The sequence below is a fragment of the Delphinapterus leucas genome, chromosome 10, assembly GCF_059928025.1.
Source record: "Delphinapterus leucas isolate spDelLeu-1000000601 "Yukka" chromosome 10, BTC_Dleu_Yukka2, whole genome shotgun sequence".
Taxonomy (NCBI): Eukaryota; Metazoa; Chordata; class Mammalia; order Artiodactyla; family Monodontidae; genus Delphinapterus; species Delphinapterus leucas.
In genome coordinates this window covers 63,771,203-63,893,098 of record NC_143138.1, presented here as the reverse complement: position 1 = coordinate 63,893,098, position 121,896 = coordinate 63,771,203, and the positions used below count along the sequence as shown (strand labels likewise).

The 121,896-nt window shown below is 44.1% G+C and overlaps 4 protein-coding genes and 1 non-coding gene across 10 annotated transcripts; 2 read left to right on the top strand and 3 right to left on the bottom strand.

Moving 5' to 3' along the window:
* Nucleotides 1-551: 551 nt before the first annotated feature.
* LTF (lactotransferrin) lies at nt 552-28,820 on the top strand. 2 transcript variants are annotated; one of them, XM_022573364.2, is made up of 17 exons: nt 560-722; nt 4,378-4,541; nt 5,898-6,006; nt 6,306-6,488; nt 6,829-6,976; nt 7,922-7,977; nt 11,591-11,769; nt 12,223-12,397; nt 13,359-13,513; nt 14,618-14,708; nt 16,849-16,896; nt 17,831-17,986; nt 19,711-19,852; nt 23,722-23,789; nt 25,737-25,921; nt 27,037-27,226; nt 28,623-28,820. In XM_022573364.2, exons 1-17 carry the CDS (start codon nt 680-682, stop codon nt 28,661-28,663), a joined length of 2,133 nt encoding a protein of 710 aa, XP_022429072.1. In that variant the 5' UTR covers nt 560-679; the 3' UTR covers nt 28,664-28,820. The 2 variants fall into 2 exon arrangements, with proteins under 2 accessions (XP_089774177.1, XP_022429072.1); XM_089918051.1 differs by lacking the exon at nt 27,037-27,226 and having other exon boundaries at nt 552-722.
* On the bottom strand, nt 24,881-42,029 carry CCRL2 (C-C motif chemokine receptor like 2). Of its 5 annotated transcripts, XR_002644458.3 has the most exons (4): nt 40,857-42,029; nt 34,876-34,980; nt 28,325-28,507; nt 24,881-27,297 (listed from the first exon to the last, which is right to left on the bottom strand). XR_002644458.3 is itself a non-coding variant. In XM_022573367.3 (2 exons), the coding sequence occupies exons 1-2, from the start codon at nt 40,903-40,905 to the stop codon at nt 39,314-39,316; spliced, it is 1,101 nt and encodes a 366-aa protein (XP_022429075.1). In that variant the 5' UTR covers nt 40,906-41,133; the 3' UTR covers nt 39,260-39,313. The 5 variants fall into 5 exon arrangements, 4 of the variants coding, with proteins under 4 accessions (XP_022429075.1, XP_022429077.1, XP_022429074.1 ...); XM_022573367.3 differs by lacking the exons at nt 24,881-27,297; nt 28,325-28,507; nt 34,876-34,980 and adding an exon at nt 39,260-40,372 and having other exon boundaries at nt 40,864-41,133; XM_022573369.3 differs by lacking the exons at nt 24,881-27,297; nt 28,325-28,507; nt 34,876-34,980 and adding an exon at nt 39,260-40,372 and having other exon boundaries at nt 40,857-41,131.
* Nucleotides 42,030-54,188: 12,159 nt separating this feature from the next.
* On the top strand, nt 54,189-54,261 carry TRNAR-CCU (transfer RNA arginine (anticodon CCU)). Its single transcript has one exon. It is a non-coding gene; the product is annotated as a tRNA-Arg (tRNA).
* Nucleotides 54,262-62,205: 7,944 nt separating this feature from the next.
* LOC111174480 (C-C chemokine receptor type 5) lies at nt 62,206-67,019 on the bottom strand. The gene is made up of 2 exons (XM_022573383.3): nt 66,864-67,019; nt 62,206-65,317 (listed from the first exon to the last, which is right to left on the bottom strand). Exon 2 carries the CDS (start codon nt 65,304-65,306, stop codon nt 64,248-64,250), a length of 1,059 nt encoding a protein of 352 aa, XP_022429091.1. The 5' UTR covers nt 65,307-65,317; nt 66,864-67,019; the 3' UTR covers nt 62,206-64,247.
* Nucleotides 67,020-75,559: 8,540 nt separating this feature from the next.
* CCR2 (C-C motif chemokine receptor 2) lies at nt 75,560-81,922 on the bottom strand. Its single transcript, XM_022573374.3, has 2 exons — nt 81,675-81,922; nt 75,560-77,758 (listed from the first exon to the last, which is right to left on the bottom strand). The coding sequence occupies exon 2, from the start codon at nt 77,745-77,747 to the stop codon at nt 76,626-76,628; it is 1,122 nt and encodes a 373-aa protein (XP_022429082.1). The 5' UTR covers nt 77,748-77,758; nt 81,675-81,922; the 3' UTR covers nt 75,560-76,625.
* Nucleotides 81,923-121,896: the final 39,974 nt, after the last annotated feature.

Below are 121,896 nucleotides of genomic sequence, written 5' to 3'. Positions count from 1 at the left end.
AGGCCTCTGGCTCTGTTTTCTGGGAGTCGTGTTGTGGTCTCAGTAGGGCCAGGAGGGCCCCATGGGCAGCCTGGGTCAGACAATGGGCAGCCTCTGTTACCTCCGCTAGCTGTGCCAGCCTGCTGCGGACCTCGGTCCAGGCAGCGAGTCCTCTTTCGAACGCTGGGCTGGCTGCTGTGTGCAGATGGAGGGGCATCCTTCTGTCCTAACTGGCTCCCAAGCACTTTAGATACCATCTGTACAGTCAAGATGATCCACAAAGATTCACCTTAGGACCGCTTCTCTGTGTCCCACTCCCTAGGAAGCAGTGAGACCAGAGGGAGGGCAAAACTTAGGGGCTGCCACTCCCCAGGGGCTGCAGACTAGTGGGAGAGGAAAAACATCCCCAATCCAGGCAGCACCAGGGCAGACTTGAGAGGTGGGTGTGGGCTGGGTATCCTCTCGGGTGTGCCAAGCCCAGCCCAGGCACCATTCCGGCTTCCTCTGTCCTCTCCCCGCTGCTGCTTCCCTTCAAGGAACTAGTAGACCTGGGGAGGGGGAGGGGGAGGCGGTGGGGGGGCGCTTATTGGGCCGCAGGGCGTGGCTAACCTCGTGAGGTCACCAAGCGCTGGATAAACGGGTGCAGAGCGAGCGCAGGTGGCAGAGCCTTCGTTCCCGGAGTCGCCTCAAGAGCCCAGACATGAAGCTCTTCTTCCCCGCCCTGCTGTCCCTTGGGGCCCTTGGTGAGTGCGGGTACCTGGGGGCACGCCCCTCCGGGCGGGCGTCCGGGTCCCCTGGCCCCTCAGTGCGGGCATCCCGGTCCCGCGCACCGCCAGGTGGGCACCAGCGCCTGCAGCGGGGGAGGAGCCCGGGAGTGGGCCAGCTCCCGCCCACTCGCCTGGGGAGGGGCTGGAGCAGGGCTCCGCGAAGCAGGTTGGGTCTTTTCCCTAGAGCTGGCAGAGCTCCCCGAAGGGTCTTCCGGGTCCCTGTCCCATTTTGTCCTACCCATAGTACTGTTACATGCATATACATGGGGGGGACAATGAGACTCAGAGAGGGTGAGCGACTTGCCCAAGATACACAGGAGACTGGAGATGGGATCCCAGCTCCTGCAAGGACTATGTAACTTGGGCAAGAGAGAGTCTTTCTGAACCTTAGTTTCATTTAAAAATGGTCCAATCCTCTTCCCACACAGCTGTGAGGAGGGGGCAGGGTCCACCTGCTCTGTGGTAGGCAAAGGTGTACACAAGCCTCCCACTGCAGAAGGTCAGGGGTGGTGGCACAGACCCTGCTGATGGGACCCTTCTGCCAGAGGGTGTGAGAGAAGTGATTGGTTTCTGGTTTTTAATGTGCCAGGACTAGAAGGGGACTAAACAGAAGGGACTAAACAATTGTTTGTTCTGTACCCAAGTATCTGAAATAATTTCTGGGATGCTCCCAGGACACTCACCTATGATGGACATTAGTGATGTAAATGTGAGGGCAGGGCTTCCTGCAGTGGAGGGGGAGGGTCCAGGGCAGCAGCGGTAAGGGCTCGAGGGCGTCAGCACCTAGGCAGTGTGTGTGCATGGGGCTCAGAGTGAAAGCCCAGGTGTCACCCCCTTCCCCCAGCGGCAGGCCAGTGCAGCCTCCTCCTGTCCTAGGGCATCTACTCTGGGCTGGGAGCTTCCTGGATGAAAAGGAGTGGCTAAAGGATAGCAATGAGTTTATGCCCCCAAACCTGTCCCTGTCTTTTCTGGTCCCCTTCTCCAAATTCCTTCCCATGGGTATTGGTTATTTCTCTCTTCTCTAAGGCAGGATTGGCCTAGCCGGGACCAACTGCTCGGGACCAACTTCCCGTCTGCTCCCTGACACGTGGCCTGCTCGGGCCCCCAGCACAGGGTCAGGGCCACCTGGGAGAGGCCCGAGGGGTGGGAAGCCTTGCTTCCTAGAGGTGGTTACGGGCGGCGGTCTGGGTTCTGGCTCAGGGTTGCACCGCTGGGTTCCATTTTCACTTGAATCTTTGGTTGTCTTGGCCCCCACAGAGGTCTGCAGTTTAAATCCTGCAGTCCATGGGATGGTGGCCAATGTCCCAAAGTGTCACGGAATCCTTTGTCCTACCCAGCGGAAGGAGTGGCAGCTGCCCTAGGGGATTCCTGCCCTGCTTCTCATGGGTGTCCTGGCTGGCAAAGGCTGGGTGGGGTGGGAAGAGTAACTCCATCCCAGCCCCTGCCTTTGAGACAGGGGCACTACATGTCTGCACAGAAGGAATCTGAGGATTTGTACTTTCAGGAAGATTTCCTCGAGGCTCAGGTGGGCAGCATCTGAGTGACTGAGACAGATCAGGAGCAAGGCTAGGGATACAGGAGGGGCCAGGCCCAGACCTGCTTCAGGGAGCGTTTTGTCTTGAGAGGGACACACAGCTTCAGAGCTGGCTGGTGGGAGCTGTGGAGGGGATGAGCAGAATGCTGTGTTCTGCACCCAGCCCTGGTGTTTGGGGGGGCTGGGGACTGTGGATCTCAGAAAACCTCTCAGTGATGCTTTAGTTTCTTGGTTCATCCCCTCCCAGGGGAGCAAACGAGCTCTTCCCCATGTTCCCATTCCTGCCCCTGCTCACGCCCTCCCCCCAGCTTGAGGGGTGGTCTTCGTTTTGCTCTCTCCCTTCAGGTCCCATCTATTACTAAGCTAACTTTGGACACCAACTCCTTATTTGTGCCCTGTTCTCCATTTTCGATGCCTTTCTGCCTGGTTCCCAGGTTTCAGTCCACCTGTCCCTGCCCTCCCAATGAGTCACTGCTCCACTGCTTCCCAATCAGAACTTCTTGGGCCAGCATTGGAGGCTCTCCATGATCTGACCCCAAACACTTTACCAGCCCCATCTCCATGGCAGCCCGTCTCTAACCCAGTTAGCCTAAATAGGCAGGGGGTTTGGTGTCTGACCGCCTAGGTTCAAATCCTAGATCCTAACTTATTAGTTGTGAAACCTTGGGCAAGCCACATAACTAGTTGAAGCCACAGTTTCATCACCTGGAAAATGCGGATATCGGCAAAACTCACAATAAAGAGGGGCTGGGAGGGTTGAAGGAGACAGAACACATGAAGGGCTGAGTAAAGACCTGTGTAGAATGTGCTTGCAGCCGTCGTTGTGCACGTGGCCCATTGTTCCCACCTCTTGGAATGCCCCCACCCCCCATTATTGGCTGAGGTCATGGGGACATCACTCCTGGCTTGGTATTTGTTCTCTTCTAGAGCATTCATCATACTTGGCGTCCTCTTTTTGGGCTTTTGCCTCTCCAGGTAGGAGGTGAGAGCTGGTGCTGTCTGCTCGCATGTTCCTCTGCATATCACTCAGTGCTGTGTATGCAGAGAGCATCCAGGACATGCCATTGGGTCACAAATGGCTGAATCTGATAAGGCTAATTCTCACTTCAGGACAGTTCCAGGAAGGTTTCCAAGGACAGATTACACCCCCAGAGATGTCTCTGGGATGATGGCTGGTGGAGGAAGGGTGTGGCAGCCACACCCTTGGCGGGTGTCTCAATACCCTGGTGGGTCTGACTGCGCAGGGGACGGCTCATGAATAGGAGGTGGAAGAGGGCTGAATGGTCCACCCCAAAGCACATCCTAAAGGGGAGGTGGCTTTTGCAACCAAGAGTTTTTTGTTTTTTGTTTTTGGTAACGGCTTTACTGAGGTATATTTTACATATCATAAAATTCACCTATTTAAAGTGTACAATTTAACGATTTTTAGGAACTTTACCAAGTCGTGCAACCATCATGGTAAATCAGTTTTAGAACATTTCCACCCCCCATAAGAGTCCTCTCTCTGATACAGTGGTGAATGGTGATAACTCAGGCAAACCCACCCAAACTGACAACACCTACTACAGCTACTGACAAGGGGTGCGGTGTATTTTCCTTTGTTCCTTTGGCATCCTCTGGGAGATGCTCGTAGCCACAACCATCTAGAGAGACCCAGATTCCAGGTGGGACGCTGCCACTGCTGAGCAGCCATCACTCAGTGTCCTCAAGAGTCAGATTCCACACCAGAAACACAGGAGTAATAATCTCTTCCCTGCCTGCCTCCCAGGTTCCAGGGGGGAAAGCAGGTGGAAGAACTCCATAAACTGATAGAAGGCAGCATCATTGTTTTTTACAGGGGATAGGAAGTATGTCAGTCATAGGAGGGCAAAGAATCCAGAGAGACAATCCAGATTGTCTCCTCTAATTTGTTGAGAATTACAGCCCTCTGGCCAGCATGGTGTTGGCATTAGGCTAGCAAGACACCTCCATTTGAGGAGAGTGGCCTGACTTAGCCACAGAATGGAGAGGGAAGGGGAGGACAACTCCATGAGAGGGTGAGGCAGTCTCTTCCATGGGCAGTGGTGGAGCCCTCACTCCTCGGCTTCTTTCTCCCAGGACTGTGTCTGGCTGTCCCTAAGAAAAATGTTCGATGGTGCGCCATATCACAACCAGAGTGGTTAAAATGCTACCGATGGCAATGGAGGATGAAAATACTGGGTACTCCCTCTGTCACCTGTGTGAGGAGGACCTCTCGCTTTGAATGTATCCAGGCCATTGCAGTAAGTCCATGCCATAGGTTGGGTGGGACCAGACTGAAAGGGACAGGATCCGAGCGCAATAGAATATGTGTTCTCCCTGCTCCCTCTGTCCTTCTTCCTGGACACCTGTAAGCTGGGAGCTGTCCTCTCTCATAGGACACGATGCTATTTTGAAAGCAGAAATTAACATTCTGAAGTGGAGAACCACGTGTAGGGAAACTGGGATGGCCACAGAAATTGTGAATAAGCCAACAATTTGAAAGCACCAGAGTGAATATGCAACAGCTCTGACAAGTGACTGCCATTTACACTCTATAAAGAACTCTAATTGGTAAGAAACGTAGGATCATATAAGAAAAGCAACGTGAGGAGATGGAGTTCGTAATGAATAAAAATACTGATGAAAATGTTCCCCTTCATAATCAAGAGAAATACAAATCTAAGCAATTTGTTAGCACCTGCATTTCCTAAATAATAACCCTTAATAAAGTGAAACCCTGGCCCACTGGTGAGTCTATAGTGAAATTGATCCTCATAGTGAGTGGCATTCCAAGTTAGAAACGAGTCAGCTGGAAAGCAGAATGGCAATGACAGCCAAGGCCTTGAAGATAAAATGCCTATTGTCTGGGCGATCCCACCCTCAGATGCCTATCCGGAGGCAACAGGTCATCAGAAGGAAAAACAAGCTATGAGGACAAAGCTGTCCATAAAAGTACAGTTTTAACAGCAAAGAGTTAGAAGGAACCCAAGTGGTGAACATTGGAGGGAATTTTTAAAATTTAGCTTAATAAATTATGGAACAGCCACATTTATAATGAAATATCATGAAGTCAATAAAATCAATAAAGGCACTACAGAAGTAAGAAAATGTAGTCAGTTTTAGATGAATAAAACAGTCCGCAAAACATTATCTATACCAGGTTGCAAATATGAGAAATAGGTAAGCATATGAGGGGTAATATGCCAAAGGGAATGAACGTGGTCTATTATTATGATAAGTTTCAGATATATTAAGAGTTAAAATTTCTATTTAATAAACAAGAACTTAAAAGAAATATAGAGCAAAAACAGGGGAGAAAGCATCTAGAACAACTTTTAATATAAATGACCACGAAGGTTGCAATCCGCGGAGAGATCTAAGCCACGTGAAAAAGCAGCCACCCGCCAGCCTCAGGAGTCAAAGCAGTTCCGCTGGGGCTCATTACCCAAAAAGAGGGGGCTTGGGCTTGTGCCACCTCTCATGGCACCTGCGAGGACATGACTGAAAGCTGACCCTTTGGAAGATCCTTCCAGCCATGGAGGTTTCTGACCTTCTGAAGTTCACTTGCGTGGCTTAGGGTGGGTTTTCTCCTAAGCCGGTCTGGTCTCTGCTTTCAGGCAAAAAAGGCAGATGCTGTGACCCTGGATGGTGGTTTGGTGTTTGAGGCAGGCCTGGACCCCTACAAACTGCGGCCGGTAGCGGCAGAGGTCTACGGGACGGAAAAGCGTGAGTTGCCCCTGGGGACCCAGAAGGTGGGGTGGCCTGGGCCCTGGGCTCCGTGGAGTCAGAGTGGATGAGCCACAGAGGTGGTGTCTCGGGCAGCATCACACTTACAGGGAACGGAGTCCCTGGGCTCTTTGGGCCGGTCACTGACCCACCGGGGAAACAGAGCAGGCTCTGGGCTGCGGTGACCGGGTGAAACAGCAGCACACATTCCCCTTCCCACTGGGGGCTCGGCCAGCCTGGGCTGTTTCTCTCCCTCCGGTCCAGGCTAAGAGCTCTCGATTCTTTCTGCTCTTTTGCAGAGCCCCAAACCCAGTATTATGCCGTGGCTGTAGTGAAGAAGGACAGCAACTTTCAGCTGAACCAGCTACAAGGCCGGAAGTCCTGCCACACGGGCTTTGGCAGGTCCGCCGGGTGGAACATACCTATGGGGATACTTCGCCCGTTCTTGAATTGGACAGGGCCACCTGAGCCCCTCCAGAAAGGTAAGATGGCTGGGGGAGGGGTGTTGGGGGTGATCTCAGGCTGGGGTCTCTACTCCAGTGGCACATACACAAGCCACTTCGGGATGGCCCAGGTGGACATGTGGGATGACTCCAAGGCAGGGGTGAAGCTAACTGATGTGAAGCCTGCAGGGGCAGGGTCTGCCCGCACCAGCAGCCCTGCGAGGTGGCAGCTGAGTCTGTTCTCAGCCAAAGTACATCTCTCTGAGCTGCTAGCTTTGCAAAGGCTGACAGGCAGGGGTGGAGGGAGTGCACACTGGGGGGTGCCACTGGCTGTGGCCCGGTGGGCTCACACTCTGGTTCATTTCTCTCTGTTCAACAGCTGTGGCCAAATTCTTCTCTGCCAGCTGTGTTCCCTGCGTGGATGGAAAAGAGTACCCTAACCTCTGTCAGCTGTGCACAGGGACAGGGGGAAATAAATGTGCCTGCTCCTCCCAGGAACCATATTTTGGCTATTCTGGTGCCTTCAAGTGAGTGAGACTGTCCTCTTCTCCCCAGTGGCCCACATGTCCTCCGGCTAGGAAGCGCTCGTGTCTCTGGTCCCAAATAGAGCTCAGTCAGCTAGTGCGGACCATCGAGGAGGTCCAGTCCTACTGCTGTGCAGACAGAGAAACTGAGTCCGAAGAGGGTGCCCAGTGCATCTTCCCAGTGCACTTTCCCCTCTAGCCCCCCAGGCCCGACATGTGCCCTCTTACCTCTGCACCAGCCCCATGAGCAGCCACCTGGCCAGTGGCCCCTTCTGTCCCCCCAGAGAACCCTGAATCGGGCTTTGTCCCTCTGTTGCCCTGGGTTCCTCCTGCTGACTCTGTCCCCTCCATAACCACAGAGGGACTGAAGGAGTCTTGTCATGAGAAGACCAGTCCCAGTCTCCTGGCCAGGCAGGGCAGCCTGGCCTGTCCCGGAGCCAGGAGGCAGTGGGCTCCTACTGACTGACTGGCCCCAGCGCCTCTCTGCAAACCCCCCACCCAACTGATGCTGCCCCTGTTCCCCCATCTGCCTCTCGGACTCAGGCATTTTGCGCAGGGAGGCCTCCTTGCTTCTCCACTGGCCAGGGCACATCTGCCACTTAGTCCTGGGAGAAAAAAGCTACATGGCCAAGGACACTACTTTTACCCTCTGGTGTAGAGGCTTCGAAACTCTTTTACATAGAAGGACAAAGTTTGGCCCTCTCAGCCCTTAAAGCAGAAAGCAGGGGTCTCCTGCCAGCACCTGAGCGCTTCTTCCTTAGAATTCACCTGGAGGTGACCCCTGAAGCCTTCCCAGTGGGGATGCCCCAAAGCCTGAGGGCCCTGCCCTCCACAGATCAGGAGCCCACAGAAGACAAGCCGCAGGACCCTGTTCCACAGGGAGGCACGAGGAAGAAGTCGGGGAGGGCCGCTCTGTGCTGACCCTTCTGGTGCTTTCTCATCCCACAGGTGTCTGCAGGACGGGGCTGGAGATGTGGCTTTCGTGAAAGACAGTACAGTGTTTGGTAAGAGAGGAAGAGCCACGGGTACTGCCTCCTTTCCTTTTCTTTCCTTATTTTATTTTATTTCATTTCATTTTATTGTAATTCCAAGTAGTGAGCTAATTTGACTCCTCACTTCCTGGCCCACGATCATCAAGGTTCCCTACAGAGCATAGCTCTTATTTTATGTTATTTCATATTTTAAACGATCAGTTTTCTTCAAATCTCCCATGCCCGCTGTCTTTCTCTTCCCCTTCAAAGATGCCCATGCCAACGTATTTGACACATGCACATGTCCTCCGAGATATATAGGTGGTCTTGCAAAATGTGTAGTGCTGGTTTGTGTTTCTGGATTCTAAGCTCACAGAAGCTTTACTGATCATTATCGATCATGATGTGATCAAGGTTTTCCACTCAGCATTTTGTTTTGGAGATTTATCTGTGTTGTTGTACTTGTCTGGTTCAGTGGTTCTAATAGATGAGAAATGCTCCATGGAAAGCACACATCACTTTTTTTTTTTTTTTTTTTTTGGCTGCATTGGGTCTTCGTTGCTGCGTGCGGGCGTTCTCTAGTTGCAGCAAGCGGGAGCTACTCTTTGTTGCGGTGCCTGGGCTTCTCATTGTGGTGGCTTCTCTTGTTGTGGAGCACGGGCTCTACGCGCGTGGGCTTCAGTAGTTGCAGTGTGTTGGCTGAGTAGTTGTGGCTCGCAGGCTCTAGAGCGCAGGCTTAGTAGTTGTTGCAACTAAGCGCATGGGCTTAGTTGCTCTGCAGCATATGGGATCTTCCCGGACCAGGGATCACACCCGTGTCCCCTGCACTGGCATGCGGGTTCTTACCCACTGTGCCACCAGGGAAGTCCACACACATCACATTTTATTATCTATGGTTGTAAAGCAATAGATATGTCATTGTTGGTTTATTTTGCATTTCTCTGACGTCTAGTGAGTTTGATCATCTCAATATATTTGCTAGTAGTTTGGGCTTCCCTTTCTTCTTTTATGATCTTTGACTATTTTCCTCTTGATTTTCATGTCTGTTTCTTCATGATTTTGATTCAAGGCTAGGCATTCCTTCTCTCTAGATATCCAGCCATTGTTGGTTCTAGACTTTAGGAACGTCTTTTCTCAGTCAAAAAATCTGTCAGTAGCACCTTTGTTGAACAGAAGCCCTTGATATTGATAAGGTCAAATTGGTCACTTTTGCCCTGGTGGTTTGTGTTTTGGGGACTTTTAAAGATGCCCTCTTCCCTCCAGATCATAAATATTTTCTACAATAAGATTTATAGACTCCCCTCCCTAACACACACTTGTTTGTTCATACGTACTCTACCTAGGAAATCAGGTATGGATTTAGCTTCAGCATTTCCCCCCTTTAGAGTGAGATCATGTTCCTTACAGTAACGACTGTAAAAAATTCCACCCTTTTCCTACTGATATGTGGAGCCTCCTATACATCAAGCTTGTTTATAATCATGGATCAGTTTCTGAGCTATTTTGTTTCATTGGTCTATTTGTATTTTTCTGCATTTATTACTCTGGCTTGTAATGGTTCTTAATAGCTTGTGGGGGTCTGGGGAGAGAGAGAGTGCACGCAAGCACCTTCCCCCAACACTTTGCTATTTATTTTCTAACTAAAATTTTAGAATTATTTTGTTGAATTTCTAAAAACATCATACTTTAAGTAGAATTGTATTGAATTTAAATTGATTCATGAAAAATTGACATATTTATGTCAAACTGTCCAATCCCTGACCATGATAAATCTCTCCCTTCCTTTTTTTTTTTTTTAAATAAATTTATTTATTTTTGGCTGCATTGGGTCTTTGTGCTGCGCACAGGTTCCTCCTTGTGGTGGCTTCGCTTGTTGCGGAGCACGGGCTCTAGGCGCGTGGGCTTCAGTAGTTGTGGCTCGCTGGCTTCAGTAGTTGTGGTTTATGGGCTCTAGAGCACAGGCTCAGTAGTTATGGCATATGGGCTTAGTTGCTCTGCGGCATATGGGCTCTTCCCGGACCAGGGATCGAGCCCGTGTCCCCTGCATTGGCAGGCGGATTCCCAACCACTGCGCCACCAGGGAAGCCCAATCTCTCCCTTTTGATCACACCTCTTTTTATGTCCCTTAATAGAACTTACAGAACTTAACATTTTTCTCTTGGTCTCCTGCATTGTTTGTTTTTGTTTTATTTTGGCTGCGCAGCATGGCTTGCAGGATCTCAGTTCTCCAACCAGGGATTGAACCCAGGCCACGGCAGTGAAAGCACCGAGTCCTAACCCCTAGGCCCCCAGGGAACTCCTTCCTGCATTGTTTAATGAGGCTAATTACCAGCTATTCAATGGTTTTAGTTGCTATTATAGTATCATATTCTGTATTAGTTTCTGTTTTATTATTGCTAATGAGAGTAACATTTGATTTTTGTAGTGTTGCCTTGCTGGGCTCTCTTGTTAGTTTTATTAGTTTTTTCTTGGTTTCATTGGCTTTTCTATGTAGGTGAGTACCTCATCTTTAAAAAATTAGAGTTTGTCTTTTTCCCAGTGCTTACATCTCTTATTTCTTTAGTAAATTGTGAAATCCAGGTCGTCTGATACTGTGTTGGCAACATGACAGCTCTGCCTTGTTCCTGATTTTGAAGTGACTGTTTAAATTTTCTTCTTTTAGAATGATTTTGCTGTAGATATTTTGATAAGTGGCATTTATCAAGTTTAATACCTTTGCCAAGTTCTCTATGTTACTTGTTTTCCAAAACTAAAAAAAAAAAAAAAAAAGCACATATAGATGTTGAACATATAAATGCTTTTTCTGCACCTATTAGGATTAAGATGATCTCATGGTTTTCCTTTAACCCATTCTTGTCATGAATTACTTTAGCTTCTTTGACATTCAGCCATTCTTTTGTGAATGGAATAAACTGATAAACCTTAATCCTGATCTATTAGTTTTAAAATACTCTGTTATATTGAGTTCGCTAATTATTTTAGATTTTTGTGTTTATGTTCATAAGTAAAATAGGTCTGTAATTATTCCCTCCTGTACTTCTTTCTCTGATTTTGAGATCAAGATTATACTAAGCTCATAAAACAACTTGGGTCAGTTTCCGTCACTTCATGTATTCTGAAGCAGTTTACATGTGATATAGATGAACAGTTCCAAATTGGGATGAACTCACTCATAAAAATAATCTTTTCTTTTGATACACCCAAGTGTTGAGAAGTGGCTCAACTGTATTTCTTGCTTTAAAATTTTTCTTGTTTTTATTCTTGCTGGAGATGTGGGTAAGGCAGCAGCCCCTGGCTGGCCCCCTGGGCTTGTCTCCGTCATGTGACCCTTTTCTAGGTGGAGTTGCCGTGGAAACAGATGGGTCTGGTTCAGCCTCCTTGGCTTGCCAGGCAGGAGTTGCAGCAACCCCAGGGCCTGTATGATGCAATCAGAGGAACGTGGGCTTTGCCGCTAAGGCTTTCTGGGCACTGTCTTTACCTTTCTGGACATTCTGGAGCAATCCACTGCCTTTCTGACCCCCAGTTTTGTCAACTGTGTAAGATGTCTCCTCCAGCTCAAATTCTATGGGGGAAGGGGGACTACAGCTCACGGCTACTGTCTGGGGTTGCCTCATCTGGGCTCCCCTCCACCTCCCTCTTTCCCTAGAGAACCTGCCAGCGAAGGCTGACAGGGACCAGTATGAGCTGCTCTGCCCAAACAATACTCGGAAGCCAGTGGATGCATTCAAGGAGTGCCACCTAGCCCAGATCCCTTCTCATGCTGTTGTGGCCCGAAGTGTGGATGGCAAGGAGGACTTGATCTGGAAGCTTCTCCTCAAGGCACAGGTATCCCCACCCAGAGTACCCCTAACCTGCTTGGATTTGGTGGGGGGGGCTTCCTTCCTTCTTTCCCTAACTACCCGCCACTATAGAAGTCCTCTGTAGCCTCACTGCACAGATGCAGTGGCTTGCCTGTCTCTAGGCCATATTCCACACAGCAGGAACAATGAAGCCCCTTCTAGCATTACGGACTGGTGGTGTCTCATGGGCTGGAGTGGAAGCAGGGGGAGGACAATGCGATATTCTCAGGACTCTAAGGTGCTTGGAACCCAGCAGCTTTTTAAAGATGAAGTCATAACTGAGCTATGTCACAGGGATGGCTTGAGTCCCTCTATGGGAGGAAGTCAACCAAGGTTCCTCCTCTCAGAGTCATCCCTAAGTTCCAGATGTTCTTTTTCAACATCGTGTTTTTGTTTCCTATTTACCACTGACATCATAATTCTCTTTTCCCTTAATTAGGAGAAGTTTGGAAAAAGCACTCTACAGGGGTTCCAGCTCTTTGGCTCTCCTCGTGGGCAGAAGGACCTGCTATTCAAAGACTCTGCCCTTGGGTTTTTGAGGATCCCCTCAAAGATAGATTCTGGGCTGTACCTGGGCTTCCGCTACCTCACCGCATTGCAGGGCCTGAGGGAAAGTGAGTGAGGGCCAGGCAGGCCCCAAGGGCAGGCTGGTGTGGGTGGTAAGCCATGGGTGAGGCCTTTGGGGAGCACCTCACCCCCACCCCATGGGAAGCTTGCCCCTGCTCTGTAGTGGTCACTTGGCCATCTCCAAGCCACTGGAGGTCTTCACCATGGTAGGTTTGATGTGAGTGTGAGCATCTTCTGTGCACCAAGTCAGGTGAAAAGTGTCTCCAAAGGAATGTGTCGCCTCCTGATAATACTGCCACAGGTCCCTGTGTGCGTCAGGCTCCCCAGCCCTGACGAAAGAGTCAGTTTGCCTCCCAGGAAGTGAGAAGTATGAACATGAACCAAGAGAGCCAGGGCCCCTCCTGGGATAAATCCAGAGGCCTGGTGGGACATGGCCCAGTGCCTGGGCCCTGAACTTGGCTGGGATACCACACTGGGCCAGCTCAGCCATGGCTCCTTCTCCACTGGAGGCTTCAGATGGGGTCTGGGTGAACTGGGAAGCTGCGCTGTTGTCAGTGGTGGTGACTGCCTGCCTTAGGGGAAGTCAGGACGGGGCTCAAGTTCCCCTAGGCAGATTCTCTTGGGGCTGCCACTGTTTCTGTGTCCTGGAGCTTTCATCCAGTAGGACAGAGATATTAGGCAATATCTCGGTATCTCTTTCATTACACTAAAGCTTGAAGGGTGGATTAGAAGCCGGGGAAGCCTCCAAAGGAACAGAAATGAGACACAAGGAGGGCTATGCCTGAAGAAGGGTTTGGGGAGCTGAGAGTGGAGGGGGGAGAGGAGCACGTGAAAGGGAAGAGGCGCAGGTGTCTGATTCCACTCTTCCCTGGAGGAAGTAGCTGCCGCCCAGCGAGCGTCGGGGCAGGAAGGGGGCTCTGAGTGGAGCCGGCGCTCCAGGGAGGTCGGCGGGCCTGGGTGTCCCTCGCTGGGCTCAGGGCACCTGCCGACCGCCATGTCCCCGGGCAGCTTTAGCGGAGGTGGAGGCGCGGCGCGCGCGGGTCGTGTGGTGCGCGGTGGGACCCGAGGAGGAGCGCAAGTGCCGGCAGTGGAGCCTCCAGAGCAACCAGAGCGTGGCCTGCGCCACGGCCTCCACCACCGAGGACTGCATCGCCCTGGTGCTGGTAGGTGGCCGGCGGCGGGCTTGCGGGCGGTGCGGGCGGGGCAGCGCTCCTAGGAGACCGAGGTCACGGGCATCTGGTCTGAAGTGAGGCGGACCTTAGAAGCGCTACGGCCCCGGGGGCGGGGTCTGCTCGCTCCTGCGCAGCGTGGGAACAGACACAGCTTTCCGTCTGCAATCTGTTTACTGTGGGCTTTCCAATCTGATTTTAAGAACGAGTTGCGATGAATGCAGGTAATTTGGAAAATATAGAAAGATGTGATGTAAAAACAAAACACTGGGACCTCATGCAGAGATACCACAGTTAGAGTTTTGCTAACTTCCCACTCCAGGATTTCTCGGTTCATCTCAGTTTAGGCTCGGAACAGTACTGGGTCGTTCCAGTTACGTAGTTTGAGTCCTTTTCACTTAACAGTGTATCATGGCCATTTCCCCACGTGACATATTCTTTGAAAACGCTTTCAAAAGTGATTTCAGGATATCTTTTATATGGTGTGGCACAGTTTAGCCATGACCCTATTCTTCTTTGTCTCCTTATTTTGTTGTTAACAATAACCCTGTGCTGTGCAGCCTCGAATAGAAATCTTTATCCACATCTCCTATTAGCTTTAATAATGTTGTAAAAAAATTATTACTTAGGGAGTTTTACAATCTTGATGAATCCGTGTTCCAATTCTGGAGCGTGGGCTCGTTCATTCTGATGGTGAGCGAATTTCATTGTTTCTGCCCACTTGTTGAATAGCTTCTGTGTAGCACTTTGAGTGTAGTGCTAATGAGCAGAGACTAGACAAGACCAGCTCTTCCCATCTGTCTCCTCAGTGAGTGAGGCTGGTCCAGGAGGGCATCCCAAAAGTACTCCAAGTGCAGAAAGGGATTTTGTTCAGAGGACCGGGCTATCTGTACCCGGTCTTTCCAATGGAAGCGACAGCATGAAAGGCATGTAGGTCTGATAGAGAATTAATAGTGCACATGGCATTTCCTTGGGGTCCTCAGTTCAACCCTTGCTGCTTTACTGGGGCACCTGACAGCCATTCTCTTAGAGCTGTAAAGGCAGGCGGGACAGGAAACAGCCTCACTGTGGTGCTGGAGATATGCTTTGTCTTGGCAGAAAGGAGAAGCTGATGCCCTGAGCTTAGATGGAGGATATGTCTACACTGCGGGCAAGTGTGGTTTGGTGCCTGTCCTGGCAGAGAACCAAAGTAAGTGGAGAAGAGTCCTCTCTGGTTTATTCCCTCAGGGCTTCAGGGGTGGGGTATAGAGAGGAGTAATCCCACTCTGTGGGTCCAAGTGGAGACATTAAAATGGACAGATACGTTCAAACAGGAGAATCAGGGGAAAGAATAGATGACAGGGGCCATGTTACCCACACAGCCTATTGTAGTGAGAACTGACAAAGCCCAGATTGGTTTCCTCTTTTTAATTTTTAAAAAGATTTTAGTAAAGTATAATATATATGCAGAAAAGTGCACACAAGTGTACAACTCAAGGACATTTCACAAAGTGGTACATCCCCAAGCGCTAGGGCCCAGAGCAGGACACAGCAGGTTCCACAAGTCTCCTTGTGTCCTCCTGTCACCAGCCCCCTTACTCCAGCAAGGGTAATGACTCCTGACTTCAAATGGCACAGATCAGTTCTGCCCGTTTTTGAACTCTATGTAAAAGGAGTTGCACAGCATGTGCTTTTAAAAATGTCTTTTGCTCAGCATTATACCTCGTTCTGTAGTATTCTATTTTGTGACTCCGCTGCAGTTATTTATTCTACTATGGATGAGCATTTGGGTAATTTCCAGTTGGCTGCTGTGGATAGCGTTGGTATGAGCATCTGTGTCTGTGTCGTTTGGTGAGCACGTATATGCATTTCTGCTGCATGGAACTGCTGGGACAGTCTCTTTGGACTTGATTCTGCAAAGACAAATACCTTCTGATTTCACTCCTACGTGGAATATTAAAAAAAAAAAGTGAACAAACCAAACCAAATCAAACAAAAACAAACACACAGATTCAGGGAATAGAGTAGTGCATACAAGAGGGAAAGGGGGAGCGGGGGGAGAGGGAAAGGGGTAAAGGGCGTCAGCTGTAGGTGATGGATAGAAACTAAACTTTTGGTAGGTATATAGAAGTCAAAATATAATGCTGTATGCGTGAAACTTAAATAATGTTATAAACCAATTAAATATACTTTTCCAATAAAACAACACCTACAGATTCACATTATCCATCACATGAAACAGGAGTGATGCGACTTTTTCCCAAGGAGAAGCCAGTTACTGAGTCTGAAAGCATGGATCTCCCCATGCTGAAGGGACCTAAGAAATGCTACTTTATCCTTAGCCTCTCCAGAGGGAACTAGAGGAGGTCAGGCAGGTGAGACAAGGTGCCCCTCACCTCCAATGGGCGAGGATTAGGTAGGAGTACTTTGGTTGCACATGACACAATCCCATTGCCAAGTGGCTTAAATAAAAAAGATAGTTGATTGGTTTATGTGGTGATTGAACTGTCCAGACGTTAGTTTCAGCAGTTCCACCCCTGGGTACATCCCCAGACGTGTATGAAGATGTCAGTGCCAATATTGGAAGCAGTGAACTTAGGAGCCCTAACTCAGCTCAATAAGTTACAGACAGTAAGGCGGTTTGAACTTAAAAACACAGTATTGGGACAAATACCATATGATATCACTTATATGTGGAATCTAAAATATGGCACAAATAAACCTATCTACAAAACAGACTCACAGACATAGAGATCAAACATGTGGTTGCCAAGGGGGAGAGGAAGAGGGAGAGGGAGAGGGAGGGACTGGGAGTTTGGGGTTGGTAGATGTAAACTATTATATATAGGATGGATAAACAACAAGGCCCTACTGTACAGCACAGGAAACTATATCCAGTCTCCTGGGATAAATGATAATGGAAAAGAATATTTAAAAAAATGTGTCTGTGTATAACTGAGTCACTTTGCTGTACAGCAGAGACTGGCACAACACTGTAAATCATCTATACTTCAATTAGGGCATTCCCTGGCGGTCCAGTGGGGTTAGGACTCGGTACTTTTACTGTCGGGGCCCAGGTTCGATCCCTGGTCGGGGAACTAAGGTCCTGCAAGCCACATGGCACGGCCAAAAAAAAAAAAGAGCTTAAAAACACAGTATTGGGTTGAAAATAAAAAAAAAAGGAGGAAACTTAGTGAAGTCTATAATACAATGCCATTTATTTATATTAAAAACACATATACACAAAACCATGCCAGTATATGTTCTTTGATATGTGTGTACCTTTGAAAAATATATGATCACAATAAAACATGTGTTTCATGACGTTTTGCTTGTCTTTATTCTTTCAGAATCCTCCAAAAGCAACAGCTCAGATTGTGTGCACAGACCAACGGAAGGTGAGTTGGAATCGATCACTTTCAGAGTCAAGGGTAGGTTTTTGTATCTGGAGGAGGAGGTGGTGGGAACTTAAAAAAACCTCACAGAGATGCAGCCATAGAAGCTGTAAGTTCTTTTGCAGATGCAAATCATTCATAGATGAGTAACTATAATTACGTTTTTATGGACCTTCATACATGGCAGAGAAATATAAGAGTTCCTCATTTTGTCCTGACCACGGTGAAGGTGGGGTGTTACACCCCCATCTCATATGGACGCGGAAAGTGTCCCGGATGTCACTCACAGCCATTGATAATACTGTGGCAGATCCTGGCCTGGAACCAGGCCCCTTGTGCTAAATCCCTTGCCCTGTGCACCAGCCCACCTGCCTGCCAGAGCTGGTGCTTCCTCAACTTCGGCAGAGCTCTGCACTTGCCGGCAGCGGAGTCTGCCCGGTGCGTGCTCTCAGGAGGAGGACTGCACCCCATTGACCCTCTCTCAGCACAGGGAGGTCCTTGGGGACACACCCCCTGCATGCACACAGCACTTATTCCGGCGGCCATCATTGCTCTGGCCTGATGCAGTTGGTGTATTGCATGTTGCAGTTGGCGATCTACGCACTCTTGGGGTCATGCTTCTTGGTCAGTGTTCGTGGCTTTAGTAGCCCACGTCTAAAATAGAATGAACTGCCGGTTTATAACTCAGGGGCAGTATCTGGCTGGTCAAGGACTTCAAGGATCAGCTTACTATTTCATTTCATAACCCAGATCAATCTCATTTTAACAGAGAGCAGCAGCTTAAACTTTGTTGGTCTCTCAGACAGTGGCCAGTCATCCGGGGAAATCATTGCCTGGTGATGCTTCTTGACCTTCGTTGGCTTGGGTTGCACACAGCTGCAGTAGAGTGCATGGACCGGGCCCTGGGAGGCTAAGACCTGCTCTTCTCTTGTCCAAGGGTATCTTGCCGTGGCAGTTGTCAAGAAGGCAAATGCTGAGCTCACATGGAATTCTCTGAGAGGCAAGAAGTCCTGCCACACTGCCGTGGACAGGACCGCAGGCTGGAACATCCCCATGGGCCTGATCGCCAACCAGACAGGCTCCTGCAAATTTGGTAGGAGTCCCGAGGGAGTCGTGGGTCGGCCATCCTGAGGGGCAGGCTGGGCTCCTCTGTAGAACTCAGGGAGGGGAGGTGTGGGGACTTGCAGGCTGACCGTGGCTTACAGGCCTTTTCTGGTGTAAGCAAGATCCCCCTGCGGCTTCCTTCTGCAGCTTCTCCACACAGCACTTCCCACACCCCCTCCACCCCACACGAAGGCGCAAAACTGGAGGATCGGTCTGTTTCTCTGCACCCTAAGAATGGGTGCAGGTCCTGAGAAGTACAAAAGTCACTTTTTGCTTCCTGGAGCTCCGGATCTAAATTCCTCCCAGGCACTGGCTTCTCAATTTGGGAAAAGCCATCTGCCTTCCTCATGAAAGGTGACTTCTGTTACTAAACAGAACTGACATCTTACTCCACGCTGTAGAGGAAACTGAGTAAGACCTCCAGGCTTTTGGCTCAGCCTCGCCTCCTGGCTGCACGCCGTGCTCACACCCCACATGTGAGCCACGCCCTACCTGCCGTGGGCCTGGTGACGTGGAGCTGTGTGCCACGTTCTTTTCATGGCCCACCTCCCGGGCAGGCATCTGCTCAAGTGGGGCCCTGCTGCATTTTGAATGGGTCTGTGATCCTGGCTTGGTGGGCTCTCGTGTGGCTCTGTTCCTCACTAGCAGTGCACACTGGTGTCGCCCTCTATGACCCCACGGCAGCCTCCAGGTTGTGGGCAAGCTGCCAGGACCACAGTGGGACACTCCCAGCCCTAGCCCGAGCTTGGCACGTGGCATGGCTCTTCCAGTGGCAGGGGCTGCATGAGTTGGATAATGGGTGCTACTTGCTTGTCGGGGCAGGGCTTTCTTGTCACCTTTATTTCCTCTCTTTTCAATCTGTATTAATCCATGTTAACTCCTTAATGTGGGTTAAATCACATGGTGGGTTGGTTCATATTAGGTTCAGCTGCAAGGACAGAAAACCCCCAGTAGAAGTGAATAGAAGTTTATTTCTCTCCCACGTGAGTGGAGTCCAGCGGTGGATTGTCCAGAGCTGGCAGGACAACTACATGGTGTCAAGGGCCCAGGTTTCAAACATCTGGCTATTCTGAAACATATGTGGCTTCCGTGCTCAAGGTCGCTCATGGCCCATGTCACATCTGGGGGTCCAATCCCCACTTCTGCATTCCATGTGCAGAATGAAGGAAGGGAAGAAGGGGCAAAACACGTGTGCCAACTGTCTTTTAAGGATGTCAGGACACTGGCACCCAACACCCCTGCTCATATTTCACTGGTGATACTTAGCCATGTGGCTTACTAGCCACAGAGTAAGGCTTGTCTCTGTTCTAAGGGACCAGGCGCCCAGGTAAAAAGCAGGGTTCCTATTACTGAGGAAAAGGGGAAATCAGATCCTGGAGTGGACATTTTGCAGCTTCTGCTGAGATGGCCATCAGGTTCGTCAAGTTGAGTCCCCAGCTCGAGGCTGTGATGATGGGACCCTTTGTACCATTACACATTCTCTTCCCCAGCCCCAATCAGGTTTCCTGTCTCAAGTACCTACAGTCTCAAGTTTTTCTGAACCTTGGTGGGGCCCGGGTTGGTGGTAACATGTTACTGTGTGTTATAATGACTGTGTTCTATCTGCCTTGGGCAATATGATGAATGGAAACCAAGCCACATCACCTGTTAGGTAAAGACCGCTTATCTTGACTCAGTTAGGAAGAGCTGACTCCCCGTGCTTCTTCTCTGCAGATGAATTCTTTGATCAAAGCTGTGCCCCTGGGGCTGACCCGAAATCCAGGCTCTGTGCACTGTGTGTTGGCGATGACCGGAACATGGACAAGTGTGTGCCCAACAGTAAGGAGAGGTACTATGGCTACACTGGGGCTTTCAGGTGAGTGCTGTGGGCAGGCTTTACCAGGATGGGGCCTTGTTTCTCATCCTCCAGCATCTTGGCACTGCATTTCTAAGGGGCCCAATGTGGCCCTTCACAGCAGAGCCAAGGGGCAGCCTGGGGATCAGCTGCTCCCATCGCACCCACCACCCCAAGAGTGGGGACTGGCCCCGGGGCTGTCTGACCTCAGCTCTGCTGGTCTCCCCCTTGTGGCCTGGAGCCAAGGTCAACCTCAGTGGGCCTCGATGTCCTCGTCCTCAGCATCAAATGGGGAGAGGTTGTGCTCTCAGTCCTTTCTGCAATTCAGTTTATGGGGAAGAATTCTCTTTCTCACGGGCACTACCCTCTACCCCAGCCTAGGTCATTGTTATGTTTCACGTTTTACTTTTCTCTTTGATTTTGGCCTTAGAAATGGCAAAATAGCGCAGTGTTATTCTCCACTAGTGAAAAATAAACCAAAAAGTAAGTTTCCAGAATTCACCAATTATAAACACTTAGTAAATCACAGTATCTTTCCACAGTCTTCATTTTATAATCCAGATGTTACTTCTCAGTGGTACAATTAGGGGTTTGAAGGGCAGAGTTCTCCCCCATCCGTTTTTTCTGTATTCTCCAAGAATATATTTCACCACCAGGTGGCGTCATGTATCTGAGAATGACTGCCCAAGCTGGTCTTTGAATTTTTTAATGTAAATTCAGTGGCCTTCTCTCCAGTGATGGCATGATATAAAAGTAGCTTTTGTTATACTCTGAGTGACTTATAAAAAAAAATTTCGTGAATGTACAAAAATATCTTTAAGCGCCTTAAGTTTTGCAAATGGAAGTGTTGTGATGTGATTCTACTCAGAAATATTGAATAGACAACATGTCTGATAAAAAAACATGTGGTTTTCTTTTTCAAACCTATGGTAAGGTATTATTCACTGGAAACACCTACACTTTAGTATTCCTATTTATACTAGAAGGAAATGCTTTGTCTTTTGCTCAAATCGAAAGCTGGAACCAGAGCCATATTTATCTCTGTGTTTCTAACTAACATCCTTATATATTGCTGGTTCTTGATTTTTAAATGTCAGCTATTTTCTGCTGACTTTCCATTATGAAAGAAGATCTAGCCTCTCATACTGCTCCTGTGTTTCTTCCACCCGTAACCACAAACTTCACCTCCTTTTAGTATCCAACAAGAGTATGACATATTTAGTGCTTACTTTATTATGAATATGTAAATATTAGTCTCATATTAAATATGTGACATAATAAAATTATATTTCCCTTATTGAACAGAGTTTTTGTTTACTCTGGAGTTGATAGGTGTCTTTTTAAAATTTGCTTAATTTTCTGTACTTCTTTTAAAAAATCACTCATTCATCCCCATACCTTCTACTAGTAGCATAAATCTAGCAATCCATGCACAAACAGACTGGATGCTGTCCCAGATTCATCATTTACCTGCGAATGTTGCACCTGAAGATCTCCACCCTCCTCCCCAGTCTGGATTGGTCCTCTCGAGGCCCCCTACATATCTGTGGTCTGGGGATTCCCCTTAAGCATCATTCTGGGATTTTTCATTGTCTTACTTCCTCTTAAATGATCTGTTTCCTGGATCCCACATCTTTAGTTTTCTTGGTTTTGTTGCAACAGAGCACATGTTCTTGAGAAAGGGTGAATAGGAGTTCTGTTTTTTGAGTATTTACGTGTCTAAAAACATCTTTAGTCTACTCTTGAAGTGATTTATAGTTTGGCTGGATAACTAAGTACAGGCTGGAAAACAGTTTCCCTAGGAATTTTGACAGGATTTCCATATCTGGGAAATGGGAGCATTAACTGTTTTGACCAACTGTCCCACTACAAACAAGCAAAAATGTTGGGTTAAGTACACACACACACACACACACACACACACACACACACCCGTGTTCTTAAGAGCATTGAATAACTGACAAAGTAAGAAGGGATTATTAGACTAAAATCTAAGGGGAATAGGAATTCAGAGACCTAGGTGGAGACACTTTGTCCTGACAGTAGCTATTCTGACAAACTTGAACTCAGAGGTTACATACACCTTTAAGGTAGGAGTGAACCAGAAGTAACTTCCACCCCACTCCTAGGAGGCTTCAGGTTGCCTGGATGCTGAGGAAAACAGGGAAGAAAATACATGCCATCCCTGAAAAATTGAAACCATGGGCCAGCTCTTGCATGGATTTGCAGCTCCAACTTGTGTCCCCTAGGATGGTCCAGAAATTCTCAACTCATAATTTTTTAAAAAGTGGTCCCAGACTAGCGGTCTCTTTAGGAATCTGTCTGGAAGACAGCATCTTCAGTTTAAGCCTCAGGTACTGCTCAGGAATACTCTATCAGTAACAATGAGCAGGACACAGTAAAAAGTAATTATAACAATGTGAAACACACACACGGGGGAAAGGTTGCCAGAAGCAAAAAACAGAATAGACAGGTTAGTAGTTTTAAAAAGGAATAAATAGAACTTCTAGAAAGGAAAAAAATTACAGCAATTGAAGTTTGCTATATAATTGACAAGTTTAACAGATTAAACATAGCTAAAAAGAGAAGTAGCGATGTGGAAAATATGTGAAAAAATTATGCAGAATGTAACATAGACAGAAAATCGAGCAAATACAGAAATTTAAAAGCATTAATCCATTGTCTTCTAAAGCTAGAGTTTCTGTTGAGAAATCTGGTACCATTTTTCGATCCCTGATTCTTTGTATATGACATTTTTTCTTCTTGAAAAGAATTTTTTTTTTTGAGTTTTCAACAATTTATTTTTGGCTTCCTAATTCTGAGAGAGAAGCTTCAGAAGGCTCATGAAGTGTCTTAGACAAACAGGTCTACACAAAGAATATTTCGTGAAGAGTAAATAAATCAGACACATATGTTTTATATTTCTCTCTAAATTTACAGAGATTTAACTATGAATGAAAAATACTCTTTAGGAAAAAATGAGTTTTGCGTTTCATCCAATGTAAAATGCTTTGAAAACTATTTTTGTGAAAAGTTTTTGATTTAAAAAAATAAAATAGTTCTAAAAATTATTTTTAAATCTCCCTCCAGTGTTCTGAAACTTCACAATGATATTTCTTTAGTGGGTCTTCTTTTAATTCATCGGATTGGGCATATATGTATTTACACTTCATGTATATAGGCTCTATCTAGTGCTGCTGTCCTCAGCTACTTTCAGCGGTGCCTAGTACTTCTAACTGTTGAGTCTTTCTGGAGTTCTGCCATACGCACATCAGCTTTTTCCTGGGCGCCCCCCACTTCCAACTTATGTCACAGCTTTCTTTGCTCTTTTGGGTCAATTACTGCTCACCCATTTGTTCTCTACCTCCAAACGTTGTCATTATTATCTTCTTTCTTTCCCTCTTGCCTTCCTCTGGCTCATGGATTTATGACTTAAAAAAAAATCTCACTCATGTCGTTTTACTGGAATTTTAGAAGGAGGGAAGGTACCCATATATCTTCAACCTACCATTTTAAACTCTAAGTTCCTGGAAATATTTGTCTCTATGTTTTCTATGTTTAGTTCCATGTTTCAGTTTTTGGAATGTGTATTATGAATATTTATGAAAACTCTAATAGTTTTTCTTCTCTGGCAATGTGTTTTTTTGGCTGTGCTGGGTCTTTGTTGCGGTGCGCGGGCTTCTCATTGCGGTGGCTTCTCTTGCTGCAGAGCACGGGCTTTAGGCGTGCAGGCTCAGTAGTTGTGGCTCACAGGCTTAGTTGCTCCGTGGCACGTGGGATCTTCCCAGACGAGGGCTCGAACCCGTGTCCCCTGCATTGGCAGGCAGATTCTCAATCACTGCGCCAACAGGGAAGCCCTGGCAATGTTTTTATTCTCTGAAACATTTTAGGTGCCTGGCTGAGGACGCTGGGGATGTTGCATTTGTGAAAGATGTCACTGTCTTGGATAATACTAACGGTAGGTAAAGATGTTTCCCTTTCCCCTTCAAAGAAGAATCTTTGCCATCACGACACAGATTACTATTCAAATTTGCAATAGGGAAATATAACCTTTCCCAGACTTGGATCAAATTAGTTTCCTCTCTCTCTCTCTCTCTCTCACACACACACACACGCACACGCGCGCGCACACACACACACACACACACACACACACACACACACACACACACGCCATACTCAGGGGCAACTATCTCCCTGGCTTCGTCTAGTCAGCCACAGAAGCACACCATCTTCCTGTCTCAGCCTATCAGAAACTGAACGTGGATGATACATGAAAAAAAATGGGACATATGCAGGTTAAATTTCCCCTTTTAAACAAGGAAGTAGGAGCCTTCATTCAGCCCATGTGAGCCCTCGGTGTGGGAACTCCTTGGGGAGTTAATGAGGACAAAATCCTAGGCAGATGCAGATGAAAGAAGGTAAAATCCCCCAGCCAATAGAGGAATAAGTCACCCTCTCTTCTGACCTCTGGTGAAAATACTAATTACCAAGTTTAAGACTCCCAGCAGTGTGCTGCTTTCCAAACTGCACCTCTCTCCCTACCCGCTGCACTTAGCCCTCCACCCCGCCGCAGAGGACTTGCCACTTCCTCCCTCAAAGGGGCTGCTTCCACTTTCTGCCTCTTCCCTTCAGTGACAGCCACAGCCAGAGCCACTCCTCCAAGTCCCTGGGGAGAGCAATCGAGGCCAGACATGTAAATCTGGGGTGATCTCAGTATTGAATGGACAAAGCTGAGAGAATGCAGGAAGTCTTTTCTTGAGGGGACAGGGCGAAAGGAGAGAAGCAGCCACCTGACCACGAAAGCTCCATTTGCACACACACAGGCATAACTGTGTACAGTTACATTTCGAATTCATTTCGAATTCAGGAACAGTGAATCTAAGTGATCTCCAGGGATCAGATGGGTGTCAAATTTAGTTTTAAGCTTCTCTGGGATTTCACAACTGTATTTTATCGGAATTGACTGAAAGCATATTTGATAAACCCATAGACATTCCTATCCTTCCTCTGGTTACACTAAGAGCATTGGAATATGAAAGGAAACAATTTCTTCTTCTTTTTATTTAAAAAATACTTATTTATTTAATTTATTTATTTGGCTGAGCCAGTTCTTAGTTGCGGCACACGGGATCTTCGTTGCAGCATGCAGGATCTAGCTCCCCGACCAGGGATCGAACCCGGGCCCCCTGCCTTAGGAGCTGGTAGTCTTACCCACTGGACCACCAGGGAAGTCCCAACAATTTCTTCTTGAACACAAACCAACACTTCTTTTTCTGGAACTCACTGGAAAATCTGGCATACATGGAGGGTTTTCTTTTAAAGAAATGTAACAGCTTTATGGAGATACAATTTACATACTTCAAAATCCACCCATTCAGAGTGTAGATTCAATGGGATTCAGTGATCTCCAGCACATTCAAAGTTGTGCAGCTGCCAACAGAATCCAATTCTAGAACTTTCACAAAACCCCTTAAAGAAACCCCACACCTATTATCAGTCCCTTCCCCACTCCCCCAGAGCTGGCAACCATCAATTCACTTTCTGTCTCCATAGATTTGCGTATTCAGGACATTTCACATAAATGGAGTCCTACGATATGTGATCTTTTGTGACTGCCTTCTTTTACTTAGCGTAATGTTTTCAAGGTTCATCCACGTCGTAGCGTGTGTCAGAACTTGACTCCTTTTTATTGCTGAGTAATACTCCATCGTGAGGATATAGCACTAATGCTTGATATGTTTGAAGTTTGTGTATCTTGTGGAGCTTTATTTGCTCTCCTTCACATCACTGCAACCCCAATGTGTGCATTTCAAGAGGCCGGTGGATGGTCACAGCCACCCAGAAAGGATGCTTTGACTCAGAGTGGCAGCCGTGGCTGATGCTGCCTTCTTTATATCTCCAGGAGAGAACACTGCGGACTGGGCTAGGAAATTGAATCGGGACGACTTTGAGTTGCTGTGTCTTGATGGCACCAGGAAGCCTGTGACAGTGGCTGAGAGCTGCTACCTGGCTGTGGCCCCAAATCATGCCGTGGTATCTCGGAGCGATAAGGCAGCACACGTGGAAGAGGTGCTGCTCCTTCAACAGGTATGGGTCACCAGGGCCTCCTGCAGGGGCTCCTGTTAGGTGGGGCAATCACAGAGCTCAGGGAATCCACCCATCCCCGGCCTTTCTGTCCCATCCCTCTGCTTGAAGCTGGTGATGAGAGTATTTGCTCCATGCTGGGGGGCTGCCCTGAGTCTCATGGCCCTGGACGTGCGCTCACGGTCTGGCTGGGAGATGCTTTCTCTCCTTGAGCCTCCTGTTGTTCTTCAGGCAAATGAGGGAGGCGACTGAGCCTTCCTCCCATAGCCAGGTAGAGAGTGATTTACTCTGCTGATGTTTCCAGAGCCCGGGCCGACTGGGGATGTTCTAGACAGGGCCCCTGCATTTGTAATCTCTAAAAACAACAAACCCAGAACTTGTATAGATTTAAGGCTATCTACGTGAAGTGGTTTGAAGGAAATCCTATAATTTCCTTGAAGTCTGGGATTCTCTATTAGGACATCTAGCTCTGTATTAAAATGGCATGTTTCTAGATGTGCGTTAAAGAAAGTGGCCCTGGAATGTAAAAATTGGCACAATAACTAGCATTTATGGAGCCCCCGCTGTGCACACTCACAGGTGCTCGTAAGAGGTCTGCTTCCATGCAGGTGCTTGGTTCTTGCAGCTCACCTCCGTGGGAGGCCTGGGCATGGAGGAGGAACCAGGCCCAAGGGAGGCTAAGTGACCTGCCCAAGGCAATGACTGGGTCCGTGGCAGAGAGGATTTCCAATGCAGTCTGCCTCTCTGGGACAGCTGGCCTCTTAGAATGCTAGAGGTGATTACTTTGGGGGTGGATCTCAAAATCCTCAGCTGTCACCTAGTCACACATAGGAAGTTCTAAGGGAAGAGGCCACAGATTAAAAAGAAAGGCAAGATGGTGGGAGGTGAGATCAGAAGTGGTGAGGGGCCTGGGCACTGGGCTGGGGTGTGGAGCAGGGGGCCATGGGGCAGGGGAAGACTTAGCCAGGACAGTAGAGTGATTCCAGAACTTAGCTCCTTTTGCCCCATGGTTTTCCTGTGGCTGATCCTGTGCAGAAGAAATGCCCTTGGCCTCCCCGAATCCATAACCTCTCCTGTTTTCCTCCGCTGCTCTCTTACTGTCTGCCCTTTTGACACAGGCTCAGTTTGGGAAAAATGGAAAACACTGCCCGAGCAAGTTTTGCTTATTCCAGTCTGAGACCAAAAACCTTCTGTTCAATGACAACACTGAGTGTCTGGCCAAACTTGGAGGCAAAACAACATATGAAAAATATTTGGGACCAGAGTATGTCACGGCCATTGCTAACCTGAAAAAATGCTCAGCCTCCCGTAAGTGGAACATAGGTAGCGTCACTGGGAAACCACCGCAGGTGAAGGTCAAGGTTGGAGGGCCAAACATTCTAGGGATGAAGCAGGTATAAAAACGTTAAGGCAATACAATGTCTCTATACTTTGGGAAATTACACTCTCACTGATGAGGTGAAAGAGCTAGAGAATAAAATAAAGCCGTAGTAATATGCTAAATTTTTATAAGGCTGATAGCGATTGTAAATATATGTATGTATGTATATACATACACACAAAGGTATACATATATATACATATATGTTGACAAATGACAAACTCTGGTTTCTAGGCACTTACTGTAAGTACTAACCATAGAGAATACAAATTCTCAAAAAACATTTTAGCCAGGAAAATGTATTGACAATAATTTAACCCTTTAAAAACATTTAGAAGACATAGCAGAGCGTTGTGAGCCTCCAGGCAATGATTCTCGAGTTTCGGCAAGTTTTGCCTCCTCTGTGCACTGATGTCATCTGGGTTCCTATTCCTGGTCCCTCACCCGGGGAGCTGGAGGCATCGGTGGGTGTTGTATGGTGGTCCAGGGGTTGGGGAAGGGCTGAGAATCTCTTTATCAGTGGTTCTCAACCGGGGATGATTTTGCCCCTGAGGCATTTGGCAATGCCAGGAGGTATTTTTAATTCTCCTGATATAGGGGGTGCTGCTGGCATCTGTGGGTAGAAGCAGGGATGCTACTAAACAGAGCACACACAGAACAGCCTTCGCAACAAAGAATTCCCCAGCCCCAAATGTCAAGAGTGCCAAGGAAACCCTGCTATTTCCACGGACATCTCAGGGGATTGTGATGCAGGTGGATCTAGGGCTACGCTTAGAAATTGCGCTGCAGGTCTACTCTTGTGAGCAGCCCGCTCAGGATTGCACATAGGGTACACCCCTTGAGGGCAGGGCTTATCTGTCTGTGTTGAATCCTCAGCACTTAACACAGAGGCTCACACAAAGCCAGTGCTCAGGAGGGATTCATGGATGAATGAGTGAATGAGTAGGTGGATATTACTGCAAGCAGATTTGCATAAAGATGATCAATTGCTCACATTCCAGAACAGATTCGAGGACCATCAATACCTTGTGAACTTGAGAGTGTGACGGCTGATTCACCTGGAGACAAGTGGGTGGCAGCTGTGTCACTCAGGCCAGAGCAGGGAATCTCACAGCTTGATAAGGACCAGAGCTTTTGTGTGCTCCCTTGGGTCCTGCAGCTCTTCGCAGGACGGACAGTGGGGAAATGTGGGGATGGCAAGCCTTGACCTACAGTGGTGGGAGGGCAGAGGAAAGTCTGTTTTAGTGTCCTCTTTGATTGATGTATTGATTCAAAAAAAAAAGGAATCAGTTTCTGAATCTCCTGCTTTGCTGTGTCCCACAGCGTTTCTGGAAGCCTGCGCCTTCCTGAGAGGTCAAACCTGAAGAGAAGCTGCCCTGCCTCCCCGGGGGCCCCTCCCTGCTTCCAGCCCTGATCCTTCTTCTCCCTTCCTGAGGGCGGATTTTGCCAAGCCCATCAGTTTTCACAGATCCCTGCTACCATCTTAACAAGAAATAAAATTAGAAATGCTGTTGATTTTCATTCCCTATAAAGTGCCATTCATCTTTTCTAGAATTTCATACTGAAATCATGTGTCTGACCAAACACCTGCCCAGTGGAACCTTTCCTTCCCTGTATTCCCACTTCCCACTCCCACTCTTTCCGGCAGTTTCGGGCTTAGTGCCTGATGGTCTGGAGTCTAAGGTCAGGCCAAGCAACTCTTTTCCTCAAGGGCACCTGTTGGTCCCTCATATAGTTGTGTGTGTGTGTGTGTGTGTGTGTGTGTGTGTGTGTTTGAGTGTGTATGTGCATGTGTGTGTGTGTGTTTCTAAGGCAGGGGAAGGAATAGAGAGTAGGAATCAAGGGATTAGTGGAAGAAGCTGGGTATCAAGAAGATTTATGAGTATTTGCTATTTTAAGTAAATAGCATCAGGTATAGTAAATTTACAAATATAGACATAGGAAAATGTGGAACACAGTGGGCCCTCCATGTCCATGGGTTACACATCCTTGAATTCAACCAACTGAGGATTGAAGATATTTGAAAACAAATTACAGAAAGTTCCAGACAGCAAAACTTGAATTTGCAATTTACATTGTATTAGGTATTATAAGTAGTCCAGAGATGATTTAAAATATATGGGAGGACATGCATAGGTTATATGCAAATACTACACCATTTTATATAAGGGACTTGAGCATCCTTGGATTTTGGCATCCACAGGGTGTCCTGGAACCAATCCCTGCAAATACCAAGGTACAGGGGACAACTGTACATCTATCCCTTGGCCTTGTTGGCCCTCAACCTCCGGTTAACCTCTGGTCACCAGTTTATTCCCACTTTTCTCAGCCAAGCTCTTTAAAGCGTGGTCAGAGAGGGCTGCCTTCACTTCAGCAAGTCAGGTGGGTGTTTGGGTCATTCTCTCTTCACCCCACTGTAGTTTGATTCTAACCTGTTCACTCCCTTGAAGCGGTTCTGGAATAGGACAGCCCCAGCTTCCCAAATGGCCAAGCTTAGTAGGGTTCACATCTCTTTTCCCTGAGCCCCTTACTATGTCTGATCCTGTGGACATGTGCTCCTTGAAGTTCTGTTTCCTCAGCTTCCATGCTGCTGCTTCTTCCTTTTTCTGCCTTTTTGAAGGTCCATGCTTTGTCCTTTAAGTGTGTTCCCCACAGTTTTCTTCTCCAGAGTTTCAATTCTGACCCACTATCTTGATGCCAGGGAAGGGAATTAAGAGAGGACCAAATGGCTGGGTTTTAGCTGCTAATGCACAGACTCTCCCCACCAGTAAACAGGGCCCATTGGGGTCCTACCTTAGATTAGTAACTCTTCCCTGAGAAAGGATCATTTTCCTGTTTTTAGTATTTCCAATGGCTCATTGGACTCAACAGGCAAACCTGCGTCAACCAGGGTGAATCTTCCCTTTCAAAGGCAGAGAGCAGACAAGAATGGCCAGCATTGACCAGTATCAATGAGATAGGCAGGCATAGCACAGGGAGATCACCTCAGTGCTCTGTGACCACCTAGAGGATGCAAGAGGGAGGGGATATGGGGATATATGTATACGTGTGGCTGATTCACTTTGTTATACAGCAGAAACTAACACAACACTGTAAAGCAGTTATACTCCAATAAAGATGTTAAAAAAAAAAATGAGATAGGCAGTTCTTCTGCTGCCTGCAGAAGCCTCTGAAATCTGTCTTGAAGGACATTAATTACGGTCCCATAATCCTAGAATGAAAACTCCCTTTTTTGCTACTTTGAATTATGGCCCAGATATGTAGTCCAGCCTCACTAGTAAACTAGAAGTTTACTGAGGGAGCAACATTTGATGGTGTAGCCATATTAGTCATAATACCAGCAAGATAAAACATCATATTTGAACCGTATAAACCTTCTTGTATAAATAAGATACTTAGGTGAAATTAAAGGCCCATGAAATCCCCTTTTCTGGCTGAAATAAAAATTTCAAAATCTAACATCGCTGTATCCATTAACTCATGCTAAGTTATGTCAATGTCTTACACAACAAAGGTTTGTTTCTGTCTCACGTTCATACCTGTCATAGGTCATCAGTGGCTCTGTTGTTCATTTCTTTATTCTGAGACCCAGGCTGAACCAGCAGCCCCTGCCTGGGGCACACTGGCCTGTAGACAGAGCGGGAAATAAAAGAGAGATGGAGGCAACACAAAAAAACTCTTAAAGCTTCCTTCTAGGAGAGGCCATATCATTTCCATCATTTCATCGCCCAAAGCAAGTCAGGCGGCCGTAGCATCAATGAGGGGGGTCTTTGGTCCCGCATTCTTTCACCCTGACACTGAATTGAGTGTGGGGCTGTGTTTGGTGTCCCTGCTTTTACTTCCTCAGACCTCAAGTTCCTTACAGTCTTCAAGGAAAGCTTGTATTCTGCACGGTCCCCACTCTAAACTTTTCTTCTGCCCAACACAGATTTTAACAGCCATCAATTGTAATACGTTTCAGCAGATTCCACTTCAGATTGTACTGAATTAGTGTTTCCTCAATTTTCTGGAAAATATTCTTGCCTGTAGTTATCCCATGTGGACTATTCCTGGAGGCTTCAAACTCACCACTGATTCCTCAAATAGACAATAGTTAACAGCATCTGTAACATCTGTTTACTCATCAAAAGCCAAGGAAAGCCACTCAAATCATTTGTCTTATTTCTTGTTCCCAATGTTTTCAGCTCTTTAAGCAAGAGTTGTCAGTGAAAGGCTAAAGTCTTAAGTTAATTTTCTCTGGGCACATTTGTTTACAGCTGCAATCAAACATGATTTCATTAACTCAACATAGGTAAATGGCTTTTCTTGCTTGGCTAACAAATGAGCTATTTAGAAAGTTACTTTGCTTGCAGCCTCATTTCTTTTTTTGTTTTGAAGATTTTTTTTTTTTTTTGCCGTGCCACACAACTTGTGGGAACTCAGTTCCCCCACCAAAGATTGAACCCCGGCCCACGGCAGTGAAAGTGCCAAGTCCTAACCACCAGACCTCCGGGGAAGTCCCTTGAAGAAATTCTGTTGGGATGAGATATTTCACTTTAAAATTTGTAATTTTCCTGACCATTTTTCCCCTATGAGTTTGGAATAGTGCAATGAATGCTTAGTCTGGAAATGTCAACACATGTTGTATTCTTTTAGCAAAACTATAGTTTCATTGCATAATAAATACAGTGCTTTGGCATCTAAGTTGATAACAAAATAATCCACAATCCATAGTGTCTTATTAGTGTGACATTCAAAATTCACTTTTCTCTTCTTTGCTTGTTTTAACATGATGAATATGCACTGGTAATAAAAATTTTAAAAAAGGTGGTTTGGCTCTATGTGTATAAAGATAAACTGTTCTCTCTACTTAACAACACTTATATTTTTTGTATTGAAGTAGCATTGATTTACAATGTTGTGTTAATTTCTGCTGTACAGCAAAGTGATTCAGTTATTTAGATGTCCTTTTTCATATTCTTTTCCATTATGGTTTATCACAGGATACTGAATATAGTTCCCTGTGCTGTACAGTAGGACCTTGTTGTTCATCCATTCCATAGATAATAGTTTGTATCTGCTAATCCCAAACTCCCAATTCATCCCTCTCTCATTCCCCTCCGCCTTGGCAACCACAAGTCTGTTCTCTATGTCTATCTACTCACAACACTTATGACACCAAATATGTGTGGGTTTCCTACACCAAACAATTCTCTAATTCTCTGTGGACACCAACTGGGTTTCCTGCAAGTCAGTTCAATTCTGACACTAACCACTTGGAGTTAACACAGACCCACAAGGTTAAGGGCTCAGGCCCACAAGACTGCCCTCTTTTTTCAGACACCAATCACAAGTAGTGGGTTCCCAGGTTACCTGTACTTTTGTCCAACTTGGCTGTAAACTGGGGAATCCCACGACCCCCTCCTCAGGTTTGATAATTTGCTGTAATGGCTCACAGAACCCAGGGAAACACTTTACTTATTGTTACCTATTTATATTAAAGGATTGTATAAAAGATAGAAAAAGAATAGCCGGATGAAGAGGTACATAGGCTAAGGGTCTGGAAGGGTCTAGAGCGTAGGAGCTTCTGTCCCCGTGGAGTCGGGGTGTGCAACTCTTCCAGTACGTGAATGTGTTCACTAACCAAGAAGCTCTCTGAATCCTGTAGTTTAGGGTTTGTATGGAAGTTTCATAACACAGACACAATTGACTAAGTCATTGACCATTGGTGATTATCCAGCCACTCTCCCATCTCTGGAAGTCAGGAAGCAGAGCTGAAAGTTCCAATCCTCTCATCACAAGGTTGGTTCTGGGAACCAGCTCCCATCCTGAAGCTATCTAGGGAAGCACCGAGCGTCACCTCATCAGCATACACTCAGGTCTGACTGAAACTCAGGTAGAGGGTTTATTATGAATAACAAAGGACACTCCTATCACCCCATCAGTCAGGGCTGAAGACCGGAGGTATATGTCTTATTGTATCACAACATCACAGTCTGGTACTTGAAATGCTATTGAATTATAACTGGCTGTAATTTACAATGCACCAAGCAGCAGTGGGAAGCCATGAGAGTGCCACAGACCACCTCTGTCAAAACCACTGGACTCGGCCATTGCAGTGCAAAAGCAACCACTGGCAATACATATATAACTGAGTGTGGTCGTGTTCCAAAAAAACTTTATTTTATTGAAAATAAAGTTTCTGAAATTCGACACTGAAGTTCGAATTTCATATAATTTTCACATGTCATGAAATATTCTTCTGATTTTTTCCAACTATTAAAAAAAAAGTCAACGCTACTCTTTGCGCATGCGCCCATCCTTTGGCTGCTGCTCTTTGTCCTGGCGTAGGAACATCGCTGGCTCCTTTCATCCATTCTTGCAAGGTGAGCTCTGCCTCTCTCGGATGTGCAGGACCAGTTCCTGGAAGTGCTCTAGAAGTACAACGGCGACGACTCTTCCTTCCAACGTACCAGGTGTTGCGAGGCCTGGAGCTGCTCCGGCGCAGCGATACAGCCGCCGCGGTGCCCCGACGCTCCGCCCCCGGTGCCGGGACTATCGGTGCCGCGGAGGAGTCCAAGCTCCTGTCTGCGCCTGCGCGGTGCTTCCGCGGAGCGTGGCGGTGCACGAAGCGCGGAAGGTACGCCTGCAGGCAGCTTCCCTAGCGGTGCGCATTTAGTTTTGAGGGAAAAGCCAGTATCTTGTGGTGCTGGGAGCTTCCCTATCACATCATGTCAGGAGGAAGGTCGTGTGTACTTAGGTCGTTGGGAAACGGACTGAGTCTGCATACTTTTTTCTCAGCTGTTAGCCTTAGCGTATTCGGAATCATTTGGCCCGCCATTGTCTCCAGAAATAATTACAGGTCAGTCCTGAGTGGGAAAGAAGTGGCATGTGCTGCAGGACGTCTAGAGCAAAGTCGCAGCTCTGCTGCTGTGTGGCTGTATGACCTCGGGTAAATCCTTTACCTTCTCTGGGCTCAGCTTTGTAAGTAAAATGAGGGATTGGGGCTTGTTCTCTCTACGACTCTTCTACAGATTGAGTCTGACCCCAGTCATGAGGGACCAGAAGGGAGGAGACTTAAAATTTGTGCTTGGGGTCAATCTTTCTTCTTTGTTTTTATCCAGACAAAATCAGAGTCAGTTTTGCCCTTCAACTTGGTCTTATGAATATTTCCGTTTGTGCAGTGGGGGTCAGAGAGGGTTCAGTGGACATTCATATACCCTCCATGTAGAGTTGACAGGTGTTAACATTTTGATGTGTTTTCCCTCTTGCTTCTTTTATATGCACCTGGTGTGTGTATGTGTGTGATTAAATTATTTGAATGTGAGCCGTGACTATGACATTTCACTCCTAAATTCTTGAGCATGCATTCTTTAAGAACAGGGGCATTCTCCCACATAATCGCAATTTTATTGTCACCCTTGAAAATGATAAGTATGTCATCTGACATTTTGTTTATAGTCATATTTTTCCGATTTTCTCTGGAATGGCTTTAAGCCTGTTTCTTAAGGAAGTGCTCCCACTACCCATTGGCAGTCAACTCCTCCTGCCTTCCCTCACAGGCATGAGTGTCACCTCCCTGGGGGAATAACAGCACCTGTGTTGGCTGGAGTCTCTCTCTTGGCCACCTCCTCATCCATCACCACGTCGCAGCTCCTCTAGTCCATTTGGAGATGAATCCCACAGACTCTGCCTTGGAGTCCTTCAGAGACAAAAGAGTGGAGACAGTGAGTATGCATGCAGATAGCCATCCGCTGGAAGTGGCATCAACTTGGGGACATGGGTTGTGTGCTTTGCCGAGGAGGGAGCGTCTGTTTGCACGGGGCAGCTGGGGACGGTCCTGAGCCATGGTGAGCAAGCTGGGTGCACCCCCAGGAAGTGTGTGGCAGGTGTTCTGCAAAGATGGATGCCTGAAAGAGCGTGTGGGCAGGGGCTCTGGTGGGATGGCTGTCCACAGACTCATAGCAGGACTGTTGAGCTGATATATGTACATGTATAGATGATTCACTTTGTTATAAAGCAGAAACTAACACACCATTGTAAAGCAGTTATACTCCAATAGAGATGTTAAAAAAAAATTGTTGAGCTGACCACGTGGTTGAGGGCAGAGGAAAACACATTTTGTCATAGGTGATATAAGCGAGATGGTCTGAACCTCCCCACCACTCCTTCAAACAAAGAAGCTGGGGCTGAGCCACATGTCCCTAGATCCTTTTGTCAGCATAGTCATTTACCGGGAGCAGCAGCAGGAGGCTGACATGGGGACGAGGAGGTCCATCAAAACTGAAATTCAAGCACCATTAGGGTGCAGGCAGCATCTGTGGAGGGTGTGAGGAAAAGTGGGATGTAGGCAGCGTCCTGTGGGCCAGTCACTGTGCTGCTCACTAAGCCCTCATCCTGGCCAGCAGCCCTTTGTGTGTGTGGGGGTGTCTTATTCCCAGTTGTCTGAGGCACAGGGAGGCTAGATGGCCTGTGTTGGGTCCCACAGGAAGAGAGAGACACCCTTTCCTAACTTCTCCCAGAGCAGGCATGGCAGGGGACTCCAGGGAGGTGACTCATGGCCCCGCTTATAGCTAAAGGCCACACCACAGGGAAAAATCAAAGGATTCAGAGTTTGCAATTTGAATCAAAGATTTTCTTCTGTTAGATGTGCCAGAGATGGTTCTTTGGCAAACTTTGCTTTTCACAGGGTCTGTAAATGGGTGGCTGAGGGGAGCAGCAATCCTTGGATGTGCCTTCCCCCAGTCCTTTGGACTGTTGTGAAAAATCCGGAGCAATAGTATACAGGAACTCACTCTATAAACCAAGTGCTGTAGACAAGTCCGGAAGTACTGGGTGGAGGAGAGGAAAGAGTGTGGGATTTGATATCAGAAAATGTCAAGCCCAGATTCTGACCCCTGAGAGTTGTGAGATTTAAGCCTCAGTTTCCACACTTGTAAAATGAGGCTGGTGATAGTCAGTTTTCTTTGAAGGCCTGTTATGTGGTGCAAATACGTCTGTGAAGGCAGTTGGTAAAGGATAAAGTCCTATTGAAATTCAGGCTTGGTGTGGGAGCCTAAGACCAGGGAATGGTGAGCAGCTCTTAGGAGGGAGGACAACTTGGGCCGATGTGGCCACAGCACATTTGTAAAAACCAAAAAGAACAAGATTATTTGTTGCTTAACTGAAATTCAAAATTAACTGGGCATGCTGTATTTTTTTTTTCAATTTCAGGTTTCATTGCTTTCTCATTCTCTAAATCAGTCACATTTACCATTTTAAAATTTGTTCCATTTGTACCCACAAACACATAAATTGAGATGAATCAGAGATTTCTCATGAGATATCAGTCTTTCTCTCAAATGTCCCAAATCAGAATTATTTTGACCTGATAGGAAAATTTTTTTTGCATTAGAAAATAATTTACAGGCAAAAACAGAAACACTGTCACATTTTCTTAAATATGCTAGTTCTCTTTGGCTTTTTACTGGTTGTTAGTTTTCTAATGCAATAGTTTGTAGAAAAGTGGAAAACGTGTTATTTTTTAAATTGAAGTATCGTTGATTCATATTATTAGTTTCAAGTGTATAGCATAGTGATTCAGTATTTTTTTTTATAAATTTATTTTATCTGTTTTTGGCTGCGCTGGGTCTTTGTTGCTGTGCGTGGGCTTTCTCTAGTTCTGGCGAGCGGGGGCTACTCTTCGTTGCGGTGCGCGGGCTTCTCATTGCGGTGGCTTCTCTTGTCGCGGAGCATGGGTTCTAGGCACGCAGGCTTCAGTAGTTGTGGCTCGCGGGCTCTAGAGCGCAGGCTCAGTAGTTGCAGCACACGGGCTTTGTTGCTCTGCAGCATGTGGGATCTTCCCAGACCCCACACGGGACACGGGAATGAACCCGTGTCCCCTGCATCGGTAGGCGGATTCTTAACCACTGTGCCACCAGGGAAACCCACACAAGTTTATTTTCTATATCCGTGAGTCTTTTTCTATTTTGCATGTGCATTCATTTGTGTTATTTTCTACATTCCACATACAAGTGATATCATACAGTATGTCTTTCTCTGTCTGACTTATTTCATGTAGCATAATATTCTGTAGTCCATCCACGTTTCTGCAGATGTCAGCATTTCATTCTTCTTTATGGCTGAGTATTATTCCATTGTGTGTGTGTAGCCATTCATCCGACTTGCACTTGATAGGCACTTGGGCTGCTTTTATTGTAAATAGTGCAAGCATGAATCATTTTTATCTTTAGGACAACTGTCTTCTTCTTCTGACAGGGGAAGAAGACCTTGCTGGATATACTACTTAACGTGTGTGGGCTATTGTAGCTGGATCAGCCATCACAGACTTTTGATTTTCAGTAACTATTTCACTCTCAGTCACTGTAAGAGTTTATTCTCTATATGCTCCATGTTTTCATTCTGAAAATTCTGAAAGGGTTTGTTCTGTGAATTCATTACTGTCTCTATAAACATCCAAAAACGATGTCATTTTGCCTGAGATTTCTGTCCCATATGTGGTAGAAGTGAATGGAGAGTCCAGACCTACTCATATCTGGTGAGTATGAGTGTGAAGAAGATATCTCTGTCCCTTCTCCTTCTCCTCTTTTCATATCTGCTGGGGTACTTTCAGCTGAGGTCTTGCTCTTGACTTGTCATGGTGTTTTTATTGGCTATTTAATGTCATTCAGGGTGAGCCCTGTCTTACTCAGCTAAGGCTGTCACAACAAAATACCATAGACTGGGTAGCTTAAATAGCAGAAATTTATTTCTCACAGTACTCAAGGCTGGGAAGTCCAAGATCAAGGTGCCGGCATGGTGGGGTTTCTGGTGCAGGCTCTCTTCCTGGCTTGCAGATGGCTGCCTTCTTGCTGTGTCTTCACATGGTGCAGAGAGCACGCAAGTTCTCTGGTGTCTCTTCTTATAAGGCATTAATCCCATCCTGAAGACTCCGCCTCATCTAAACCTAATTACCTCCCAAAGGTCCCATTTCCAAATACCATCTCACTGGGGCTTGGGCTTCAACATATGAATGTTTTGTGGGACACAGTTCATCCATAGCACCTGGTGAGGACACGGAAGAGCCAGTGACTGGTATAGACTGTGCTCCCTACAGGGTCTCCCCCAGGTGCCACCTCCTCCTCCTCCCTCCTCAGTGATGGAGGTGAGAGATTGTGGTCCACAGGCATCCTGTATTCATCTGTCACCTCTCCTTGGGATATGTAACAGAAAATGGGCACTGGATTGCCCCAGGCAAACGCTTCTTGTGATGTTTTATAGTCACAGGCGGTGAGGCCTGAGGTGTATACGTTACACTGAAAAGGACAAAACATGCCTTGTGTTAAACATTTCTAGACATAATTGTACGTTTGCTATTGTTAGATAGCAGAAAGTGCTAGAAACCTTGGGAGGCTCAGAGGTTGGGGGTATCTGGGGGCCTCAGGGGTATCTGGGGGCTTCGGGGGGTGTGGTGAATAGCCAAGAAAACCCAGAGAACTTTCCACAGAGCAAGTCCCTTTTCCTCTTTTTATCCAGAGCCTCCAGCTAGCCATCTCTTTCAATTACCTGAAAGAAACTGTGCCTGATGAATTACTTTTGTGTGAATGGGTTGTTCTAATTTGGAATGTGGTCCGGTTGGTTTTAAAAGTGCATATTTGCTTTATGTGTCTTCTTGCCTGAATTTTAGAAGTTCGGCATATGCTGGACAAGGTATAGGTTCTGGAGTGAATGGCACCGGGTTTGTGTCCCAGCCTTGCCACGCTCTAGCTGTGTGATCTTAGACAAATTTCTGAGCCTCAGTTTCCTCCCCCAGAGAAATGGGACTAATTCCACCTACACCACGAGCAGTCAGTGAGGCACGGAGGAGCTCACGTTTGTCAAGAACCTAGCACAGCGCCTGAGACAAATTCAGCGCTTGGTGAATGTTTCTTCACCTCCCCCTTTTCTTCCTGGAGCCTATTTTATGTACAGATGTGTAAAGACTATTGCACAAAACAATGCAATGAGGGAAAAATTATTGTTTATTTATCCCGCCTTTGGTAGGAGCTAGTTTACATTTAAGTGGAAAGGTGATATTCTTCCCTTGATGTGCCTTGGGCAGGTTCCTCAGTGGGTTGAGGTGTGGTGTCACTGCACAGATGGCAGAGTTGGCAGAGGTGTTTCCTAAATGCCTTGTTGAGAAACACGTAGAGGAGAGGGTTGACGCAGCAGTGGGTGGTGGCGATGATTTTCATGATCTGGACACTTCTGTTCAGGTTGTAACTACTCTCACAGCCATGCAGGGAGAAGTGTTCGTTGAAAGCAGACAGGAAAAGTGCAATATTGTAGGGTCCCCACATCAGAAGGAAAACAACCATTATGGTGAAAACAAGCTTGAAAAGGTCACAGTTCCTCGCCCCACACTTTAATGTTTTCCTCATTCGCACGTAGCAAAATACAAAAAAGAACAGTGGCAAAAGAAATCCCAAAATGTTCATCTTTAAGGTCATAAAATGCTTCCAGAATGTCTCATCAGCTGGTAGGAAGTGAGGTCTGGTAAAGAAGCACTTGTGTTTCTGGCTTTCCATCTGAGGTTTGTAAAAAGCAAGTTCAGGCAAAGTGACCAGAATGGCTGTGACCCATGCCAGAGCACTTGTGAAGATGTTGCCAGCCACCATCCTGCAGGCCGAGACAAGCCTTCTCATGCGGAAAAACTCCTGGTACCTTTGCACAGTCAGAAGGACATTGAAAAATGCCTCACTGTACAGGCCTATGGAGTAGAATGCCACGAGAATTTTACACAGGGGGTCACCAAGAACCCCCTCACGTGAGGCCGTGTAAGCCCAGAACGGCAGGGTGGGCAAGAAACACAAGTTAGAAATTGCCAAGTTGAGGAAATAGATATTTTCCGCTTGCTTGAGTCCTTTGTATTTTACCAGGATAAGCACAACCAAGATATTGTCCAGGAGGCCAGCTGTGAACACCATGGTGTAGAGGTAAGGCACCAGCTGGGCTGAGAGAATCTTGGGCTCGTATGGGGTGCATGGTTCTATTTCGTTGTTACTCAGATTGTCTTCTATGAGGACATCATAATCCTCCTCTGGTGCTGACGTGTAATTAGCCATCTTCAGGCTGCCCTGTGGAGAAATGAAAGATGATTCTCCCTTCATACAGCTGTGTGGTCCGGCCTACAACTCAGAAGACTGAAAATAAACATTTCTTTAACACGCCCTATATCCTGAGAGCAGCTGCTATGATTCATCCCTTCATTAAGCACTTAGGTGTTTAGTAGTATGCGAGCTACCACAGGCAGACAAAAGTAAGCATTACCCTTCTTCATATAACTTCATTCTCTTGGTAGAAACAAGACTTGCCTACCTGAAGCCATGTAGGAAAAAACACAGTTAAAGAGAACCAAGTACCGGGGTTTAGTTTCACAAAATTGGTGTCAGTCGCAATTTCTGTGCATTTAAAAAGTTTGCTCACCCCCCGTAACAGCTTCCTGTGACAGGCGGAGAGGTCTGAGTTCTTCTCTTGAAGGATATAAATAAATGTTTGCAAAAGCGAAACCACCCTAAGCATTAGCATGGACATAACTGGTTAAATACATCGAAGACTTACCACTGACCGAGTTCCTAGGCGGGGAGGGTATGGCCTTCTGACCTACCATCCGAGTTGCTGTGGGAACCGTCTGGGCCAGTTAAAAGCTGGCTTCCTTCAGAACAGCTGGCCCCTGACCCTTAGGGCCAAGAGAAACCACTGTTTATCCCCCTGGTGGCTGTGTTCCACCAGTCACACATCTCAGGGACTAACCAAAATAAAGCAACTTGAAAGCTCCCCCAGACCCCCAGAGAGTTTCTTAAGCTGCAAAGAGAAACCGGGAAGTTGTTTTCTCCTGCTGCTTCCACCCCCACCCCGTACCCCGCCTTTGATTTCCCTGTGGCCATCCTGCTGGCTGCCCTAGATAAGGGAACTAAGTTACTGCTGCTTCTCAGTGATACTGAGGGAGGGATAGCAAAGTGCTCTGACATGTAACTCTGAGCAGGTGGTGGCTTGCAGCAGAGGAGAGAAGTGTCACATACGATGACTGTGTGTCCAGGCCCAGGGGCTTGAGGCTCCTATGTAGCATTTCATCAGCATTAGCATATGGGGCTTCAAGAACTTGCAGTGAGAACCACTGCTTTGGTTTTCATTGTCCCTTTTGAGAGACGCTGTGTGCTTTGGCTGAGGAATGGGGCCCCAGTAGGGTCCGCTCTGGGGACAGTGGAAGCTACAGAGTGATGTCAGTTGGCAAGGGGGTGGTGCAGAGACAGAGCCTCAGTACCAGTGCCTGGGGGAAATTGATGTGAGGGAACCAAGGAGTTAGGCAAGATGTTAGGAGCTGACCCTGCTCCTAGAAGGAGGGCCCAGCACAGGAAAATTCCATGGTGAGGATGCAGAGGCTCCATCAAGTCACATGCAGAGAATGTGAGGGGAACAAGTTCAACCCCTGTTTGAGGCTGGGGTGGGGTGACGTTTAAGGCCAGAGAGAAAGGAAGCTGAGAAGTCCAGATTTGGAGTGGTGGGAGGAGGGTGTGGGGAGGAGGAAGGGGATGGGGGCGGTTTGGAAGAAAGATGAACTGAGAAGAAGAACTTGAAATAACTGGAAAATCTGTATGAACTTCTCCTGGATCAACTCTTTGTACCTGTGATGGACCTAATTTGAGGACCAGTCTTGCATGTTGGCTTAGCGTTCATTTCGCTGGTTAAACGACATCTGTTAATGCCAAAGATATGTTTGAGGTGGTAGTCGGTGCAGAATGTGGACCTGCCAAAATAGAAATAGAACTGAGGAAACTATTAAGGGAAAGGAAAAATAAACATTAAAAGGGCCTGGACAAACATGTGATCGAGCATTAAATTTAACTCAGAGGGAAACTCATGATGTTCCTCCGTATGGAGGGGTTGGGAGGGGTTGGTGCTGGTGGGAACCTGGCTGTGAATGTTTCCCAGCAGGTCTTCCCCCACCGCCCGGCATTATGGCTTCTGTGAGTGAGTGAGGGCCACCGTGCCCTGCTCCTTCCTCCTGGGGCTCAGCCCCCTGCGGCTGGGCTATCTGTAGCCACGCCAGTACCCCCAGAACTTTGACGGAGTAAGTGATGGTGGCTCGTGGTGCTTTATTGCCTGATACTCACTGGTCAGTCCCAGGCAGGGGACTGAGGGTCAAGTCAAACTTTGAAACTTGAAAAACCCTGTGAACGTACGCACTGCATTATATGGTTAAGTGGAGGAAAAGGGCAGCAAGCAGGCACCTCATCTGTGTCACAGAATCATGTGAAATTTGAAGTTTCCTAAAGAAGGCACTGTTTGGTAACTTCAGGATCACCCTAACTTCCTGATATTTGTATGGCCTTCACTTTCTGAATTATTTTATTTTGGCTTGATTCCCAGCATTCTGCTTATCCACACCCAGACATGGGATTCTTTTTTTTTTTTTAATTGAGATATAATTGACAAATAACATTGTGTAAGTTTAAGGTGTACCGTATTGATTTGATACATTTATATTGCAATATGATTGCCATGATAGTGTTAGCTAACAAAATTATCAACTTTTCTGGTGGTGGGAAAAATTAAGGTCTATTCTCTTAGCAATTTTAATGTTTATAATACAGTTTTGTTGTCTGTAATCACTGTACTGTGTATTAGATCTCTAAGACTGTGGGATTCTTGGAAATTCTAAATTGGTAGGTAGGAATGGTTTAAAGGTCTGAAGTTGAGGCAAGAGGAAAGTTGTATTTACCATTCTAAAATCTGGAACTGTAATAGGGTCATTATTATTGGTGAAACTTCACCACATGCTGTGGCTTTGGCATGTAGCTCACAAACCTTACCTGTGAGGGTCTGAGTTCCTCTTTATTACTATAATTAAATCCCAGTTTTTAAAAAATTAAAGTATAGTTGATTTGCAATATTATATTAGTTTCAGGAATATAACAAAGTGATTCAGTATTTTTATAGATTACACTCCATTTAAAGTTATTACAAAATAATGGCTATATTTCCCTGTGCTGTACAATATATCCTTGTTGCTTGTTTATTTTATATATAATAGTTTGTATCTTTTAATCCTTTACCCCTATCTTGCCCTTTCTCCCCTTTCCTCTCCCCACTGGTAACCACTAGTTTGTTCTCTACATCCGTGAGTACCTTTCTATTTTGTTATATTCATTAGTTTGTTTTATTTTTTAGATTCCACATATAAGTGATATAGTATTTGTGATAGGATATAGTATTTGTCTTTCTCTGACTTATTTCACTAAGCATAATACTCTCTAGGTCTATCCATGTTGTTGCAAATTGCAAAAATTTATTTTTATGGTTGATACTCCATTGTATGTGTACATACCACATCTTCTTTATCCATTCATCTGTTTATGGACACTTAGGTTGCTTCCATATCTTAGCTAATGTAAATAATGCTGCTATGAACATTGGAGGGCATATATCTTTTCATATTAGTGGTTTCATTTTGTTCTGATCTATACCTAGGAGTGTAATTGCTGGGTCATATGAAGTTTTATTTTTTTGAAGAACCTCCATACTCTTTTCCACAGTGGTTGTACCGATTTACATTCCCACCAACAGTGTATGAGGGTTCCCTTTTCTCCACAGCCTCACCAACTTTAGTTTTTTGTGGTCTTTTTGATGATAGCCATTCTGACAGGTGTGAGGTGATGATAATTTTATTGTGGTTTTGATTTGTATTTCTCTGATGACTAATGATGTTGAGCAGTGTTTCATGTGCCTGTTGGCCATCTGTATGTCGTCTTTGGAAAAATGTCTATTCAAGCTCAATCCCAGTTTCAGTCTAGGAAACCGTCATGTTATAACTCTCATTCCCCCATACATGTAGATCACGCATTTATTCAATTCATTTATTCAACAAATGTTTGTAAAGTGGCTAGCATGTGCCCAGCACTGTTCCAGGTGCTGGGGACACATCAGCAGGCAAACATCCTGACCTTCGTGGGACTTACATTACAGACAAAAAGAAAATAAGTAAGTAAACTGTAGGGTGGTAGGAGAGAAGTTCTGTGGAGAAAAGCAAAGCAGGGAAGGAGGCTAGGAAGGGCCAGGGTGGTGGGGTCGCGTTTTCCGTAGGACAGTCAGAGGAAGCTGTGCCGGCAGGGTGAGGCAGCCGGTGATTAGGCCCAGTAATTTATACTCTCTTTCTCATTTTTTTCTGGTTTCTAAGTTCTTACATTAGGGAGGTTGGAAGACACACTGGGTGATGACTTTATTAATAATTTTACAGGAGATGCAGAAATATTCTTCACGTTACATTGACCCTCAGTAAAAAAAACAAGCAAAGGATGCGGTGCACCTGTTAGTAATTTATTGCCTTTCAGCCCCTAACCCACCCTTCCTTGCCTTGCTTTGTGATCCTTGAGCTGAACCCTATAAGCATTTCTCCTTTGCCAGCTGATGTAGAAGGCTCTGAGAATCACAGGAAGAGGCAGGGGCTTCTCATTCTGTTACAGAATTTTGTTATTGTTCGTTTGTTTTTGCTCCTTGGGATGACCTGACAGTGCTGTGTGGAGACCGAGTGGTGCCCACCCTCTTGTGGGTCTCACTGGTACCCCTGCAGGCAGTTTCCTGCTCACCAGCCCCCAAGGGCCTCACCTTGACAAACTTCCTGACCATCCAGTGGGTTGCAGTCACCCTCTGTAACAGGTCTGAATCTCAGCCTTGGGAGGGAGGGCCTCTTCCATGTGTGTTCCTTCTCGGGTGCTCTGCCTCAGTCTAGGGGCCTCTTCCTACCTCTGCTTCCTACTCCCTTAGACAGTTAATCCCCTTTGAGTAGTTAATAATTCTTTGTAGTAAATGCTCTTTGGTCAAATTACTGGTATGATTCCTGTCTTTTGACTGGATGCTGATTGATAGATACAACATTAAATTAGTTGAGCGAAGGGATGGAAGGGCGCTAGGATGCTGAATGCTGGCGTGATGACATTTTCAGAGGTCTAACTTCTTATTGAGAAATGGGTATTCAGAACTTTAGAATTACAATAATTTATCTATTCCTTAAAATGGCTTCATCAAATATCAGTGTTCTCAGATTATCTATCTGTCTAACTAATTTTTATTAGCAAATATTACAGAAAATTAGGTAAGTATAGGAAAAAAATCTATGATAATCCCAAATAGCAGCTATTATAATTTTTAAATAGCACTACTTTTTTTTTAACATCTTTATTGCAGTATAATTGCTTTACAATGGTGTGTTAGTTTCTGCTGTGTAACAAAGTGAATCAGCTATACGTATACATATATCCCCATATCTTCTCCCTCTTGCGTCTCCCTCCCACCCTCCCTATCCCACCCCTCCCATGTGGTCACAAAGCACCGAGCTGATCTCCCTGAATAGCACTGCTTCTTAATGGAAAGTGTGTAAAAGCTACTCTTAGAAAACAATTTTCCTCTGGATTCGTTGTTTGGTACTGAGCAGTAGATTGAAGGGGCCTATACCTACATGTTATAATTTTAGGGATTCTGAGAATGTCTCATCCTGCCCCCACATTTTCTCCCACATCTTGGCTAAGCCAAAAATGTCACCTTAGTGCTTAGTCCTCTCAATACCTGGGCTACCTGGGAGGGCAGCGAGGGGGAAATGATACTTCCAGAAAACAATTGTATTGATGACCAACCCTGAAATATAGATTTTATATGTACTTGCTGGAAGAAAAATAGTTAACTGTATCCTTAAAAACCCTTTCTCATTTCATGTCTGGTTTATTCTGCTTTGTGCTGAAAGGTGTAAAAAAAAGTGGGGGTGGACTTCACTCAAGTAGGTTTGAGAAATAGGTGGACTGAAAATATAAAGCAAGTTTCTTTACTACAGTGCTTCTCAGAACTCTTCAAGTGCTAATAAGCATTAGGATCCTAGAGAAAGTATGCAGCATTTCCCAAAATTGTTTGATCATGGAATCCCCTTTTAATTCTTATGCAGTTACTTATGGACCAAGGACTCTGCAGGCTGTATTTCGAGAAATGTTGCCTCAGACATAAAAATATTGCTGTGTTGTGTGGTGGCCATGCGGATGAGCATAACTGACTGAGGATCCCAGCTTCCTCACTCTGAAATGCATCCTTGCATCCATGCTGAGGCCATGCCGGCCACGGGCTGCTCCCAGTCAGTGGCCCTGTTAGGGGCACTGGGACAGGCCCATTCCTGGGAGATGGACTGGTGCTTCTCCCTAACCTCACTTCCTCCTTCTCTCCTTCCCTTGTGGTCAGACCTGCATTGTGATCCGGCAACTTTCCCAGCTTCTCCCACCTCCCTTTGCAAGCTCTCTCAGAGACGTTTCCTCTAACACATTTCTTTTATGCCACGTCCCATCTTAGCGTCTATATTTTGAAGAACTTGTGCTAACACAGCCTTGGAAGGGAGACATCAGTCTCTAGAGAGTCTTGAGTCCTTTGCTTACTGGAGAATGATACGTTCAGCAGCATCTTAATACTTCTCTCATCTTCTTAACCACCGTCTACCTGTGGTCTGCTGGGGTCAGTCTTTTTGGAACACGTAAGGCCACTTGATGTCATCGTGCCCCCATCCCCACCATCTTCAGTCAGTGCCTCAGGTCAGGTACCTTCTCACATTTCTCATTGCCATTCTCCTTTGTGCCTCCTCTGCCCTCACCTCACCTCACATCCTAATGTTCCTACCATCTGTTGTCCCTTGAGGATGCTCCTTCTCTCTCTCACCCGCCTCACCCTTGGGGATCAGAAGGTGACATCCCTGGCCCCAGGTGACTACTTGGTGACCATTACTCCCATAAGATCTAATAGGTACATATATAAGAGACTACTGTGGTCTCCAGCCACTACCCTCTACTCCACCTCATCATTACCACTGTCTGCCTGATTGCCCCCCTTCTTTTATTAAGACTAGTGTACGTGGATAAGGAGCTTCTCTTCACCCCAGTTTTCTCCATCATCCTGGTGACTTAATTGCCCATGTTGACCCCCATGCAGGGCCCAGGGCTTTCAGCTCATTTACTCAGCCTCACTGGCCTTCAGTTTCACTCCACTATCGTCCACACTCACGGTCAGATTTCAGGTTTGTTAAGTTGATCCACCACTGGACTTTCACAATAAAATCGCTCACTCTTCTGATCACAACGTCTACCCCTTTGGTCTCCCTCACTCCATTCGCTCCTTCTGTAACTGTCGTCATTCTTCATCAAGCCCTCCAGCCTCTGGCTCTCAGCCCCTCCTGTGCTTGCATCCCCCTAGTCTAGCTGAGATCTAATAGTCTATCACGTAGTCATTCTCTGGTCAGTACCCTGAGCTCCCTTGACCACCAGCCTTAGATCAATCCATCAATCTGCTACTCCCTGCCATTCTTTCTTTGAGAATGTATTTCTGAGAATAGCTGGTTAAAATCACCTAGCCATGAAGACAAGATCCATCACTCATTTATGGTCTCCCATCTCAGCTGGCTTCCAGAGATTTTTCTAGTTTCCCTCGTAACTCTTCTGAATATCTCAAATTGTCACTTTCTCTCATTTTCCATTTGCTACTTTGAGCAATTTAAAGCTCTTCCCATCTCTTCAAATGCCCATTCCCATCACCTACATTTATGCTTAGGAGATGAGCTCACGTTCTACAGTTTTCAAACTCTCTCACCTCCCTGGTCCCCAGCTTCAAATTCTCCATTCTTCCTCTTCCACGGACAGAGTTACTCCTCTTATATTGAAGGCTGGCGTCTCCTCCTGCACTCTGGATCTCATTCTGTCTAACCTCCGTTAGTTGTTTCCATGTTTTGCTTTAGCTACAGCCTCTCTTTCTCTATTGGGTTCTCCAAAATTTTAAAATGCTCAGGTATCTCCCTTAAATAAAATAAAGACTGTAAATCCACCCTTAACCTCACACATTGCTCTAACTACTTACTCTACCTCTTCCCGGGCAGCCTTCATTCGTTGTCCAGCTGCTTCACGTTGCTTACTCCCTACTGAGTCCCCTCTGGCCTGGCTTCTGTCCCCACCGTTCCCCTGAGATTGGTCTGCCAGGGTCACCAGCAACATCGTGTGGTGACATGTAATCAGTTGCTCTGCCGAGTTGGGCCAATGCCCCATAAACGAGGTGCCCAGTATCTCCCTGCCGCCCAGCTGTGAACACCAGCCCCACCAACAGAATTCTGAAGTCAGCACGCAAGCACAGCTGCATCCAGGGCTGCCCAAGCTGAAGCAGTGCTTACCCCTGTAGAATCTCAAGAACATTAGTGTGGGGCTTTCTAGTAAAGATGGCAGAGTGAAGTAGGGCCAAGGGCTCTTCCTTCTCCACTGCCTTGTAAAACGACTGAAAAATAGTTTCAACAAAAATTCTAAAAATTTGCCAGGAGCGACTGAACAAGAAATAGGGTACAATCTTGTACCACAACTTTGAAATGTGGTACATTTGAATTGTACCTAAACCTAATCCTACTACAGATATGGTACTGAAGAAAGAAGGGAAATCGTTAAGTCCTGAGAATTATTTCAGTGTTCTTCAATTAGGAGACAGGGGGACTCAGAGGGTGAGTATGTATCCCTAGGAAAAGAGAGGGGAAACACCTGCTGAGTAAAAGCCCCCATATTCCAGAAGGGTTTCTAGGATCTTTCATCCTCTAAGACAGTGTGCCGAGTTAGGGCAATAAGACAGACCCTGTTAGAGTGGAGTATACCTTTGTATACACTGAGTGGGTTCTGGTAATAATATTTTGTTCCTTTTTTAGGATTTTGATTCCTTATAAAAATACTTTTAATCAAATCATGATTTAATCAACCCTTTCAGAGTTCTAATCCTATAGTTGTTAGGCCTGCCAGCTGTCACTCATGGTGGTCCATTTACTTGTGTGTTTTGTAGTCTCAATGTGAGTTCATCTTTATTGGGGATTATTTTCTCTGCAGCAGCTTCTTCCTGACCTGAAGTGGGAACACTCCCTTCCGGAGGAGTTTTGCATTTGTTTCAGCCAGGAGCACTAAGATATCAATGGCCTGAGATGAGGTTTCCTGGCCTGTTTTGGGGTCTCCCATTTTGAGGGTATTGTAAAATTGAACCTCAGATTTTCACGAGGTGCAGGTTTTGGATTCTCAGAGATTTCCCCCCTACCATGTAGAGCCTAGGCAAAAACAGGTAAGCTTACTTATTGTCATCTGCCTCTGGGCAAATTTCTTCTGGTCCACCTTTCCCCAAGCGCTTGCTTTTTGTCAGGACTTCTCAGTTCCAGATGCCCATCTCACGTAGCCTAAGGCCTTATTGTCTGCCCACAGGTTGGAGTTACGCCTAGTGGCCTTTTTATGTGTGCGGCCTCTGATTTGTCTCCATGAAGACAGTGATCAGAATGATAAATATCCAGTGAGTAGTGTTTCAGTGCCTATTTGTTGAAAAACATCATTCATTTATTCATTTCCCATGTATTTAGTGTCGACTGTCTCATAAATCTTCCTTTTGCTCTTCGGTATCTACTCTCTACTTTCCTCCACCTTGATTTATGTCCAGGGAGCCTTATCTTGTAATAGCAGACTCCTCTGTCCTCTGAGTTTCAGTTGCGTTTGGCCAATGGGGAGTTTTAGGCAGGAGATTGGAAAGTGAGGTCAAGGGATTTAGCTCCCTGGATCCTTCCTGGTGGGTCTCAGGGGTCACCTTCCCGGCGGGGCTGATGTGTCTCTTGACCTGTGAGCAGCTTTTGTCAGACAGAAGCCCCTGCCCCCTCCTTTGCCCTGTTCCTAGCGGCAGGAATGGCGGCCTGCTCTCACTAGCATCAGGTACTGCACTATGTCCTGTGGTTTCCCCATGCCCTGTCTAAATCTCTGTAAAGAGTCCTTTTACCAAACTTTCCTCAGCTGCCCTATTTGCGTGTGCCATTTGTTTGCTGCCAGGACCCCGCAGGACACATCTCCCAAGTGCCAGGAACTTTGCCGGGTCCCTGGAGAAAATGGCAAGCAAAGTAGACCCCTTTTCTGCCCTCGTGGCATTGACTTTCCGGAGGGAGCTGGTCAGGTGCATACCTGTTTATAATTCAGGGAGTCATGTGCTGTACGGGGGGAGAACACAGGAGCTGTGGGAGCTGTCAGCAGGGGCACCTGGCCCAGCCTGAGGGACCAGGCAGGGTTTCCCAGGGTGGGAGTCTTCTAAGCCCAAATTCTGAATGGGAGTTAGCCAGACGAGGCGTGCATAGGCCTCTTCCCCTCTCCTCCCTTTTCCTCCTAGTGTCTTTTTTTTCAGGTCCTTGAGGGACCATCTACTTGGATGTCAGAGATGGAGCAAGGGAAGGGAAAGTAACACAATTCAGGGTAGAGACATTTTATTACTTACTGGCATCTGTGATTGAGTTTCTGTGGAAGAGAAAGTTGAAACCAAGAATCAGACTACCTTAGATTGCGTTCCTGGTAACCCAGAGCCCTCAGGGACGGAGGTCTTGTTGGGGCAGCTTCCAGGAGGCACGCGTGTAAGGGAGTGAGCGAGGCAGGACCGGGCAGAGGGAGGAGCCACCACGATGTGAGTACAGCACACACCTCAGCACAATGTGAGGTCTCACCCGATCCTGTGTGGAACTCCGGGGTGGTCTTTGAGCACCATCCCACAGTGAGAGCAGGGCCCCGGCCTCTGCAGTCCCACTTCAGCCCGTCATCGGCCTCAGCCACCTCATGGGCAGGTGGGTCCTGGTGGCTGAGGGTGGTTCCCAGTGAGGGGGGCAGCAGCCCTGTCCCCAGGACTGAAGTGGGCATCTGGGCAGAGCACTGCACAGGCTGAGGGTTCTGGTTTCCCGCACATTTCATTTACCCTGAATGACAAGAAATGGAAACTGAAATTTTCAACACCACCATGTGTCGTAAGACCGTGAAACCCATGTGTACGGTGTACGGAGGAGGAGTCGTGGGCACAGCGAGGCCGCACTGCCCGCTCACTCCACTTGACCGTTCCCTTGGCTACTCACCGTTGTCATCAGGGTGTGAACAGAAGAGTGGAAGAGGAAGTGGCTCGTCCCTCCTGCCCGCCCCCCGCAACATTCCCTTCTCCGCCTCTCCTTCCCCATCTCACTGGCCACACTCCAGCTTTCGTAGGGTCGGTCGTGTTGGACAGTCACTGATTGGATACTAACCGTATCTTAATTAGGTAAGAATTTTTTTCTTATAAACAGTGGTAAAAGGTAATAAACTAAGTAGCATCTCACTTTAAAAATAGTTCCTTTAACAGAATTAAATCATGGTAGATTTTAATTGCAGGACGGGGTTTGCCTTGGTCCTCAGCCTGGCTGGTTGCTCTGGGCCCCTCCAAGGGCCAAGGCCCATGTGAGCCTCACGTTTTGGAGACTGCAGGCTGGGCTCCCTCCTGCCCAGTGCTCCCCCAGGCTGGTCCTTGAGTCTCCTCAGAGGCTCTGCAGCCATTTCCTTCCAGGCCCTGGGGCCTCCGAGGACTCTATTTGAGGTGGCTCCTATCTCTGCCTCAGAGTCCATGGTCCCATCCCTTCCTGTCTCATAGGATTCAGCCACACTCTCTGGAAAGATCATTGGAAAGGGCACTTCCCTCTACCAGTAAACCAGGACCTTCAGACTACAAAGGCCAGTCCTGTCCCCTCGGGAGAGCCCAAAACTTGGGGACAAAAATCATGTTTTTCTGGGGGAAGGAGGAAATATGATTCTACGCTCCTTTGCCATGAGTTGGTCCAGGAAGAGACAAGGCAGGAGCCACTAAGTTATTGTGCCTTTTTGATTGCATCACGGGGTCAGGAGATGTTTTTTCCGTTCTTAACTTGCTTGGCAGCATCAGACATCACTGACACTTCCTGTTCCTCCCAGAGCTCTCTTCTCTGCAGTTGGCTTTGCCCTGCCCACTTTCTCCTTCTCCTCCTCTCGGGCTCCTTTGCTGCCTGTGGTCCTCTGGGTTCTGTCTAGAGCCACTTGTCCACCCCCCACGGTGTTCCCTTCCTATGACCCCAAATGTGGATCTCCACCCATTTGCTCTGCTGGGTTCAAGGCCAGCACATCCAGCGTCTCTCGACACTGCCACCTGAATGTCCTCCAGGATTTCTCACTCAACCTGTCCTAAAAATTGAACCCATCATCCCACACCCTGGAGCCAGTGCTCTCCATCCCTTTGGGCTGGGGCCCAAGCCTTGACCTCTGCCACTCACTCACTCCCTAAATCCAAATCTTAATGAGTGGTTCTCCCTCATAGCTTTCAAATACATTAATTTCTCTCCACACAGAGCTCTTTATCTTGGTAGAGGCCCCCGTTGTGTCCCAGAAAGAGCACTGCCAAAACCTCCGCCTAGGGTCCCTGCCTCCCTTCTCGTCTTCTTTCAGCACATCTGCCACTTGCCAGGGCCATTCAGGGTCCAAAGTATGCGTTTACTCCCTGGCTTCAAAGCCCCCTCCTCCTCCACTGGTCTACACTCCTTTAGCAGGGTGTGCGCGGCCCATACTCATTTGTCCTCTACTCGCCAGCCTCCAGTCCCAATTTTTTCCACTCCCTTCTCACTTTCCCCTGTCATGAAACCACTCACCATCTGTTCCCTGAAGCCACCTCTTCTCTGTGCCTCTGTGTTTTCTCATACACTGTTTCCATTGAAATTCTTCCACTCATCCCACATATATACACTTTTCCTTGTAATTTCTCCTCATATAATAGCCCCCTCCCCCCCCCCCAGCCCCATATGCACACAAACTGGATCACTGAGAAAAATATCTGGAACTGCTGTGTTCTAAGGTCACCTGGCCAAGGGGGCTTGGTGGGGCACAGGGAACACACACTCACTAGGTCTGCACATGCTGTAGGGAAGCTGAGAGCATCTTTGGTGGGACCACTGTGGGCTTGTCCTGCATCATCAGGTGTGGAAAGGCTGTGGAAGTGGTGGAGTGACAGGAATGGGTGCCTGTGGATAGCCTGAGTCTCCTGTGGCCATGCAGAGTGTCCAGAATGTTCCGTGAGTCTGGAGTCAGCTGCAGCAGTCTGTGCGGGCCCTGATCCAGGGTCCTCCTTGCTGAGGCTGGAGGAGGGTTCTCAGCCGTGGCACTGCTGACAGCTGGGGTGGATACAGTTTTGTTGTGGGGGATTGTAGGATGCTGAGCAGCACCCCAGTCTCTTCCCAAGCTGTAACAACCGGAATGTCTCCAGACGTGGCTGGATGGCCCCTGGGGGAAAGTCATCCCCTGGTTGAGATTCACTACACTAGAAGAATCAACCATGGGAGTCAGGGGAAAGGGGAAAAATTTTTGGCAACGGAGCACCGAGCAGAAAATGAATTGTATGCATCCTGAATTTAGCTGAAAAATCACGGAGTTGGATTGAACATGCTAGGAAGGATGGAATGGAACTTTGTGTTCTGAAACAAATGCAGCTCAGACTGAGGAAAAGTATGTTTGGTTATAAAATAGTTTCATTCATGCTTCTGAGCATGGGACCTGATTTAACCCTGATTTGTCAGAAGGCCCTCCTTGGTTTTCAGGCTTTCGCTGAGCCATCATCACTGCCAGGAAGCCAACTCCGACAGCCCAGCACTGGGCTGGGAAGCCCTCCTCGGTGCTGGAGCATGCCTCACTCTACGCTGTACAGTTGTCTGTTTACTTCTCTGGATCCTGTCTCTAGACTCTTGTATCATTCCGTGAACACAGGAACTCGCGCCCCATTGTGTCCCTAGCACCAGCACACTAGCTTCTCTATAAGTATTTTTGGGTATATAAATGATTAACTTAAAATGCAAATCCCCCGAATTAGTGACACTTTTCCACTGTAATCTGTTAGTTACCCTGTGCTGGGTGAAAAATGGGAGAGGAGGTTTTGATAGAGGAGGAAAACTGTGCGGTGGGAGACAGCACTTTAAGAGGGGCAGAAGGGTTCACTTTCCAAAAATGATATTATTTTGTAATTAATATAGATCCCTTAAAAAAGCAGTTTCCAAAAGGACAGAGAAACACTTTGGGGTCTTCCCTGGTGGTCCAGTGGGTAAGGCTCTGCACTCCTAATGCAGGGGGCCCGGGTTCGATCCCTGGTTGGGGAACTAGATCCCGCACGCATGCTGCAGCTAAGAGTTCACATGCTGCAACCAAGGAGTCTGCGTGCTGCAACTAAGAGTCTGTGTGCCACAACTAAGAGCCCGCATGCCACAATTAAGACCTGGCACAGCCAAAATAGATAGATAGATAGATAGACAGACCTGGCACAGCCAAAATAGATAGATAGATAGATAGATAAAAAGAAAGAAAGAAACACATTGTAGCAAAATGCCTGGTGTCTTGGTCACATTGGGTTGGCTGTAACCAGTCACTGTAGATGGGGTGGCTTAAACAACAGGCATTTATTTCTCACACTTCTGGAGGCTGGGAAGTTCAAGATCAAGGTGCCAGCAGGTCTGGTGTCTGGTGAAAGCCTCCAGATGTCCATCTTCTCCTTGTATTCTCACAGGGGAAGAGCAGAGAAAGAGCAGGCTCTCCTGTCTCTTTTATAAGGGCACTAATGCCAGTCATGAGGGCTCCACCCTCATGACCTAATTACCTCCCAAAGGCCTCACCTCCAAATACATTGGAGTTAGGATTTCACATTGGGGCTACATTGGGGTTAGGTTTTCAACAAATGAATGGGAGGCGGGTGGTGGTGGTCACATTCAGTTCACAATAGCTGGTGAACAAATATCTGTGCATCTGTGGATGAAACCTTCCACTCAACTGGAAAAAGAAGGGAGCGGCTGGAAAGTGTGGTGTGGAGAAGTGCTTCTGCTGCACGTGTAGGGGAAGCAGGGACTTCTATGACTGTATTGTCTGTATTCCTGAAGGCACCCTATGTGCAAACAGAGAGCCACTCAGGCTTACCCAGCAATGAAGGGAAGTGCTGGCAGATTCTTGGGGTTGATCACAGGAGAGGAGGAATCGCCAAGCATCTGGCCCTGGGAAAGATGTGACCTGGGGCAGTTCTGTGTTGGGACAGCCTCCCCCCGCACCCCCCACCAGGCAGTTATTGCTACTCTCTCCAGGTCACTGCCTGCTGCTCTGGGGCCCAGTCATGGTCATCATCTCTGGGAGCAGGATCTGACTGGCTCACCTGGGTATCATACACCCAGACTTCAGTGTAGGCAAGTCGCTTCTCTAATTTGTGTCCACCGCAGTGCCCTTGAAAGACCACCAAAGGCTGGCAGGGGGGCTCTCTAACTGATATGACTGCCCCGAGCCCAGTGCTCAACACTGACATCGCAGTAATGGTGACACTGCACCCCCTGTGTGGAGCGATGGAAGAGCTTGCCCCATTCATGAGGTGTCTCCCCAGGGAATCACACCTGCAGCTCAAGAGGCCTCCAGATGTAACAACCAATTTGAGGAAAATACAGGGTACAGAGAAACGTGTTAAATGGCACCCCAGGATGCAGTCATTTAACTGAAAGTACAGAGGTAGAGCCAGACATTGAGGGGCATTTAAAATATTAGAGAGATGGCATTTTAAGTTAGTAGGAAAATTATTTAACAAATGGTCTTGGGATGATTATGTGCCCCCTGGGGGGGGGAATGTCTTAGATCCACTCGTCACTTCATACTCCAAGATAAATCCCAGAGAGAGCAGTAAAAATTATATAAAAAAAAATGAAGCCAAGAAAACACGGAGTCTTCTGCAATCTCAGAGTGGGAAAGGCTTTTCTGAACATGCCACAAAACCCAGAATCCAAAGAAAAAGTAAGTCCACTTGCATACAAATAAAATTTTTCTGAATGGCAAACAACAACAATAGCTAAAATTCTCTGAGTGGCTGTCATGGGACAGTTAGTACATGTCACATATTGCCATATGCCAGTTAATATATTTATTTACTCCTTAGAACAATCTGTGGGGTTGGTATTATCCCTATTTCACAGATGGAGAAAGTGAGGCACAGAGAGCTTAAGTAAGTTACCCAAGATCATAAAGTGAAAAGAACCAAGGTGTAGTATATTGTACTAGCATTTGTGTAAAAGTAGGAGATAGGGATGCAGAATTTGCTTATATATGCAGGAAATATCTCCTGAATGATAAGAATCTGGTAACTTCATTGCCTCTAGGATAGGAAACTGGGGAACTGGAGATAGGAGTGGGAAGGAGACTTTTAAATTATTCCCTTTGGTACCTGCAAACTAGAGCAAGAGGAGAGACAGGGAAGTTACAAAACCAGATCCAAGAATTCAGAGAGCCTGGGGCCTTGTCTGCGGGTGCAGACATGTCCCCACGCCTCCACGACCTGCGCTCAGGACAGTGATGCTGGACAGTAAGGAATAAGTACATTCTGTTCAGTGTAATCTACTTAAGGAGGCATAGATACAAGCAGAGGTGGTAGACAGGCTCTCCTTATAAAATGGCCATGATAAAAACACTGGCACTAAAAGCAGAGAGCTTTAGATGTCTGGAAATAACTCTGCTTCCATGGAAACCTCATTCCCTGGGGCCCATGTGATCCTTGGCTTTTCTCACCCTACCGCCTCTGGTTTGTGACGCCTGCTCCTTCCCTGAGTCTCTACTTTTGTCCTACAGACAGACTTTTTCTGAAAAGCAAAGCTGATGGGATCTATTGGTGTCAGGGGTTTCCTGTGGCCAGCAGAAAGGAATCCACACCTGAGAGCTGGACACAGACATTTCACACAGTAGGCCCTCAGTAAATGTTGAATTAATGAGTAATTGGGGAATGTGGAATCATAAATAGCTAATGCACTTGGGTAGTATTTTGGGGAGACTCCTGGCTCCCCATCACCTTGTGTTTTGCTTCTGCTCAAAGGCAGGGCAGAGGGTTTGCCCAGGGGAAGCCTGGCGGGGACACTTCCTGGTCCTGCCCTCTCTGTACTGGCCACCACTCCTGACCTCCCTTGGGAGGAATGCCCACTCCCCCCACACTCACATAGTCTGTATATCTGTCTATCCATCTATACCTATCTCATTGGCTGTGCCACTTGAGGTCCCTGGCCTGTGCCTTGCTCTCGGTCACCTCTGCACACTTGTTCCCTTTCCCATGACCACCTAAGGAGCTTCTCAGCAGCCCTTGCTCAAGTACACATTGCCTCCTTCAGGCTCCCTTCCCCGGGCCCTTGTACTCGGGCTGGGAGAGCTCACTCTCCTCCCTGTACCTCATTCACAGGGCGCTCTTCAAACATCAGGTCACTTTGTTTATTTGCCTGCCTTTCTCTCTTAACAGTGAATCTCGTGAGGACAGACTCCCGTTCGTGGAATGGTTGCTGTCTCGCACGTAGTAGGCCCTCCACAAGTGTTTGTTGAATGAATGAATGTTGAGCTGCAGACGGTTAATGCACAGCTGAATGGTACTAGACAGACCTCCCTCACTTCCCATTTCCCCAGGTTTCTGCTTCTGCTCCACGGAGGGCAGAGCCTCTGCCCAAGTCCCCTCTCCCTCTCAGGGGAGGACTGATGGGGACACTTGCCATCCCTCTCCCACCCCTGACTGTCCCAGGTTCCATGGGAGGAGAGTGGGCCAAGGGTCTTTTGATTGCTCCCCTTTCCCTGGGCTCACCTGGGGGTGAGGTCCCAGATCTAGATGGAGGACAGTGGTGAGAAACCCCATTGCCTTCCTGCCTAAGCCACATCTGCCCATGTTACTTTGCCAGAGCTCATTGTACATTCAGTACTTACCTAGTTCTTGATTCTCCTTGTGTGTAAGCTTCTGTCAGAATCCCAGAGGCAGGGGAGGGGAGTTGGCCTGCCACCCACACCTCCATCTCCCATTTTGCTTTGAGCTACAGGGTCTGCATCCAGCCAGAATTACATTATCAGGTTAATTGCCCTTGAAAGGCTTTTCAAAGGAGATCCATAAGGTCGAATGGATTGAACACAATGCCATAAAGTTGGGAGGCCCTCTGCATCTATTACTGTAAATCCATGGTGTTTGATTTCACACCCAAAGAGCCCTCTCAGGTCTGCAGTTCTTCTATTCCACTACAGAAAGTGAGCTGGATCGCCCACCATGTTGAAGAGCATTCTTGGGGGGGGGGGCCCTAGTGTAAAGAGCAAACAGCAATTATTAGGAAAGCAGCCGACAGTTACAAGAGGGTCTTTCTGTGCGCCAGGTACTGTGCTAAGCCATTAACGTGTAATTTCTGTTTAATCCTCTGAACCAATCTGTGAGATAGGTATTATTATTAGCCCCATATTACAGATGAGGAAACAGGCTTAGAAACATTTAGTAATGTGCCTAGGAATTTAAACGTAGGAATCCCTGATGCCAGTCCAAGTGTTACTGATATTTACGAGTATCTGTTGTAAGCCAGACTTGCACTGTCCATTAATATAGCCATTGGCCATATTAAAATTAACTTAATTAAAATAAAATAAAAAACCTAGTTCCACAGTCACATTAGCCACATTTTGCAGTAGTCTGGTGGCCGCTGTATTGGACAGTGCAGATACAGAGCATTTTCATCATTACAGAAAATCCTACTGGACAGTGCTGGTCTAGACACCATATCCCAGCATAATTCACTGGTGGATGTTAATAGTGCCCCAAATTACAGGAAAGGAATCTGAGATCCAGGGTCTTTAAGTCACTTCCACAAGCTCCCACAGTCTCAAGGCTGGAGCTCAAGTCAGTCTGATTTTTTTTCCTTAAATATTTATTTATTTATTTATTTATTTATTTGGTTGCATTGGGTCTTAGTTGCAGCAGGCAGGGTCCTTAGTTGTGGCTCGCCAGCTTCCTAGTTGCATCATGTGGGCTCCTTGGTTGTGGCAGGTGGGCTCCTTACTTGTGGCATGTGAACTCTTAGTTGCAGCATGCATGCGGGCTCTAGTTCCTGGACCATGGATCAAACCCGGGCCCCCTGCATTGGGAGCATGGAGTCTTAACCATTGCACCACCAGGGAAGTCCCAGTCTGATTTTTAAATAGCTGCTCTTTCATCTACCAGGGTCTACTTTGTACCCTGCATGAAGGAGTGAGTTAACCAATCAACAGAGCCCTGATTTGATTATATGTTACAAAAAGTCATAATTTTCTTAAAAGAAATTTTTGAAGAATATTAGGTAAGTGGCAGTAAACACAAGTAGAGGAACTTTAGACTAAATAGGAACAATTGCTGTTTTAAAACTGTTGATTTCTCTGCAGAATTATCATTGCCTCACCCAGGGTTGAAAGGGACTCCCAGAGTTATCTGGTTCTTCGGGTATAATGCTTTTTACTGGTCATGGTTAATGGTGGGGCTCACTGGAGGGAGAAGGAAATGGGGGGAGTATTCTTCTGCCAACAGAAGCAAAATCTATATTCACTTGTAAACCATCTCAGACAGACCTTTTGTACATGATGGACTTGTTCTCTGTTGAAATTGAAGCCGTCAAGCTCAGCATGGGCACCAGACATCCCACTTTTATTTACTTTTCACTTGGAATGGATGGGTCAAAACATAATCCAAAACCAGAAATGAAAGCGAAATATTTGGAGCCTCAGATACAGATATTTTATATTGCCAATTAAGTCTAGATTTACATGCTTTTAAAACCAGCTTGGGGGAAGACAGAGTCAATGCACTGTTATGAGAATTGAGGATCTGAATCCAGAGTCTACCGGGCCCACATGCCACCCACTTCCAGGCCGGGCAGCATCCTCCTCAGACATCTCTTGAACCTGCTTTCGGTTCAACGGGCTGTAAGCAAGTGGTTTTCAAACTTGGTGACACTTAGAATCACCCGGGGAATTTCTGAAAGTCATAACCACAGGCCTCATCGCAGACTGATCAAATCAGAATCCCAGAGATTGGCCAGATCTGTAGGGATTGGCCCTGGGCAGCTGGGACCTTCCCTGCAGGCATCAGTGTGGCCTCCACTGATGCTCCTCTTGTTCTTCACAAATAACAAGAATGAGTTGTGCATCATCCACCGCGAGCTGCTGTGGAAATACTTCTTGTCCACAACAGGAGTGGCGCCAGCAGAGACAGAGATTAAACGGCTGAGTGTAAAAATGCCCCCTGTCTACATTCTCTGTGGTCAAGGATGGCTGCTGGCCGCCCTGTTGGTTTACTAAGTGGCCACAGGGGGACAGTATAGCGCAAGGTTCTTAATGGTTCTGAAGGGCTTCCCATTGAATTTAATGTGAAAAAGATGTTTAAGTGTGTGCTTTAAAAAACTAGTTAACCACTTTAAGAAAGGAGACAAAAATAAGCTCCTGAAACATGACAGAATCACAGTGACACAGAACTTATTCTCAAAGTAGTAACAATATGGAGCCAAATATAAGTAAGACTTGTAAATATGCTTACAACAAATTAAGGAAAATGGAAAATGTGGCACAATTATGACATATACATAATGTAATATATTAAAGTTTGACAGTAGTTTGGAAAAATACAAGCAAGACTTTTATAGTGAATTTTATTTAATTGCAAAGGAGCTATGGAAATGCCTCTTTTTGCCTCTTCTGTCCACCCTCACCCCTGAGGGTTATAGGAGCTCTTCGCAAACCCTGAACTGTAGGTAAAAGATGTGTTACCAGACTATGAGCCAGAGCAGTTAGGAAGTTCAGGACTTGTTCTCTGGCTCACTTCTCACTTCAGTGGTGTCTGATGTCTTCATTAGAAGGGTTAACATTTGAACGTTGATGTTCGTGTTGGGGAATCTGTCCTTCCTTCAGATAGAAAGTAAATGACTTATTAATTTAATCAGTAGAAATGCCAGTACGTTTTAGTTTAGTCAGAGCTGCTTCTACTGAGAACCCTTGGAATATATATGTCAACAGAATCTTAGTTTATGAATTTGCACATTATTGCTCCCTGCTAAGGACGTTTACCTTTTCTTTGACTTTCTCCATGGCACATACAACCCCCTCCTTGATGGGGCCTCTGAGTTGAGGCAGTGAATGGAGTCAGAACCTGCAGGCCATAATGAGTTCACACTTGTTTGTTGATCTAAGGGATGGGCAGAGAAGAGGTGGGCAGTGGAGGGGCCTGCAGAGCAAGGGGCATGGAGGATCCAGGCAAACGAGGGGTGAGCATGGGTTATGCACCCTGGAAAGGCTGCAGACACGTTGGGTAGCTTTTTCTTCATGTTAACGTTGGATTCATTTTTTCAGAGGGAAAGAGGATAAGAAGTGCATGTGTATCAGCCATAAAAACTGACACTTTCCAGTCTCCCTATGGCAGCTGCCTTTGTCATATGGGGCAGGGCCTGCTTTCTCCCTGGCCCTTCCCTCTGCTCTAACCCCAGCCCTCTTCCAGCCTTCATTGGTTCATGCCTCCTTGTAGCCTATGAGATGGAAGGAAGTCTTTCAGGTATTGTTAGGGAGAAGCTGTCCTAAGGACCAGCTCCAGCTGTCCTTGTCTGCTGCTCATTTCACAGACCTGCATGTAGGACGCTGGCCAACTCTAGAGTCCACTCTGGAAGGGGAGAGGACAGCAGGGGGAAAACCAGTGTGAATGTGCCTGGCCAGGTCACCTCCACATGGAGCACCTGTCCTCCTTGAGGGTGAGAGACACGTGCACAGAAGTGCACACGGGCACCGTTGCCATTGCTGAAATTACAGCCAAGTTTTGGGGAGAGACTTTAAATGAAAGAAAAGTAACCTTTATAGCCACCAACCTCTTCCTCCTGCATTATGTATCTGTAACTCAAGACTACAGATAAATGACCAGGTTATGACATTGTATGTCTTCGTTTGCAAGCATAGACAGCTGGCATATGCTGAATCACACATTGCTTTTTTTAAAAGAATATGTCAGTTCTTTTGCTTGAGCAGAACTAAATTTGAAATTTAAAAGTTTGCAGGGTCAGTTGTTCAGAATCACCACTCTGGGAAGTAGCATCTTTAAAAACAAATTATTCTGGCAGTTTGATCCAGGGAGAGGGTTAACTTTTAAAACTAATTAGAAAAATAATTCTCAATATGTGTGTTTGTGTGTGTGTATGAAATTTTCTGAAACAGCTACACAAAATGCTCTCACAACTTTATGTGCTATTTTCTAAATGTAAACTTGGCTGAAAATACAAGAATACAACCAGTTATTTTACAGGGTTTTTATTAGATACATATTTTCTTCTAAGCAGTTTGTAACTTTCTATATATGTAAGAATGTCATACACATGTATATGTATATGTGTATATATACATATATGTATGTTTATACGTATATACACAAAGATATCAGCATGTTTGAATTGATTCATAGGTGAGGGTCATGTGTCATATATGCACTCTCAGCAACCTTAAGGGCAAAAGAAAAGGCCCTTCCAGTCACTTCCCATTGATAGCCACAACCCTCAAGATGCCCATTTAAGAGCTGCAGAAAAATCAGTAGTACCTCTTATTTTGACACCTTAATCTCCTGAGGGATTCTCACTCCTTTATATTTTCCCACCTAATCTTTACAACGATAGTCTTAGCTACCCCTGAATTCAAAACAATCTTAGGCATATACAAAATAACATAAGTAGCAACTGCAAAACATTTTAAATTCTCCCTTTGAAATGAATAAGTCTCTTAGTGTTTGGATATGCTTTGTTTGGAGATGGTGCCTGGAAAGCCTCCACACTCAGCCTGAAACACAGAGGTTAGTAAATTGCACGTTTTGTGGCTTATAAAGCTTGAGGCAGCCTGTTTCCAAATGAGTGTGTCCTTCTTCCCTTTGTCTATTGATAGTTAAATCCGGAAAACCGTAAATAGTGGTGCGCCTGAAACAGGCAGAAACAGCCATTCTGGCTTCCTGCAGCTCTTGGGGACCTCTTCACTCAGTGCTTATAAAGCTCTGGATTTTCATTAACTATGTAATCAGTCCTCACCTAGATGTCATATCTGACCTAAAAGTGTTCCTGGACCTCAGGCTCGTGCATTTGTAAATCTGGTGTTTCAAAGCCCCCTGGAGATGCCTCATGATTCAAGCCTGGATGGGACGGACAGCTCTGGGGGCAGGAGCAGTCAGTGACAGGCAGCCCAGGGTCTGTGTGCCTAAGGCTTTGGTCAGCTCACAGACCACCAACTTTCTCTTCCACCAACTCCTGTTTTGACCTAAACCTCCTCTTCCTTCTTGGTGTCTCTTTCAGGGCATCTCTGATGCTCGCGTGGAATCTAGGGGTTCACTCTGACTCTTCTCTGCTCCTCACCTCCAAGCCAAATCCGCCCCAACTATTGCTGACTCTCATTCTAAATGCTGTGAGAATGCACCCCTCTTTCCCATCTCCTGCGCCTCGACCTAAGTGGAGACTCCTCACTCGATCAGATTGTTTTGGTCTCCTTGCCCTGAATGCTCACCTTTCCAGGCCATCCTTTGGCTGTGGAATGAGCCTTCTGCAACACTGGCAAGGGCTCCCTGCTCTGCTCTTGGACTTTGATGAGCAGCACTGTCCAGGTTCCTCATGCTCTCACCTCATCCTTCCTCCCCTGGGGCTCCCCCAACCAGCGCACATCTCCCCACAGCCAGTCTTTGCCAGTGCGGTGCCTGCAGCCTGGAGCTCATCTTCCCTCTCCACCAACAGACCATCCACCTCCAATCCCTTCTCTGCGAAGAAGCCTTCCCAGCTCTCAGCAGGCCACAGGGCTCTCCCCTGGTGTGAATGTCTGTGGAACTTGTTAACCACACCTTGGAGGGGAGATCCCACATGGAAGTTGTCATTTCTTAACTGATCACGGGCATGTCTTTTCTCCGCATGGCAAGAGAAAGATCTATTTTAAGCACATTTGCAACCTGGATGTTGCCCTACTCCGATAAGAAACTATACAGTACTTTCCTCAGTTCATTTTGTTATTCCTATTCAGGTAACCAAACTCAGGAATCAGCAATTCTCTGAGGATTTTTTTTTTTTTATATTGAACTTTTGCAGTGAAGGGAGAGTTTGCCAATAAATTGATGTATGTGGAAGGGAGGTGAGAAGGTTGCTATTTCATCACGTGTTTTGGTTTGGCTTTCTAGAACTGATGAGCTTGAAATATCTAATATACTTAGAGCTGATGCTAAATAAATGGATGAAACTTAAACCCTCTATGACAGTAACTTCCTCTTTAAAAGAACCGCTCCCGCCCCTAGTCTGCATATAAAAACTGAGTCAGGTCACAAGCCAACAGAGATTTCCTGCTCCCCCGTGGATCGTGTGTAAACGGAGCTCGTTCTCTCTGGAGCATCTCCCTGGAAGACTGGACAGCCTTTGCAGAAGCATCTGGCAACGTGCTTTCGGAAGAACTGTAAGAGATAGCTTCGGAACTTCTCCCCGACGAAGGCATAGATGATGGGGTTGATGCAGCAGTGTGTCATCCCCAGGGTCTCTGTCACCTGCATGGCTTGGTCCAGCCTGTTAGAGTCACTGCAGTTATTCAGGCCAAAGAATTCCTGGAAGGTGCTCAGAAGAAGGACGATGTTGTAGGGAGCCCAGAAGAAAAAGTAGACAATCATGACGGCAAAGATGAGCCTCACGGCCTTGTGCCTCTTCTTCTCGTTGCGACACCGAAGCAGGGTTTTTAGGATTCCCGAGTAGCAGACGATCATGACAAGTAGTGGCAGCACCAGGCCCAAGATGACTATCTTTAAAGTTCGGAGATTCTTCCAGAAATGATACTGACTGGATGGAAAATGAGGGCTGCATGTATAACGAGAACCCTCTTTCTGGGATTTGGTAAAGATGATTCCTGGGAGAGAGGCAAGCACAGCCACCACCCAGGTGACCCCACTTGTCACCACCCCAGAGGTGACTGTCCTGGCTTTCAAAGCAAACACAGCATGGACGATAGCCAGGTACCTATCAATTGTCAAGAGGATGATGAAGAAGATTCCAGAGAAAAAGCCAATGAAATAGAAGCCCGTGAAAAACTGGCACGTTATATCTCCAAAGACCCACTGGTCTGCAGCATAGTGAGCCCAGAATGGGATGGTGATGATGAAAAGCAGGTCGGAGACGGCCAAGTTGAGCAGGTAGATGTCAGTCATGCTTTTCAGCTTTTTGCAGTTGATCAGGATGAGGACGACCAGAATGTTACCCACAAAACCAAAGATGAACACCAGCGAGTAGAGCAGGGGCAGGAGCTGGGCTGCAGTTTGTCTCACATTGACTTTTTGGCAGGGCTCTGACATCCCATAATCAATGTCGTAGAGGGGACTTGATGTTTGATAATCCATTTTGCTCGACTCTGTGAATAAAGAAGAGATCTTTTTTAAAGTCCTAGAATGTCCTTAACAGTCCGTCATGAATGCAAACTATCGTAAACACCAGTAGATTTTAAAAGTTGATACATAGATTTCGACATTTAACTGAAGTCCCCTTTTTGGTCAAACAGTGAACTTCTGTAGTAAGGGATGTTTGTTGCCTGCTTCTCTGCTTACTAGATGGAGAGTATCATCTCACCAAATAAAATCTGATGTTGCGTAGCCATGTGGAGTGAATGAAGCTGTGATAACAATGTCCAGAAACCGGGTCAGGCACCGTCCGACACTGTCTTACAATCTATTCTGAAGCTGCCATTCCCAGGAGTTAGCTTACACACAGCATCATTACGAGCGTGCTGGTGGTAATGAACAGTTCCCCAGGGTGCTCTGCCTGCCAAACATTGTTCCAAGCTTCACTTCCATTCATTCAGTTAATCCTCAAGGTGACCCAGTGAGGCGGGTCAGGTTATTGTCCCCATTTTGCAAATAAGGGCCTCAGAGCACAGAGAGGTTGAGTAACTTTGCCAAAGACACACAGTGAGGAAGCTACTAGTTTTGAATGCAGGCAGCCTGTACTCTTATCCGTCGTGGTCTCCTATCTTTCACTCTTTGGTGAGAGAACTAAAAACAGGACTGGCAGCCTGGTGCCTCAGTGTAGTCAAAATGAAACAGGCTGATGCCCGAGTCCCCTGAGAAGGTCATAGGAACCAGCAGCCAGTTGTGAAATCCAGACTGCCATTCTCACATTTCCTCTGAAGTTTGTGTTTGTAGTTTCTGAGCTGCTATGATTAAGAGCTCCCACACATACATAAGAAATGACCAAGTGGACAGTGTTTCATCTCCCATCATACGTCCTGGGTTAGCTCAGTCCCTTCACAACCCACTGACTTGCCTGGTCTATTTAAGTTCCACTGCTTGATTGAGAGTTTTCCCTAATTAGTCCTTGTGAGTCTCAAACTCCTGGTACCTCAGATTAGGCAGCTGAGAGAAGCACACAGAAAATCTCACCTTTAAATTCTGAGCCAGAAAAAGAATCATACACTGAATATGCCGTGAAACTTCATTTGATATTTGTAACTTGTTATTAATTTGGACAGTTTTCAGGCTTCCTTCTTTTCTTGGCCAAAAAAAAAAAAAAGGAAGACTTGGATGCAACTTCTGGTTAGGCGTCTGTTCAGAGGGCATCCTGATGAGGAGGTTTTAGTTTTCCTTACCAGAAGATCATCTCTGTCAAGGTTTTGGCCAATAATCATCATCTCTCTGAAAAATCTTTCTTATGAAAGGTGAGGGCTTTTAAAAATAATATTGCTCCCTTTAAAGTCTTTCATTCATAATCATGTTTTGTATCTTTGATGTTATCACAGTCTGAAACCATTCTGAATTCTAACTTTTTACTTAAAGATAATATTTTAAGATAGTTCAGCGAGCACCTGGTGTTTTTCTAATGTCTTCCATGGTTTCCTGCAAAGGCTTTTACTCATCACACAAGCTGAGCTAAGTAGTAGGCAAAGTGGCTGAGAGGTGACTTACCGAGAGAGATTCTCGCAGGGGGACAGATGTCTTAGTTCCTCTGACCAGTTGAGCTGTGCAAATCAAACATACAGACAGCATAAAAGTAGGAAATGCACAGTTTCTTCTGAATTGGGGGTGGAGTTTTAATGAATAAGCATGTGGCAGTGCAGAAAATCATCAGAGAACAGTCTTTTTTTCTAAAAAAAAAGAAAAATTGAGCTTGAAATAGACTAGAAAATAGATAGCTGGTCTGAAAGCTTATTCATGGGCTTCCCTGATTACGCAGTTTCTTTTTGGTTCTCAGTTCATCCAACCACGCAGTCTGTTAGAAAACAGAAAGAATTGAAGGGAAAACAGAAAGAATTGAAGGGTAATAGAACTAGAAGAACATTCATGTCCATCTAGTCAAAAGCCCTCATTTTACTGAAAGAAACTGCTGTCCAAGAAGCAAATGATTAGGAGGGCTTAAGACCACAGGGCTTATCAATGGGGAGGCTCAACGGGTGAGAGATTCTGACCCCCTTGCCGTTTGTCTTCCGTGAAAGCCAGCTGAAACCAACTTTGAAGTGAAGGGAACATCTCACCTTAACCCCGTGCTCCCCTTTATCTGCTCTCCCCTCGCCCCCCTTGCCTGCCACGACTCACACACATATGCTCACCGCCCGATACTGTTTTCCTCTGCGAACTAAAATAACTGGTTTCCTAAGGGTTTTTACTATACCTTTACCTGTGAGCTAAACATGTTGCCCATCTTTCTCCAGATCAAGCATCTTGGGAGCATGTCATTATGAATTTTCACTCTCCCTATCCACTGTTTTGCAGCCCTCCAAGCCAGCAGGCATTTGTGAGTGCCTGTATTCTGCCAGGGATGTAGGCAGCAGAGTTCCTCCCTCCAAGGATACAGTCTATCTGGAATTTCTGTGAGAATTTTTCAACACGAAACAGGCAACAAATGGCAGAAGAATAGGGTCAAGTTCAAGATTCGATTTCAATATTCTATGCAGTCACCCCAGGCTTCCTTGGTGGTTGGTTACTTATCTATAAATCTTCATTGTAGACCACAAAACCAAGAACATAGTGGAGAGCCAGCGCCGCAGAATAAGAAGCACTGGCTTGTGATCTGAGGAGACCCCAAACCTGTGGAAGTGGCCTCTACAGTCAGGTTGCCTGAGCTCGAAGCCTCGCCCTACCCTCAGCTTTCTTATCTGTGGAGTGGGCTGAATAATGGTAGTTGCTTCATGGGTTTGTTGGGAAGACTACATGAGGCATCCATGTCCAGAATTTAGCACATAATATACACTCAATAAACATCAGACTCTTAGTTACTCATTCAGTGATCCTTTCTTAGAGAGATTTATTACATAAAATTCTAAAAAAATTGGTTCCCTGTGGGGTCCTTGTCTAGAGCATATTAGTATCAGCAAAATAGAAGCTGAAAGGGAGAAGCTAATGGCTGGTGCCATTAGGGATATGACTGCTGGGAAAAGCCAGAAAAGCACAGAAGGAGCCAGCAGCTGGTAATCACAACCAGGACAGTGAGTTATGAAGAAGATGTTCAAGTTCATACAAGAGGCAGCAGTTGAGAACTGGGCTCTAGTCATGAGGCTCGACTTAACACCCAGCTTCACTCTTTACTACTTGATCTGTACAGGTTACTGAAACTCTCCAGACCTTAGTTTTCTTACCTGTAAAATGGGGGGGAAAAAAGCCCCAAACACAAACCTACTCGACAGATCTGTGATTGAGATCAAATGACAGAACGAGTTGTAGTCTTTTGTAGGTACCGGCTCTCTGTGGGCTAGTTAAGCAGCGATGTACAAAGTATGCTTGAGAAAGCGTTCACAAAATGTGTAGCAAATAAATTAATACAGAATTTCACAGGAAATGGGGAATATAGTTTTGGCTGGTTGAAGAGAAGCCTTATGTTCAGTGGTAATACACTGGGTAGAACTCTCAGATGCTGCCAGACAAATGTTGCTTTTCTGTGTGTGGCATTGGTTGCTTTGTATTTTATTGATACTTCACCATGTGGAGCTGGGGCTTTGCCCTGTGTTCTGTGGATCTTGTCATCTGGGTGGCTGTGGAGTTGAGGGCACACTCACCCCCGGAGGGCAGCGTGGAGTAGTGGAGCAGGCTCGAAGTTGCCCATACTGGGCTGCTGGCTCGCTGTGTGCCCTTGGCAAGATACTTCCCCTCTCTGAGCTTCTGTTTCCCCATTCTGTGAAATGATGTGCTAGACTTGGGGTCCCCAAGGGACCTCTCCCCTTAAATACAAAATGACTCCATGGCCAAGTTGGTTTGGAAAATACCACATTTGGGCAATACAGGGTGAGGATTCACAGGCTGAAACAAGGAAGCACAGCTTAGCAGGGTGCGTGACCCCCTTTTAGGGGGACATTCAGGTCACCTCTTGGGGTAGGGGTTCATTCCAGGGATGCACAAGGAAGGGAGGACCCATGGGAACGTCTCTCTCTACGTTCGGCTCTCTACATAACATGATATGTGGGACTTTTCCTGTTGTCCCATGTTGTCCCATAGCAACAGTAAACCAGCAGTTTATCATGCTGTGGCTTAGTTTTGCCACCTCTGCTTCTTTTTTTACCTTGGCCCTCCCAGTTTCCCAGTTTGCAGGGCTATGGTTCTGTTATGTATGGCCTTCAGACTCTCCATGAGAAATGATCTTTTGACTGGTTTGCTGCTCTGGACTTGATGCCCAGCCCTCCTTGTGAGGTGCTGGCCAGGCTTCCAGTAGCTGCTCTGCTTTGAGTCATTGCACCCGAGTTCCGAGGGCTGCTTCTCTCTCTGGACTCAGAGCTTCATCCACAAGATGGGGAGGACATTGAATTTCTTCCTTGGGTTCCAAGGGCCAACTGCATGAGCTCAATGAGCTGAAACCCTGACACACAGCAGCTCACACGAACAGACAGGGGCTCACGCTGACTCTAGGTCAATGTCAACAGTGAGACGGACTGAAAAAATAGCAAGTGAATCTTTTAGTTTTTAAAACAGGTGTCTAACTCTAAAACCAACACATGCTTATTATATCAAGTTAGGAAAAACAGAAAAATAGAAAGTACGGAAAAAATTAGACATTCTCACAATCTCATAACAGTCCCTCTTAACACATGATGTGTTTTAATCCACACCTTTTCCCATGCATACTTTCTGATTAATTGTTCTCACACACATTCCAGTTCTTTATGCTGCTTTTTTTTTTTTAGCTAAAGATTACGGTATAGGCATGTCCTCATGTTATTAAAAATTCTTTATAAATGCAGCTCTTTAATTGTTATTTTTATTGAGGTATAACTTACGTGCAGCAAAGCACACTAGACCCAGGTGTGCATCTTGGTGAAGTTTTGATACGCATACACCCTGTAGCCAGATGATAGGGAGTAGCCTTGTCACCCCAGAAAGTGCCCTTGTACCCCACCCAGCGGCAGGGGCCACTCTGACTTCTGTGCATGGATTAGATGTGCTTCTTCTTTAACTTCATATAAATGGCATCACAGACTCTGTCCTCTTTCTGGTTTCTTTCATTCAACAGAATGCAGTAACTATATGTGACAGAGCTCTGTTAATAGACGGTTGAGCCCTTTCCCTGGTTCACTCACATGGGCAGCATGTTTTGAGTGTTGCTGTCAGTGCTCTGGTATCTCCACCAAGGAGGAAGCTCCCAGTGTCCCCAAAGCCCCCTTCACCAGGAGAGCCAGAGAATCCCCACGGTCCTTGAAGAAGTAGGAAGAATCCCTCCCCCCCACCAACCAGTGTTACATTTTGCACTCATGTGCCTCAGCAGTGATGCTGGGGCCTCATGACTCCCAGTGTCCCTTCACCTTCTACCCCAGACACCCTTTGTGGCAAGTGGGGCTGGGAGGCCACCATGCTGTTCTCCCCACTCCCACTGTGTCTGTTCGCTAGACCCTTCCCAGTATGACCCCTTTTCCCAGACCATGCACCACGTCCCCCTCACCCTGTGCAAATCATCAAACCAAATAGACACTTACAGGCTGTCCACCTCATCACTTTATTAGATTATGTCCAGACCTGGTGGAAACCCCTTAACTCTGCTGGGAAGTCTGCTCTATGCATTTTGGGTATTTCTTTCAGATCACTGCCCAGACATGGCGCTGATGTAACCTTATGTGCGGTAACAGAAGTCTAAGGTGCTGATTAAGGTGTATACTAGACCCTCTGTGGTCTTCAATGGGTCAGGTCATACCTGCAGCTATGTGTTCGGCTCTCTACATAACATGATATGTGGGACTTTTCCTGTTGTCCCAGAGCTGGCAACTGTGTATGGCCTGAGGCTGAGGGCAAAGAGGTGTTAAGTACCCGGAAGTTCTACAAAAAAACCACTGACACCTAGGATCACACACCTCCCCCAGGCCTTACTAAGAGTAACAGAATCAGCCCTGTGCCCCTAGTCACCATGACAACCCTTCTTACCCCATCCTGTGTAAGGAGACAAGTTTGGGCAGGAAAGGGTTAGAAGTGGGTGGGGTTGATGGGAAGGAGGGTGGGGTTCCTCTCCCCAAAGCCAAAGGAGGGGCCTCTGAAAGAACCATGTGAGGAATGGGGGCTTGTGGGAAGGGGAGGCCAGTGCCTCATTCCTGGGTAGGGCATCCACTGGGCAGCAAACCAGCTGAGCAGGGAAGAGGAGATTGGAGACAGGTGATGGTGGAGATGGTGTGGCCGTGAGGCAGCAAGGATATCCCAAGGATGTCAAGTTATAAACATGGTGCTAGACGGGTGGCGTCCGGAGAAATTTCCAATCTCAGTCACTCACCACACCCAGGGCCAGCCTTCCCCTGAATTCATGGGCTGCCTTGTAGAGGTCAGCTCACCAGCCCAGACACCTCTTCGCTCATGTTGAGTTTCCTTTTGGCAGCCCTTGGTGGCCTTTGCTGCTGGCTGATCTCACCTGAGGCCATTTCAGGTTTGTCAGGGAAATTTTTTTTTTTAATTTTATTTATTTATTTTTGGCTGTGTTGGGTCTTCGTTTCTGTGCGTGGGCTTTCTCTAGTTGCGGTGAGTGGGGACCACTCTTCATTGCGGTGCGTGGGCCTCTCACTGTCGAGGCCTTTCTTCTTGTGGAGCACAAGCTCCAGACGCGCAGGCTCAGTAGTTGTGGCTCACAGGCCTAGTTGCTCCGCGGCATGTGGGATCTTCCCAGACCAGGGCTCGAACCCGTGTCCCCTGCATTGGCAGGCAGATTCCCAACCACTGTGCCACCAGGGGAAGCCCCGTCAGGGAAATTAAAAAAAATTTTTTTTTAATATTTATTTGGTTGCATCAGGTCTTAGTTGCAGCAGGCGGGCTCCTTAGTTGCAGCTCGAGGGCTCCTTAGTTGTGGCTTGCGGGCTCCTTAGTTGGGCATGCAAACTCTTAGTTGTGGCATGCATGTGGGATCTAGTCCCCGGACCAGGGATCGAACCCAGGCCCCCTGCCTTGCGAGCGCGGAGTCTTAACCACTGTGCCACCAGGGAATTCCCAGGGAAATTTTAATAATGAGAAAAAGTGAAAGTGGAAAGATAGGGTCTTGATGGCTTACTCCCAGGAGGCTACAGGGCCTCTCTGAAAAAGTGCTCCAACTGCCCCAGTTGCCACAGATCGAAGAGGTTGGTATGGGGTGGACTGTGTCAAGCCCCAGCTCCCCCAAAAGTCTTAAGATACCCATCGCCTGGAATGATCATCTTTCCTGACATTTGCTTAACTCAGCCCACTTCGAACGTTCTCCCTAGAATAAAGGAGACTTGAGGTTTCTTCCACTTCTGGATATGGAGATGGTTGGCAACTTTCAAGTGGCAGTTTCTTTGGTGGCAATAAAATCCTACTGTAGCTATTATAACTGTGATGCAGGACTGTCACCGGGTTAGTCACCTTCTCCGCGGGGCTGTCAACAAACTACACGTGCACCTCTGTTTCTGTGCTTTGCACAGTGCATTGTGATTATTAATACTCTGTTCTCCCCTGCGCCTCCCCATCAGCCATCCCTGGACTAGGAAGTCTAAGAGCATGGGAATAACATATCCGTCGTTATGAACCTGCGCCAGTCTGGCACACGGTAGATCCTCAGGTGTGCTTGTCACAGTGAATCTCATGATGGAAAAACAAATAGACACTTTTCCAAATTTTACCTCTGAGGGCACCAGCTGCCTTATGCATCTGTTACCTTTTCTGCTTCTTAGCAGGCAACCCCCACGAGTCAGGGGCGTACCACAGTGAACATGGACCTCTTACTCCTGTGACATGGGGCCGCTTTGTGGCCGGGGCCCTGGCTCTGCTCTCTGCGTCTTCCTGCTCACTCACCAGGCACCTGGGCTGAACTTGTGTTCTGGGACGGGCCTTCCTGTGGCTGAGCAGGGAGAGCCAGAGGCTCCACCCAGTCACTCGACACTGTCAGTTCTGCTCACTTTCTATTGGCTGAGCCGGCTGTGGCTTGGGGGTGGGGGTCCCTCTTGTAGGGCGCGCTGCAAGTCACACGGAAAGGACTAGTATGTGTAATGACAGGGGGAAGGGAGTGAAAAGCTGTGAACCGTAAGACAGTCTGTCGCACCACAGCATAACAAAGCAGGCAGTTTAAAGACTTTTATTGTGGTAGGAATACAGTATGAGATTTACCCTTTTAACAGATTTTTAAGTGTACAATACAGTATTGTAGGCACACTGTTGTAAAACAGATACTTAGAACTTACTCATCCTGTATAACTGAAATTCTATGCATGTTGATAAATGGATAAAGAAAAAATGGTCAGTACATCTAAGGAATCTTATTTCACCTTAAGAAAGAGGGAGATCCTGCAATATGCAACAACATGGATGTACCTGGAGGACAGGATGCCAAGTGAAATAAGTCAATCACAGAAAGATAAGAACTGCATAATTCCACTTATATGAGGAATCTAAAATCATCATACTCATAGATGGAAAGAATAGGATGGTGGTTGTCAGAGTTTTGGGAGAAGAAGGACAGGGTAGTTGACAATCAGACAGTTTTTCTTTTAAAACAATATAGTTAGAGTATTGATTCATTTTCCAAGTCATAGTTTTTTTTTTTTGTTTTTTTTTTTGCGGTACGCGTGCCTCTCACTGCCGTGGCCTCTCCCGTTGCGGAGCACAGGCTCCGGACGCGCAGGCCCAGCGGCCATGGCTCACGGGCCCAGCCGCTCCGCGGCATGCGGGATACCCCTGGACCGGGGCACGAACCCGTGTCCCCTGCATCGGCAGGCAGACCCCCAACCACTGCGCCACCGGGGAAGCCCCAAGTCATAGTTTTTTAAAACAATATTTATGTTTCATCATCATCAGAACAAAATGTAATGCATTCATCAGGATAATATAAATATCTGCAGGTGAAGCCCCCCCGCAACGCACACGCATCTTTCTGAAACCTTCTTCAGCCACGAGGCAAGAAAGTAAAACTGTAGTAACTTCCAGCTCCCCAGTTGCCAGGTTCCAGGAGCCTTGTGTTTCTTGCCTGCATCAGATAGGAAATGCACTAACATATATTTGTATTCTTAGCTCAGCCAAGATGAAAATCTCTGCTTATTTAAGTGAGCTTCTCCAATTCCTCTCCGGATTTAAAAGCTTTGATTAGGAGTCAGCTTGAATTAGAAGTTCCCACCGGCCAAAGAGGGGACCATTTGAGCATCAGTAAGGACACTGGCAAGGCATGAAGCATTCAAATAGGATTAAATCCACGACTCCCTAGACTTCCTAACAAGGCAAAAGAGATTTTTGGTAGCAAGTCAGAGAGAATAAAGACAGTTGAGATGACAGTTGTGGAGTGTGTGCTGTGATCCGACTGAGATTATTTAGATGCTACATCACCGTAAGCTAGTAAATCCACAGATCAGAGACCTCCAACTCCCTAATCAACATTTATTTATGAACCGGTGGTCTCCCAAACATACCACGTGCTCCACCAACACCAGAGTTGTCTCTGTGACTAATACAGTGTTGTTAGGCGTGGCGTAATAGTAACTCTTAAAGTGATACTTTACCACAATTGCAAGTTGCAGTTTTCAGCTTTAATTTTTACTTTACATTAAAAAAAATGTGTGTGTGTGTATATCTGAACTCTTTGCCTGTATGCAAAAATGAGGTGCTGGAAGGTAATTTGGAAGACATTTTTTTCCACCCTATCTAGCGTCTTCCTCATCTAGGCCTGCCCTGCCTGGTAATAGACCCTGAGGTTACAGGCCGATGTTTGATTTCCAAGACAGGCCCCTTCTCTGCTCTGAGCACATACCCCAGTATCCTCACCAATTGTCTTCCCACTCCAGGGCCCAACAGGGGGTTCTTGTTGCACAGTTTCCTTCACATTCTCCCCAAAGCTGCTCTCCTGGACCGCTACAAACCGGCTTTTGGAGTAGGGTAATCCTCCATGCAGAGTTATGTGATAAAGGCTGCAGGGGGACAGGTGGGCAGCGGAGCAGGAAAGCAGGAAGAGCCACAAGGAAACAGACACCATCAGATCCAGAGACATGAGGCCTATTAAGTGTTCTAACGCATCCTTCCTGGCTTCTGCTCTTAGCTGATTCTGGAAACATTCCTGCACATCCTGCTGCGAGCTTACCCCTCCACTCCTGTTGGTGGAACTCACTAGTGCCTACCCCTTTCTCATAATCACGACCTCCAACCCTCCTGTTTCCAAGCGAGGGCTTTTATTTTTTCATCTCATTAAAGATTATGCATATTTTTATAAACACTTTAGTAAATATTAAAAAAAGATTTATTCATTTTATATTTTATTATTGCTGCGTTGGGTCTTTGTTGCTGCACACGGGCCTTCTCTAGTTGCGGCGAGCAGGGGCTACTCTTCGTTGCAGTGTGTGGACTTCACATCGCGGTGGCTTCTCTTGTTGCAGAGCGTGGGCTCTAGGCGTGCAGGCTTCAGTAGTTGTGGCTCGCGGGCTCTAGAGCGCAGGCTCAGTAGTTGTGGCACACGGGCTTAGTTGATCCGCGGCATGTGGGATCTTCCCGGACCAGGGCTTGAACCCGTGTCCCCTGCATTGGCAGGCGGATTCTTAACCAGTGTGCCACCAGGGAAGTCCTTTAGTAAATTTTTGTATAGGGGAATGAGGCCTAAGAAGCACATGAACAATGGGGCAAGATACCGAATAGATTTCAAATGTAGGGTGCGTGGTTGTCATAGCTAAACCATAATAAAGCAGAAATGTGTCATGCATTTAGCAGAAGGGGGATCATGGACCCAACCAAAGCTTCTAGAAAGTTCTTACAGCTCCTAAGCTCTCCATGAGCTGGGGAAGCCTCCAAAGTTAAATACAGTAGGAGATGGTGCTAAGGGAGAGCAAAGCCCTTACCTGCATCCTCGTCCAGGCTCAGCCTTGTTGACACTTCCTCCTCCTTCTCCTTGGTCCTGACCCCACTCCCCCTTGTTCCATTCACCTGTACCTGTCTCGTTCTCTTCCCCACCTCCAGCTGATTAAAGAGATTGATAGAATCAGAGAGTGAGCAAAGTGGTGACGAGGGGGGAAAGAGCAAAAGCACAAGGAAAAGTGACATTTTCCAGGAACTGCGATGAGCTTGTTGGAGAGTCCAGGTCTCTGCCCACAGTTGTTCTGGAATATTCCCTGAGCACATGTTGGCTCTACAAGGAATGACACAAGTCTGTCTTGGTTCACACAACCCTGAGGTTCCTGGGCACTTGCTTTAGAGACTTAGAGTCCTCTATTCTTCAACAGACCGTGGAGGCTTATCATTGTATATAGATTTCTGTCTCCCTTTGAAAATAACAAGCGAACTGCTACTCCTCTACAAAACAGCTGAGACTTCCTGCTCCCCAGTGGAAGGGGTATATGTTGAACTCACTCGATCTCCTGTCTCCCCGTAGAAAACTGGGCATTGTTTGCAGAGGTGTTTGGCAATGTGCTTTCGGAAAAACACAGAGAGATACCTTCTGAACTTCTCCCCGACGAAGGCATAGATGATGGGGTTGATGCAGCAGTGCATCAGCCCCAGGGTCTCGGTCACCTGCATTGCTTGGTCCAGCTGACTGCTGTTCTTACAGTTACTCAGGCCAAAGAATACCTGGAAGGTGCTTAGGAGAAGGACGATGTTGTAGGGAGCCCAGAAGAGAAAGTAGACAATCATGATCACGAAGATGAGCCTCACAGCCTTGTGCTTCTTCTTCTCGTTGCGACACCGTAGCAGGGTTTTTAGGATTCCCGAGTAGCAGACGATCATGACAAGCAGTGGCAGCACCAGGCCCAAGACGCTTCTCATTATTGTATGGAAATTCTTCCATTCTAGTGGAAAATAAGGGGCGCAGGCGTAACCAGAATGTTCTTCTTGGGATTTGATAAAGATGATTCCTGGGAGAGAGGCAAACACAGCCACCACCCAGGTGACCCCACTTGTCACCACCCCAAAGGTGACCGTCCTGGCTTTTAAAGCAAACACAGCATGGACGATAGCCAGGTACCTATCGATTGTCAAGAGGATGATGAAGAAGATTCCACCAAAATAACCAATGTGATACAGCCCTGTGAAAAATTTACACATCACGTTCCCAAAGACCCACTGGTCTGCAGCATAGTGAGCCCAGAACGGGATGGTGAGGAGGAATAGCAGGTCAGAGACGGCCAAGTTGAGCAGGTAGATGTCAGTCATGCTTTTCAGCTTTTTGCAGTTGATCAGGATGAGGACGACCAGCAAGTTGCCCACAAAACCAAAGATGAACACCAGCGAGTAGAGCGGGGGCAGGAGCCGGGCTTCAATTTGTCCCACAGTGGTCTTTTGGCAGGGCTCACTGTAATCATAGTCATAACTGGTGGTGGGTTCTTCATCGTTCCCCTTGATATTCGTTGTAAACAGAGAATGAGATGTGGAAAGCACATCGTGGCTGAACTGGGGAAACGTATCATTGCCATCCATCTTCCTTTGTCCTGTAAACAAGAGGACTAGATGATGACACACAACACAACGGCTGCAATCCCCAGTCTTACCAAGGTCCCTGCTCCACTTAAGCAACGTCCTAGGCTTTGTCTTTGCTTCACAGCCATCTCCTTGAAACGTGTGTGCTAGTTCCTCAGTTCCCCTTATTCCTGGTTGCAGACACCAGTCATCTCCGCACAGCCATTTCCCAACACCCTTGGCCTTCCCAGAGAGCCTGACTCTCGTGATAAGGCTGACCATATTGGACACTTGCTTTCTCTAGCTCCTCTGCAGTGGTACAAGGCCTGTGACCCATTCCTGGATGATAGTATTTAAGGGGACCCCGCTGGGGGCTTCTGGGGATGCTCATAATGAGCCACTATGATTTGCATTTTCTGTTACCTGCCACCCAGAGTGTTCTGATATCTCTCAACTTTCTGTCTCCGTCAGAAAACTTCTCTTGCCAGGCTTGCAATGACAACCCAATTTTTAAACACGCTGGCTTTCAGTTTCTTTTTCATCAAGCATTTGATCCTTCTGCTCATTTCTTCCATTTAAAACTTTTGGCTTGGGAATTCCCTGGCTGTCCAGTGGTTAGGACTCCATGCTTTCACTGTTGATGGCGTGGGTTCGATCCCTGGTCAGGGAACTAGGATCAAAATATCTTGATACTACAGTGACTATCAAGGCCAAAAAAAAAAGTTAAAAAACAAACTAACAAAAAAACTTTTGGCTTCCAGGAGAAAAAGTGGCTCACCACTTCTTTTTCATTTTCTTTGTTGGTGTCTCTTTCCTCTGACCACACTGTAAGAGTCCCAGGCACCATCCTTGGCTCCCACTTCTTTACTATTTACCTCTTTACCCTTGCTCCAAAGTTCTTCCTGAATTGTGTTGTCTAATCTCAAGGTTCTAAGTTTCCTGTAGGCTAATGCTTCCCAAAGCTCTGCTTTCCAGTCCCACCTCAGAGTTGAATTTTCCATTGCCAACTGCATATCTCCCCATGGATTTATTCATTTAACCAATATTTATTGAGCACCTGCCAGGAGCCATACTCTATTTTAGGCACTGGAGATACAGCAGAGAGCAAAGTGGGTATCATATAGCTACCTCAAATTCAGCCCACCCCAAACTGAATGCCCCTGGAAAGTTGCTTCAACTTGTAGATTCCTTATCTTGGCTATTGTCATTTACTCCATTACTTAAGAAGTAAGATTTGACATTGTCCTGGGTCCCCTCTTCTTCAGAAGATTAGGAGCCAGGCCTTTGGAGCCAAAAAGACCTAGATTTGAATCCTGCTTCCAAACTACAGTTGTGTAATTCGGGGCTAATTACTTCTTGAACTATCAGCTTCTTCATGTATAAAATAACTAAGCTGAGTTGCTATGGAAACAAAGACGTAGTGCAGCATCTGATACAGAGAAATGCTTTGTATTATTACAACTAAGTCTTATGAATTCTCCCTCGTAAACACCTCTGAGTCATCCCCTCTGCATCTCTTTCAACTGCCACTCTCTTGCCTCCTATACTTCTCACTTGTGGCTTTGCTGAGCTTTTTCATTTGTTCATGCCTTATTCTTAGCCATGCTCCCATTCAGTCTGTCTTCTCTGAAGCTGAAATTGGATCATGCACTTCTCAGTTTAAAACTGGAGTAGCCCCACGATTTGTATGTGGCGGGGCCTCAAAGGCAATGCCCAGACTACTCATCATGGCTTTTCTAAGCTCACTTCTTCTCAGCTTCATCTCTAATGACTTCTCAAATCCCAGATCCTGTGCTCCAGCCATACCCATCTTTTTTCCATTTCCCCCAGACTCAGCATTTCCTTCAGGCTTTAGTGGTTGTGCACATGCTTGCCCCTCTGCTTAAAATGGCTAGTGAGCTCCTATTCATCCTGCCATACATCCTGCTCAGATTCCCCTTCTCCGTGAAGCCCAACCCACCTCCTCTGTCAAATCATTCTTATCTCATAACATTGTGTGTGCCTCTAAATAAGCACATTATCTTCTACACATTGTGTGCTGCTTGAGAGCAAGGACTAGGTCATGTTTCTGTCTTCAGGTCTTATGATGGCACCTGGCTAAAGGAGGCACCAATAAATGTTCATGGACAAAATACACAAAACTCGTAATAAGTGTGACAACTAACATCATTAGAATTGGTTCTCAAGAATATTCATTTTTTCCTGGCAATGACTGTGACTTTGTTTTTATCTGTGTATACACCTTATTCTTCAGTTTCTCTTGTGATTGATACATTTCACAGATTTTGAATTTCACAGCACTGAACTAGATTCTTTAAATCAGCAGCAACTAAATAATACCTCTCATCAAACTTGGGGAAAAAAATGTATCCACCTAAAGAATTAAAACTATAGTAATTAATTGAGTGTTCCTTAAGCTCCAAGTGCTATGCTAAATACTTTGCGTACATTAATTAATTTAATCCTTGCAACCGTTTTGTGAGATCAGTATACATTTTACAAGTGAAGAAATAGAAGCATGGGTGGATTAAATGATTTTTCCCAAACTCACAAAGCAAGTAATGGCCGAGCTGGAATTTGAACCTTGGACTGTACAATTTCAAAGGCCCTCAGGGGTTTTCATCTTCAGGCTCTGAGAGCAGAGAAGGATGTAGAAGAACAAGTAACAGATTTTCTAGTTATTCTTCCATGCCTTGAACAGAACTTCTTTGGCATTTTAGCCTTAAAATCCACACACTTTCCCATACAAGCGTGCCCAACCCATACATACACAAGCACACACACACACACACACACACACACACACACACATACACACATGCACACACACCCTCAGAGACATTTCCGCCAGAAGATAAGCTCCATGAGGGCAGAGAGATTTGTTTTGCAATGAGCTATCTTGGTGCCCTAGAACCCAGCCTAGCACATAGAAGCTGCTAAATAAATATCAATTGAAAAAGTGAATAACAGCGAACTAGCAGGCTACAAGCTTCTGAGAAACAAAGGGCTACCCTGTGGACTAGACTCCCAGGTAATCCAGTGGGAGATCTTATAAAGACTAAAATATTGGAAATCCTTGCACACAGCCTTTTAGCTGCAGCAGGCCCTCTGGGCTGTTCTGTAGGTTAGTCTCCTCATCTGTACAGGAAAGTGTGGGCTGGATCAGTGATTCTGAAATGCTGGCTTTAAGTATCATACAGGAAGCCTGTCAGTCACAAATATACAGCCCAGACCCTCACTCTGGTGATTCAGATTGTGGGTGAACTGCCCCAGCCACATCCACTGTATGTTTCCTGTGCTTTGCTCTTCACCTGCCCTGGCCTCTCAAGTGCCAGCCACCTTCTCCTTTTTATTCCCTATTCCCATGTCACCCCAGTACACCTAGCTCCTACCACAGCCGACACGTAGCAGGGGAGCTGAAAGGTACTGGTTAATGTGTCACTTTCAAGTGTCAAGACACATCATCCAGAGTTGATTAAAAGCTGCCTCCCAGAAAAGTGAATCCCTCACTTCAGCCTCTGAATTGAGGCAGGAGGTGCATTTTGGTGCAGGGCCTGGACTATCACATATATGGACTGGAGGGGGGAAAATCTGAGGTAGAAAGCTCCAGCTCTTCACAGTCCTTGGCGGCTGGGAGGGGCAGAGTGAGAGGAGCAGTAGTTGAGAAACCTGATTGTCCTACTTTCTTAATTGTCTTCTTTTAGCCCACTCTATCCTACCACCTGAGCCCTGAGGGGGGTCTCCACTTTGCGCTTCCTCACTGCCATTGGGGTCTCTCTGACATTCCTGGTACTGATGCCGCCCTCCACCCGTTTCTCCTTTCTTGATCATCTCCCAAGTTCCTGGGCCGTGGAGACCCCCAGGGTGCTCCCAGTCCCTGCATCTCTAGCACTGAGATGCTTCGAGCCTTTGGTTCAGAAAGTGATAGAAAAAACACCCCCAACTCACCGGTAGATGGCTTCTTCCAAGTGGCACTGGTGTGTCAGGCTTCTCGGCAACTGAACCAAACAGATCTGGAGGTAGAAACTTGGTGTGCAGAAGTAGGAAATAAAGTTTCCTGCAGAAAGAGAAGGCGGAGATACAAGGGCAAGTAATGGTAAAGATCTGAAAAAAAGAATGATATAGTTCTTCTTTTCCAGCCAGGAACATTGTATACTAGGTTGAAGTCTCCAGAGTAGAATTAATTTTGAAATCTTGCTTATGCAACCTTGAGGGTAAGTTAGGCACACCCTGTGTCTGCTCCTGGGTCTAACAGCTCTGGGCTTCTTTATCTTGTGGGTCTCTGTATCTGGAAATCTTCCACTCTCTTCTGCCAGTAATAATTTGCATGAAACGAGCACATCAGAATTTCATTTCCCAAGAAGATAAATGCTAATGGGGGCCGTTGGTGATGGTGGAGGAAATATAATTATGTTTCGTGTGACCATATGCACTGATTTCAGTGTCATCAAGGATTTGGGACTTCGTTAGAAATGTTATTTAGATACAGCTTCTTAGTGAAAAGGGAAGGCTAGGTGGTCTCTTGTGTCAGAGGTGTCCTTAGTAAGAAGGTGCTTAGCTGTTATAGGTTCCACTCCTCAGAAAGAAGTTTTGCTAAAAGAAAACACTAAAAGAGAAGCAAATTGTCACATACAAGGGATTCTCAATAAGATAAATGTTTTTCCTGTAGCTGGCAAAGCTATCCTTCAAGAGTGAGGGAGATATTAGGACATTCCCAGATAAAAGAGTCTTTGTATGTTATTGAAGTTAAGCTATATATTTAAATTAAAACTTTGGGAGGTTAAATGTGACCCTCATTGTACCCACAAAGAAAATAGCTATAGAACATATACAAAAGAAAATAAAAAACGATATAAACATTCCACTACAAAAAAAAGTCAACTGAACACAAAGACAGTAATGCAGGAAATGAAGGACAAAAAAGCTGTAAGGCACATAGAAAACAAATAGCAAAATGACAGAAGTCCTTCCTTATCAGTAACTACTTGAAATGTAAGTGGATTAAACGCTCCAATCAAAAGATAGAGAATGATAGAATGAATTGGCAAAACAAAAACATGGTCTAACTGTCAATAAGAGACTTTAGATCCAAAGACAAAAATAGATTGACAGTGAAGGATATTCTGTGCAAATCTTAACCAAAAGAGAGCAGAGGTAGCTATGCTAATATCAGACAAAATAGACATTAAGTTTGCAAGAGATAATGTTTGCAAGAGATAATGAAGAAGGACACTATATATTAATAAAAGGTTCCATACAGCAAGAAGATATAACAATTATAAACATTTACACCTAATGAGAGATCATCAAAATATATGAAGCCAAAACTGACAGAACTAAAGACGGTTGTACAGTAATCATTGGCAACTTCAATAGCCCACTTTCAGTAATGGATAAAACAACCATATAGAAGTAAGGAAATAGAGCACTTGAACAACACAATGAACCAACCGGATTTAACAGATGTATATACACAACTCTACCAAACAACAGCGTACGTGTTCTTCCCAGATGCACACGGGACATCTCCAGGATAGGCCATATAGAAAGAAGGATCTCATACTGTAGGCTAGACAAATTTCTAAGCTTTGATTTCCCTAGCTATGAAACAAATAATAAGGCCTCTGGGGTCTGTGAGGTTTAAATAAATGTAAAGCGGCTAATACAGTGCCTGGTGTGTAGTAGGCTCTCAGTAAATCGTAGTGAATAACAATAAAACACTCAGGGAAGTTCAGGTGTCCTTTCTAGATTTCAATAAGTTGTGACCATGTATCCTGCATAAGACCTGTTTTTCATGCTAAGCAAAAGGGCCTCAGGTTGTTCCTTAGAAGCAATTCCTTGCATGAACAGGAACAGGGAAAGTTCCCCAGTTATCTCCTAATGCGGTCTCTGGGCAGGGATCAGAAGGGTCTTTCTGAGGTTTCAATAACAAAATGGGTGATACTCACCCCAGCATTACTGGGTCCACTTCCACTTAGGGAATCTCCTGATTCCAGCATCTCGCTGCTAGTTCCTTTGAGTCAGACTGTGATGGGGAAGCTCAAGACCCGGGAATTTTGCTGTTGCTGATCACGACTACTCTTTTACTATTTCTGTCTACATAACAAGACATCGTTGATTCCAGCTCTGTAATTTTATAAACAGAGAGATGTATAGAGGTAGTTAGTGGTAGAGCCAGGATTCAAATCTATGTCTTATCTCTAGGGCAGGGAACAGAAGACACACTCAGCTGAGATTTTGAAGACTCGATAAGGATGAGAATGTGTACAGAGGGGTTGGTGGGGTTAAAAGGACCAACAGGGGTGTAGGGGTGTTGAGGTGCCCAGAGATGCTAGCAAAAGTGGGAGCTGTTAAGAGTCAAAAGAAAAAACAGTATCACCTGAACCCTGTTGATAGCTGAAGACTGAAGGATACAGGCACTACTAGAAGTTACGCCAGGCAGGAGAGCAGGATCAGAAAGTACCCTAACCTCCTGCTCCCACTCTGATCTCCTGCCAGTGCTTCCTGGTGATTGAACCCAACTAGAAGAGGGAGCAGCAGGGAGTCTAGGTGATGTAACCCATAGAAGTCAGCTTCCCAGGGCTCAGTGGGTCTGGGGAAAATGGCAAATACCCACACAGCTATCAAGTCAAACATTTTTTTTCTTGTCACTTTGTTCACATGGTCCATATAGACAGTCATAAAACTGGAAACTGAAGTAAGTACACCTTAGAATTCTTTATGCACGTGGAAGGAATTAGGAAAGATTCTTTTCCTTGAGCTTGAGAACCCCACATCTACTTGTTGGCACTGGGTTCATGGTTTCTGAAATTCTCAGTCTGGCAAAGGAGTATGAGCTTTTGAGCAGACTTTGGGGAAAACACACCACCAACCTCCTGTCTCTAGTGTGACTGCTGACTAAGCAGGGTCACATGGAAGGCATGGCCGTGGTCATCTCAAGGTGACCTGGGCCAGCAATGAAGAGATGCTCAATTCTTCTGTAAACCAATGAAATAAAAATAGATCGGGACTTTCCTGGTGGCACAGTGGTTAAGAATCCACCTGCCAATGCAGTGGACATGGGTTCTATCCCTGGTCCGGGAAGATCCCACATGCCATGGAGCAACTAAGCCTGTGCACCACAACGACTGAGCCTGCACTCTGGAGCCTGCAAGCCATAACTATGGAGCCTGCGTGCCTAGAGCCCGTGCTCTGCAATGAAGAGTAGCCCCCGCTCGCCGCAACTAGAGAAAGCCCATGTGCAGCAACAAAGACCCAATGCAACCAAAAATAAATAAATAAATTTATTAAAAAAAAAAAAAAGTTCATGCTCCCTGAACGAAGAGGGAAGAACCAGACCAACACTGGCCATGAGAAGTTTAAGATTCTTGTTTATTCATACTCTGAAGGTCAGCAGCTGAGTTGGGGGTTAGACCATTGAAGCTGAAAGTTAGGTGTGTTCCAAGAACCTCTCTGCCCCTCCATGGATGGCATTACTCAACCAAATGAAAACATGGGGAAAAGCATGGCTGGAGAGAATGCTGCTGGGGCAAGGAGATAGGAAAGGTTTATCAACAACCTGAGGGAACGTTGAAGATGCCCCCTTGACATCGTCAGTTGGATTTGTTCAGTTGACACATTTAGAAGATAAACTGTTGCTGGTTTTTCAACAGCGATGGTTTTGGTTGATTGTGGTTTCTATAGTTTGCCTGTTTCCTGTGACCTACTAAAATAGATTAGTGAGTTCTAGGATTTTACATCGTCAGTTTTGGTTAAAAACAATGATCTGGACTAATAACCATAGAAGAAGCACAGTTATATGTTCCTACATGTTCTGGTCATGTCTTCATAATAAAAATTGTGCAAACTTTTTCTACTGTTTTTGTTCCAAGTGACAAAGCAACACAACAGGGTATATAGTCACAGCAGGAAAGCCCAGAAACTACACATGATTTTTGGAAAAGTGTCAAGTAACAGACAGAGGTGAGACATGAATTTCTCCTTCGTTGTCCAAGTTCACTACCATCTCCAAGTGAACCAAGAACAGACTAGAACATGTGATGAAAAATAGAAATAAAAATGTCATCAAAAATGGTAATTTAAGTATTTATTAATTTAAGAGTGTAAGGGTAGCAGATTGGATGTTTGCATACCTTCAGGCCAAATAAACTTTGGGGAAATAGATGTGAACTCAGAATCTTGAATACATTCACTTGCTATGAAGCCCCCTCAAGTGACTTAAGGTGATGTCACTTGAACTGTGTAGTAGGGAGATAATGCTGTGTTCTTCTGTAGCCCAGATACTTGGAACTACTCTGTGACTAGAATCAGATCTTAGTCTAGATGCCTCAGAAGTGGCCTGCTCTGGTGAGGAAGCCTTGGCTGGGGATGGGTCAGAACAGAGTACTTAGAAGGCATTTTTAGCTGCCTCTCAGTACATGACAGCAGTGGGTTGGGGGCTGGTTCTAGGGAATGAGAAGCTAGAATTCACTCTCACCACCATCACCTGCCCCCCACCCCAAGGCATGGTGAGTAGTAGGAGGATGGGGTAAGTACCTACAGAATGAGGTTTCATACATGGCATTAAGGGCCATAGCTACTCCTCTCCTACCGCTGACATCATCTATTTGCCTATGTCTTCTGAGGTGTCCCAGGGAAGGGCATTATGCTGTACCCAACTGCAAGAAACCCAGATAATGCTCTTTGCCGGCACAAGTGGCATGAGAAGAAACCCATAAAGCTTGACGTGGCAGATTCTGATTGGAGGACATGACTGAGGCCTCATCCTGGGTTGCTGGGTGGGCAGTGGGTGATGGAAGATAGTAAGAGAGACCCTGATCAAGTGTGGGCTTGTTGGAGATATATACATATCCATGCTTTCAGCATGCTATATATATATATATATGTATATGCATATATATATACATATATATATAGCATGCTGAAAGCAAAAGTTGGTTCTTTGAAAAGATCAACAAAGTTGACAAACCTCTAGCAACACTGATTATAAAAGAAAAGATACAAATAACTAAAATCAGGTGAAAGTGTTTATTACTACCAAATTTACAGAAATAAAAAAAGATTATAAGAGAAAACTATGAGCAACGTCCACCAATAAATTAAATAACCTAGATAAAATGGAAAAATTTCTAGAAACATATAAATTACCCAGGACTGACTCAAGAAGAAATAGAAAATCTGAAAAGATCTTTTAAAAAATAAAGAGATTGAATCAGAAATCAAAAACCTCCCAACAGAAAACATCCAGGACCAGGTGGCTTCACTGGTGATTTCTACCAAACGTTTCAAGAAAAATTAACATCAATCCTCCTCAAACTCTTCCTAAAAATAGAAGAGGAGGGAACATTTTCTAATTTATACTGTGAAACCAGTATTACCGTGATAGCAAAGCCAGACAGAGACACCACAAGGAAACTGCGAGTCAATATCCCTTATGAATACAAATGCAAAACTCACAACGAAGTACTAGCAAACTGAATTCAATAGCACATTAAAAAGATTGTACTCTCTTGTCAACTGGGATTTATCCAAAGAATGCAAGCATGGTTCAATAAAAGAAAATCAACCAGTGTAATACAGAACATTAACAGAATGAGAGAAAAAAATACGATCATCTCAATTAACACAGAAAAAGCATTTGACAAAATCCAATGCCCTTTCATAACAAAAACACTCAAAAAAGTACAAATAATGAGGAAACTTCCTCAACGTGATAAAGGGCATATGTGAAACCTCAGAGGTAGTATCATACTCAGTGGTAAAAGACTAAAAGCTTTCTCTCTAAGGTCAAAAACAAGACAAGAATACCCATTTTCACCACTGCTATTCAGCACTATACTGACAGTTCTAGCCAGAGCAATCAGGCAAGAAAAGGAAATAAAAGTAATCCAAATTGGAAAGAAAGAAGTAAAACTATCTCTGTTCACAGATGACATGATCCTATATACAGAAAACCCTGAAGAATTCACAAAAACCCTGCTAGGGCTAATAAATTTAACAAAGTTGCAGGAAACAAAATTAGTGCACAAAATCAGTTATGTTTTTATACACCAGCAGTGAACAATCCGAAAAGGAAATTAAGAAAACAGTTCTACTTATAATAGCATAAAAAAGAATAAAATACCTGGGAATAAATGTAACTAAGGAGGTGAAAGATTTGTACACCCTAACTACAAAGCACTGTTGAAAGAAATTAAAGAAGATCTAAATAAATGGAAGGATGGCACATGTCCATGTATTGGAAGACTTAAATTGTTGAGATGGCAGTATTGCCCAAAGCTATCTAAAGATTTAATGCAGTCCCTGTCAGAATTCCAGTGGCATTTTGCAGAAATGGAAAAACTGATCCTCAGCTTCATATGAAATTGCAAGGGACGCTGAATAGTCAAAACAATCGAAACAGCAGCAGCAACAACAAAGCAACTTTGGAGGACTTGGCAACTTCCCAATTTCATAACTTACTGCAAAGCTACAGTAATTTATGCGAGTTTATCCTGGCATAAGAATAAACATATAGATCAATGGACTATAATTGAGAGTCTAGAAATAAACTTCTGCACCTATTGCCAACTGATTTTCAACAAAGGTGCCAAGACCATGGAATGGAGAAAGAATATTCTCTTCAACAAATGGTGCTGGGACAACTGTATATCCACATGCAAAAGAATGAAGTTGGACCTTTTCCGCTCTTCATTTATAAAAATTAAATCAAATGAATCAATAATGTAAATATAAGAGCTAAAACAATAAAATTCTTAGAAGAAAATATAGAGGTAAATCTTTATGACCTTTGATTTTGAATGAAATCTTAGATATGACACCAAAAGCAAGAGTAACAAATGAAAGAAATAGATACATTGGACTTCATCAAAATTGAAAACATTTGTGTGTCAAAAAGACATTACCAATAAAGTGAAAAGACGGCCTATAGAAAAAGAGAAAATATTTGCAAATCATGTATCTGTTAAGGGTCTAGTGTCCAGAAAATATAAAAAGTGCCTACATCTCAACAACAAAGAGGCAAACAGCCCAATTTAAAAATGGACAAAGCACTTGAAGACACATTTCTCCAAAGATATACAAATGCTCAACAAGCACATGAGAAGGTACTCAATATCATTAGTCACGAAGGAAATGCAAATCAAAACTACACTGAGATACCACTGTACACCTGCTAAGATGGCTATAATTTTTTGTTTAAAGGAAATAATATGTGTTGGTGAGGATGTGGAGAAGTTGGAACTCTTAACGTTGCTGTTGTGAATGTGTAATGATACATACCAGATTTGGAAAGCAGTTTGACAATTCCTAAGAAAAAACCTAAACATGGAATTACCATATGACCCTGGGATTCCAGTCCTAGATATATACCCCACCCCGCAAATGAAAAAATAATCAAATGCTAGTACATGAATGTTCATAGCAGCACTATTTACAATAACCAAAAGATGGAAACAACCCAAATGGTAAGCAAAGGGTGAATAGGTAAATAAATTGTGGCATATACATATAATTATCCATAAAAGGAATGAAGTACTGATACATATTACAGTGTAGATGGACCTCACTAGCATCATGCTAAGTGAAGGAAACCAGACATAACAAGTCCCATATTGTGTGACTTCATTTATATGGAATGTCCAGGATAAGTAAATCCATAGAGACAGAAAACAAATTGGTGGTGGCTGGGGCTGGAGGAGGGGAGAATTAGGAGTAACAACCTAATGGGCACAGGGTTTTATTTGGTGGTGTTGAAAATGTTTTGGAAGTAGATAAAGGTGGTGATTTCACAACGAAGTGAATGTACATCTCCCCTGTTTTTCCTCAATTTATAGGTTTGTTTTTGTTGTTATTTGTATGGCATTGTACTCATCATATTTATAATTTTGTACCTTTTAGTTTTTCCACTAAGCAAGCCAAAAGTTTTTCCGTGTTGTAAATCCTTCATAAACATAATTTCAGTGGCTGCGTACTGGTCAGATGATAAAATGATTCATGTATTTATTCATGTAACAAGTAGTCAGAACCTATACTGTTATTATTCATTGTCCAGCCTAGACTGGACAATGTATATAAAAAAGTGAATAAAACATACCCAGCCTTGGCCCTCAAGAACTTTTGTGTTCAAATGTGGTAGAGATGTTAAACAAATTAAAACACTTATAAATATGTAACTATAAATTCTAATAAGTGCATGGACAAAAAAGGACAGGGTCCTATGAAATCTAATTTATATTGTAGAGTCAGGGTAGACTTCTTTGAAAAGTAATATTTTAACTGAAACCTAAAATATGAAGGACGAATGGGAATTGACTAGACAAAGACATTTAATAGTGATGGTGGTGATGATGGTGATGATGATAGTAATGATGGTGATGGTGGTGATGGTAATGGCAGACATTTATTAAATGCTTGTAGGCACTGTTATAGTGCTTTACATATACTGGCCACATTTAATCCTTGTAACAACCCTATGAGGTCAATACTATTATTATACCCAATTTTCAAAAGAGAAATTGAGGAACTAAGAGGTTAAGAATCTCCCTAAATCAACTCAGCACTGGAACTCAAGCCCAGGCAATCTGACTCTTTCCCCCACTCTCAACCACCGCATAAAGAATTCAGGCAGAGGGAGCCATACTGGTAAAGGCCAGAAAGTAGAAAAGAGCTAGTTAAAAAAAATCACGTGTGTTCTTATTTTTTTAAATGGACTTTAAATATACAGAAGTATTCAAAAAATGATAGAAAGCTTGTGTACTTACTGCCCAAATTTAACAAATCTTATTTTGCCATATTCAGTCTGCTTTTAAAAAGTAAAAATTTAGAGCTGCAACTGAAATTACTTTATCTTCCCGTAGTCCCCATTTATCTTTCTCTCTCTTTCCTTTCCCAGTGTCAACACTGTTCTGAATTGGGTGATTATTATTCTCGTGCATAATTTATTTATTTTTACTATATATGTAGTATTGTTTTATACATTTTAAAATTTAAAAATGATAATACTACTTGTATTGTCTGCAGCTTACTTTATGATTTTAAGATTTATCTCACTTGTATAATTGTCTCTTTCGGGCAAATTGCCAAAAGTAGGGTTATGAGATCAAAGAATATGTTCACTTTAAATTTTCGTGCGTAATAGAGAAACTCAGTATTCAGACCACGGTTGGAATGATTGTAGTGCAGAAGGTTTTCATCTGGTGAAATAAAACACCAATTAATTCATGAAATATTCCATTGCATGAATAAACCACAATTAAAAAAAAATCTTCTCCTGCTGTTGGATATATTAACTGATTTCAGTTTTTCACTATTCAAGCAATACAGCAATGAACCCCTCTTTGGATATTTAGCAGAATTTTCTAGGCAACATGCCCAGGAATGGAATTGTTGGGCCAGCTCAGTACCAGGTGTTATCAGACTTAAATGTACTTGCCAGTCTGATGGGCCGTAGTGTTTCACTGTGGTTTTTATTTGCATTTCCCAGATTACTAGTAAAGTTTGTTGGAGATGTTTACAAATTCTGGATACTAATCTTTTTGTTTTTTATTATCAGTGGCAAATATATTCTTACAGTTTGTGGTTTGTTTTAATTTTATTCATGGTGTCTTTCGATGGACAGAGGTTTTTATTGTAATGCAACTTATTAAAATATTTCTTGGTGAGTAGTGTTTTTTGGTATCTTGTCAGAAAAATCCTTTTCTACCTTAAAGTCATAAAGCTTATCTTCGAAAAGCATTAAATTTTTGCTTTTCACATATAGATATATGATTCACCTGAAATTTATTTTATTTATTTTACTTTACTTTACTATACTTTTACTTTACGTAACTTTACGCTGCGCGGTGTGTGGGATCTTAGTTCCCCAGACCAGGGATCGAACTGGCAACCCCTGTGTTGGCAGCACAGAGTCTTAACCACTGGACTGCCAGGAAAGTCCCTGAAATTTATTTTTGTATATGGTGTGCAGTAAGGATCTAATATTTTCTTGTATGCTAATCAGTTAACTGTGTCATTAATGAATAGTCCATTTCCCCTGATTTTTAAAAACAGTTTTATTGAGATATAATTCATAAAATCTACCCATTTAAAGTGTAAATTTAATTTTTTTTTAGTACATTCACAGTTGTGCAACCATCACCATAAGCTAATTTTTAAATATTTTCATCATTCCAAAAAGAAACCCTGTACCCATTATCAGTCACTCTCCATTAGCTCTCCCACTCCCTGTCCCTCTGCCATGCCCAGAACTAGGCAAACACTATTCTACTTCTGTTTCTATAAATTTCTGTCTTCTGGACATTTCATATGAATGGAATCATACAATATGTGGTTTTTCATGACTGGCTTCTTTCACATAGCATAATGTTTTCAAGCTTCATCCATGTTGTAGTATGTATCAGTACTTCATACCTTTTGTGACTGAGTAGTACTGTATAGAGAAACCACATTTTATTTATCCACTCATTAGTTGACATATTTGGGTTGTTTTCACTTTTTGGCTATTATGAATAAAGCTTTATGAACATTTGTATGCAAGTTTTTGTGTGGACATATGTTTTCATTTCCCTTGCATATATACCTAGGAGTTGGATGGCTAGCTCATAGAGCAACTCTGTGATTAAGTTTTTTGTTATTTTTTTTTTTGTGGTACGCAGGCCTCTCACTGCTGTGGCCTCTCCTGTTGCAGAGCACAGGCTCCGGACGCGCAGGCTCAGCGGCTATGGCTCACGGGCCCAGCTGCTCCGCGGCATGCGGGATCTTCCTGGACCGGGACACAAACCCGTGTCCCCTGCATCATCAGGCGGACCCTCAACCACTGCGCCACCAGGGAAGGCCGTGTGTTTAAGTTTTTGAGAATCTGCCCAACTGTTTTCAAAGCTGCCGCTGTACATGTTACATTCCTACCAGCAATGTATTAGAGTTTCAATTTCTCTACATCCTTGCTGACAATAGTTATCTGTGTTTTTGATTATAACCACACGGGTAAGTGTGAATTGGCATCACATTGTGGTTGTGATTTGCATTTCCCCAATAGATAATGATGTTGAGCATCTTTTCATGTGCTTATTGGCCATCTTTATATCTTCTTTGGAGGAATATCTATTCATATCCTTGGCCTACTTTTTGGTTGGGTTATTTATGTTTTCAGTATTGAGTTGTAAGCATTCTTTGTGTATTCTGGATATAAGTCTCTTATTAGATATATTTTCTGCTAATATTTTCTCCCATTCTGTGGGTGGTTTTTTCACTTTCTTGATGGTATCATTTGAGCACAAAGGTTCTTTTAATTTTGATGAAGTCCAGTTCATCTGTTTTTTCTTTTGTTCTTGGTGCTTTTGGTGTCATATCTAAGAAGCCATTGCCTAACCCAAGGTCATGAAGATTTACTCCTCTTTTCTTCTAGGAGTTTTATAGTTTTAGGTGTTACATTTAGTTTGGGTTAATTTTTGCATATAGTATGAGATAAGCATTCAAATTTATTTGATTTTTGAGGGGAGATTTGTAAACTGTCACACTGCTGGCACAGCCCTGGGTAACAGAGCATCAGTAGTCTCACTGGACCCACAGCCCAGTTAGCTGTAGGTTGGGGCTCAGATTCATTCTTTCGCATGTGGCTATTGAGTTATCCCAGCAGCATTTGTTGCAGAGACTATTCTTTCCCCCACTGAGTGATCTTGGCACCCTTGTTGAAAATCAATTGACCATAAATAAAAAGTTTTATTTCTAGACTCTCAATTCCATTCCATAGATCTATATGTCTATTCTTATACCAGTAGCTCACTGTCTTGATTACTGTAGCTTTGAAATAAGTTTTGAAATCAGCAAGTATGAATCTTCCAACTTTGTTTATTCTTTTCAAGATTGTTTTGGCCATTCTGGGTCCCTTGCATTTCCATATCGATTTTATGATCAGTGTGTCAGTTTCTGCAAAAACCAGCTGGAATTTAATAGGGATTGAGTTGAATCTGTAGATCGGTTTGGGGAATATTGCCATCTTAACAATATCGAGGCTTATTATTACCTCTGTTTTCGCTACCACACCATCTCTAGTACAGAACTGCTATCCTCAAGGTCAGTTGGTGGTCTAAAATGACCCCAGCCATCTTGCCCACATTCAGATAGCAGAAAAGAGCAAGTGAGGAAGAAAAAAATAGGAACTCATCCATTTGCTTTTAAGGTTAATTTGCAGAAGTTCTTCGCAACACTTCTGTTCACTTCTCATTGGCCAAAACTCAGTGATACTTAGTAGCAAGGGAAGCTGAGAAAAGTCATCTTTTGACTGGCTATAATTGCCTTGTGCAGGATTTTGTTACTCAGTAAGATAGGGTTACTATGAAAGAAGAGCTATTAGAAGGCAACCAATAGTCTCTATTAGAGTCAGACATTTGGATGTATTTCTACCTCCTCCCCCATCCTTCTATCAGGCATGGTAGAATGCTGTCCTCTGACTTAAGAGACTCTTAAGACAGAGAATCCTCTGACTTTAAGCTTTGAGCATTGGGTGTGTTAATTACCATTTGATTTCTTTACAAACTGTGGAATTTTGACTTGTTGTCTCATTTTGAATAAAAGAACATTTGGTCTTCTTCCTCCTTTTATGCTTCTCTCTCCCTTTCCAACTATTTTGTGGTTGTCTTTGTCTAGTTCCCAAACCAAGCCAGAGCCAGGCTTCATGCGTTGGTTCAGAGTGCTTGCCCTGAGAGGATATTGGGGCTATAACAGCAGGTGACGTGGTTCGTGCCCAGTTTCCAAGTGATGTCTGGGTCCTCTTGCCTCCGTAGGCCTGCCGCTCTGTATAAGCTGTGCACCTGGGAAAGGGCGGCAACAGCTGCCAACCTTCGTTCAGGAGTTGTAGAAACTCATCCTGCCTTTGATTTTTAAGATTCAGCCTGGCTCCAATCTCCATCTCAAGCATGCATTTTTTTAGTACCTATTACCCATCAGATGCCATACTGCTGGCTGCCATCACCCACTTTTGGACCTGGGCTCATGGTTTATTTTAGCTCTACTCACCGCATTGGTTTTCTGCTCCACTTCTGGTTCCAAGATGCTTGTTTTAGAACTGGGATTTGTCATATATATACTTTTTTCTTTTGTTTTTTTTTTTTAACCACTGCCATATCTTCACAATAGAAACAGCAAAACCAAAGATGAAGTTACTAAGCCATAGAAGAAAAATCAGTGTTTTCAAGGAACTGAAAGAAGGCCAGTGTGGCCAGAGCACAGTCAGTCTGGTAGAATGTGTGTGAATGTTTACGGGGTTAGAAGCAACCAGACTGTATAATGCTTTGTTAAGGAGTTTAAGTATAATATAAGATAGTAAAGGCTTTGGATCAGGAGCATATAGAAGGGAAGCAAGAAATTACATTTTCCAGAATCCCTCTCCTTGTATGGACTTTACATGGCTTCCCTTCTCTGTATGGTTAGAGGTCTCCAGTGAGAAGAATTTACCTAAGGTTTGGAAGGCAGAAGGGAGGAAAGGCCATTATTCTCAGAAGTTTGTGGTAGCCAGATATAAGGGTTATTCAGACTTCTCTCTCATTTCTTGCTTTACTGTCAAGCATTTTTACTGTTCATGAAATATTATCATAGGGCCTCAGTTTATTACCTGGGGCTCTAGGAGTTGTGGGGGCTTTTCATTATATTTTACTGTCTTTTCCTCTAGACTCATTAACTTGGCCAATATTTAGCTGGCTTCAGGTAGATGAGCATTGCAATGTGTAATGATTAGCCCTTAGAATTTTTCAATAAGTTGTCCTTAATGTTTGTTAATGAATTTGCACTGACCTTTATTATTTATTCTTTAGATCCCTATGAGGGGAAACTGATGGTTCACTTGAAATATATACAAATATGACTAGAAACAGAACATATGCGTTCATTCATCAAATGCTGACTGAACGCCAGAAGTGTTTTGGGTACTGTGCTGACGAAATACAAAGATGCATAAAGCATAGCAAGGTGTCTGCCCTTAAGCGAATGACAATGTGGCAAGATGGAGAAATTTTAATACAAGGCAACATAAGATAATGGCCACCAATGTAGATCTCTGTGTTTTGGAGATCTCAGAGGAGGAAGAACCTCCCGCTGGGGGTTTCCATGAAAGACTTCATAAAAGGGAGGTCATTTGAGATGAGCTCTGAAGAATTTAAATCTGGGGAGATGGTGAGGGAGAACATTTCAAGTAGAGGAGATGGCATAAACAAAGTTACAGAGAGAGAAAGAGTGACAAAGTATGTGGTGAAGACATGTCACTGGAGATAAAGCTAAAATGTTAGGTTGACTCATGGAAGTCATGGAAAACCTTAAATTATAAGTTCAGGAGTTTTAGGCCTTACATGAATTGATTGGTGCTCTGACAAGGTAAATCTGATGGAGGTGGGCAGTATGGATTGAGGCCAAAGAAACCTACTGGTTGGTGAGCTAGGAGGCCATTATAAGAGTTACCTGGTGTGAGGTAACTGGACAGAAGGCAATGGAAGGGAAAGGAGGGATGGATGTAGATGAGAAGCTAAAGGGAAAATGCATGGGATTGTGTGTACGTTACTGATTCGCAGTGGCAGTGAAGATATTAGACTCAGAACTTTGGTTCTTATTCATTTGCTGCATCAGCCTGATCACCCTTCAAGTTAACGTGTCTAGGGCCTCTCTACTCAAAGTGTGGTCCACAGACTGGCAGCATCAGCATTACCTGGGAGCTTGTTAGAAGTGCAGATCCATTGGCCCCACTCCAGCCTATGCAATCAGAAGCTCTTGAGGTGGAGTAATCTGTGTTTAAAGCAGCCTCACAGGTGATTCTTCTGATGGACGTTACGTTTGAAAGCCATTGGTCTAGGGAGAAGAGGTTTTCTGTAGGTAGACAGGGCACTGTATATGCAGTTGGGAGCATTGAGTGTGGGGCCAGTGCTGCCCCCTAATTCTCTGGATGACCAAGTACAATCCATGTGGCCTATGTGGGCAGGCAGGCTCTAGAGACAAACACCTACATTCTGATGCCAGCTCTTCCAGGCCCACCTGGTGATCCGAGTGGACAATGTTGTCTCTCTGAGACTCTACTTCCTACCTGACAGGATCCTATATAAGGCCTCAGAAAATGGGAGCGCTTAGTATTATCATTTCCTCATCTGTACCATGACACAATTGACCTAGCATTCTATGCTCCTGAGAATGTACTGAAACGTGGCCATAGTTGACACCATTTTATCTAGAAGTGATAAGTAGTAAGTTTTATCTAGGAGTGCCTTGGGGCAACTATGCTGATTTTTCAAGGCAGAAGACTCCCTTGCAGTTTTGGCCCTATCCTCTCTAGACCAGCCATCTCAGCGTCACTTACCCTCCTTTAACTTCACCTTTGAGATCATAAAATAGGTGTGTCAGTACCTAACTTTCTATTGTCACATAGATTTTTAAGAGGCCGATCTCTCCCGAAAACCAAAATAAGAAAGAATGCATGTTAAAAGCTCTTCTGTCAGTTGTGAAGTACATGTTCATTATTATGCATGTTACTATAATGAATAAAAGTGATTTATTTCTTGGACCAGCGGTTCTCAAACTTTAATGCATCAGAAATTCGCATTGGGCTTGTTGAGACTGGTCCCCACGCCCAGAGTTTCTGATTCCATAGGTCTGGATTGGGGCTGAGAACGTTCATTTCTGACAAGTTCTCAGGTGATGCTAGTGCTGCTGACAGGGGACCCTACTCTGAGCACCACGGACTTAGATGTAAACCTGGTCCTGAGGAAAGGTCAAGGGAGAGATTCCAGTTCAATGAGTACATCAAATTGCTGTGGGTGTCCAGAGAAAAGAGCACAGGACAATGCCAGAAAATGACTTTCCAGCCTGTCTCTGACCCTAGTTAGTTAGCTCTGTGACCCTGGGAGAGATCAGAGGCTTCTCAGCCTCAGTTCCTTCTCTGAGGTCGGAGGGATGGATGTTTTTAAGAAAAGCTCTTTCAGTTCAGACACACCTTGAGTCAAGAAATTGCCTAACTCTTCAGTTCAGGTTGTTTGAATTCTCAGCTGTAATGGTGCAGAGGCTTATTTTTATCAGAGCTGTTTCCCATTGACTATTTTTTCCCCTTTTTTGATGGAGTAGTCAGGGAAGAGGGGGAAGCTTCTGGACTTTCTTTGTAAGAAAAATTCAATTTCCATTCCTCTTTTTTTGTAAGTAGAATTTTACCTTCCTCTTTTTGTTTCTTGCTCCTGAGCCCTGCCTTCTCTGAAATGTTTCAGTTCCCTCTCTTATATTTTTAGACAAACTTACCATCTGTCAGTAAATGTGGCCGGGGTTGTTTATGCATAGCTTGTTAGGGGCCAGGACCCCAGAGGGAGACCCCTTCTGGCCCTTCTGGAATAGACATGGAGTGGTCTCCCAATTCCTTCTTCATTCTTTCAAGGCTTCTGGTTTTAGGTGCTGGGTTTGTTGTTGTTGTCTGTTTGATTGTTTAGCTTACAATCAAGGCTGGAGTCTTCTTGGGAAGTCATTCATGGAAATAAAGGCAAAGCCATTTCATTTAGTGATGCTTAGTCAACTTTAAGACTTTTGCCTCTCCTACTACGTTGCTTCATTTTTCATTGTTTCTTTTGCAATCTGTTTAATACCTATGGAAAATTAGAAGTATATGCAGCCCACTCAACCCTTTATACTCACCAGATACTTCTCACGCCTTCTCTTTATTTTCTGATCTCTCAGCATTGTTGCCCATTGGGTTAATAAAGTGGTCTCTTACTTAGCAAACTTTTGAAGTTCTTTAACCCCAAGAATAGATTAAGGGCAGTGGCGCAGTGGATAAGAATCTGCCTGCCAATGAAGGGGACACGGGTTTGAGCCCTGGTCTGGGAAGATCCCACATGCCGCGGAGCAACTAAGCCCCTGTGCCACAACTACTGAGCCTGCACTCTACAGCCCGCGAGCCACCACTACTGAAGCCCGCATGCCTAGAGACGGTGCTCCGCAACAAGAGAAACCACTGCAATGAGAAGCCCGCGCACCACAACGAAGAGTAGCCCGCACTCGCCGCAACTAGAAAAAGCCTGCGCGCAGCAACGAAGACCCAACGCAGCTAAAAAAAACTCTTTCAGACCATGAAAGACCAAAATCTTTCCCTCCAGGATCAGGGATGAGACAAGGATGCCTGTTTTCACCACTTCTATTCAACATGCAGTGGAAGACCTAGCCAGGGAAATTAGACAAGGAAAAGAAATAAAAGCATCAAAACTGGAAAGAAAGAAGTAAAATTATCTCTGTTTGCAGATGACATGATCTTATATGTGGAAAATCCCAAAGATTCTACAAAAAATCTGTTGGAACTAATAAATGAATTCAGCAGAGTTGCAGGATACAAAATCAATACATGAAAATCGGTTGCATTTCTATACACTAACAATGAGGAAACCAGAAAGGAAATTAAGAAAATAATTCCATTTAAAATAGCATCAGGAAGAATAAAATACTTAGGAGTGAACTTAACCAAGGAGGTGAAAAACTTGTACACTGAAAGTACAAAACACTGCTGAAAGAAAATAAAGAAGACAAAAATAAATGAAAGATTCTGTCTTCATGGATTGGATGACTTAATTTTGTTAAGATGTCAGTATTTACTAAAGTGATCTGCAGATTCAATGCAATCCTCATAAAAATCCCAGCAACATTTTTTTTTTTTTTGCAGAAAAAGAAAAATCCATCCTAAAATTCATACGGACTTTCAGAGGATCCTAAATAGTCAATCTTAAAAGAGAACAAAATTAAAGGTATCACATTTCCTGATTTCAAACTTATATAAAGCTACAGTAATCAAAACAGTGGTTCTGGCATAAAGACAAATAAATGGAATAAAATAGAGAGCTCAAAAATAAACCCTCACATATGTGGTCAAATGATTTTTGACAAGGGCTCCAAGATCATTCAATAGGGAAAGGACACTATTTTCAGCATGGTGTTGGGAAAACTGGATATCCAAATGCAAAAGAATTAAGTTGGACCCTATGGTACCCCATATACAAAGATTAACTCAAAATGGATTAAAGACCCAAATGTAAGAGCTAAAACTGTAAAAATCTTAGAGGAAAACATTAGGGGGAAAGCCTCATGACATTGGATTTGGCAGTGACTTCTTGGATCTGACACTAAAGAAACAGGCGACAGAAGTAAAAATAGATTAGACTTCATCAAAATTGAAAACATCTGTTTATCAAAGGAAACTATCAACAGAATGAAAAAGCACCCCACTGAATGGAAAACAATTTGTAAATCATATATCTGATAAGGGATTAATATCTAAAATATATAAAGAACTCCTACAGCTGAACAATGAAAAAGCAAACAATCCAATTCAAAAATGGGCAAAGGGCTTGAATAGCTTAAAAGTCCAAAAAAGAAAATGGCCAATAAGCATATGAAAAGCTGTTCTACATTACTAATCATTAGGGAAATATAAATCGAAATCACAATGAGATACCACTCCACACCCATTAGGATGGTATTATCAACAAGTCAGAAAATAACAGGTGTTGATGAAGTTTGGGGAAATTGGAACCCTGTGCATTGCTTGTGGGAATGTAAAATGCTGTAGTAGCCACTGTGGAAAACAGTTTTGGCAGTGCCTCAAAAAATTAAATATAGAATTACCATATGATCCAGCGGTTCCACTTCTAGGTATATTCTCAAAAGAATTGAAAGCAGGACTTTCCCTAAACATATGTTTGTACACTCATCTTTATAGTAGCATTATTCTCAATAGCCAAAGGTAGAAGCAACCCAGGTGTTTGTCAGGAGATGAGTAGATGGACAAAATGTGGTATATACATTCAATAGAAGGAAATTCTGACACAAGCTTCAGTAAGGATGAACCTTGAAGGCATTATGTTAAGTGAAATAAGCCAGTCACAAACGAACAAATACTCTATGATTCCACTTGTATGAGGTACTAGAATAGTGAAATTCATAGAGCCAGAAAGCAGAATAGTGGTTGCCAGGGGCTCGGAGGAGGAGGAAATGGGGAGTTAGTGTTTAATGGGTGCAGAGTTTCAGCTGAGGAAGATAAAAATGTTCTGAAGATGGATCGTGGCGGTGATGGTTGCACAACAATGTGGATGTACTTCATAACACTGAACCGTATACTTAAAAATGGTTAAAATGGTAAATTTTACGTTATGTGTATTTTACCACAATTAAAAAAAAATAAGACTAAATTTCACCACATGATGAGCTTGTAGCGCTGAGAATGATCTTTCTGGTTATACAGTGCAACCCGCCCATGTTACAGATGAAGAGACTGAGGCCCTGGGAAATGGCATGACTCAATGGAGGCTGCATAGCAACGAGCAGCAGAACCAAGTCATGACAGTTGTCTTTCTGTCACTCTGCATAAGGCTTCTCTAACTAGCCTTCTTGCACTCGACTCTCATGCCCTCAGCCCCACCCTCATCTTACCACACATCCTCTGCAAAACGTCCAGACTCCTCATTTGAGACTCAAGTTCAGATCTGCATTCCCAATTAAAATCTCCATACCGCCCTCCTGCACCCCTTTATGTGATTAAGACCAACTTCTCTAGTGTGGCATAGCTGATTGCTGAAATCTGGCCCTCTGCCTCACCATCCTCTCCTCCTGATGCCACCCTGCACGAGCTCCAGCCACACTAAATTCACTCTCGTTCCCCGAAGGTGTTATGAAGCTTTACACCGTGTCTCCTGCCTGCGTATCTTTCTTCCTCTCATCTACCTACAAAACATTTCAGCCGTTTTCTCCTCCAGCCAGCCTCCTGGATGTCCTGTCCAGGGTCAGCCCACCCATGTTGATGTCAACACTCTACTGAGTACCGCAGCTCCCACCTCATGCTGTCATTGCCTTCACACCCTGCTTGGCTGGGCCATGAGTGTCCAGAAGACAGGGGTCACGTCTCTGATCTTGTTAACAAGCGTTTCTCAGTCATGGCTGTGCATCAGCTTTACAAAACTACGTTGCTCAGGCCTCTTCCTAGACCTGCTGAAACAGATTCCAGCAGCAAAGTACTTGGCACATTTAAAGGACAGTCCAGCTTCAGGGATTGGTAGGTCTATATAGGAAAATTCTGGGAGATAGGCCAGCAAATAAAGAAGGTTGGCACCCTGAGAGCATCTGGTCCAAGGGAGTGACACTGAAATACATATTCTGAGGTTAGTCTGGTACAGTAGGCAGTGCGAACTGGGAGGACGAGAGGCTGTGGGCAGAGGCTTGAGCAACAATCTGAAGTGTTGTTTCACATTTGTATTTGTGGTGCCTGCTACAAAATCGATGCTCAATGAATGAATGAGTGAATGAATGAGCTAAAGGCATGATAGCAGGAATGGAGCAGAAAACTGTCCTGGATGTATCTCAGCTGCGGAGAGTGAGCTCAAGGGTCAGTACAAAATTTCCTTCAGCATCTTTTAGAATTTTGACTATTTTTCTTAAACGTCTAAGATACCATCCATTACGCTCTGGCTCAGTGGTGCTCCGACAGGAATGGAACAACATGTGCACTACCCCCCACCCCCCGCCGCCCGCTGTCCTCAAGTGTAAATAGTGGTTGTAGCTGAGCTCAGCAGATTTCTGCCCCACTTCCCCTGCTTCTCTGAGTCAACCACAGGGAGGGAAGAGTCATGCCTTTTCCTGGACACACATAGGTTTTGTTTAGGTCAGAGAGGAGTTGGAGTTCAAGGTTAGGGTTGTTAAAACCAGTGTTTCTCAGTCTTTCATTGGCACACAAATCTTCTGGAGATCTTGTTAGAATGCTGCTTCAGGGGTCTGGGGAGGGCCTGAGATATGCATTTTTAACAAGCTCTTGGTTGATGCTGAAGCTGTTTGTCCCCAGACCGCTGTTTGAATATCAGGGTTCTGCAGAGTGTTACAACTGGTGTTTCCAGTGAATGAAAAGATCATCGGTGGGCCAAGAGTTTGAGTCCCCTGACTACAAGTAGCTTCATCTTGTTTACTCCAATATGCTCAATACGTATCATACTCTATGATGGTTCAACATGAAAAAGGTTGATAAGCACTGCACAGAAGCGTTAGTTCTCCAGTTTCGGTTGGTATTAGAATCACCTGGGGAACTTAGTAAAACTACAAAGGCCTAACTTAGTAAAACTACAAAGGCCTAGGCCCTATGGTACATCAAAGAACCTGGGCCTCTAGGTGATTCTGATACACACCAATTTGAGAACCACCGCACTAATAGATAACTTTAGATGCCCCAGGCATTGAGCTCTAGGCTGCAGGAAAATAGCAAAGCAACTGATCCACTGTCAGAAACAGGGAGGCTCATTCCCCCCACTCCCCAGCTTTATTGAGGTATAATTGATAAATAAAATTTAGGGAGGCTCTTGTTGTTCATTCATGCACATGTGCATTCAAGTCATTCAGCAAACTCATACTGAGTGCTTACTCTGTTTTGAATACAGGGAGCAGGGGGGACCAAGATAAGTCAGACACGGATTTCACTCTCAGGAAGTTCACAGTTCAGTGAGGGAGACAGGTGCTCAACAGATCATAGGAATACTGTTATCTGTACCTGGAGCTTATACTCTGGAAGAAATAGGATGAGACATGCATGTTTATAATTCACCAAACCTTGAGGGAACAGCTCTTCCGGGTCAGTTGCTAAGGTTACAGGATGAATAGGACAGAGTCTTGCCACCCCCCCACCCCCTTCCGGAAACTCCTAGGCTAGTGGCACAAAAAGGAATCCAGAAAGGTTAATGTGTTGGGGTTCCTTGGAGTCCTGGACAATAACTTGGAGAAGACAAGGACTCTTCTGACTCATGGAGTTTTAGAATCAATACCCAGTGGGTCACCATGGAAATAGGATGGGTTCTCATTCAGAGAAGCTAGCTCTCACAAACTTTTTTTTTTCTGTACGCGGGCCTCTCACTGTTGTGGCCTCTCCCATTGCGGAGCACGGGCTCCGGACGCACAGGCTCAGCGGCTATGGCTCACGGGCCCAGCCGCTCCGCGGTATGTGGGATCTTCCCAGACCGGGGCACGAACCCGTGTCCCCTGCATCGGCAGGCGGACTCTCAACCACTGTGCCACCAGGGAAGCCCCTCACAAACATTTTAAAATGCCTAGTTGATAATATTTTCTCCAGCTCCATCCCAGTTATGCTCCATCAATGATTGTAATCCACATCCCACAGGAAACTGGAAGAGGGGAGGGTTTTGATGTTTAATTTCACCCGGGTTTCACCTTTTGACATTCCATGGCCTACCACACCACCAGTGTTGTCCCCAACCACTCCAGCTCCAGTGCTTGATATTTCAAATCCATATAGGTCCTAAGTCCTAAATTACACAGACTTTACATACTAGGAAAGGGAGATGTGCATCTTGCTTTTCCTCATTAGAAGCCTGCAACTTGTGTCAAGCAGAAATGAGTCACTTCCTCTGGCCTCCCTCTGCTTTGATGTTAAGGTCCAGAACTACAAAGGCAAAGTCAAGACTGTGAGAAAAGTTCTGCTGGTAGGACCTGGTGTCTTCAGCTGTAATCACTCTTGTGTTGAGCCCAGGAGGAAGGTCATGCACCTGAAATAGAATGTGTTTGCATCTCAGCCTTTGAATTGTTTCACCAAATATAATCAAATGAAAAGAGGAAATTATCACCTCCAGCCTTAGGAATGCGGAACCAGTGTATAGTTTGCATTCAATAAAGCATTACCATTAAAAATTAGAATAGCTGTCATTTTCAAAAAAAGAATGAAATTATTGTATTTGTGTGTACCAACGACACTATTTCACATACTCCTTCTTTTCACATGTGTAATTTTCCCTTGGCCCCATATGTACAAAACCCACAAGAATTTCCTCTCCCTTCTCTGTACAAAAATCCCTTTCTCCTCTTGCTTTTTCTCTAAAATAATTTGTGGATGTACTCAATGTCTTATCTGTGTAGTGATGGGTCAGCAAGTGCTGAGGACCGTGAGAGGTGCTGTGAGGAGACAAATGTTGAGGCTTCTGTCCTCAAGAAGGATGCCTTCTGATGAAAAAGGCAGGACTTAACAGACCTGGAAGGGCAGCCAACAATGCTGAATTGCTTGTATTTGTAGGACAGTGTGAAGTCTTAATTTATGCATGGGGTAGCTTGTATCTCATTTATGTTCATGGAGGATATGGACCTGTTGTTTCCTTACACTGTCTTTGTATGATTTTGGTGTCAGGGCAATGCTAGTCTCATAAAATGAGCTGGGAAGTATTTTTTCCTTTCAACTTTTTTTCCAATTTTATAAAAGAGTTTGTTAGAAATGGTATTGTTTCTTCTTTAAATGTCTAGTAGAATTGAAGCCATCTGGAGTTTTCTTTATGGTTTTTTTTTTTTAACCTACAATTTCAATTTCTCTAATAGCTCTTGGGCTATTCAGTTTACCTTTTTCTTTTGGGGGTGATCTTGGTTGTGTCTTTCAAGTAGTTTGTTTTATTTTAACTGCCTAATTTATTTGTATAAAATTGTTCATAATATTCGCTTAGTATCTTTAGGATCTGTGGTGATGTTATCTTCCTCCCTTTTGGTAATTTGTGTCTTCTTCCTTGTTTTGACTTTTTGACAGTCTGGCTAGATTTTATGAATTTTATTGATCTCCAGGAACTAGCTTTTCATTGATTTTTCTCTATTTTTTTAGTTTGTTGTTTTCTGTTGTATTGATTTATGCTCTTATTTTTATTATTTTCTTATGTTTACTTTGGGTTTAGGTTGTCCTACTTTTTCTAGTTTTTTAAAGTGTAAGCTGAGGTCATTGATTTGTGACTTTTTTTCTTTTTTAATATAGGAGTTTAGGGCTGTCAACTTCCCTCTAAGCATTGTTAGCTGCATCCCACAAATAGATTGCAATGTAGAGCAAAGCAAAATCTAAATAAAAGCAAAAAAAATTATTGAAAATCCTTAGAAAGACTAAAAAGAAAAACTCCCGTTTTTCCTGTACTCTGCTCATAACACTTCAAGTAAAGGAAAACCCTGTTTCCTCCCCCCACAGAATACTTCTGACACCAAATAATGTTGGAGTTTTCCCCACATCAACCAATCGTCAATATATATATTCTCATCATGTCACAATATTGTGGAAGACAAATGTAGGAGACTGACGACTTGTTGGTAAGTACAGCACAGCCATTCAGGACCCGTGAGAATGGTGTGATTGGGGTGCTCTTGGGTGCTGAGATGCAGCCCAGCCTCTGCTCTAACTGAATATGCCGCATGTGGCTCCTTAGAAGGAGTACATTTTTCTAATTTTTCTGAAGGTGCCCTGTAGCTGCTCCGCCAGTGTTTCCCTTCACTGTTGGAACAGGTCAGCGGTTTGTTTGTTTGTCTTAGGTTGGCCTAAGATGGAGTATTTGTCTTGCTTTGAGGAGCCATGTGGTGTCAAAGAGATATCCTTATGTGGAGGTGCTCTTATCATATGAGGCTAAATGATAATCTTTGGCCTGTAAAATGTAGTAACTATTTACTTCTGCTTTGTTGCCTGTGTTTTTTAACTTGGTTTATTGTGTCCAGCTGTTTTCATTTATTGCTGTGATTTTGTGTTTTATTTAGTAAGGGCTTCCCTATCCCAAAGGAATAAAAATATTCTCCTGTATTTTCTTCTAGTCCGTATGGAGGTTTTTTGTTTTGTTTTTTGGGTTTTTTTTGCATTTATATATTTAATCCATCTGGAGTCTATTTTTTATATATAGTGTGAAGAGTTTATTTTTTTCCAATGTAGAACCAATTTTTCCAACAGCATTTATTGAATAACCCATCTTTTCTCACCTGATCTGAAATGCCACCTTTATTATATACTAAATCCCTATATACACATGAATTTGTTTTGACTATTTCATTTCATTCGTTTCCCTACCTCTGCACCGGTATCCCACATTTTAATTACAGTTGCTTCATAATATGTTTTGATCTCTGAATGGATGAGACTTTATTCTTCTGTTTCAGATATTGTTTGGGGTCTCACATTTTCTTTGTAAACTTGGAATCACTTCGTCCAGTTTAAAAAAAAACTATTAAATTGTACTGAATTTCCAGTTTAACTTGAGGAAAATGGGCATCTTTACAACAGTAGTCTCTCTATCCGGGAAGGTGTTAGGACTCTACACTTACTCAAGCCCTGTTTTGTGTCCTTCATGTAGGAAGCGTTTCAGATACACTGTGGCATTTTGAGTTTTTGCAACAACCCTATGAGGTTAAGTGATGGTATTCCCATTTTAAAGATGAGGAACTCAAGGCTCAAATCGTTTATGTAATTGGTCTGAGGCCAAATACTATCAGAAGCAAGGTACCAATACACTTTCCATTATCAGTCATTTCTTCATACTAAAAATATTAATCAGATACTTTCCTGAATGTAGGTTTTGATCTGGAGAGAAAGAAGAGAATGTGACCTTTGAGCCTTTAAGAGAAAGGAGAATGTGTAATTGGTGGGGTAAAATGAGCATGTATTATTTTGGCTGCCCGGTATGAAAACACTCTTCCAATTTTCAGAAATAACCCAGATAAGGAGGGGGCAGCTCTGCTTTCCACTTTGGAAGCCAAAGCAGGGGAGAAATTCCCCCGTCTCACTTTCTGACACCTTGTGGCTGAGCATGTGATCTAGGCCTGACCATTTGCTGCCCTCTGGAAATTTTCATCTGGAGGGAGTGGTGGTCAGGTTAGAGCTCATTCACAGTGGCTGTGGTGTCGTTGGTTGACCAGTGTTGGGTGACAGGGTCTTCAGCAATAGCAGAAGTAGAACATTTATGTCACCAGGATAATGGATGTGCCTTAGTTTATGCCCAAACCTAGATCCTTAGTCTCCTCATCATTTATGGCAGCTACTGATACCCTTCCAATAAAATTATTTGCTCCTATATCAATTAGAATTGTTTCTATTGCTCACACTAAGAACCTTGACCAAGTAGAAGTTGGTTTCTAGAGGGGCACAGACCACAGACCCTCAGGGAAATGAGGGGACTGGGATTGATTCCCTGGCCTGGTTGCGGCTAAAGCTGATGAAAATCCAGCTGGTATTAAGGTATGGGCTTTTGAAACAGCTAATGAAAGTACCACCTGTGGTCACCTGTAATAAAATGCTGTTGTGTTGTCTGGAATTTAATTTAAAACACTTCAGTTTTAAACATGTAATATAGAGGTGTTATTTAGTTTTAATCCATATCCTGGGGGCACATTTGAAATACCTCAATCGAGAATATACCCTCCTGTATGACGAAGTGAGAGGGTGGCATGGACTTACATATACTACCAAATGTAAGATAGATAGCTAGTGGGAAGCAGCCACATAGCACAGGGAGATCAGCTCCGTGCTTTGTGACCACCTAGAGGGATGGGATAGGGAGGGTGAGAGGGAGGGAGACGCAAGAGGGAGGAGATACGGGGACATATGAATATGTATAGCTGATTAACTTTGTTATAAAGCAGAAACTAACACACCATTGTAAAGCAATTCTACTCCAATAAAGATGTTAAAAAAAAAAAAAGAATATACCCTCCTGGAGTTAGTTAGTTAACTTGAGAAGACTTTAGTTAAGAGCCTCATTCCAAGAAAGTATCCGTCTTTCCCCCACTGCTTTGCAATGCCACGTTTATCATATATTAAATTTTCTTATATTTATGAATTTGTTACTATACTTTGTATTCTGTTCTATTGATATATTTGTCCACTTTTGTACCAGCACCACAGTTTAAAAAAAATAACCGTGGTGTTTCGATATAAAGTAGAAAAATACCCTTGTACTGTTTTAATTTGGGGTGGACTGAACTGGTCCTGGCAGTCAGATTCTGATTCCAGAGTGGGCAGAAGAGAGAAGCCACACCTATTATGGAATGTCTTCAAGGATTAGTCCTGTAGAGATGTGCTCCATCTTATGATGACCCCTAGACTTCCATAAAATATTCCAGACATTCCAGTAGAAGGAGATTTTTTTTTACCTCATTTGCTCAGAGTTCTGATCTCTGTGTAGATTTCTGGTTAACTCTTTCTTTGGGGGCATAACTCTTCTTCCACTTAACATGTGCTTTGGCGCTGAGAGGTGGGCGGAGCAGAGTTGATCAGACCCTGCCTGCCCTGCCTAGGGCTGAAGACAGGAGGTGGGGTGGGTACGCTGGGATCTGCCCGGGTGGACCGGGGTGGGTGAGGGTTGTTGAGGATCCAGGTGGGGAGGGGCCTCACTGGAGCACCCTGGCTGACCTGGGTGGCGGCGGCCTCGTGCCCTCCCTGCCCGGTGCAGCATTTATTGCTAAGTTATTGTCCACGAGGGACAGCACTGGGCTGGGCCCTGGGTATTTATTGCTGTACGTAGTGTATGTTTGTGATATATAAGGTTTTCTTTATTTTGTATATGATCAATAAACACCTTTTAAAGAGAAAAGAACAAACCAACAAACATGTGCTTTGCCCCTAATAAAAACTATTAGGTATCTTATGAGCATAAACTGATAACAGGTTAGATCTCTCATAGTGTCTTGTGCAGCTAAAAATTCATTAATTTATATGCTACTGAAATAATAGATATTAGAGGAGAAAAAAAATCACAGTATTCTAACAAATGGCTTTCATTTTCTGTTTTTATGCAGTTCTTGTTCATAATTCTTGTTGAAAATATACATAAGCACATATAATTTTGCAATTGTATTCATAGAATGGGAAATAATTTTGTTTTAATCACATACTGTAGGATTTATTTCTGGTGCTGTATTGTCTTTAGAATAACACCTCTTCCTTTAAAAATCTCTTCCCTTTTTTAAGGTACATAATGTGGTTGATAATATATCAAATTACTAAGCATTATCACTATTATTGTACATTTGTCTCCAGGTTTTTGCTATTATAAGTAGTGCTGTAATGAGCTTCTTTTTGCGTTTGGCATTTTCTTCTTTTTAGATTACTTTTTTCAGTATAAATCCCGAGGAATGGAATTACTGTGTCAAAGAGAAAAAAATAGTTTATGACTATTGAAACATCTGCCCCATTACTTTCCAACAATATTATGACAACTTATAAAATATAAATGGATCATGTTCACTATAAACTTACATACTTTAGCTATTATCATTATTTGACATTTTCGAGAGGTTAGTTTTTAATGCATCTAAAAATGAGACTTTATACTTATTCCTATTAAATTTTATCCTCTTAGTTTTAACCAAGCACCAGCTGTCAAGATGTTTTTGAAATCTGGTTCTGTTATTTCATTAGCTGTCATTCCCAACTTTGTGCCAGTTGTCATTCCAGTAAGCCACAGCTTTAGTGCCCTCATTCAAGTAACTGCTAAATCATTGACTAGAAAATAGTTCACTGTGATAGATTTAGCTTACCCCTAAAGATCTTCTTTGAGGGTAATATTAATCCATTAATCAGCTCTTGTTAGATACCATTATTGAACTGGTCTTCATTTCTCCTTTGACTGAGCTATGCCATAGGTCTCAATTCAATCCAGTCCAATCCAATTAAATCTGTTTCTCACTATTTGAACTCCAAATGCCAAGATATGTACTAGGCAGTAGAGAGCCTGCCAAATATCTTGTTGTCAGTGGGGTTCATTGGCATTCCTGGATTTACCAATTGAGTAACTTCATTGAAAAGGGAAATGTAGTTGGTATGGCATGAATTGTTATTAGTGGATGTATGTTGTCCTATAGTGGAAGAGTTGGTTGCTCTGCCAGGGGGGTTAGGGTGGCGCTAGGCCAAGGGATTAAGCAACAGAAAATGACAGGGTGGGCAAGTGGGGTGGAACTGAGAAGTGTTGCTTAAGCATGCACAAGAGGGGCTAAACCAGAAGTTCATAAGCGTGGTGGACTAACTGCAGGGAAATTTAGGTCAGAAGTTGGTGGTGGAAATGAAAGAGTGATATTCAAGAAGTTCATGAACTTTGGACATTGAGTTTACCAGAGGGAATGAGTAAGTATTTGTTTTGTAAATTCCCCTCCATTTCTCCACCCCTGCCTCTCATTCCTATCATTTCTGGGGGCTTAACCTTACCACCTTCCCTTGGCAGGCTCCTCATATTTAGTGTCTTTTAATATCTATGAGCTAGCATCTAATTATTCTGCCCAGCATTCGTGAAGTTTCAGTACCATCTCACTTAAGTAAATACTCAACAATCTCTCCTTTTATATAAGTGAAGTAAGGATATCTTCCCAACTCCATCCAGTCTTTTGCCTCCTCTCTTACTCTCTGAGTATTATTGACAATAGTTTTCTAGTTATACCTGCAAATTCTTTCCATACCTCTAATGTGACTTATCTGAATCTGGAGAATAAATCTCTTTTGGAAAAAATGGATGCTCTCAATATATCTTCACCTATCTTGGGCTTCAATTTCTTCTGTTAAAAAGCTCATTTCTTGGGCTTCCCTGGTGGCACAGAGGTTGAGAGTCCGTCTGCTGATGCAGGGGACACGGGTTCGTGCCCCGGTCCGGGAAGATCCCACATGCCGCGGAGCGGCTGGGCCCGTGAGCCATGGCCGCTGAGCCTGCGCGTCCGGAGCCTGTGCTCCCCAACGGGAGAGGCCACAACAGTGAGAGGCCCGCATACCGCAAAAAAAAAAATAAATAAATAAAGCTCATTTCTTCCATTATAAAGGTGATACATGCTAATTTTAGAAAAATTGTTCGATGTATAGAGAGAGAGGGGGAAAATCACTATTGTTCTACCATCAAAAGTCTACACTGTAGGAGATCAGCTCGGTGGTTTGTGACCACCTAGAGGGGTGGGATAGGGAGGATGGGAGGGAGGGAGACGCAAGAGGGAAGAGATATGGGAACATATGTATATGTATAACTGATTCACTTTGTTATAAAGGAGAAACTAACACACCATTGTAAAGCAATTATACTCCAATAAAGATGTTAAAAAAAAAGTCTACAGTGTAAAGATTTAATTCTATTTCCTTTTAGTACTTTTCATGCATTCATTATCAAACACCCACAATCACCTGGACATTGTACCGGTTCCTGGAATTGCTATGGTAGACAAAACAGACACGGCTCTTACAGTCTAGCTGTGGGACAAGGACATAAAATTAAACAAATAGGAATTTCCAGGAAGATGGAGTAAAAGTACTTTTCCCTATTCTTCCCACTGAATACAACTAAAACCCCTGATCATCGTATATAAAAGAAACATAAGAAAACTCTTGAGGGACTTCCCTGGTGGTGCAGTGGTTAAGAATCCGCCTGCCAACCAATGCAGGGGACACGGATTCAATCCCTGGTCCGGGAAGATCCCACATGCCTCAGAGCAACTAAGCCTGTGCGCCACAACTACTGAGCCTGTGCTCTAGAGTCTGTGAGCCACAACTGCTGAGCCTGTGTGCCACAACTACTGAAGCCCATGTGCCTAGAGCCTGTGCTCTGCAGCAAGAGAAGCCACTGTAATGAGAAGCCCATGCACTGCACTGAAGAGTAGCCCCTGCTTGCCACAACTAGAGAAAGGCTGCACAGCAATGAAGACCCAATACAGTCAAAAATAATAAATAAATAAATAATCATAAGTTTAATAAAAAAAGAAAACTCTGAAAGGTGGAGAGAAGAAGGCAAACCAGCTAGAGACCTCAGTACCCAAGGTGCAACACAGTGATGAGTTCATTGGGTTTTCTTTGCATCTCATATATCCCAGGCTGGGTGCTGGAAAAGCTAGGAACCTAGAACTGACAACAGATACAGACAAAAAATAGCTCCAATGAATTTCTACTCTCTCTGGCCCAAGGACTAGAAAGACAGAAAACTTTCATACATTATACGATCTATTCCAGCCAAATGCCTCACAGAGAACTGTGACCCCCAGCTCACCCAGGCTGTCAAAGACCAGTGGTGAGCATAGGCTTTAATGAGACTGCCCAAACTTCTCCCCTCCTCTCATGGCAGAATGGTGTCAAGAAAGCCAGGTGGGGAGCAGGGACTTTCATCCCCACCAGGGAATGAGTCTCATCCCCACCACCCTTCAGTGTCAGTGGAGACTATGTGAGGAGCCTGGATTTCAGTTCCCACCCAGCAGTAAAAAAGGATTCCCCCCACTCCCCAGTGGGGTGGTGTCAGAGGAAAGTTAGTGGGAGGACAGGACTTTTACCACCACTCATTAACAAGGTCCAGTGGTAGTGTGGTGTCAGTGGAGGCCACATGGAGGAACAATAATGAGGCACTCTCACCCCTCCCATCCAGAATGGTATTAGTGGAAACCTAGTGGGTACTCTCACTTCCACCTAGCAGTAACAAGAGGCCCTCCTCCCCCTTGGGTGTCAATGAAGACCAAGTGGGAAAACCCAGACATTTACCCCTACGTGGCACTAACAAGGCAGTACCACCCTTTCCCCTGCTATAGCAGTGTTAAAGGAAGCCAACGAAAACAGAGGGTTTAAATAAGATCCAGAGTCCTATATTACGCTACTCAAAATGTCCAGGTTTCAATAGAAAGTCACTTGTCATACCAAGAAGCAATAAAATCTCAACTTGAAAGAATAGAGACAATCAACAGCTTCCAACACCGAGATGATACAGATGTTAGAAATACAATTAAAAGCAGCCATCATATAAAAGGCTTCAATGAGCAATTATAAACACACTTGAAACATATGAATAAATTGAACATCTCAGCAAAGAAATAGAAAGTCTCCAGAAAGAAATAGAGGATATAAAGAAGAACCACATGGAGATTATAGAACTGAAAAATACAACAATAAAAACAAAAAATTGCTGCATGGGCTCAACAGCAGAAGTGGAAGTGACAGAGAAAAACAAAATCAGTGAAATAACAGAAAGAAAAAAGACTGAGGAAAAAGAAAAGAACAGAGCCTCAGGAATCTGAGGGACTATAACAAAAGAATCCAGCATTCATTCGTCAGACTTCCAGAAGGGGAGGAGAAAGAGAATGAGTCTGAAAAAGTACTCAAACAAATAATGGATGAAACTTTATAAACTTAGCAAAATATATAATCAAGACACACCATTGTCAAACTTTGGAAAACTGAAGACAAATTTAAAAATCTTGAAAGCAGTTTGAAACACATTACCTATAGAGGGCAAACAAAAATAGTTTGACAGTGAATTTCTCATCAGAAATCATAAAGGCTCAAAGTTAGTGGCACAATATTTTAAGTGCTGAAAAAAAGAACTATTTGATCCAGAAACCTATATCCAGTGAAAATATCCAGCAGGGGTGAAGGGAAAATCAAGACATCAGATGAGAGAAAAGAAGAGAGCATTTGCTACCTCTCTTTTCTCATAAGGGGATGGCTAAAGGAAATTCCCTAAACAGAAAGGAAATAATAAGATTAAGAATTCTTAGAACATCAGGAAGAGGGCAAGAACAATGGAAAGAGTAAAAATATGGGTCAGAACAACACATCTTCCTGCTGATATCTAGTTTCATAAATGACTTTCGATGATTGAAGCAGAACTTGTAATGCTGTTTGATGTGGTTTGAGATATATGTAGAGGAAATATTTTAAGAGAATTAAAGTATAAATGAGGAAGGATAAAGGGAAGTAGAAGGAGGTAGGGTTTCTGTATGTCATTTGAACTGGTGAAATGTCAATACCAGTAAACTGTGATGTTTATATATCATGTAATATCTAGAATGACCACCACCAAAAAAACACAAAAACAAAAAAGTGTACAAAGAGATATACTCAAAAACACTCAAAAACACAATGGATAGATCAAAATTGAATTCTAAAAAAAAAAATGTTCAAATAACCCACAGGAGGGCAGGAAAAGAAGATTGAGAAATGAAAAACAGAACAAATAGAGATTAAAAAGTAAATGGCAGGGCTTCCCTGGTGGCGCAGTGGTTGGGAGTCCGCCTGCCGATGCAGGGGACACGGGTTCGTGCCCCAGTCCAGGAAGATCCCACATGCCGCGGAGCGGCAAGGCCCGTGAGCCATGGCCACTGAGCCTGCGTGTCCGGAGCCTGTGCTCTGCAACGGGAGAGACCACAACAGTGAGAGGCCTGCGTACCGCAAAAAAAAAAAAAAAAAAAAAAAAGTAAATGGCAGACATAAGCCCTGACATGGTCAATAATAACATTAAATATAAATGGTCTAAATATACCTTTTAAAACACAAATATAGGCGGGATGGATTTTTTTAAAATGACCCAACTGTATCCTGTCTACAAGAATCTCAATGTCTACAAGAATCTCAATTCAAATATAATAACACATGTAGATTGAAAGTTAAAAAATGGAAATATATATATCATGCCAACAGCAGTCAAAAGAAACAATAGTGGCTCTTAATATCAGAATTCAGAGCAAAGAAAATAAACAGGGACAGAGAGGGACATTAACCAGGATAGAAAGGGACAGAGAGGACATAATGATAAAAGGGACACTCTACCAAGAAGACATAGAGATCCTAAATGTGTGTGCACCAAACATCAGAACTGCAAAGTGAGTGAAGCAAAGATTGAAAGAACTGAAAGGAGAAACAGATAGATTTACAATTATAGTAGGAGACCTCAGCATCCTACTGTCAACAACTGATAGAACAATCAGACAGAAAATCATCAAGGTTATAGAAGAACTTAATAACTCCACCAATTAACAGGATCTGACATTTAAAGAACACTCCACTGTACAGAGGTAGAACACACATTCTTTTTAAGCACCACAGGGCACAGATGAAGGTAGACTATGTCCTAGGCCATAAAACAAACCTCAACAAATTTAAGAGTTGAAATAATACAGAGTGTGTTCTCAGACCACAGTGGAATCAAATAGAAATTAATAATAGATAACAGGAAAACTAAACATTTTGAAATTAAGCAACATACTTCTAAATAATCCATGCATCAAAAAGGAAGTCTTAAAGGAAATAAAAAATACATTCAGGGGCTTCCCTGGTGGCGCAGTGGTTAAGAATCTGCCTGCCAATTCAGGGGACACAGGTTCAAACTCTGGTCCAGGAAGATCCCACATGCTGCGAAGCAACTAAGCTCCTGTGCTACAGCTACTGAGCTTGCGCTCTAGAGCCCACAAGCTACAACTACTGAGCCCACAAGCCACAACTACCGAGCCCGTGTGCCACAACTGCTGAAGCCGCGTGCCTAGAGGCCGTGCTCCTCAACAAGAGAAGCCACCGCAATGAGAAGCCTGTGCACTGTAGTGAAGAGTAGCCGAGTAGCCCCCGCTCGCCACAACTAGAGAAAGCCCACACGCAGCAACAAAGACCCAATGCAGCCAAAACTAAAATAAATTAAAATAAATAAATAAAAAAAATGCATTCAACTAAATTAAAAAGAGAATACGGTATCTGTGGGACACTGCTAACGCAGTGCCAAGAGATAGATTTATAGCACTAAATGCTTACATTAGAAAAGAATAGAAATTTCATATCAATTATTTAAGCTCCCACTGCCAAAAGCTAGAAAAAGAAGAGTTAAATAAACCCAAAGCAAGAAAAAGTAAGAAAACACTAAAAATAAGGGCAGAAATCAATGAAATTGAAAAGAGAAAAACAATAAAGGAAATCATTGAAACAAAAGATACTTCTAAAAGATCAATAACATTGACAACAAAGAGGAAAAATGATACAGACAGTTCTACAAACCGAAATTTCATAACTTAGATGAAATGCACCGATTTCTTCAAAAGCACATACTGTCAAAACTCACCCAGTACGAAATAGATAATTTGAATATTCTTATAACTATTAAGGAAATTAAATTAATAATTTAAAAGATTCCCAAAAAAGAAATTTCCAGGTCTGTATGGTTTCAGTGGAGAATTAAAACCAATTCTATGCAGTAGCTCCCAGAAAGTAGAAGTGGAGGGAACACTTACAATTTAATATAGCTAGAACTACCTTTTTACCAAAATCAGGAAAAGTTAATACAGTAAAAGATAGGGGCTTCCCTGGTGGCGCAGTGGTTGAGAATCTGCCTGCTAATGCAGGGGACATGGGTTCGAATCCTGGTCTGGGAGGATCCCACATGCCACGGAGCAACTGGGCCCGTGAGCCACAGCTACTGAGCCCGCGCGTCTGGATCTCTGCTCCGCAACAAGAGAGGCCGCGGTAGTGAGAGGCCCGCGCACCGTGATGAAGAGTGGCCCCCGCTTGCCACAACAGAGAAAGCCCTCGCATAGATACGAAGACCCAGCACAGCAAAAATAAATTAATTAATTAATAAACTCCTACCCCCAACATCTTCTAAAAAAAAAAAAGATAACTATAGACCAATATCCCGCATGATTACACACATAAAAATCCTTAAGAAAATATTAATGAATAGAATTCACCAATATTTAAAAACAATTATATAACATGACCCAGGGAGGTTTGTTCCAGGGATGCAAGGCTGGCTTAATATTTGAAAATCAGTTAATGTAATCCACTACATTACAAGGCTAAAGAAGAAAATCACATGATTGTATCAATTGATGCAGAAAAGCGTTTGACAGAATTCAACATGCATCTATGAAAAAAATCTCAGAAAACCAGAAATAAAGCAAAACTTTCTGCTACAAAAAACCTACAGCTAGGGTTATGCTTAATGGTGAATGACTTAATTCTTTCTTCATAAAGTCAGGAACAAGGCAAGAATGTGCACTTTTACCACTCTTATTCACCATCATAATGAGTCTTTTGCCCAGTGCAATAGGGAAGAAAAGAAAACAAAAATATACAGATCCAAAAGTAAGAAATAAACTGTCCCTATTTGCAGATAATATAATTGTACATAGGAAATTTCAAGGAATCTACAAAGAAAACTCCCAGAAATAATGAGTTCAATAAAGTTGGAGGATGCAAGATAAGCAAATAAAAAGCAATTGTGTTTCTATGTACTAGCAGTGAACATGGACACAGAAGTTAAAAATACAACACAATTTACAGTTGCTCAAAAAATGAAATATTTTAGGTATAGCTCCAACAAAACATGTACTGGATGACTATGCTGAAAACTACAAAACACTGATTAAAGAAATCAAAGATCTTTCTAAATGCAAAGACTTACTATGTTCATGAATTAGAAGGCTCAATATAGTAATGTTGTCAGTTATCCCCAAACTAATATACAGGTTTAATGCAGTTCATTTCAAAATCTCAGCAAGATTATTTGTAGATATAAGCAAGATTATTCTGTAGTTTATATATGGAAAGGCAAAGGAACTAGAATAGCTATAACAACCTTGAAAATGAAGAACAAAGGGAGAGGAATTAGTATTCTAGATTTTAAGACATTATATAGCTACAGTAATCAATATGTGAAATTAGTGGAGATATATTCACATAGATAAATGGAACAGAATAGAGAATCCAGAAATAGACCCACGTAAATATGGCCAACTGTTGACAAAAGTAATTCATTGGAGGAAGAATAAACTTTTCAACAAATGGTGCTCAAGCAAATAGTCATCCTAGGAAAGAAAAAAAATACAAAAATCAACTCAAAGTTGATCATGGACTTAAATGTTTTTTACATCTTTTGTAAAAACAACAACAACAAACTTAGGGATCTAGCATTAGGCAGAGATCTTAGACTTGACACAAAAAACATGATCCATAAAAGAAAAAAATTGATAAGTTGAACTTCAAGGTAAAAGCTTTTAGTCTGCAAAATATTCTCTTAAGAAGGTAAAAAGGCAAGCTACAGAGTGGGGAAAATATTTGCAACCCACATATCCAACAAAGGGAACGTATAAAGAACTCTCAACTCACCAGTTAAAAATCCAACAAACAAACCACCTAAAAAGGACAAAAAAACACGAACAGACATTTTACCAAAGTGGAAATGGCCAAAAAGCACATGAAAAAATGTTCAACATCGCTTTCCACTAGGGAAATGCAAATTAAGTCATGATGAGCTATCACTAAATATCTATCAGGTTGGCTAAAATCAAATGCTGGTGACAATGCAGAAGAGTGCTTACATATTGCATTGCTGGTGAGAATGTAAAACTTGACAGCCATCCCAGAAAATAAGTTGGCAGTCTCTTAAAATTAAACATGCAAATACCATATGACACAGCTACTGAATTTCTAAGCATTGATTTCCAGAGAAATGAAAACTTAGGTTCATAACAGAAACCTGTACATGAATGTTTATAGTGGCTTTATTCATAATAGTCAAAAACTGGAGACCACTGAGATGGCTGTCAGTGGCTGACTGGTTAAAACAAGTTGAGGCACATCCACACCACAGAATACTACTCAGTAATAAATAGGAACAAATTATTGATACCACAACATAGATGAATCTCAAGGAAATTATACTGAAAGAAGCCATTTCAAAATGTTACATACTGTATGATTCAATTTACATAACATTCTTGAAATTACAAAATTTTAGAAATGAATATTAGATTAGCAGTTGCCAGGGATAAGGACTGTGGATGAGGAGGGCTAGGGAGGGGAGTGGTATGGCTCTAAAAAAAGCAACCCAGGGTTCCTTCTGGAGATGGAATTGTTCTGTATCTCAACTGTATTGATGTCAATATCATGGTTGTGGTGTTGTATTATACCTTTCTAAGATGTTCCCATGAAGGAAACTGGTAAGGGGTACATACGATTTTTCTGTATTATTTCTTATAACTAAAAGTATGTGAATCTACAGTTAACTTTAATTAAAAGCACACACACAAATAAATGGGTAATTGCAGTATGTGATTGGGGATATGAAAGTAAAGAAGCATGCTTTATTAGAATAGCATTTGACACAAAGTTGGGAGTGACAGCAGATGATTTAAAAGACAGGTACAGAATTCAAAAATGTAACAGCTTGGAATAATGGACCAAAAATGTAATGGTTTTTAATGTAAAATGCTGTTTTATATACATAAAATTTTCCTGCTCAAAAATTTACGTAATGAAATTCCTGTCCTTAACCTTGAGATTTTCAGTCCTTTCAGTTCTCAGTGCTATTGAAAATTGTCTAAGGAAGATCAAAAGTAAGAGAGTCTTTCTCCCTTTCTCTTTTTCTATCAACAACCCTACCTCTCAGCAGCTGCAGAGGGTAGACGAAGTTCTGAACCATAAAGGCAATTCAAGAGTCAGTTCTAATAACATATTAAGCTGAAAACGTTCACTTAATATGTTAAGAATATTGGTCCTACTTCTTTGTCTGTTAAGGAACAGGGTGAGAAGATTTGTTAACTGTGAGCACCTTTTTCTTTTATCATGAAAAATAATCCTTGCAGTACGTTTGTAACAGATTTTCAAGACACTTGGACTTTTGATGTTACTATAACTGCTGTGAAATGCAACTTTAGGTATCAAAGTCTGGTTTGTGAAATTGGTTCTCTTGCTTGATAATTTGTTGCCCTTGGTAATAATAAGCCTTTTTTTTTTTTCTGATTTCTGCAAGTGTAAATACTTGTAATGAAAAGGGCATGTGTGATTTCTTAATTAGCTATAAGAATGAATAAGGTAAAATAAACTAATGATGCAGGTAGATTTTTTATCTTAAAACATTGTGTATGACTGATCATTGTCATGACATTTTCTTACTTCTCGACCTCTTGTTATGTGAAATAATAACTCTCCTAATTGTTTAAGCCATTCTTTTGGTTGTCTTTTCTGTTAGTTGTTTCCTGAATCATACTGATTCAAATTTACTCCAGATGAAATTAATTATTAATTAATTGAAAAAGTACTTTAAAATAAATATATTAAGTGGTTCACAGTCATGTGGCTAGGCATATCTTGGATGGAGATGGAGCCAAGATATGCTTAAATATATTATTGTGAAACTGCAGCACATCAGTGATACAGAGAAACTTGAAAGATGTCAAAGAGAAAAGACTGTTTTTATGCCAGATGACAAAGTACTGTCATCAAAGTATTTAAGGAAAATGACTGTCAACCTAGAGATTTTATAGCCTGCTAATTTGTCATTCAAGAATGAAGACAAATGAAAAAGATCTTAAGACATACAAGGATTAGGGAATTCCATTGTCTATAGACACTCAATAAAAGAACTATCTCCCCAAAATATGCTCTAACAAGAAGAGGAGTGAACTTGGAAGGAAACCATGGGATATAAAAAAACTGCTGTAAGATAGAAACTGATAAAAATATATTGGTAAATTTAAAGACTGATGGAAGAAAACTTTTTGTTGTTTAAAAATGTGGAAAAACCAAAAACAAGCCTCCAAGCAGTAATGACTAGATAGTAGGGAGGTGATGTTCAATGGGTAAAGTGAGCAAAACTCCATGTTGTATTTAGGAGGAAAATAGAAATATTAAATAACTTCAGAATCTGTTAGAAAAATCTATAATTAAATATGGATGCTTAAAAAAATAAAGAGTAACTGTGAAGAGAATTGACTATAATCTATAGGCTCCAAAGTAGCAGGGGACTAAAGACAGGGAAAGAGATTTAAGAAAGAAAGAAAGGAAAAAAGTTGGTAAAGAGAAAATAAAGCAAAATGGCTAAAGTAAGTTAGATTATATCAATAGCCGCAAAAGAAGTAAAAAGTAAATGGATTAAGATCATTTGTTGAAAGCAAATTATCACTCATTGCTTATACAAGAACTCCTATAAGAACACCATGTAGGCTGAAAATAAAGGGGTTGGAAAGAGTTATTCTGTAAAACAATTAGTCAAAAGAACACTGAGATATAATATCAAAATAGAATTTAAGGCAAAATCCTTAATTTGGGAAAGAAGAAGACTACATACTATTAAAGGAATGATCTATTAAGAAAGTAATTTTCATTTTATTAGTATTATAATTATAATAAGGTGTAAAATTCATAATATAAAATATTAACATTGGTTTTTAAATAAATTTTACAAATAAAATATTTGCCCTTTTTTGTTTTTGTTTTTGTTTTTGCGGTACGCGGGCCTCTCACTGTTGTGGCCTCTCCCATTGCGGAGCACAGGCTTCGGACGCGCAGGCTCAGCGGCCATGGCTCACGGGCCCAGCCGCTCTGCGGCATGTGGGATCTTCCCGGACCGGGGCATGAACCCGTGTCCCCTGCATCAGCAGGTGGACTCTCAACCATTGTGCCACCAGGGAAGCCCTATTTTCCCATTTTTTAAATAAGAAATAAAGTTGCTCCCACAAACATAAGCCATTATCATATTTTATGTATGAAACTGCTGGACACATTCCAGATCAAGATTTCTGATGACAATAATTTCAAATTCTTGATAATCACAATAAATGAGAAACTTTATTCACACAAATAATAATTTTTTAATCAAAATTAAAACACAATATTTACAACCATACAAAATTT

Bases quoted from the DNA above. Each gene is read 5' to 3' on its own strand.
- CCRL2 (XM_022573367.3), bottom strand. From the start codon at position 40,905: ATGGTAGGTCAGAAGGCCATACCCTCCCCGCCTAGGAACTCG. The intron at 40,373-40,863 runs GTCAGTGGTAAG...ATTTCTCCACAG, and splicing joins CCTCCCCGCCTAGGAACTCG to GGCAGCCTGAAGATGGCTAA.
- LOC111174480 (XM_022573383.3), bottom strand. From the start codon at position 65,306: ATGGATTATCAAACATCAAGTCCCCTCTACGACATTGATTATGGGATG.
- CCR2 (XM_022573374.3), bottom strand. From the start codon at position 77,747: ATGGATGGCAATGATACGTTTCCCCAGTTCAGCCACGATGTGCTTTCC.
- LTF (XM_022573364.2), top strand. From the start codon at position 680: ATGAAGCTCTTCTTCCCCGCCCTGCTGTCCCTTGGGGCCCTTG. The intron at 12,398-13,358 runs GTGAGTGAGGGC...GTCCCCGGGCAG, and splicing joins ATTGCAGGGCCTGAGGGAAA to CTTTAGCGGAGGTGGAGGCG. The intron at 23,790-25,736 runs GTAGGTAAAGAT...TTATATCTCCAG, and splicing joins TGTCTTGGATAATACTAACG to GAGAGAACACTGCGGACTGG.